Raw genomic sequence first — 144,179 nt, 5'->3', positions numbered from 1 at the left:
AAGCAATTGTGTACTTTTAACATTGCCCGTTAAGCCTTATTAGGGCTCCTCCCTACTAAACTGTGTTTTTTAAATTTGCTTTTGCATTGGTGCATGTCCCCCAGGGCAGATCCCAGTTCCCCCTGCTTTTTTTAACAATCCCTTGCCTATTAGCCTTGAAAATGGCATTTAGTTGCAAATATATTTTTTTCTTTTTTGTTTTCCAATCCCCTGCTTATTCATTTTGAAAATAGAGACAACTGAATTTTAAGAATTGCCTCCCATGGACTTCCATGGCATTTGCATTTGCATTAAAGTTTGCAATTTCTGGAATTTTGGCTGCATTTGCTGCAGATGCCCATAAATCAAACCCAAACAGATTTGCTCATCAGTAGAAGTTTGTTTCAACAAAATGTGCTGTTGTTTAGGCCCAGGAGCTGACAAAGAGAATAAAGGAGCAGACCAGCTCCTTCAGTACATGGCAGTTTTTCCCCGTTTTCAAAAATTTACAAGAGACTCATTAACCTAAAACAAAATGTCAAAACAAGTCTCAGTAATCTTCCCAATCATAGCAAGATCGTTCTGTAAATACATATGCATTTCTGTGTGACAAATGTTAAATAGTTTTTTTGGGGGGGAAGACTGTCATCACACTGCTACATCTGTGCTGTGCTCTCCTCTTCCCTAAAATGTCTATAAATTAATTTTACATACAGTATTTGATGATTCGCTAGACAAAATTTCACTAGCAGAACAGTTTTGGGGTGTAAAACCCTCAAAATGATTTTTTATGAATCTTTTGTTAGAACAACAAAAGGAAATACCAAATATCAGATTCAAATCAGAAACCTAAAGCAAGCTCAAGGCATGTAGGGTTCAGGGCAGGTAATGAAGGTTCAAGGTTAAAGGCAATCTCAGTCAAAACATAATAAGGCAACCCACAAGCACACGTGGCGATAGCAAACAAACTCAGTGTCAGGCAATTATGAACTGAAAATACCTTTCATAGAGTCCAAAGTCATTTATCTAAGTGAATTTTCATGCAAACATAAGGAGAAGGAAGGAGAGCCAACTTGTAGTACATAGGTGATGTGCAAATTAGTATGTAAAGGTATGGGCAGTGTGAAAAATTATTTTTCATTGTCCTTAAAAACTTCTGTAATATGTTATTGTAGTGGTACCCCCAAAAGGGTTATTGATTGATAATGATTAAATGTAAAAGCATAGTCACTCACTTCTCCTGCTAACTGCAACACTGATAATGATGATGACCAAGGTTCTTTTCCTGATTATGCGGAGGCTGCCAACAAACACACAACAGCTATTCCATGCATACTGACCCAGTAACCAGTCTAGGGGATGTATTTTTAGGTTTTAATGCTGATGAAACTTGTAACTAGGGAGGGATATGGGGCATGGGATACTCTGATAAGTGGAAGTTCCAAAAAGAGACCACTAGATTCACTGTCCTGTAGATTATGCTTCTTGTTCCATGAAACTAGAAGGAATGGCCAGATCAGGGACACTGTAAAGGCTGTTCCCTGTAAAGATACACTGGCCCTTATATCCTTACAGTACCAATGTCATCCAGATCAGCAAACAGTCTTACTAATGATGCCACTGAGCTGCCCAGTCTTAGCTTTCTTTTGGTCTTCTAGTGGAGTGCTACTAGACAGGATCCTCAACCGTGACGTCTCAAGAGTGAAAGATTTCCTCTCTATTACTATTCTGGAAACAACTAAAAATTTTGGATATTTTTTCACTTTCACTTTTAGTGATAACAGTAAACATACCAAATAGATAGCTTTTCATGGTTTCCAATACCATTTATATGCTGATGACACACAAATCTATCTCTCTCCCACTCAGCTCACTCCATTACATATCACTGAATTACTGAACAGACATACCAGACTGGATGTCACACCACTTCCTAAAACTCAATCTATCCAGAACTGAGCTGATAATATTTCCTTCCCCACCTGCCTCTTCCCCTGATTTCTCTGTCAAAATCATTGGCACAACTATCAACCGTCACCGCATACCAGTGCTAGGGGTACCCTTAGATTCTGAACTATCCTTTCAGGCCCAATTCCTGTACAAATCAAGCTGCCTCAACCCCCGCAACATCTCCAGAATACGCCCCTTTTCAACCAACGTAACTAAAAAAACTTCAAATTAATTCCCTGGTTATGTTTCGCCTGGACTACTGCAACTCCCTCCTCATTGGCTTACCTTTACATAGGCTATCCCCCCTTCAGTCCATCATGAATACTGCTACCAGACTCATCCACCTTATCAACCATTCACTATCTGCCACCTCTCTCTGACAATTTACAAAGCCACCCAAAACTTTGCCCCAGCTACATCACTAACCTGGTATCAAAATATCAACCAAACTACTCTCTTTGATCCTCCCAAGACCTTCTACTCTCTAGTTCCCCTGCCACCTCCTCCCATGTTCGCCTGTAAGACCTCTCCCAAGCTTCTACCATCCTATGGAACTCCCTACTCCAATCTGTCAGACTATCTCCTAATTCTCTTTTAAGAATTTTTACTTTATCCATCAGCTCGTCCCCCCAAAATATTACCTTTTGTATCACTCAACCCTCCCTCTTAGAGTGTAAGCTCTAGCAAGCAGGGCCCTCTGATTCCTCTTGTACCAAATTGCATTGTAACTGTACTGTCTGCCTTCATTGTGTAAAGCGCTGCGCAAACTGTTGGCGATAGATAAATAAATATAAAAATAATATTATTATTATTAATAATGAATAGAGTGAATGAATCGCCCTAACAGGGACACAGACAACAGTAAGAACCTGACAGGGACTTTAATCCTTCTCTACTCTATCCAAAACAAAAAAATGTTGGCTTTAGTTACACTTTAATATTAAAAAAAACACTTGAACTACTATACTGAAGTTTCCAGCCTCCCCATAGCTCCACTAGCAGTCTTTTCCTAATCTCTTGATTCTTGCAATGAATGACTCTGGAACAGACATTCATGGACACTAAAAAATGGACAATTTAAGTAAATTTGCTTAGGAATAAAAAAAAATTAACCACATGCATGTAAGGGAGACTGAAATTAGGCAGATGCTGGCGCCCAACTGAGCAAGTCTTTGCCACTTTTCTTGTTGGATAGGACACTTGACCACCTGTTGTTGATGGGACCCTCTGCCATATTGCTTCATACCCCGCTAAAAACACCCCTAGCCTTAATAATTATAAATTAAGGAATATTCACACATAATCTACACATTTTTCAAGATTTCCATGACATCTGACATCACATTTGACATATTAGCAGAATTCCTCTGCACTGATTGCCATACAAAGGAGTAGATATTCTGTAGTTATAATTTCACATTAACCCCTAGATGCCGAGCGCGCACAAATATGCGGCCTCTCGGCGTCTGGGCCTTGACGCTGAGCAGCCGCATATTTGCATACCATTTGAAAATACATATGTGCTGAGAGCGCGTGTCCTGTTCCCAGCACATATGTCCAAGACTCATGGAAAGGTCCCGATCTCCGCTTGCGATTGGGGCCTTTTCTGATCATGTGACTGCCGTGACAGCGAATCACGGTGGTCACATGACCTTAAAACCCCACCTCCCGGCTTCTGAAACCTCTTAAAGGGCCGGGAGGAGCCAGCGCAAAGAGGTTAGGCACATAATTTGTAAGCCGTCTTCCCTTTTACTCCTGCTTTTACTCCTGCTCTCCTTGGGAGCACCATAGAGTTGGGACCATTTCCGCCAAGTGTACTAATTCAACATTTGCTTCCTTCAACAAGCAAAAATAAGGTGCCCTCATTAGTATACCAGTCTCTACCAATTGTTGGGGATGCAACAGCATGTACTATATACAGTATTGTGTGTTAATATCACTTGACCAGTAAATGACACCTGTAACGGACCGCCTGACAGTACCTCTATCAGTCCCCTGATAGAGCCTCCCCAGAGTGCGGAGACATGCGTTTTTAAAGGACCTAAACCGTGCACGATCTCCCCGAAAACGTTCAGGCATGGGAACACGAGGATCGGCTGGTGAAGCTGCAGCCGCAAGCCCCTATGGGAGATCCAGAGGCTACCTCAGGGCTAACATTTGAGGCCTGGCTCTGAGGAGGAGCCTCGGACATGGTGTCAAACCGATTTTCTAACCGGGAGCATTTGTCCTGGAGGGCAGTTACTGCCTGGGTTAGGGTGGACAAATGTCGGCAAATCTCTTCTATGGGAGAAGGCCCCCCTCCAGACTCAGTCATGGCTGAATGGTACTGTAACGGAACACCTGACAGTACCTCTATCAGTCCCCTGATAGAGCCTCCCCAGAGTGCGGAGTCTAAGTACCGGAGCACTTGTTCACCAGGGCCCCTGATGGTGGGGATGGACTTGGAGCGCTCCGGGACCAGGTCGCAGCTGCTAGGTATCTCTACCAGAGGTAGAGGAGTCTGCCAAGGGCTCCAGCGGGTTAAGAGTCTGATGTGAGGAAGCCCAGGGATCCCTGAGGGATGGATGGACGGATGAGCAAAGTCAGAGTCAAACAAGCTGGGTCGGTAACTAGCGGGTCGGTGAGGTACAAGACGATAGGCAAAGGATAGTCGGGTCACACGCAGGGTCAATACCAAAAGATCAGATCTATAAGGGAACATCCAGGAGCAGAGTCAGGCAAGCCAAGGGGTCAGGACAGGAGAAGGCAACAAGGTCAGACAATCCAGATCAGAGTACTCACGCAATAGGATACAAAAGACCATTCGGCAACAAGCATCTGTGCAGGGCTGGCTTAAGTAGCCCGCCCTGCATCTGACAGTTGCCGCCTAGGTCCCAGTGCCTGCCTAGTACTGTCAAGACGACGGGTGCTCCTGGGTCCTAGTGCCCTGCTACCTGTATGTCTTGACAGACGCCTACGCATGTGTAGACCCATGCGTCGCGATGGTCCCTGACAGCACCGTACACTAAGGTTACCAGTTGTGCATATCTGTAAAACTTGCTGGTTCTTTTTCTCTTCTCTCTCTCTTCTATAACCAAGATGTCTGCTGTTACAGTTTGCTGAAATGTTTTGTATGTTTGCAACTTAAGCCACACAAGTAAACCAAGTTCTGCCTCATCACAAGCTACTAGTGTCTTCTCGAACACATAACCAACACCAATGTCCCTTCCATAGCTTTGACCAGCTCCCTGGGCATGCTCCCAGATGGTCGATTTGTTCCCAGGTGTCACCAGTACTCACGTCACAGGACTCTGACCTGGCCTAAAAGGCCTTATGCACCCCACTGAAGGACCTGCAGATAAAGATCAGAGGAGACAGAGCGACTACAGCTGTTCCTACTGAGTTCTATACTATCTTGCCTGGGACTTCAGCCCTGCAAAGGGCCCTATAGGACAGTAACAAACTACATGCTGATAGCTATGGGTTATTTGGCTCCCAAGCCCCATCTGACGCAAGGCCCCTCCTAACTGGCATTTATATGGGCACTAACTACACCCATTAAATCAATAAGGAGAAACTTTTCTCCAAAAGGGGAGTTCTGCTTGTTTGTAACCTCCCCCCTCCACTGCCACATTTGGCACTTTCTTTTGGGAGGAGGGAGCAGATACCTGGTTTTGACCGGTACCCCCTCCCACTTCTAGGTCAGATTCTGAGTCAGAATTTTGCCCCCCCCAACAGCCTTCTGAGACACTTCACAGGTCCTGGAAGATTCCATTCACAAAGGGCATCTCACTTCACATATATGCAGTAGGAAACCAACTGTGAACCCACAAGGCTTCACTGCCGTTTCCCTTACTTGAGATGCTGGTACATGCACCCAAAGTCAGTTGAAGAATCGGCTCAGGTGAGGACATCGCTGGATCCCTGGACAGGTAAGTGTTCTACAGTATTTGCAGCTGCTGACGTTTCATTTTTTTTGGGGGGGAAACTGGAGCTCCCCTTTAAGACCCAATTAAAACTTCTCTTTTCCATACCATATTGGGAACAGGGCTATCTAGTAGCAGACAGGCCAACTGCACCTGCCAACATGCTATTATCTCTCTATATTTACTTTCCTTCTGACTGTTCCTCATTTAAATGGTCTGCCCTTCTTTTGAGACCAAATTCCTCAGGTGTTCATCTTGTTGGCCTGATGGGTACATCTCTATATAATATGTCAGTGTCAGACATTTTTCCTTACAATTGTTTACAAAAAAGCAATTGTAGGCCATGAATCAGAAGAAGAAAAATAAACCTCTCAGATATACACGGTGACATTTTACCTAATTTTTTATACAACTGTTTATATGCATTTGGGGTTTGTAATGCTAAAAATTCTTGCAAAACTTTACATATAAAAATTCTCATTTTCTGAGCTCTATACTTGCTTTTTGCTTACATAAAATGTAGTTGTAATGAAGGCACCATCTGCTGGCCAAATATGTTAACATCTACTACATGCAGTGTAAAAACATGTTCTATTTTGTTTATATTTTTGTTTTCTTGAATTAGGGCACAATCACACGAGAGGACAGGGGACGGTAAACTTAGGTGGTTGGGTTGCAGTTTTACCCCCCCCCTTTCCCACCAACCACTGGTCTGAATAAGGGCATGTACCTGCTCAAGGCTGTACACATGATGCAGCATGAACAAAATTGAACAGCATGTCGCTTTTTCCCAGCCACATGCTGCTGCAGCTCTGTTTCAGTGTTAAAACAAGTGGCCAGCAGGCAACAAATTGCCTCCTTACCGCCTTTCAAATACCCTGTGCACAAATGATCCACTGTGAATCGCTTTTTAAAGGAAAGGCCATGTTAGCCTCAAATGTGAACGCGCCCTCAGTCTATCATTTGAAGAATGATAGAACAGAAATAGGTATCATCATATTTTAAAGTATTGGTAGCATCAAGGTACCAGGTTTCATATTTAGTTGCACAGCAGCTATCGACCTAATTCGGTCCTTGCTTTTCTTTAAATAGAGGAGTATAGAAGTACATGCTCATTAAAGGTATACACAGGGGCGTATTTACCATAAGGCAAAGAAGGCACTTGTCTAGGGTGGCAATTTTCAGGGGGGCAGCACCTCCCCCCAGAAGAAGGGACGAAAGAAGGGTCCCGCTCACCATGGGAACCAGGTGGGATCGGAGAGAGGCTGCAGGCTGCTTGATGGTGTGTGTAGAGCCTGACGTTTGTTCCTGGGGATGTCCGGAGCTGTGAAGATGAGTGTCTTTTTCTCTATTGCTGGGGGAGGGGGGTAGTGGAAGGGCAGGGGTGTTGTTGGTCAATGTCAGCATTGTCAGGTTCTCTCCGCAGGGGCGGAAGGGGGGTGATGTTGGTTGGTGTCCATGGGGGCAGAGGATTTTTGTGTTGCCTAGGGCAGTACAAAACCTAAATACACTACTGGGCATTCATAAAGCAGGGAAGTAGTTATCACAATGAAAACCAAACTCTGGAAATGTAAACATTATACTTTGTTGTTGGACTTGCACCTTCACTGCATGGGTTAATTGCTATTTAGGTCTAGGCAGGGGCGGACTGAGAACTCATGGGGCCCTGGGCAATAGGGGATCATGGGGCCCCTGTGTCCTTGCCCAAACTCAAAAAATCCTATGAAAAAGATACCAGGGGCATCTCATGGGGCCCACTACTGACCCCGGGCTCTCGGGCAGTGCCCAAGTTTCTAAATGGTCAGTCCGCCACTGGGTCTAGGAGACTTGCTAAAGAAGATTTACTTCCCTGATCCCCTGCTCCTCCAAGCTGCTTGGTTGGTCCCCACAGCATCTTTGTCTCCATGCTTCAATGGTCTAAGGTCCTGATGTCATCAAGACCAATGCAGGGACCATAACAATGCACTAGGTTAGAGGAAGTTAACAAGAGCCCACTGTTGGAGTGTAGGGAAGCTCCTCCAAGCTGCTTGGTTGGTCCTCACAACATCTTTTTCTCCATGCTTCAATGGTCTAAGGTCCTGACGTCATCAAGACCAATGTACGGACCATAACAATGCACTAGATTAGAGGATGCCGACAACAGCCCACCGCTGGAGTGTAGGGAAGCTACTCCAAGCTGCATGGTTGGTCCCCAAACAGGGGCGGACTGACCATTTGGAAACTCAGGCACTGCCCGAGGGCCCAGGGTCCGTAGGGGGCCCCATGAGATGCCCCTGGTACCTTTTTCATAGGCTTTTTTGAGTTTGGGCAAGGACACAGGGGCCCCATGATCCCCTATTGCCCAGGGGCCCCATGAGTTGTCAGTCCGCCTCTGTCCCTACAGCACCATTTTCTCCATGCTTCAATTGTCTAAGGTCCTGACATCATCAAGTCCAATGCAGGGACCATAACAATGCACTAAGTTAGAGGATGTCAACCAATGGCCCACCGCTGGAGTGTAGGGAAGCTCCTCCAAGCTGCTTAGTTGGTCCCCACAGCATCTCTTTCTCCATGCTTCAATGGTCTAAGGTCCTGACGTCATCAAGACCAATGCAGGGACCATAACAATGCACTAGGTTAGAGGATGTCGACCAACGGCCCACCGCTGGAGTGTAGGGAAGCTCCTCCAAGCTGCTTGGTTGGTCCCCACAGCATATTTTTCTCCCTGCTTCAATGGTATAAGGTCCTGACATCATCAAGACCAATGCAGGGACCATAACAATGCACTAGGTTAGAGGATATCAACCAATGGCCCACTGCTGGAGTGTAGGGAAGCTCCTCCAAGCTGCTTGGTTGGTCCCCACAGCATCTTTTTCTCCATGCTTCAATGGTCTAAGGTCCTGACGTCATCAAGACCAATGCAGGGACCATAACAATGCACTAGGTTAGAGGAAGTTGACAAGAGCCCACTGTTGGAGTGTAGGGAAGCTCCTCCAAGCTGCTTGGTTGGTCCTCACAACATCTTTTTCTCCATGCTTCAATGGTCTAAGGTCCTGACATCATCAAGACCAATGTACGGGCCATAACAATGCACTAGGTTAGAGGATGCCGACAACAGCCCACCGCTGGAGTGTAGGGAAGCTACTCCAAGCTGCATGGTTGGTCCCCAAACAGGGGCGGACTGACCATTTGGAAACTCAGGCACTGCCCGAGGGCCCAGGGTCAGTAGGGGGCCCCATGAGATGCCCCTGGTACCTTTTTCATAGGCTTTTTTGAGTTTGGGCAAGGACACAGGGGCCCCATGATCCCCTATTGCCCAGGGGCCCCATGAGTTGTCAGTCCGCCCCTGTCCCTACAGCACCATTTTCTCCATGCTTCAATTGTCTAAGGTCCTGACATCATCAAGTCCAATGCAGGGACCATAACAATGCACTAAGTTAGAGGATGTCAACCAATGGCCCACCGCTGGAGTGTAGGGAAGCTCCTCCAAGCTGCTTAGTTGGTCCCCACAGCATCTCTTTCTCCATGCTTCAATGGTCTAAGGTCCTGACGTCATCAAGACCAATGCAGGGACCATAACAATGCACTAGGTTAGAGGATGTCGACCAACGGCCCACCGCTGGAGTGTAGGGAAGCTCCTCCAAGCTGCTTGGTTGGTCCCCACAGCATATTTTTCTCCCTGCTTCAATGGTATAAGGTCCTGACATCATCAAGACCAATGCAGGGACCATAAAAATGCACTAGGTTAGAGGATATCAACCAATGGCCCACTGCTGGAGTGTAGGGAAGCTCCTCCAAGCTGCTTGGTTGGTCCCCACAGCATCTTTTTCTCCATGCTTCAATGGTCTAAGGTCCTGACGTCATCAAGACCAATGCAGGGACCATAACAATGCACTAGGTTAGAGGATGTCGACCAACGGCCCACCGATGGAGTGTAGGGAAGCTCCATCTGCTGGGGGAGTGGAGGATCAGGAAAGTTAAAGAACTTCTCCTCTCCTAAACTATAAACCCTGGCAGTGTGGGTGCAGCCACGCTGAATGGGATCATAGTAAAACTTCCTGGAGTTGGGGTGCCTACCGCCCTATAGCAGATATACTGCTACAGGGTGGCCTCTCTGCGCAAAATCATGTATATATACGTGATTTTGCAGTTCTAGGTAGGGGGCGCGTGCATGCGCCACCCTACCCACACTGCCATTGGTTGCAGCGGATGTTAATCACCGGGACCTGGCCGGCACTCAGTGAATGTCAGTGAAGTTGGGAGGGGAGAAATCTATGTGTAAACAACACAGATCTCTCTCCTGTCAGCATGGACATGCTGCTTTGTAGCTCTCTGCACAGCAAAGAGAGAGGAAGCAGCATGTCTCTCTAGTAAAACAACACACAGTGTAAGCACAACACAACACAACACACAGTTAACCCTTTGATTGCCCCAGATGTTAACCCCTTCCTGCCCAGTGTCATTAGTACAGTGTCAGTGCTTTTTATTAGCACTGATTATTGTATTAGTGTCACTGGGGATGCCAGTGGCCGTTAGTTGCCAGAATGCCCACCACAGTCCCGCAGTCACTGATCGCCGCCATTAGTAATATAAAAAAAAATAAAGAAATTCCAGTATATAAACCATCATTTGTAGATGCTATAACTTTCATGTAAACCAATTAATTTACACGTATTGGGATTAAAGAAATTCCAGTATATATACCGTCATTTGTAAACGCTATAACTTTCACGTAAACCAATTAATTTACACGTATTGGGATTTGTTTTTAGCAAAGACATTCGCAGAATACATTTTGGCCTAAATTAATGAAACAAATTCATTTTTTTAAATTTCTTTTATTTGATATGTTTTATAGCAAAAAGTAAAAAATATTTATTTTTCCCAAATTGACAGTATTTTTTTGTTTATAGTGCAAAAAATAAAAAGCTCAGAGTTGATCAGATACCACCAAACAAAAGCTCTATTTGTGGGGGAAAAAAATTACATAAATTTCATTTATGTACAGCATTTCATGACTGCGCAATTGTCAGTTAAAGTAATGCAGCGCCGTATCGCAAAAAATGGCCTGGTCAGGAAGGGGGGGTAAACCCTCTGGAGGGCAAGTGGTTAAATTAAACTTGATTCCCGTTGAGCATTTTACACAGCTTTGTGAGCCTGGAGTTTTTTTTAGCATGGAGTGCAGCATGTAATTGAGACATATCCATAAGTGACTGGTCTGTTTTTGAAAATGTAAAAAAATGTTTCTTGAATGTAATTTTTGTAATTCCAATGCAAAGGCAAGCAGGGTTGAATAAACTTTTCAGCTGTAAACAAAGCGTGCTATATAAATAACATGTCATTTCCAGTAATATGTATAACATGTGCAGGAAATTGGGTTAGCTTGTGTGTTTCTCAAAAAATAATATTCTCAACCACCTGGCTTTATACTAATCTGCAAAAAGAAACCCCTCATTGTTAGAGAAAACTACCTAGTGACATGGATCACCTCAGCACATTAAGATTCTTGTACGAGAAGGCCAAGAAGGTTATATTAGGGTGTGTTGAAACCAGGGGCAGACTGACCAGTAGGGGGCCCCATGAGATGCCCCTAGTACCCTTTTCATAGGCTTTTTTTAGTTTGGGCAAGGACACAGGGGCCCCATGATCCCCTATTGCCCGGGGGCCCCATGAGTTGTCAGTCCGCCCCTGATTGAAACTCATTTAAAGCTGTATAAACCCATATACAAGACTTTAGTATGTTGCAGCTTAACAATTCTTACATTTGGTGGCTGCATTCGTTTTCTTTTTTACTTTATTTTCACCTCTTGATCTGGACAGTAAGATACTTCCTATCTAATGGAGGAGCAACAGAGACACCTTTGGCCAGCAGCATTGTCAACTGGGTGAGAGAGTAGCGTTAGGTGGACTAGAATATTTAAATAAAAAATTAAAGCTGAACTCCAGTTAAAACATTTTATGCAGTAGCAGCAACTGTTTTTTTTCCTTTTAAAGGTTTAAAGCCGACCACTGTAGATATCCATGAAAGTGTTAAATAGTTTGTCTCTCTTTTGCTGGATGGTTTGGTATGTTAACCGTTTCCGCGCCGCCCTACAGCAGAAATACTGCTACAGGGCGGCATGCGTGCGCAAAATCATATATATATATATATATATATATATATATATATATATATATATATATATATATGTGCGATTTTGCAGTTCTGCCCACATGGAAGAAAAATATATTTGTAATATATTTCAAAAATATTCTTCCCAAATAGATTGACATATATTTGAAATGCTACAATTTTGGCCATATTCAATATATTTATATATATATATATATATATATATATATATATACACACACACACATATATATATACACGCACACACACACACTGCATGTTGAAATGTGTTTTTATTACTTTAACAATACAAATCTACAGTTTTGGAATGTATTATATATTTAATATACTTTTTTAAAATATATTCTTAAGATTTTTTTTAACATATAAATATATTTCAATATATATATATATATATACACACACACACACATACATATACACACTGCATGTTGAAATGCATGTTGAAATGCGTTTTTATTACAAAACATATGAAAAAAATATATACATTTAAAATACACTGTATGCCTTTAAAAACACAAATCTACATTTTTGAAATGCATTTACTAATATATGTAAAAATATAAGTAAAAATGACTTTTTTATATGTTAAAAAAATCTGAAGAATATATTTTAAAAAATATATTTTTAAAAATATATATTTTTTAAAAACATTCTTCAGATTTTTTTAACACATAGAAACGTCATTTTAACATACATCTGTAAATGCATTCCAAAAATGTAGATTTGAATTTTTAAAGACATACAGTATATTTGAAATGTATTAAATATATTTTTCATATATTTTGTAATAAAAACACATTTCAACATGCTGTGTATATATATATTTATTGAATTATATTTTGAAATATATTGAATATGGCCAAAATTGTAGCATTTCAAATATATGTTAATATATTTGGGAAGAATATTTTAAAAATACATTTCAAATATATATTTTTTTCCATTTGGGTGGGCAGGGGGCGTGCGCCCTAACTGCATTGCTATTCGCGGCCTCGGCTGCCAATCATCGGGTCCCGGCCATTGATTCCCCACTGGCACCCAGCGATCTCTGAGGATTTCTGACTGGGGAGAGACCTGTATGTAAACAATACAGATCTCTCCCGTCAGCTCCAGCACACTGCTTTGTATGGCTCTGCATAGCAGAGCCATACAAAGCAGTGTGTTTACAGTGAAACACAAACATAGCCCCCATAGTAAAACAGCACACAGTTAACCCTTTGATCACTCTACATGTTAACCCCTTCCTGCCCAGTGCCATTAGTACAGTGTCAGTGCTTTTTATTAGCACTGATCACTGTTTTGGTGTCACTGGGGATGTCATTGACAGTTAATCAGTTCCCCCCAGTGTCAGAATGCCCGCCACAGTCCCACTATAAATCGCTGATTGCCGCCATTACTAGTAAAAAAAAAATTCTAGTATATATACCACCATTTGTAAATGCTATAACAAAGCCATAAACCAATAAATGTACACGTATTGGGATTTTTTTCTAGCAAAGACATGTAGCAGAATACATTTTGGCCTAAATGTATGACAAAATTAGATTTTCTAATTTTTTTTACTGGACATGTTTAATAGCGAAAAGTCAAAACTATTGTTTTTCTTTCAAAATTGTCAGTCTTTTTTTGTTTATAGCGCAAAAAAATAAAAAAATGCACAGACAATCAAATACCACCAAAAGAAAGCTCTATTTGTGGAAAAAAAGGACGTACATTTCATTTGGGTGCAGCGTTGCATGACTGCGCAGTTGTCAGTTAAAGTAACGCAGTGCCGTATCCAAAAAATGGCCTGGTCAGGAAGGGGGTAAATCCTCTGGAGTGCAAGTGGTTAAAGGAAGTACAAAATAACAAATGTAATGGATGGATCACCAGGTGAAAATAAAAAAAAAGAAAAACTAATCCAGTCACCATATTTAAACCCCCACACCAGAAATGTAATATATTGCCAGCTCTTCATTCATTAGATGTGACTAGGTGACTGCATTCCTTTTTTTCTTTTTTCTTTTAGGCTTTTTTTCCCTTTGTTTTTACTTGGTGATATGGCTAGTAACACATCTCCTGTGTTCTAGTGCCCCTAATCTGGATGAAGGAGCACAGAGACACCTTTGGACAGCAGCATTGTCAGTCTGGGGGTAGTGAGTCCTAAAATTCAGTGGTTTTATATTCATTTAATTTGTTCAGATTTCTGTAATTATTTTGACACACGCTTGTGACACAAGTCATTTCCCACACATGGGCATTTCCCACACATGGACATCACCACTATTCCCCACCTCTCTGTTTACATTTAGCTTTCAGTTTGGGAATCTCCCAGCCAGCAGCTGAATGGGGCTGGTGATATAGCACTGCCAAAGTATGCCAACTCAGAGCTGGTCTTAATTACCACCAGCTTCCTAATCTGCCAACTAGCAGTAATTATTTAAGAATTAGTCACTGCCATATTGAGGGGTTTTTAAAGTAGTGATAGTTAAAATTTGTGAAGGCAAATTTAATATCACCCTGCAGTGTTGATTGGCCCTGTGCGGATTATATGCACTCTCCCAAGAAAAAAAATAAAAACCCTCTCTGGCAATACACACCAAACTGAGCATGTGTCATATGTCTTAGGCTCCATGTACACAGGACACTTCTGAAGGATGGAAACTGACTGCTGGAAAACGTAGGTTTTAAAAAACATATGTTTAGCTGTGTTTGCATACCGTTTTTATAGGCGTTTGCGTTTAGAAGCGTTTTTTAAAGATAACCTCAGGAGACCTTCCAAAATGCCCAGAATGCCCAGAATGTAAAAAATTAACTTTTTCAGACATTTTGAGAGAAGTAGAGGGCAGAAGCAGAGAGAGCAGTATTTGTTGAGATTACCTGTCTTTTTTTGTGGTGTTTGGATGTGTACCAGCTCATTTCTGTGCAGAAATTATTGCAGCAGTGTCTAACATATTTTCTTTCATCATGTGAAACCTCAAAGTATGGTGTGCAGGTCCATTTGAGTACTGGGGAAAATGCTTTGCATGCATGCATGGTTAGCTGCATTTACAAGCGTTTGGCATTTCAAACGCTGATAAAATCAACAGCTGAATGCAAGTTTGGTGCGTGCAAAAAAAACAACTGTAAACTCAACTGGCTGTAAATGACGTTGTGTACATGGACTCATAGGAAAACATTAGGGAGAGTTCAGGGGCTGCTGAAAAAATGCAGAAAAGCTGCTAAACATGCATTTATCAGCTGCAGTGTACATGGAGCCTTATCAGGAGATAAGAAGGGGTCACTGGAAGAAGGGGAGGATCAGAAAAGACGAGATCAAACAGTATTTTTACTTAATACAGAGGATTAAACCCCTTAGGTTTCACAGTGCTGTTTGGATGTGTTCCAGCTCATTTCTGTGCAGAAATTATTGCAGCAGTGTCTAACATATTTTCTTTCATGTGAAACCTCAAAGTACGGTGTGCTTGGTCCATTTGAGTACTGGGGAAACACTTTGCATGCATTTTTCAGGATGGAAAAAAGGCTCTGGACAGCATCTGGAAATGGGAGAGTTAAACAAAATTTCCAAACGCTTATAAACACGGTTAGCTGTTTGGCATTTCAAATGCTGATAAAGTCTACTCCTGAACAAAAGTTCAAAAAAATGACTGTAAACTCAACTGCCTGTAAATGACTGTAAACGACATAGTGTACATGAACACATAGAGTTCAGGGACTGCTGATAAAATGCAGAAAAGCTCCTGAACATGAGTTTATCAGCTGCAGTGTACATGAAGCCTTATCAGGAGATAAGAAGGGGACACTGGAAGAAGGGGAAGATCAGAGAACACAGGATCAAACAGTATTTTTACTTAATACAGAGGATTAACCCCTTAGGCTCCACAGTGAGTATACTAAGCATGCTTTACTGCATATGCAGACTGATTGTACTGTTGTGGGTTTAGTAAAACTTTAAGCCCAATCTGGATGAAATACTATAGTGGGCGTGGCCTAAGGCGGAGACTGTGTTGTGAAAAACAGCAAGATTGAATAAACATACTACAGAGTGATTTAACTGTGTGTGTGGCTTTGCCTTCACTATTTTGCAATACATGTTTAGCAGGATAAGCAGCGAGAGCCATCATGCCAAATCCAATGGCAGAACCTAGGAGGAGCAGCTCAGCAGAGCTTTAAACTGTGCATTTTTTTGTGGGATTTCTATGGTAGTTAAAACCAAGCAAGTTTGTCAGTCTTGTCGCTAATGTTACAGAAACTTGCTGCAAATACTTTTTCCTGAATAAGGTCTAGGCAGTTGTAAAAGGAACTACGGCCAGAAAAGTGTCCTTAGAGTTTTATTGAATTCCCCTGAGTGTATACTATTAAAATGCATCAGTAAGTTGATAAAAAAAAAAGAAGATAAAAATGAAAAATCTATTCACAATCCATTTAGTACTTTAAGATTAGAGTGCTTGAGGGACCCATATATTTAATACAAGAACTTTGGCGTGTTTAAAAGTATGAAGTATGTGCACATTAAATAAATAGTATTTTTTTTAGCAACATTCCAATTAAGTTCTTTTGAACTTTTGAGTTTATTTGATCTCTATATAAAAGAACTAGATAACTTTATCTGTCTGAAGACAAGTGCTTTTGAATGGTATCATTTTACTAACATAAGCTGCGGATTTCAAAATCAAGTTATACGAGAAGGATCTTCATATCAATTAGAGCAGTGGAGGTGATCACAAGTTCATACAAACGCTTTGACAAAATGAATTCCATTCTGAGCCCAAAACTGCTTTTTCAATTCACCTCTATTTCTGCTTAGACCAACCTATTTAAAGGATGAGTACACCTTTGGGAACATGTTTCATGTTCCTCCTGTTTTTAGGTGACCCTTGGTGACACCTGCAGAGTCTGCAGAGGAACGGGACGCTGCCGGCTGCCCTCTCTCCTTGTGACAGCAGTATCTTCATACTAGCTGTTACTACACGGCCACATCATTCTATTACAGAGTTTTGTGAATGAATGAACTACAAGTCCTGACACCCTTTGCTGTTGTCAGCTTGTAATTCTCAATGAACTACCACGGTGCTGTTGAGCACTTTGGCAGTCCATTGAGTCTTCCTGTCAGTGTAAAACTGTCTGCTTGTACAAGGTACAAGCACACAGATTACATTGACAGTCTACAGGAGACCTGCATGGCACCAGCAACCTGCTGATCACTGGTACAATGCTTTACAGGCTGCTCCAAGAAATGCACATTTTTTTTTACCTGCAAAAGCACAGCGCGCTCCCAGCACAAAGACCAGTGTGTCACTGAGAGCCTTAGGTCCCGTTCTAACGATCGCTGGGACTCCCGATTCCGGGTCACATGATCACTATGATAGCCTCTGATTGGCTATCACAGTGATCAGTCACTGTACAGCCCGACCCCCTTGTTTTTTTTTTCTCTCTCTATGAATAGAGGTGAGAGATACATTGTATCTCTCTAACTCCGTGCATAAAGGAGAAAAAGAGTTTGTAAAAAAAAAAAGATAAAAATATATTAAAAAATAAAGAAAAAATACCTAGATCAAGGTTTGATCTAGTTTAGTGCCAGGGTAAGTTTTTGGGTCAGGGTCAAGGTTAAAGGTCAGGGTTTTTTTTTTTTTATAAATTAGTGTCAGTGCGTTTTTAGGTAAACAAAAAACAAAATGCACACTATTATTTCTGGGCTGTACTACAGGTACAAACAAAAAATAACATACACATATATGGTATCGCTGCGATCGTCAAGAGCTGAAAAATTTATTTTGGTTTGTTCTTTGGTGGTAGGTTATGGTAGTAACAAGAAACACAAAGCTACATTCAAAAAAATTATATTTTTTTTTTTTACTATTTTGGGCAAGTTTTCCTCTGATAATAAAAAATAAAATCAGGAGATATCCTTTACTATTTACCACCAAATGAAAGCCCAATTTGTCCTGAAAAACACAAGGTATAATTCACCTGGATGTGCAAAGTAGTTGTGATGATATGTACGGTTTTACTAACACATGTGAATGTTGTAAAATTGTGCTTAGGCATTAAGATTTGTTTTACCCTTAGGCATGAAGGGGTTAAAGATAACTTATCCTTTACCACAGGTTCAAACCTAAGCATTTTTCCGCAGCGTTTTGCAGAAATGTACTACAGTCCATTTAACATGATTTCCTATGGGACAGGTTCACATCTTCACGCTTTCACCTGGTGCATTCTTTGGCAAGGGTCAGGGACTTTTTTCAACGCAAAAAGTTGCATTTTTGGTTCTATAGATTTCAATGGAAATGCTGCAGAAAAGCATGTAGTGCATTTTTACTGCTTTTTAAATCTGCCTAGCAACAAGAAAAAAAAATGCAAAAACGCAGCAAAAACACATCTGCAAAAACGCAAAATGAACTGAAGAAACGGATCAAACGCAAACTGCATAGGTGTGAATCTAGCCTTAAAGAGTACCTGTCATAGCAGTTCTTTCCTGTAGGAGGTTTCCCTAATCCCTCCATCCTCGAGCAGAAATCTCTCCCTACCGCTAAGATCTCTCCCTACTAAAGATGGCTGCCAAAGGTCACTCAGGGTTGCAGTATCCATTCTGATTACTGCTCCCTTGGTGACATCTTCGGAGTCTGCAGAGGAGCAGTGTTCCTCTCAGCCTCCCACTCACACCTTTTTTACAATCAGAACTGTAACGTTTCATGTATAATGAAGCATTAGCACCAGAACATGTATTGAAGATAAATTCAGAGGCAGCTTTAAGCACTGGATGGAGGACTGGACCTAGGATCTAAGGAGCTTTACCGGCAATGTGTATAAGAGCTATTAAGGTATGAGAAGTCAGGGGAGGGGGAGCTATACCTACTTAAAGGGATGAAACAAAATTGTAAGGAAACTTTGTAGGAAAACTTACATCCCCCTTAAGGGGACTGTTTACCCAAAATTGATATTTCTTATATTTCTCTGGGACTCCATTGGAGAAATGTTTGTGCTTCAATTCACAGATCTGCACACATGCTCTGGCCATTACAAGGGCACCAAGCAGTATCATTCTTTAAAATATAGACTGATCACCAAATAAGTGTGCTGTTGTTCATTCATTGACATCAGTAGGCTAGCATATGTCCTTGACTAGGGTTCTTTATAAGGTTCTTCTGCTTTTGAGTAGTCAAGGATTTGCGTCTCTGTCTAGAGCAGGGAACAATAAATGGCGGACCGGAGTCTGGATGCGGACCGAGTCACTGTTCCATCCGGACACATGCAGTCCTGCCATTTAAGAGCCTTTTCTTCCCCCAGCTGTCTCACAATCATCCATCCTCACAGAGCTGATAGTGGGAGGCAGAACAGTTCTGGATGGAGGGTGGGAGCTGCTCGAGGTTAACAAGCAGGTGATTGGTTGCTAGGATGAAGGGCAGTCCTAGCAATCAATCACTGAATGTGTAAGGTAGGACACTGGGGGGGCAAAGTTAAAGGGGCTAAGCACATTAGTGTGAAGGGGGGCCAAGGACTGAATGTGGGGGGGGCTGAGGACAGTAATGTGGAGAGCTAAGGACTGTGGTGTGTGGGGGCTGAAGACATTAAAGTGGGAGGGGCTGAGGACAGTAATGTGGGGGCTGAGGACAGTAACATGGCGGGGGGCTGAGGACAGTAATGTTGGGGGAGCTGAGGATAGTAATGTGGAGGCTGATGACCGTAACATGGGGGGGTCTGAGGACAGTAATGTGGGGGGGATGATTTAAAAAGGGTCAGAGTACTCTTCAGTAAAGGGGGAAGAGGACAGTACTGTTGGGGGGGGTGATGTCAAGGAAGTGCGAGAACACTAACTGTGAAAGGGGTGGAGGGGGTGATGTAAAAGGGGAGCTGAGGATACTCATCAAGAGGAATCTTTCTGTGAATGAGGAGGGGACTGTGATGTGCAGTGGGGATTTGAGGATGCTGATGTGAGAACAGGTTCAGATCTGTACATGTGCATTTGGTGCACACGTTGTGGGTAGGTCAGCACTACCTGCTAGAACCCTGAAGAAGTCCCCGACCCTTTTTTTCAAAAATCGCACAGCAGCAACACGTGGTTTGGCGCACACGAAAATGCACCTACATGAGATCCGGACCTCTGATGCATGTAAATTTTACTGCCCGGACCTTGGTGAATTTTAATTCAATACCCCTGGTCTAGAGCATGGGTACAGGCAGGGGCGGACTGACCATTTGGAAACTCGGGCACTGCCCGAGGGCCCGGGGTCAGTAGGGGGCCCCATGAGATGCCCCTGGTACCTTTTTCATAGGCTTTTTTGAGTTTGGGCAAGGACATAGGGGCCCCATGATCCCCTAATGCCTGGGGGCCCCATGAGTTGTCAGTCCGCCCCTGGGTACAGAATAAAAAAATTCTTTGGTAGCTAAGTGTCCATATAGGCATTTCAACTGTTTATTTTGTAGTTTGCATTACTGTGCATGGTTTCCTTTCCGAAGAATAAAAAATCCTTTTTTCATTTCACTAAAGGCATTACTATACCAACACCAGATTAATTTACTGCACACACATTATTTTATCTGATTTTGTGCTATTTTGTATGTTAACATCAATTTAGAAAACAAATGCACAGGTTATTGCTCCTTCAAATAATGTGAATTTATAACTGACAATAACAGTGATTTTCTTTGGGTTATCTGTACAGATGAGGTTCAGCTTTGCTGCTATGATGGGCTTGAGGTATATCACCCAGGATAATTATTTTAACCTCTTGGTGCCAGCCGAATGCAAATGTGCAGCCTCCCGGCATCTTGGCCTAGACACCGAGCGGCCGCACATTTGTGTTCTATTACAAAACATTATGTGCAGAGAGCGCTTGCCCTGCACGCTCCCAGCACACACATTCGGTACTCATGGAAAGGTCCCGATCTCCTCTTTCGATCGGGACCTTTCCCAATTATATGACAGCGAATCATGGTGGTCACATGACCCTAAAACCCTGCCCCGCCTCCCGGCTTCTGAATCCCTTAAAGGGTCGGGAGGCGCAGGCGCCAAGGGGTTAAACCATAATGCACTGCATCTCCTTTGAACTATGGTCAGCAGACTTAGAAGGACCAACGAGGGGGCTTTTGGTTAAGCCAGACCCCCACTATAAAAGGGGGTGGGGACTCAAAGCAACTATAGTGTGAATTGATTGGAAGCATTAGCAGGTAAAGCATAAGGAAAGATGATAAACTACATAAGGAGAGTTGGGACACTATATTGATTACAAGCTCTTTGAGCAATCAACTTCTTTGCTGTCTTCTTTTTTCTGTTATTATTATTATCTTTAAATTCCAGTTCTGATTTTTTCTGTCTTACCTGCTTAAACAAAATATACTTACCTAAGCCCACCATCCAGGTCCCTCACCCCTGCCGTTCCCTGCTTCAGAGACCGCCATTTCATATGTGCAGGTTATCCCTTGCCATCTGGGCCCCTACTGACCACTTGGTATGATGTTTTGCCTCTTATGGATCCCAAGAGAACCCTGCAGAAAGTGTTAAATACTGTTGCAATATAAAGAAATATATCATTCTTGCTGAGCCATTCTGCTTCAGCGCAAAGCAAGCTGAGACCTCCAAAAATTGAATGCAGACTTTCCAAGAGCCTTCGCTGCTTTTTATAAGAATTAAAGTGGTATTAAACACAAAAGCAAACATTTATTCTATTGCAGCATACCAATCCTTAGATGTGATGGCTGCATTAGTTTTCTTTTTTTAACCGCTTCCCATCCACCCTATAGCAGGAATACTGCTAGAGCATGGCACGATGGTGCAAATTCACGTATATATACACATGATTTTGCAGTTCCAACCTGCACCGCCATTTGCAGCCTTGGCTGTTGATCACCAGATTCCAGCCTGTGATTACTCGCCAGTACCCAGTGATTGCCGAGTATTACGACGGGGAAGAGAACTTATGTAAACGATACAGTTCTCTCCCCTGTCAGCTCCTGCACACTGCTTTGTATGGCTCTGCATAGAAAGCACACACACAGCTTACTGTGAAACAGCACACAGTTAACCCTTTCATCGCCCTACATGTTAACCCCTTCCTGCCCAGTGTCAGTGGTTTTCATTAGCCCTGATCACTGTATTGGTGTCACTGGGGATGTCAGTGACACCAAGTCAGTTCCCCCCAGTGTCAGATTTCCCACCGCAGTCCCACCGCCATTACTAGCAAAAAATAAAAAATAAAAATTCGAGTATATATACCGCCATTTGTAAATGCTATGAGTTTCACAAAAAAAAAACAATTAATTTACACATATTGGGATTTTTTGAGCAAAAATATATAGTGCAAAAAATAAAAAATGCACAGGCAATCAAATACCACTGAAAGAAATCTCTATTTGTGGGACAAAAGGACATAAATGTCATTTGGATGCAGCGTTGCATGACCACGCAATTGCCAGTTAAAGTAGCGCAGCACTGCAATGCAAAAAATGGCCTGGTCAGGAAGGGGAGTAAATTCTCTTTAGCGCGAGTGGTTAAGGCTTTCTATCTTTTATTTTCACCTGGTGATCTAGCCAGTAAGTCTGATATTTTTCAACAGAGCAGGCTTTCCTTTTGATGTAGAAGTTAGGGGGTTGAGACAAACCATTTACCACTGAAAGAGGTGTTTACAACAATCAGATTTTATCTATGTAAAACCTTTATCCCAGAAGGAACAAAACTGTTGCTGTAACAGCTTATAAAGTCTTAGCTGGAGTTTGGTTTCAATTTGTTGAATGGAGACATAAAAACTCTTTACTGACTTGTTTTTTGAAATTGGATGTTTTACATCTGTTACACTAATTTATCAGTTTATCCTTTGTTGATGCATTAACCTGGAATAAATATGTACATATCTGGTGTTTGTTTCCTTGTACATACTGTAAGTAAAGTCAAACTTAACACAAATTTACCTTATTTATAAAATCACAAAGTACTTAGTATGTTTGACTGAGAAAAAGACAAAAGTCCATCCAGTTCAACCATAAAAAAAAAAGTTATAATCCTACACCCACAGTTGATCCAGAGCAAGGCAAAAAAACCAGCAAAGCATGATCCAATTTGCTCCGGCAGGGAAAACATTTCTTCCTGATCCCCCGATAGGCAATTGGATATTCCCTGGATCAACTTTACCTATAAATGTTAGTATTCAGTTATATTCTGTGTATCTAAGAAAGAATCCAGTCCTTTTTTAAAGTAATCCACTGAGCTGTCCAGAACCAACTCTTTAGGGAGTCTATTCCACATTTTCACAGCTCTCACTGTGAAGAAACCTTTCTGTGTTTGGAGATTACATTTCTTTTCTTCCAGATGGAAAGAGTGCCCCCTTGTCCTCTGTGATGACCTCAGGGTGAATAGCTCTACACCGAGTTCACTATATGAACCACTGATGTATTTATACATGGTGATCATATCCCCCCTTAATCTCCTGTTCTCAAGAGAGAATAAATTCAGTTCCTCTAATCTTTCCTCATAGCTGATCTCCTCCATGCCTCTTATCAGTTTGGTTGCCCTTCTCTGTACTTTCTCCAGTTCCCCAATGTTCTTTTTGTGAACAAAGTGCAGAGACTTAGCTTCTTCGGTGGATAAAACCTACTAGATTTTGAGTAAAAACTAAAGTTAACAGCCCTGTAAACTATCAAAAACTAGTCAGTATAGACCATGTCACTTTTCATAACAGACTCCCCAAGGTTTAATTCACTAGTGCTGCCCTCTGAAGAAGGCTCCACGTTTGGGTGGCTCTTCATGGGGCATTGAGTAGGTGTTACATCACCTCCTTAACACTTGTTTTAACCCCTTAAACCCAGCACTAGCACACTACAGCCATGTGTATTGCATGCTGTTGTGGGACGCCCCTTTTCATTTGAATGGATGATGCTCAGGGCCAGCAGGGATAATTGTTGCTGCACCACTATGCAAGGTATCATGTACTCCCCTCTTCACTGTCTTTACAAAGTAAGGGGCTAGTGATTTGGGGGGCGGTAAACAACCGGCACCCCAAACAACAGTGTAACCGAGGCCTTAGACCATGTTTCTTTCCTGAGAGGTTCCCTTAATGTGTATCAGTCATACCATCCACCAGCGATACAGATATTACAGTTATGATATCTGAGACACATGGTAGCAATGCATACTTTTGTCTGACATACTTTCCAAAAATAACAAAAAAACTGTTTGATAGGAAAGTACACATAATGTCTTTGCTTCAGAGAACATCATTAGGAACTTTGGAAACCATTATTTCCAGTTTTGAAGTGTAATGATTTCCATGAACTCTTTCTGACCCGAGGTCATCTGGGATGGTCTGTCATTCTTCATCGCATAGTTCAAGATGGGACTATAATTACAGATGCATTTTACAGCTAAACTGAACTACAAAAAATGAGTTCTCAAGGGAGAAGATGGATTGAACTCAAGTAAAATACACATTCAAAGAAGAAAAACAGAAGAGCAGCTCTTGCAGTATTAAAAACTGTTCTTATGATAGCTGCTGACCATGTATACGTATGTGGTTCAGAAAGATCTTCCTAATAAATCGTGTATAGAGCTTACCCCTGGATGTGACCCAGGTCCCCCTGACTAGTCTAAAGATTGCCAGGCCCAACACCAGTTCCAACCACACTGACACACACAAGCTCAGTCTTGGGGCTGTGTACAGGGTCAGCAGGGCAGCTGATAAGCTTAGCAGTTTGTACAACAGTGTACAGAGGCTATTAGTTTGCAGGGCAGGGTAAAGGGTCAGCAGGGCAGAGGACAGGTGTCAGCAGGGCAAAGGATTGGAGGTCTGCAGGGGAGTGTACAGGAATTGGTATGGCAGTGTACAGGGGGTCAGCAGAGTAAAGGACAGGGATCAGCAGGATGGAAGACATCAGGGCAGTGTTCAGAGGTTAGCAGAGCATAGGACAGGGGTCAGCAGAGCTGTGGATAGTGGTCAGCTGAGCTGAAGACTGAGGTCAGCAAGGCAGAGGACAGGGATCAGTAGGACAGAGGAAAGGACAGGGGTCACTGCTGGCAGAAGACAAGGGTCACTGCTGGCAGGGCAGAGGACAGGGGTCATTGCCAGCCATAGATGATTCGATCCATGAATGGGCAGGCTGATTGTACCCAAGTCAATCCATCGATCGACTTGGGTACAACCAGCATGTTGCCTTTTTAGGAATTCATTATTATCAGCAGCTTAGCTGCTAGCAATAATCACTGTGTTGTTCTCACGGCTCCCTGTGCAACCCCCCCCATCCCACTAGAAGAACAGGAGAACACAATGGCTCCATGGGAGAGATTCCCCCATCAAAAAAATTTGTATCATTGTATCATCTATAGCCTATGCCTTAGCCTTTATTCCTGGAGGGAGTGAAAGGAGTCTGGAAGATCACAGTGCAGGGACCCCTGTGCCAGGAGATGTAGCAGCAGGTCTGGAGGGTAGAGATGAGGGAGAGACATACACAGGTCCTTAGCTCCTGGCAAAAGGGAAATGGAGAGCACTGCCAGTTTAGTGGGGCAGAACCAGCTCAGAAGTAGTGAAATTGGGTGGCTGGACTGGGAAATAGAGTGATAGCCCAAGAGAGAGTGGGAAGAGTCGAGGGAGTCCTGGGAGCAGCAGAGCAGTGGTCCTCAAGCAAGGAGCTGTGCTGGGAGCCTTGGAGATCGGGTGACAGCAGGGCATGCTCACTGCTTCCTGCCAGACAGCACACAGATGTAAGTGAACAAGTAGATCATAGAAACTGTGTATATAAAAGCAGGAGGGAGCTTTGCCCAGACAAGTCTCAGCCATGTGGAAAGAGGGAAGGATGGCAGCTGTGATGTAACCTGGTCCTCAAGCTCTGTCCCTCTCTGCCTCAGCCTCAGCCTACTTTCTTATACTGACTGTCCTCACTGAAGATTGCATGCCTGAGGAGCCTGCCAACATACCTGGGGCTGCTGAGCCTTGTGGTCCAACAACACACAGCCTGCTGCCTGGGAAGGAAAGACACAAACAGCCAGCAAGATGTGAGAGAGTGCTTCTGCTCCTGTTTCCAGCAAAGCTGCTACAAACCTGTGTCCTAGAGCCTTCTACTTACAGGGGAATTGCTGAGACTTGCACTCCTCCCAGATGATGTAAGCCATGGACTCTTTCCTAAGCAGGTATGCCAGGGCAGTACACAAGCCTGCAGTTAGGGATGTTAGGAAAAGACTGCACTTCGTGTTGAACTGTTATCTTGTGATTCTCATCATGCCGCATTATTCAAGTAAAATGTTTAAAGCTCTGTCATGCCTGGTCTGAAGTTACTTAAAGGGATGCAAGGTGGTAATGGTGTACCGAAGAACAAGGCTGTGAGGGTTGAAGTGGTGACTAGCTGTTACTAGGGGCAACAAGCACAAGAGTAGGATGACATGACAGACAGGAGAGTGGTACTGGTAAGGGTGATGGGTCTCAAGAATAGTAAAGGGAGTGGTTCAGAGCCTACCTCCTGAGAATTTGGTGCTCCAGCAACCAGGACAAGACCTGTGTGATGGAGACCCTTTGGAACCTAGCCATATGGTACTGAAGAGTTAATTATGCACACCTGGGGTTTAGCCGGACTGGTGGAATGGGAGACTGCAATGTGGTGTCTCCTTCACAATGTGGCATCCTGAGCAGGTGTATGTATTGTAGAGCTGGGAGGCACCTGTACACAGCAAAGAGGGCAAAAGGTCCCTATTCTCTGGAAGCTTCTTCCAAAGGTACACAGGAGTAATCAACCACCAAGCTTAGGGAAACTCAACCAGACCTAGGAAACAGATCACTACTCCACTGAGTACAACAGAGCCGAAAACTAATTGTAGCCTAACTAGGACAGGGAGCTACATATGCATCAAATTTGCATTGGGTGAAAATGCAAGTTTGGCTATGGAGGGTAGATTTAATGGGAAATAGTAAATTGTTTTGAAGGGAAATAGTAACTGGCTGGGATAGATTGAAGTTTTGAGGCAGATTACAATGCTCACTATTGCCTTTAAAAACTGTTCCAGGCTCTGTTACAATTTTAAATTGATTGTAAACCCTCACATATACTCAGTAAATTGATTGCCCTTAGGCGATAAACAGAGTTGAAACAAATACTCCTACATAGGTTGTACCTGTTTATCAGCTGTCTTCTCTATTTTACATCTCTTCAAAATGCAAAATTTATAAAGCTTGTCTGAGAGTTCAAAAAAAGGGGGGAGAGAGAAAGGGCTGAAATTACACTCTGCATAGCTTAGTGAGGAGAGCTCTGAGAGTTGATTGGAGGGAAGAGACACTCCCCTCCACACAGCTCACAGGAACAGAGATGAGGCTGTCAATCTATTGGAGCTCCCTCCCCGTCACCATTTTTCTCTTGGTGTCAGGAAAACATGTCATAAGTGACTTATGCTGATAGCAGAGGAACATCCAGCAGCAGACAGAAAAGGCCCCTAATGCTAATAATTGAGATACACTATAGAGGGATATACTTTGTTCACATTTCATGGCTGAAGTTCACATCCACTTTAAAGTACAGGTGTACCTTTGTATAAAAAAACAAAAAACAAAAAAACAGTAATTCCACCCTCCCCCCAACATACACATGCACACTTACCTTAGCTAGTATTCCAAAAATCAGATAAAGTGTGGACCCCCACAACGCTGCCCAGCTTTCTTCTGAACCAAACAGTGTTCACATTCAGTTTCCCTCCCAGTGCATGTGTTCCAGTTCACAGTTGCAACAAAAAGCTCCATGGAAATGAATAGAAGAGTAAAGTTGGGTTGAAACCAAATTTTTATTGTGGAACAAACAAGAAATAGCCCATTTGCAGATATTATACTTTGAACATTTCATTACCTCCTCTATTGATAACGTTTGCCAAATATCTTCTTTAAAAGTAACCATAGACAAATCAGAAGCTTTGTTTTGTAATATCCCAGAGCAGGCTTAACAGCAGGCCTGGACTGGCCAGCCAAAATATCTTCCGGTGGCACATCATTTCCATCAATGAGCAACTTCAGCACGTGTTGTGTAACCTAAATGATGGTTGATGCCTGCTCCAACACACCATCCCTCTTCTCTTGTGTCTGCATCTTGCATTGCTAGGCAGAAACATAACTTCCTAGGAGTAAGGACCAATGTCCCAAATGTCCCTGAATAGGACCACCTGATCTCCTCCTTCCTTTAAGACGCTCCATCACCAGAATAAAAACCATCCTGCAGAGGCACACCCTGGGAATTGCTGGAGACCATGCTGCTAAGCTGGCTGACTTTTTGTGGCATGTCATCAAGCAGCGATCTTCTCTCGTATGTAAAGCATCAAAGCCTAAAGTAATATGATAATAATAGTATCAATAATCAACTAACTAAAAATTTACAAACATTATCCCAGAGCAAAATAAGAATGTTATAATTTATTTGTTGGTCAGTCACTCACTTCTGGATTGGTAATGCTGGGATTTGTGGGAGTTTTGCGATCATCTTCTTTGGTAATTGAACCAGAAAGGCCTATAGTAATCTCAATAACTGACTGAAATAAAAAAGAATAAAACTATATTCACTACTGTAAGCATGGTATAACTTCTGGACTGATAATGCTTGGGTTTGGGGTATTTAGTTATTGAAAAGCTCAAAGTAATTCCAATAACTGACTGGTTAAAAATAAAAAATAAATTCCTGGTGTCATTTATTTTGGAGTCATTCACCACTGAGAAGGGGATTTCTGGGGACAGCAAGATTGGGGTATCCAGAAATAAACAAATGGCACTGGCAGTTTACATATTTTTTTAAGAAGTTTTATTATTATTACTATTATTATTATTATACTGGATTTATATAGTGCCAACAGTTTGCACAGCACGTTACAAAATTCTGGTAAACATTACAGTTACAATAAACAGTAAATAAATAATAAAGCCTAATCTAACTAATTTGATGACAAAATTAACTAGATATTTGAACTGTTTGATAATTAGATCATAAAATTGGGGGCCACTCACTCCATATAGCACTTTTTTAGAAATGCCTTTTTTTCAGCCATTTTTTTCAGCCACAGAAGCACTAGTTAAACACATGTTCACGTGAAAATGAGCTGAGAACTCCACCTGTTAGCTGAATATGTAATTTACAATTACAGACATAAATGGAAGTCTGTATAGCATGTGACAAGAAGCATAGAGCTCCAGCTGCTAGCTGCAAATACATTAAACTAAATTGTGCAAAGCTGCAAGTTCCCATGACTAAAATTATCTTTTTGTAAATATATAGAGCTCAAGGATCAGCATAATGTACCATGCAATGTATGTGACATACTACGTCATTTTCATAAGGAGGTAGCTGCAATGCTTGCTTTCTTGGTGGTAGTTACAGTTTCTCCTTTTTTTCTTCTTCTTCTTTTTTTCTTCTTCTTTTGCAAGGTATTAAAAATATGAACGGTCTAAAACTTTAGTGGGAATCATATAATTTGAAAACCTCAGAATTTGCAGCAGAAACAATCCTGAGTCCATCCCCAGGGAAACAGACATCAACTATAATGTAACACAGTAATGTCCTCCATTCTGTAAACAGGTGGATGTTAAATGTTTTTTGGTGGTTAAAAATGTTCTACTGTTTTCTAGTTGATGTATGTGGCTAGAATTAGAGTAACCATGTGGCACTGTATTTGTTGTGTGTGCCTTGCTGAGGTGGTACTGCTATAGAGGCAAGGATTATTTCTGCTGGGCAGGTTTTCCTGGGCTTTTTGGGGAATCACTTCCCTCTGCTGCAGCAATCAGATAAAAAGGGAGAGAACCATCTCTTAGGGGTGCCGCAGTTAGTAGGAAGGCTGGAGGCTTGGTTCCAGGTCTTGCCCCCTTAAAGGAAGAACTGACTGTGGTATCTGATCCTAGGACAAGGAGTTGGGTAAGCTATGAACTGTCCCCTGAAGACTTGCCAGAACTTGCATCCCACAGACTTCTCCCTTCTTGGCCATTGAGGGGTAGAGGTACTCACACTGTCCTTGTCCTGGAGCTATGGCTCGAACTGCTTTCATGCCCTCCAGCTGGCCTGGTTCCTCTCCAAGGTTTGCAGGCTGTCCTTCCCCCATGGACTGCAAGGCAATGGAGCTCCCTCTTTCGGCTTCTCTTCTGCTTCCAGCCTCCAGCCTGAAAGCAGAACCCAGCTCCTCTGGGGCTCCCTCCCACCTTCCACCTAAACACCTCTCAGCAATCCATCTCCCCTGTTAGCATGGCACTCTCATATTTTTGGGTTATTCTACCACACTATCAGGGCCTCTTAGCCTGGGATTGGTCAGACTGCCATGAATATGCAGATTGAGGTATGCACCCTACCAACTCATTGGCTTCTGGAAGTTTCCATGGACCTCCAGAACCAGGTGGAGGTGATAGAGTCCCCACCTGTTGAGTCACCCAGCCTTACTTCACGCTGAACCCACAGTAATTCAGGCTCACTCACTACCATGAGCCTAAAATAAATTTACCTTACACTAGCCCCACCTTGTGGGGTTACATTAGCAAAGGTGATGGAAGGCCCTGGCATCACGGTGGATCCTAGGGACCCAGACTGGAAGTCACAGAAGATGGAGGGAGAAGAATAAGCACAGGCTATGTATAAGAGTCAAGCTTCCCAGTTTTCAGCTCAGCAGTACCGGCTCAGAAATGCTGCACAACTAAAGTGAAAGAAGAGTTATGAAGTCTAATGAGGAACTGATGTCTGTAGTGAACAGTGTAAAGAGTACAGAAGTTGGGCCATGGATTACAAAGAGTTAATTATGTTTGTGTGGAGGAGCATCACTTTTAAATTGGAGTGCTGCCTTAACACCAGCCTTGTGTTAAATAACATTTGGGGACCAGCCTTGTGATAACAGCCTTTAGGGACACTAATGAGTGTTCTCTCTGGGGTACCTCATGGACACAGTAAGCTCCGTCCATAAGCCAGCCCAGCAGAACTGCTCTATTGATACTACTACTGCACTTATATTTTGCATAGGCATTTCAAATATTAGTATGTTATGTTTTACATTCTATGACCACATCAAACTGAAAGTACCCAATTTTGCCTGATCTCGGAAGTGGAAAAAGGCCAAGTTGTAATGAGTGGTCATTTGACTTACTGTTGACTTTCTATATCTTGAACCAGTCTGCCCATTCTCCTCTGACATCAGCAAGACATTTTCATTCACACAACTGCCGCTCACTGGATATTTTCTCTTTTTTGGACCATTCTCTGTAAACCCTAGGGTTGGTTGTGTGTTAAAATCCCAGTAGATCAGCGGTTTGTCAAATACTCAGACCAGACCGTCTGGCACGAACAACCCTGCCATGTTCAAAATCACATAAATCCCATTTCTTCCCCATTCTGATGTTGAACTTCAGCAAGTTATCTTCACCATGTCTAGATACTTAATGCATTGAGCTGCTGCCATGTGATTGGCTGATTAGCAATTTGTGTTACTAAGCAATTAAACAGGTGTACCTAATAAAGTGACTGGTGAGTGTAGTATACTTGGACTTTGCAAAAGCATTTGACAGTTTCCCACACATGGCTAATGAGTAAATTAAAGCCTAATGCAGGCCATAGACGGGGAGAAAACTGGCTGTTTTTTTTTTAGAAAAACGAAAAATCGGTCGTTCAATCAGCCGACGTTACCACCATTGGTAAAAAAAAGTCGGCTGATTTTCGTCCCGTCTACGGCCGGCAATTAATATAATAGCGGTGTCTCTGCAGAGAGCTCTGCTGTATTTGACATTTAAAAGAAGAAGAAATAGAATATGAATAATAATGAGAAAAAGTTGTAACATTGTGTCTATTTGTATCCATTTCGGATACAGATGTTTCTATTCGGATACAAATAGATACAATGTTGCAACCCTTATACTTTTAAATGTCAAATATCATAGCAGAACTCTCTGCAGGGACACCGCTAATAGATTTGACATTTCTAAGTATTGCGGTTGCAAACATTGTATCTATTTGTATGGATACAAATAGATACAGATGTTCTTTTTCTTTGGTCACGGCTCATGCACATTTTTATAATCGGGAAAAAGATTGTCTGATTTGCCCATCATTGCCGTGAAAATCGGCCGATGGGCAAAATCGGCCGTTTTTTTTCCCGACATGAACGATTAAAAAAATGTGTCAAAATAAAGAAAACCGGCCGACCAATTCAGCCACTAACGATCGGAAAATCGGCCGATTATTTTTTTGGACAAATTTTCAGCTGTTTTTCTCCCCGTCTATGGCCTGCATAAAGGCTTAGTTTGTAAATGGAAAGAAAACTGGCTAAAAGATCTTATTCAGGGAGTAGTTATTGATAATTCATACTGTGAATGGTCTAAGGTTATTAATGGTGTACCCCAATTCAGTGTTGGGATCCTTACATTTTAACATACTGTATTCGCAAATGGTAGTTATAAATGATATAGAGTTTGGGATCAAAAGTACAATTTCTGTGTTTTCAAATGACAACAAGCTATGTAGTGGAATAATGCTCTTACAGGATGTCTCCAACTTAAAAGCCGACCTTAATGCACTGTTTGCTGGGTAACTGTGGCAAATGAGATTTAATGTTGAAAAATGTACATTTCTGCACTTGGAGGCTAAAAGCATGCATGCATTTTACATACTAGAAAGAGAACAGCTGGGGAAGTCAATGGTGGAGAAGGATCTGGGAGTTCTGGTAGATCATAAACTTAAAGTAGTTCTAAAGCCTAAACATTTTTTACCTTAAAGTGGTTCTAAAGTCTCAAGGTTTTTCACCTTCTGTGTGTAGCAGCCGGCCTAACATTTACCTGAGCCCCTTTTTGATCCAGGGATGTCCATGAGAGCCTTTGTTCTCCGGGGACTCTCACTCCTGATTAGCTGAGGCAGCAGCTAGAGGAAGGGGGTGGGGCTGAGCCGTGGCTCTGTGTGTGAATGGACATGCAGAAAAGTGTCTGTCAGTCAAATCCTAAGATGAAGGAGCAGGGAGCAGGGCCAAGCTGAGCTGTCTTTGTCTATGGACACAGGTAGCTCAGGAGCTACTCCATAGGAAGCAGCTTCTTATGGGTTACCACCAGGCCCGGACTGGCCATAGGGCACACCGGGCATTCACCTGGTAGGCCAGGGCCACCTGGACAGGAGAGGCAGCCGGACAGCACATAGAGGACCGTGCATCTCTCAGTTCCTCTATGTTCCGCCCGGCTGCCTCCCCTATCCATCTCCTGCAGGCTGCCTGACCTGGGCTTCTGTATGCCTCCCTGCGGCCAGCCCCCCCTCATCCCCCGGAACACTGAAGTCCCCCACCCACCACAGATGGGAGAGGAGAGAGAAAGCTGCCCCTCCTCCTCCAGACCTCTCCTCCTATGTCTGCCCTGCCCACACTAATTCCAGCCAGCCTTGTGTCTTCTCTCCCCCTTCTTCTTTCTTTCTTACTCTCTTTTCCTTTTCTTTTTTTTTTTTCCTCTTTCTTTCTTTCCCTCCTTTCTTTCTCTTTCCTTCCTCTCTTTTTCTGTCCCTATTTTCTCTTTTTTTCTCTATTTTCTTTTTCTCCTTTCTTTCCCTCCTTTCTCTTTCTTTATCTCCGTTCTTTCCCTTTCCCTTCTTTCTTTTTCTTTCCCTCCTTTCTTTTTCTTTCCCTCATTTTTTGTTCTTTCCCTTTCTATCCCTCCTTTCTTTCTTCCAAAAAATGTAAAAAATTTATAAATTAAAAAATTTTAAAAAATAAATAAAAATAAAAACCTACTGACACTCTAATTACAAACAAATAAGTATAATACTATGCGTGAAAAAATTGAAACAAAGTCCAAAGGCTCTGTGGCCCTTTGGGGTCGCCGAGCAGAGGTGAGTGGCCATTGCAGCCATATAAGGATCACTTATCAGTGTGCTGTGCATCCACACTGTATATGTTGCATGACCAGAAGCAGTGAAGCACCGTGATTGGGTTTTTCACATATTGGATTTTTTTCACTATTGGACTTTGTTGCAATTTTTTCACAGATAGTATTATACTTATTTGTTTGTAATTAGAGTGTTTTTACTATTTTGTGCACTGAGTGTTTTTCATCCCTCACTAGGGATTCACATATATATTTATGCGGTATATTTAATTTTAAATCTGTGCCCCATTATTTGGGAATCAGGGGTAATGGTATTTGTGGTTGTATCCCTGTAGGGATCGGGCTAACATTTATATATTAATATTCCTATTAGTTATCACTGTTTTTAGGTCACAATTTTTAGTCCTTATATAGGACCTCGTGTGTGTTATTCACTTTTCAGTCACTATTTACGGTTTATATATTTTGTATTCTATTTATGTAGCGATACACCATTTCTGTTATATTGAAAGGATGAATACTGCTGTGTAAGACGTGAGCAGGTTTTTCATTTAGAAGCCTAGATTTTGAATCTAAAGAATCAGCTGGCAACACTGGGGAACATTAGCAACCTGGAAAGGAGTCTGAGCCTTATCCATCAGGTGCTGGCTGGGACAAGTATAGAGGTGGGTGGAGATATGGATTCATATGAGCCAGGGGTTGGTAGCTGAGTTACTGTTAGAAGATAGGGCAGAGGGAAAGCTGTTAAAGATGCCAGTCTTCAGTTGATACAACCCAATAAATATGCCTAGTTACATGATATTGGGGAATATAACTTCAAAAGTAGCAATGCTAGAGCAGAATAGCTCCTAGCTGCCAAGGGACTGACTGAACTTGTATGGAGTAAGTGTTTAAGCAAACATGGACAGATACTGGTGGTAGAGTAATTTGTTATTGGAAGGGTAGAAAGGGTAATCTGTCACAAAGATCGTGATTGCCAAATAGTATATTATTTCCTGGGTGTTCAGATTCTACATATTGCGGATAAGATAGACAAATTGTTGGGTGACCTAGCTGTCATGGTATATATTGTTTCAAATAACAAAGTTAGAGGAATATAGAGCATCCTAAAAAAATTATTTCAGGAGCTTGCTTACTGGTCGAGTACTGATTGTGGAGGGTGCAGTTCAGTTGGGGAAGGAAATGGTTAGAAGGTTGAAGGAGCTACTAAAGTAGGATCTGGAGTAGAGGGATACACGGTGCAGTGAACAAAGTCCAAAGCAGGCACTGAGGGGGAAACTACATCACAGTTCAATGCAGGAAGTTTTGCTAATTTAACTGTAATCTAACTGTGAGCAATGATAAAAAAAACATAGTGAAACGCTAACTAATGATAACCCGCAAAAGAAGCATAAGGAGAAAGTACATCAGAGCCATGAGACAGTTAATATATATTCTATGCATTGCCAAACTAGACCTTGCTTACAGAGGGAATTATGAAGCTGCTCATACTTAAGGCAACCGCAAAGTAAACCCTAATATATTCTTATTTTGCTTCTAAGCAAATATGATATGAGTCTCCACAAGCGTCTAGAAGAAGTTAGGTCCCTGAGTAGTACAGGAAAGGCACATCACTCTAATAGCAAAGGAGAGGTGGCTTGGTAACATTATTAAGCAAAACGTTAGTCAATCACTTGATCATCATCATGGTAAGCATGGAAAAACAACAAATAAGCCAGGATGATAGAGAAACTGTTAAATTCGGTGTGGAAATGGACAGGAAATCAGAAGTTGCAGTACAAGAGCATTGCAACATAATTATGTGATATTTTAAATTGCAGAACAGGCTTCAACTGGAGAAAGCCTGTTTGGTCTTCCAAAAAGGGCAGTTCAAACTATTTTTCTTGAATGTTGTTAACCTTACTGGCTGCTCATTTGATGGTGCTGCAAATCAAAGCAGGGGCTTTAAAGGAGTACAAGCCCACATCTAAACAATGTTGTGCAGTTCTTTATACATGTGGTGCTATGCTCACATTCATTTTTTGGTGATAACTGATATCACACAGTGTGCCACTCTTCCAAAAATCATTTCTTGAACTATTAGAAAAAAACTGCTGTCTTTTTCTCACATACAAGCACTTTTCAGTCTGGACTGATCAGGTTTACTCTGGATAGTCATGGATATGAAAAGCTCTCTAAACTTAAGAAAATTGGCAAGCAAGTCAAAAGCACTATGTACTTTCTTTGGTTCTACTGTAAATCAATCAAAGAAACTGTTTACCATCCAATTTTACTGTGTGATATACGTACATTTGTGTATCCCCTAGAAAAATCAGCTTCACACTTGCAAACAATATAAAACTTTTCCTTTCTCATTCCTTATATGCACCTCAGAAAAGACGTACGTAGCATCCTCCTACTTAGCTAAGGGAACTAGCTGTTTATTTTTTTTAGTAGAAAGATAAAATAGCAGTCGGGAGAAATAGCCAGAGGGGTCAAATTTGGGTCAGCGCCGAGAGGCTCTGCAGATCTGCTCTCTGATACTTCCCCTGATCTAGAAAACTTAGAGAAGTTTCTAGAACTCAGTGGGTGGTGGTTAGGAGGAGCTGGTTTGCACTCATGGGGGATCCTGACGAATTCCCAAGCAGGAGGCTTGGCATGGGGACAGGACAGCCCTTAATGTGTTAGAGCCTGCTCAGAGGCATGAGAGTTTGGATGGAAGATGTTAGGAAGGCTGAGATGTAGGAGCCTGGGAGGAGGACTTGGACAGGAGGATTGCTCAGCCTCTCTGGCCCCAAGAGCAAGGGCCACCTGTGGAGCAAGAAAGGAACCAGCCCAGCTGAAGGCCTGAGGGCAGCCACAAACCTATACCACTTCACAGGAAAGAAACTGAGTGAGTAATCGTACATTCCCTGGGCCAGTTAGGGGGAAAAGAGCACTCTGGTGGGAAACCTGATTAGCTCCTTACCCGGGCTGTTTCATCTTAAAGTGGCAGACACTGGATCCTTTTGCCCAGGGATTCCTCCATACAACTCGATAGAAGAGGGCTATCTGAGGTTTGAGGCGGTATGCCAGGAGAGGCTGGAGAGCTCTCATAGAAGAGAAACCCTTCTATGGAATTGTACATAGTTGCTAAAGAGTTTGTCCTCAGTTGCAGTTCCCTTGAACATCCCATACATCTCCTACCCCATCCAAGTTCAATACCCCTAATAAAACATAAAAACCAAGCTGTTCACTGTCTGCGGAATGAAAGTCAGAGAAATAGGTGTGTTTCCTTGCTGTGCAGGACTATAGGGGGACCCAAATCTCTAGTGACCCCTAAGGGGGTAGTACTACATGTACAAAAAAAAAGGAGTAGGACTGTGTAGGAATCTGTTGCCCTCTTCTGCCTGTATTTGTAGGTGGCTGTACTACCTAATGTCACAGTTATTTATGAAAGAAAGAAAGAAAGAAAGAAAGAAAGAAGGAAAGAAAGAAAGAGAAAATAAATGTGCACATGTACAGGTATGTGCCCACAGTGTCTGTTGGCTCCAGACAATCTATTTAAGGATGCTACTACCTTTGCTCTGGTGCTGACTGGTCTTTAACCTGTTCCCATGTGTTGCTTGCATCTGGTGTTTTCCCTTATTGCTGACCTGGCTTGGCTCTGACCTGGCCTTGGATTCTGCTTCTGTCTTGACTTCAGTTTCTGACCCCAGCGATGATTCTGTACCTCGCTGCTCGCCCACTACTGACCTCGGCTACTCCTGTGACCACTCTTATGTCTGACCCTGGCCTCACCTCCCACTCGACTGCCTGTCTGGCTATCATCCATACCAGCTCCGCTCCCTACAGTGTGTTCCTGTCTCAAGTCTATTAGCAGCTCTGACAAGCCGCACACCCAGAACCTGCAGCACATGTGGAGAACACTCTGATTAGCGCCCACAGCCATTGACTGCAAGTGCTGATTGGATGTTGGTTTTCCATCATGCCTATTTGGTAAAGGCTGGCCAATAGACCAGCTTCTGTCAGACAGGTTGCTGTACACAGGGGCCAAATGTTGTCTTTTTCCTGTTGAACTGGGCAATACCGGCCGATATTCATCCTGTGTGTGCCAGTCTTAATGCCTGAACATAGTTTTGCAACTTTGACAGTTACATAGTTGCATAGTTAGTCTGGCTGAAAAAAAGACAAAAGTCCATCCAGTTCAACCATTAAAAAAAAGTTATAATCCTATACCCACAGCTGATCCAGAGGAAGGCAAAAAAAACAGCAATTTGCTCTTGCAGGGGAAAAAATTCCTTCCTGATCCCCTGAGAGGCAGTCAGACATTCCCTGGATCAACTTTACCTATAAATGCTAGGATCCAGTTATATTCTGTGTATCTAAGAAAGAATCCAGGCCTTTTTTAAAGCAATCCACTGAGCTGGCCAGAATCAACTCTTGAGGGAGTCTATTCCACATTTTCACAGCTCTTACTATGAAAAAACCTTTCCATGTTTGGAGATTAAATCTATTTTCCTCCAGACGTAAAGCATGCCCCCTTGTCCTCTGTGATGACCTCGGGGTGAATAACTCTACACCGAGTTCACTATATGAACCACTGATGTATTTATATATGGTGATCATATCCCCCCTTAATCTCCTCTTCTCAAGAGACAATACATTCAGTTCCTCTAATCTTTCCTCATAGCTGAGCTCCTCCGTGCTTGTTATCAGCTTGGTTTCCCTTCTCTGTACTTTCTCCAGTTCCCCAATGTTCTTTTGTGAATTGGTGCCCAAAACTGAACTGCATATTCCAGATGAGATCTTACTAATGATTTTTACAGGGGCAACATGATATCTCTCTTTCTGGAGGATATACCTTTTTTAATACAAGAGAAGATTTTGCTCACTTTAGGAACTGCATCTTGGCATTGCATGCCATTATTAAGCTTGTGATCTACCAGAACCCCCAGATCCTTCTCCACCAGTGATTCCCCCGGTTGTACTCCCCCCAAGTGCATAACCTTTCATTTATCAACAATAAACCTCATTTGCCGCATAGTTGCCCAATTAAACAGTGCATTAAGGTCAGCTTGCAAGTTGGAGACATCCTGTAAGGACGTTATTCCACTGCACAGCTTGGTGTCATCTGCAAAGACTGAAATGGTATTTTTAATCCCAGACCCTATACTGTTTATAAATATAATAAAAAGTAAGGTTCCCAACACTAAACCTTGGGGTACACCACTGACAACCCTAGACCATTCAGAGTATGAATCATTAACCACTACTCTCTGAATATGATCTTTTAGCCAGTTTTCTATCCATTTACATACAGGTTTTTCCAAGACCATAGACTTTACCTTACACATTAGCCATGTGTGGGGAACTGTGTCAAATGCGTTTGCAAAATCCAAGTATACCACGTCCACCGCCACCCCTCTGTCCAAGGTTTTGCTCACCACCTCATAAAAAGAAATCAGATTTGTTTGGCAACTTCTGTCTTTCATGAATCCATGCTGTCTGTTGCTTAAAATATTTTTTTCCAGCAAGAGCTCATCTATGTGGTATTTTATTAAACTCTCCAGAATTTTCCCAACTATAGAAGTTAACCTAACAGGTCTATAATTACTTGGTAAAGATTTTGACCCCTTTTTAAATATAGGCACCACATTGGCTTTACGCCAGTCCAGTGGTACTATGCCAATCATTAAAGAGCCCCTAAAAATTAGAAACAATAGCTTTGAAATGACACAGCTCAATTCTTTAAGGACCCGTGGGTGTATGCCATCCGGTCCAGGTGCTTTATTCACCTTTATTCTGTCTAAATATTTCTGGATCATATCAATTGTGAGCCAATGTGGATCATCTGGAGCTTTGTCAATACCATGCCCATTATGGACAAGAGCTCCTCCATGCTCCTTTGTATACACAGTGTTAGAAAAATTATACATATCATCACAACTACTTAGTGTATCCAGATGAATAATATAGTTTATTATATTGTTTTTTTCAGTCCTAATTGGGCTTTCATTTGGTAAATGGTAATGGAATCTACAGTTTTTTTAATTATCAAAGGAAAACTGGCATAAAATAGTTAAAATATAGTTTTTAAATTAACTGTATATTTCTTACTATTAACATAACCTACCACCAAAGAATAGCCCAAAATAAATTCTCTTGCTTTTGGTGATCACAGCAATTCCACATAAGTGTATGCTATTTGTTGTTTGTACCATAGCAGGGCCAAGAAACAATAGTGCACATTTTGCTTTTTTTCCCACCTAAACACACACTGACATTGTTAAAAATTAAAAAATGTTTAATTATACCTAAAATACACTGACCCTGACCTTTGACTTGACTTTTGAGTCTGATCATAACCATTGCTCCAAACCCTGGTACTGACCTAGTTCAAACCTTCTTCTAGCTAATTTGTCTTTCGTTTTTATTATTTTTTACACACACAAATCTTTGTTTACTTTTTTCCTCTTCTTGCAAGGAGGAAAAGTTACAATGTATCTTTTTCTCATTTCAAAAGAAGGAAAAAAAACACATGGACAGGATATACAGTAACTAATCACTGTGACAGAAAGTCAGAAGTCAGAAGCTATCACAGGGATCAGGTGATTAGGAAAGTCACCAAGTCCTGCTCCCAAACCATGGTCAAAAAACTGGCATGTGACTTGGTATAGATCAGGAGGGGGGGGGGGACACTCGCTCCCCCCCCCCCTTTCCTCCCCTGTTGGGGGGGGAGCAATGATTTTTTTTTTATATTGCTAGTCACTGGGACAGCTGCAAAAATTGACTGTGCCAAACACACTCTGGGGTAGGTATATATGTTTTTTTCATAACATCACTAAAAAATTATTGCGTATGCATCAAGATTATCGATTCCATTCAGAAGCCACCCAAGCTTGAATTATACATTTATTACAGCAAACCCCATTATTGCAACCATAAAATCTGACAATTAGTATTTCCTTCATGTGTTTAAGTACCTACATAAGTTAATATGGTCAGCTATCTTTCAGGCATTATATGTATGGCTAGATCAGCAGACATGTATATCAAATCAAATGAGTTCTTTTAGTTTGTATGTGATACATATTCCTACCTATCGGTGCCACTGCTAGTTTTTTGGAATCCTTTATTTAGGCAGCATTATTTCTAGACACCTCATCAGACTTGTTAACTACCTGCTGTCGCATGTAACATAGCTAACATTAGTAATGTCTTTCAAGAATGACAGATTACTAAAATAAGATACTCTGTATTCTAAAATGAAACACATAAAAATAAATAAAATAATTTATATAAAACAATCAACTGACTTTTCTCCTAAATATGAGATAAATATACACTGGCATACAGGGGCGGACTGACCATTTGGGCACTCGGGCACTGCCCGAGAGCCCAGGGTCAGTAGGGGGCCCCATGAGAAGCCCCTGGTACCTTTCATAGGCTTTTTTGGGTGTGGTTTGAGTGTGGGTGAGGACACAGGGGCCCCATGATCTCTTATTGCCCAGGGGCCACATGAGTTATCAGTCTGCCCCTGCTGGCATACATGTGTGCATATTGGCGCCAGTACAGAACCTTCTCACACACCTCATTAATGTGTATGTTTATGTACATATATGTACACTATATATTTTTTACATACACCACACACCCAGCCAGCCTCCTAACATATACTATCTATCTATCTATCTATCTATCTATCTATCTATCTATCTATACACAGGTGCATTTCAATAGAATATCATCGAAAAGTTAATCTATTTCAGTAATTCAATTTAAAAAGTGAAGCTCATATATTAAATAGATTCATTACGCACAGAGTGATATATTTCAAGCATTTCTTTCTTTTAATTTTGATGATTATGGCTTACAGCTAGTGAAGACCCAAAATTAAGTATCTCAGAAAATTAGAATATTAAATAAGACCAATAAAAAAAGGATTTTTAATACAGAAATGTTAGCTTACTATGTCCATGTACAGTATAGTATGTACTCAATACTTGGTCGGGGCTCCTTTTGTATGAATTACTGCATCAATGCAGCGTGGCATAGAGGCAATCAGCCTGTGGCACTGCTGAGATGTTATGGAAGCCCAGGTTGCTTTGTTAGGTCTGGTGTCTCTCATCTTCCTCTTGACAATACCCCACAAATTCTGTATGGGGTTTAGGTCAGGCAAGTTTGCTGGCCAATCAAGCACAGTGATACCATGATAATTAAACCAGATCTTGGTACTTTTGGCAGTGTGGGCAGGTGCCAAGTCCTGCTAGAAAATGAAATCAGCATCACCATAAAACTGGTCATCAGAGGGAAGCATGAAGTGCTCTAGAATTTCTTAGTAGAGGGCTGCACTGACTTTGGACTTGATAAAACACAGTGGACCAACACTAGCAGATGACATGGCTCCCCAACTCCTCAATGACTGTGGAGACTTCACACTGGACCTCATGCAGCTTGGATTCTGTGTCTCTCAATTCTTCCTCCAGACTTTGGGACCTTGAATTCCAAATGAAACACAAAATTTACTTTCATCTGAAAAGAGGTCTTTGGACCACTAAGCAACAGTCCAGTCCTTTTTCTTCTTAGCCCAGGTAAGACACTTCTGACGTTGTCTCTGGTTCAGGAGTGGCTTGACACAAGGAATGCGACAGTTGTAGCCCATGTCCTGGATACATCTGTGTGTGGTGGTTCTTGAAGCACTGACACCAGCCGTAGTCCACTCCTTGTGAATCTCCCCCAAATTCTTCAATGGACTTTGTTTCAGAATCCTTTTGAGGCTGCAGTTATCCCTGTTGCTTGTGCACCTTTTTCTACCACACTTTTTCCTTCCACTCAATTTTCTACTTTAGTAATGACCTTTTGTGACTTACCCTTCTTGTAGGAGGTGTCAATGACTGTCTTCTGGACAACTGTCAAGTCTGCTGTCTTCCCCATGATTGTGTAACCTAGTGAACCAGACTGAGAGACCATTTAAAGGCTCAGGAAACCTTTACAGGTGTTTTGAGTTAATTAGCTGATTAGAGTGTGACACCATGGGGTTGATTTACTAAAGGCAAAAATACTGGGCACTGCAAGTTTAGTTGCTCTAGATCAGAGGGGAAGCTCTGAAATGTGGGGAAGCTCTGCTGATTTCTATCACCCAATCATGTGCAAGCAAAAATGCAGTTTTTTTTCTTTTCCTTGGATGTAATTGGATATTCTATGCAAAGTGAAGCTTTACTTCGTTTTCTAAGCTCTGGAGCAATTGCACTTGCAGTGCACAGTATATTTGCCATTAGTAAATCAACCCCTATGAGTCTACAATATTGAACTTTTTCACAATATTCTAATTTTCTGAGATACAGAATTTTGAGTTTTCACTAGCTGTAAGCCATAATCATCAAAGTTAAAAGAAATAAATGCTTGGAATATATCACTCTATGTGTAATGAATGTATATAATGTATAATCTTTACTTTTTGAATTGAATTACTGAAATAAATTAACTTTTTGATGATATTCTAATTTATTGAGATGCGCCTGTATAGCCAGTCAACAAACTCTCTAAAGCCTGTTCACAAAGGCAGCAAGGAGGAGGTTAATATACAATACATAGCTGATCTGTGTTTTTACCGCACCCAGCATCCCCACCACCTATTCCCAACTGCCCACGTCCATAAAACCTAGTCACCACTTAGACTGATCACACATTGCTGAGGCTGTGATGCTTAGGTTCATGGTGCAGCAATCTTAACTCGGCATGTCAAGTTTGACAGGTGACACCACTTGTCAAACTCATCCAAGTCAATAGGACCACAATACAACCATGAGCCAAACGATTGGCTCACCATTACAGAGTGCAGTATTTTAATGCAAAATCCCTTTTTGAATGAAAAAAAAACAAGCAATACAAAAAAATGCATTCAGGAGGTGGCAGTATTGCCTTCTGAATGCTTGCGAACAACCTCAGAAAAGTGATCCACCATGGAATGCTTTTCAGAGGGGCAGTAGGGACCACAGCCTAAGTGAACTTAGCCTGACGCAGCCACCAGCACCCATATTTTACAGCCATTGTAGCCACATACTGTAACTCTTCCAAGGTTTCCACTAGCCTGTATAATGCGGCCATTAGCAGGATTTTGGTGATAGTGTAGACTAGCAGAAGCAGGCTATTTTTACCTTGGCTTTAGGTGGGCTGAGTCACACCAGTGCTGAAAAGAGGATAAGTGCTGATAAGAAAAAAGCTAGAACCTAGCTGTTCTGCTTTTTCCTGCCGTGCCCAAGTTCTGCTCAGAAATGGGTTTTTGTCCCCACTTATGATTACCCTTTTCTACAGGCCTGCCTACATAACGTATGGAAGCCTTAAGTCTGATGTGGCAGTTCAGAGCTCATTGATCATATTTTGCAGCTTTGCTAAGTCCGGAAGCAAGGGACATGGAAAGAAGCCAGAAAATCTGTTAGATGGAATATGAGAAGAGGGTGGGCTAATTATTACATGTAAAAAAAGGCCCTGCTAAATAAAACTAGCATAGCAGCAGTTAACCCTGCATGTTTCCAATCTAAATCACAAAATAAGAAAGCCTTTCTTATTTCATTTTGTCCAGAATATGTGAATTCTAACCCTGAATTACTGGGTTAAGTTAACAATTGGATCAGGGCCACAAGGAACTGAATTTAACTTTTCTCAGTATGCAACAATTCCATATCCTTAAAGAGCAATCAGCTTTATGTTACAGGCATGGTATGCCACATATTTATTTAATTTAAAATACTAAATAACCTCTCATCCGTTGATTATGTCTAGAGACATTTTTTCCAGTATTTGAAAGCACTTTCACAAAATAAATTCCTCTATATGCATTCATCTGCAAACCTCATTATGAGTTTCTTGTTTAAGATGTTTGCTAGCGTGGACTTCAAAAGGGTCATTTTTGCAGATTTTGTACTCTGCTGATGTAGAAAATAATAATAATGTTGTAGTCTGAACAATCTGATTCCCACTATAATTTAATACACGTAGGCTACCAGTCATTTCTATGCCATGTTCATAGGTTAAGAACAAAATCCTTAATAATCTCTTTTACATATACAATTTCATTCTATCTTTTCATCTTCCTGAAAGATCAGGAGTATCTTTGTGCAGGTTTGTGATATTTTAAAATTGTACTGCCTGCTTATGGTAAGTGATAGAGGGGAGTTTTGATTTGGTTTGTAAAATATTCTGCCTTTAGAGTTAGAGTTTCACAAAAAATTGTAGGTCCTTAGTGCAATGGCTTTACAAACCACCATACAATAACCTCCAATGGTGTCATTCAACCTTTAGGCTGCAAAGGTATCATTTGATGGGGTATGGGCCAGAAAGAAGTTTAAATCATACATAAAATAATAGAAAAAGGGAAGCAAAGGTATGCAAAATTCAGATTTATTATTCATACATAATGTAGTTTTCATCTATAGATACACTGTAGGACAATGTATCCCAACATTTACTGCTCTCTCAGTTCCACTTGTAGTGCTAAATGTTACCATTTACACTTCTTAAAGCAAACTTTGCACTAATATGCAAGGTTCGCATATGTTCACAAAGCACTACATTATAGAACAAAAACAGAAAAATACATTGTGAGAAAATACATTCAAAATATTGCCTCCTGCTTCATGTCACTGACGTCACTGGGCCTCACAGAGGGATCTTGGGAGGGATCCCAGTTGTTGCAAATGGGTGCTATTGTACTTAACAGGAGTGTGTTCATATGGAATTTGGGTTCCTCAACTTTCTCAGGATCCTGGAAGATGATTCATTGATATCACCTCACCTAAGCGAGGCTCCTGAAATCCTGGGAGTACAGCAAGGGTCCATTCACACCAGGTGTGATGGAACTGCGTTGGGGTAGCTATTCCAGCACAGTCTTGCCGCAAGACAAGGTAAAATGCAACACAGCAACTGGTGTAAATAGACCCTAAGAATTTTACAGGATTTTCTCCTAAAGTTTTTTTTTTTATTTCCATAATGCATCATTTGACAGCAGGGGGTGGGAGGCAGCCACAAGTGTGGACCTTCCATTTTACTGCAAGGTCTGATTTACTGTGTATTGGGTGGTACTGCATAGTCTAGAATTTTCTGGTTTTAAACATCAGTCTCCTCACAAAAGTGTCAGTACCCCATTTTGCATGCAGGATATACAGTAGTGCTGACCTGCGTATATTGTGTTACTTATTTGATTAGTATATTCATGAATGTATTTTTCACTGCAGGTTGCCATATCCTATATTTAGGCGTCTCTGAAGAGATTCTATTCCTGTCTCGAAATACGTCAGTTGCCTTTCTATTCATCTATGCAATATTGGCTCTCTTGAGTGTGTACTTTATGTGAATTATGATTGATGTAAAAAATATAAACCCCCTTATTCTATATTATGTGATTGTAATTTTATTTTGTGCAATAGTCTGTTTTATGACTTTATAATGCATGCACGGTTTGTGCCTTAAAAGTCCCAAGAGAGGTGTTTCCTGTTGAATAGTCTAGGACATGTACCCATTCAATGACTGTTTTACAGCATTCCCTTTATTTTCATCCCAACATTCTGAGAAAGTTGGAGGCCAAGAATTACACTGCAAGCCCTAAAGAGGAGTCCACAGAAGGAGACACATTGGGGTTGATTTACTAAAACTGGAGAGTGCAAAATCTGGTGCAGCTCTGCATGGTAGCCAATTGGCTTCTAACATCAACTTGCTCAATTAAGTTTTGACAAAAAAAAACTTGAAGCTGATTGGTTTCTATGCAGAGCTACTCCATATTTTAAACCCTCCAGATTTAATAACTCAACCAAATTATAGGCACTGAATAAAAAAATGTCCTCCCTCTAGTTTGCTCTAGTTCCCTTAGCTTGACACACTAATGTCTGCAATTTTATAGCCAATTGTGTGTTTTCAAGTGTTTCCAGAAACCACTACCAAATATGAACTATTCATCTTGTAACTAACTTACTAGTACATAATCAGTGAATAAAAGCTCTGCTCCAGTCTACCCATAGAGGCCCAGGTATTCCTCCATGGGGTACTACCATATTGCCTTGCACACATCGTATAGAAGGTGAAGCCCACAAAAATGAAAAGAGCTGATTGGGCATATTATATCACTATGCGTACATGCTTGGAGAGTGCAAAGAATCACTTTAATGTCTGTGGTCTCAGGAGGTAAAAATGTAGGAATTCAACAGATGTAACCTCTAACTCTCTATCTCTATAGCTCTGAATGATTCCCATCTTTCTATACCTAAGGAGCATTATACTCTAGGCCAGCAGTCTCTAAATGGCGGACAGTGGTCCACGAACGGTCCCAGCAGCGCTGCCACCCAGACCACTAGCCCGGAATGACAGATCCACTGCTGAGCAGAGCGGTTGTTACGGCAACATGACATCACGTGTGCACCCCACCCCTTCCAGCTCACTGTCTCTCCGGTCCTGCTCCCTGCCTGTACATAAACGTCCAGCAAGGATCCCGGCACAGCTCCTGTCTGCCCTCAAGGTAGGGTGTAGTCATACAGGGGCACTCTGATGGGCACATTTTATGTTAAGGGTCACTCTAATGGGAACAACATAGAATGTGCCCATCAGAGTGCCCCTTAACATAAAATGTATCCATCAGAGTGCCTCTTAATATAAATGTGCCCATCAGAGTGCCCCTTAATATAAATGTTCCCATTAGCATGCCCCTTATTTTATGTTAAGAGGCACTCTGACAGGCTTATTTTATGTTAAGGGGCACTCTGACAGGCTTATTTTATGTTAAGGGGAACTCTGATGGGCACATTTTATGTTAAGGGGCACTCTGATGGGCACATTTTATGTTAAGGGGCACTCTGATGGGCACATTTTATATTAAGGGGCACTCTGATGAGCACGTGTTATGTTAAGGGGCACTCTGACAGGCCCATTTTATGTTAAGGTGGCACAAATGGGCACATATTGTGGAAAGGGACACTCTTATGGGCACATGTGATGGAAAGGGGCACTCTGATGGGGAATATGATGTAAAGGGGCACTCTGATGGGGAAATATGATAAAAATGGGTACTTTGAGCGTAAGAGGGCACTCTGACGGGAATACCTGATGTAAGGTGGCAATGTGATGGGGATACCTGATGTAAAGGGGCACTCTGATGGGGAAAACTGATGTAAAGGAGCACTCTGATGGCACACATGATGTGGTGGGAATACATGATGTAAAGTTGCACTCTGATGGCGACACCTAATGTAAAGGAGCACTCTGATGGGCACACATGATGTGGGGGGAATACATGATGTAAAGTTGCACTCTGATGGCGACACCTAATGTAAAGGGGCACACTGATGGGCACACCCTATTCGGACTTCAGCCAGAAAAGAATTTTAGTGACTGGATCTCCTTGAATTTTAATTCGCTACCCCTGCTGTAGACTCTGTATTTATAAATACATGATTAAAGTTATGTTTACAGGCAAGCAGTGTAAGTACCCGAGTTTGACCTGGCATCAGACTCTTGCTGTCCTTGTACTTTGAAGGACAGCTCTGAATTAAAGGCCTGAATTGCAGCAATATTTGCAGGGGTTATTTCTTTTTTACATTTTTAATTGGAGTTCTACTTTAAGACAAGCATTTACAGTCAAAAGAATCTAGTTTTTGTTTGATAAATTGACATCGCTTTAAGATGCTGATTTTGAATCCATATAGATTCTGTGCATTGTTGTCAGAAAATGAGAAAAAGCTCTCATAATAGTACAAGTGCTTTAACAGTAGAACACAAAATCTCTATATTTATATCACTGCTCAGTTGGAACTACATGACAGGGCAAAAAAATCTGACTACTCCGTTAGCAGGTAAACATCACTCAGAGAACCTAAATACGGAAACGCAAAAGGAAAAAAAATTGGGTCACAACTTAATTATACATACATGTTATCTGACTCTGGTGACTAAAAATAGGTTTGATTCCCAGCATGGTGAGACCAGGCTTTAATTTTACATGTAGCATTTATAATATGATACCAAGGCTGTAGTGTAGCTACACACAACTCCTACAATTATTTCCTACTAAGGTTTCAAGATGTGTAATGGTGCTGATATAAAAGATTAATTCTGTGTTCAGGTAGATGCGTGTGTTCTGAGCACCACATGCCAAGTATCTGACTTGGATACTACAGAGGGAAGTGTTAATGGCATTATTCACATTCAATACAAAATACACTATATTGCCAAAAATATTGGGGCGCCTTACTTTACACGCACATGAACTTTATTGGCATCCCAGTCTTAGTTCGTAGGGTTCTATATTGAGTTGGCCCACCCTTTGCAGCTATAACAGCTTCATCTCTTCTGGGAAGGCTGTCCACAAGGTTTAGGAGTGTGTCTATGGGAATGTTTGACCATTCTTCCAGAAGCACATTTGTGAGATCAGACACTGATGTCAGACAAGAAGGTCTGGCTCGCAGTCTCCGCTTTAACTCATCTCAAAGGTGTTCTATCCTCCCCAAACTCTCTGATCCATGTCTTTATGGACCTTGCTTTGTGCACTAGTGCGCAGTCATGTTGGAACAGGAAGGAGTCATCCCAAAATCAGTGGCGGACTGACAACTCATGGGGCCCCTGGGCAATAGGGGATCATGGGGCCCCTGTGTCCTTGCCCAAACTCAAAAAAGCCTATGAAAAAGGTACCAGGGGCATCTCATGGGACCCCCTACTGACCCCAGGCCTCGGGCAGTACCCGAGTTTCCAAATGGTCAGTCTGCCCCTGCCCCAAATTGTACCCACACAGTTGGCAGCATGAAATTGTCCAAAATGTCTTGCCATGCTGATGCCTTAAGATTTCCTTTCAATGGAACTAAAGGGCCAGACAGAGAAACACAATTCATCACTCGAGAGAACACGTCGCCACTGCTCTAGAGTCCAGTGGGGGCGTGCTTTACACCACTGCATCCGCCACTTTGTATTGAACTTGGTGATGTAAGGCTTGGATGCAGCTGCTCGGCCATAGAAACCCATTCCATGAAGCTCTCTATGTACTGTTGTTGTGCTAATCTGAAGGCAACATAAAGTTTGGAGGTCTTTAGCTATTGACTTTACAGACAGTTGGCAACTTCTGCGCACTGTGCGCTTCAGCAAGTGCTGACCCTTCTCAGTTATTTTACATGGCCTACCACTTCGTAGCTGAGTTGCTGTTGTTCCCAGTTGCATCTACTTTGTTATAATACCACTAACAGTTGACTGTGGAATATTTAGCACAGGTGGCAACCTATCACAGTACCGCTCTTGAATTCACTGAGCTCCTGAGAGCGACCAATTCTTTCACAAATGTTTGTAGAAGCAGTCTGCATGCCTGCGTTCTTGATGGCATATCCATTTTCAATGATTTCTTGCAATGAGTGCGATTTCCATCATATTCTATGTATGTAAAATCGCAACAAAACTGCAAAAAAAGTAATGCAAGAACTACTTTAGAAATCGTGCTGCTACAAATCGCACATTAAGACACTGACATTCACATTCATTAGATGCGATTTCAGGTACTATTTTAATTCGCAGATCGCACCTAAAATCGCACCTGTATGACCGGGCACTAAAAGGGAAGTTCTGATTTATGCCGTTATGCCATGGTGCTCCACCAGAAGTTCTTCCCCACCACAATCTTCTGGGACACATCACAGGTCCCAGAAGGCTGCTGGGCCATTCACAAAGTACAGTTTGTACACACACAATGGGCAGCCTTCTGTGAAGCCACAAGGAATCATGGCCGGGTGCCCACTGTAAACATGCCGATGCCAGGGCTCTACAGACTGGCAGAGAAGCAGTTTGGATAAGCATGGTGCTGGACCCTTGGACAGGTGAGTCTTGCATACCATGAACTCTTTTATTGTAACTGAAGATACTTTCACACATATCAGTAGCACCATTATTGATGAGCCAAATGTACCCAGGTTTGATTTGGGGTACATTCTGCAAACTTTACTAAAGATTGGATGCTGAATCAGAACTGCATTGAATTCAATGGGAGGCAAATCTTTAATCAGTAATGGCCATTTTCTAGGCTAATAGGCAAGGAAATATCAAACATAGGGCATAGGGGCTCCGGGCACTGCCCTGAAGGATAATATTTAGTCAATTATGTCACCCAGGGTGTTCTGTCCCTTTGTTTTCATTCAACTGTGAGGCTCGGCAGCTATCAATCGCTGTGAGCAGTCATAGGGATCAGACGTGTTGGCAAGTCAGCATATTTTTCTTCTTTGTTGGTAAGTACTCAGGAGGCATCTTTCACCGTGAATGTCACTAGATGTTCTGACTGTGGATATGTGGTACATTTTGTTTTGCTTTTTTTTTTAAATAAAGGACTTGTCATACTGTGGTGTCTGTATTATTTACATGTTTGTTTGTGAATGAATAGTGGTGCTATGTATACCTTACCCATTCATGTAGGGTGTAGGTTGTATGTGGGAGCCTCCCTAATTTTAGAGGGGATTTACAGATTCCAATAAGCCCCCACCAGCACATCATGGATCTCCAAATATGGTCCAAAGAGGTTTTTATTTCAAAAAGATCACAAAAGAGAGTGCAACGTTCCCGGAGCCATGCAGGATCCCTTTGTCAGGCATGTGATGAAGGGGTCCTGCATGGGTCTGAAACGTTGCACTTTCTTTTGTGATGTGATCTTTTTGCAATGAAAACCTCTTTGGACCATATTTGGAGATCGATGGTGTGCTGGCGAATATGTACCTATATGTGCCTATGATATTTCCAGTCCCAGCTGGTAGGTGCTACAGCACCCACGATTGATGAGCCGTATTTCCAGGAATGTGTGTGATGGGAATACAGGTAAGATAAAACCTCACAACCACCAGGCCATGCAAACGGACCTGATGCCCTGTTGTTTTTTGAGTGGGGTAACCTTTAAAAATCATGATTTTTGGGAGGATTCCCACTCCCTTTTTTCTTCTTTTTTTTACATGGCAACAACCATTTGCCACCAGTGTCATTTTATGTCCCTCTCCAAATGGCACTGGTGTCCTGTGCACAAATGTTCTTGCATTGTCACCAACCCTATGGCAACCTCATGCAGCTATGCAACAGTGGCTAGAGAAGGCTGAAGAAAGTTGCCTCTTCAGTCTAAAGTGTATATTTACTTTTGCATCAATATTGGGATAACTCCTACTTTATTTGTTACATGTTCCCATTAACATAGCATATCTTAAAGTATCACTAAATGCAAAACATTTTTTTTTTTCACTTTCAGATAGAGCGGAGAGGGATTATGTTGTAGAACACGTCAGGTGTTCATTGCTGTCTGTGCCCCCATTAGGGAGATTCGCCCTCTCTTTACTATTTTCTGTTATCACTGATAGTGAAAGTAAAAGAAAATTCCAAAGTTTGAGCTATTCCTAGTACGGGAATAGAGAAGAAATTGTCCAATGGGTACATTAGTTCCAGTGACCCTGGTGACAACCAGGGATTCCCTCGCTTTGTAGAGATTTCCTCCATTTTCTGTTTTGGCTATGGGTCAGGAATCAAAGAGTAATCTCCCCAATGGGACACAGATGGCATATTTAAAATTGCTGGTTGCCCTGTTAAGTACTTTTACTTGCTAAAAATCATGTTTGTCATGTGTCAGAGGAAGCTGTGGAGTAATATTTAACATAATTAACCCTTTCTGTACTGTGTTTTCAATTCAGCTGTAAACTACAGGGCGGCACTGGTGCGCAAATCACGTATATACACATAATTTTGCATTTCTGGGTAGGGGGTGTGCGCGAGCCGCATGCGTGGCCTACCCACGCCGCCGTTCATGGCCGCAGCTGTCAATCACCGGCTCCCGGCCGGTGATTACCTGCCAGTGCCCGGTGATTACCAAGCATCTCCGATGGGGAGGAGGACTGTTTTATTTACTAACAGATCTCCTCCCTGTCAGCTCTGGCACACTGTTTTGGATGGCTGTGCACAGCATAGCCATCCAAAGCAGTGTGCTTACAGTGAAGCAAAACACTCCTGGCACACAGTTAACTAATGGTACTGGGCAGGAAGGAGTTAACATGAGGGGTGATCAAAGGGTTAACTGTGTGCAGGAAGTGTTTTACTAGGGGGCCGTGTCAGTGTGCTTCACTGTAAGCACACTGCTTTGAATGGAAAAAAGAAATTCCAGTATCTACACCGCCATTTGTAAATGCTATAACTTTCATGTAAACCAATTAATTAAAAAGAAAGTTCAATTCGTGGGAAAAAAGGATGTAAATTTCATTTGGGTGCAGCGTTGCATGACCGTGCAATTGTCAGTTAAAGTAACTCAGCGCCGTAACACAAAAAATGGCCTTGTCAGGACAGGGGGTAAATTCTCAGGACGGCACATGCTTAAACACTGCGGGGGTTATTTACTAACAATGAAGAGTGCAAAATCTGATGCAGCTCTGCATAGAAACCAATCAGCTTCCAGGTTTTATTGCCAAAGCTTAACTGAACAAGCTGAAGTTAGAAGCTGATTGGCTACCATGCACAGCTGCGCCAGATTCTGAGTGTTCCCGTTTTAGTTAATCTCCCCCTGTTTGCCCTGAGGGTTAAAATGTAGAAACCATCCTCCTGCAATGTACAGTAGCCCCGGTTCACATATACAGTCATGGCCGAAATTGTTGGCACCCTTGATATTTCTCCAGGAAATCATGTATTTCTCACGAAACGTATTGCATTAACACATGTTTTGCTATACACATGTTTATTCCCTTTGTGTGTATTGGGACAAAACAAAAAAAGGGAGGAAAGAAAGCAAATTCGACATAATGTCACACAAACCTCCAAAAATGGGCTGGACAAAAGTATTGGCACCCTTTCACAACTGCGGATAAATAAGAATGTTACAAGCATGTGATGCTCCTGTAAACTCACCTGGGGCAAGTAACAGGTGTGGGCAATATAGAAATCACACCTGAAAGCAGATAAAAAGGAGAGACGTTCACTTAACCTTTGCATTGTGTGTCTGTCTGTGCCACACTAAGCATGGACAACAGAAAGAGGAGACGAGAACTGTCTGAGGACCTGAGAACCAAAATTGTGGCAAAATATCAACAATCTCAAGGTTACAAGTCCATCTCCAGAGAACTAGATTTGCCTTTGTCCACAGTGCGCAACATTATCAAGAAGTTTGCAACCCATGGCACTGTAGCTAATCTCCCTGGTCGTGGACGGATGAGGAAAATTGATGAAAGATTGCAACGCAGAATAGTCCGGATGGTGGATAAGCAGCCCCAAACATGTTCCAAAGACATTCAAGCTGTCCTGCAGGCTCAGGGAGCATCAGTGTCAGCGCGAACTATCCGTCGACATTTAAATGAAATGAAACGCTATGGCAGGAGACCCAGGAGGACCCCACTGCTGACACAGAGACATAAAAAAGCAAGACTACAGTTTGCCAAAATGTACTTGAGTAAGCCAAAAGCCTTCTGGGAAAACGTCTTGTGGACAGATGAGACCAAGATAGAGCTTTTCGGTAAAGCACATCATTCTACTGTTTACCGAAAACGGAATGAGGCCTACAAAGAACAAAACACAGTACCTACGGTAAAATATGGTGGAGGTTCAATGATGTTTTGGGGTTGTTTTGCTGCCTCTGGCACTGGGTGCCTTGACTGTGTGCAAGGCATCATGAAATCTGAGGATTACCAAAGGATTTTGGGTCGCACTGTAGGGCCCAGTGTCAGAAAGCTGGGTTTGCGTCCAAGATCCTGGGTCTTCCAGCAGGACAATGACCCCAAACATACGTCAAAAAGCACTCAGAAATGGATGGCAAAGAAGCGCTGGAGAGATCTGAAGTGGCCAGCAATGAGCCCAGATCTAAATCCCATTGAACACCTGTGGAGAGATCTTAAAATTGCTGTTGGGAAAAGGTGTCCTTCCAATAAGAGAGACCTGGAGCTGTTTGCAAAGGAAGAGTGGTCCAAAATTCCGGGTGAGAGGTGTCAGAAGCTTATTGATGGTTATAGGAAGCGACTGATTTCAGTTATGTTTTCCAAAGGGTGTGCAACCAAATATTAAGTTAAGGGTGCCAATACTTTTGTCCAGCCCATTTTTGGGGTTTTGTGTGACATTATGTCATATTTGCTTTTCTGCCTCTGTTTTATATTTGTTCCAATACATACAAAGGGAATAAACATGTGTATAGCAAAACATGTGTTAATGCAATACCTTTTTTGTGTGAAATACTTGATTTTCAGGAAAAATATCAAGGGTGCCAACAATTTCGGCCATGACTGTATGTGGCTGTGCATGTTGCGTTTTGTGCGGGCACGAGAGCCCATTCATTTGAATGGACTCTCGTGCCCTGTGACACGCAGGGAAGAAGTCCCTGCACTTCTTCGGAAAAGGCAGCACGCACGGGAACCTCGGTTCCCAGTACAGTTGCGTTTTCCAATGCAGGGGGCGTGCCATTAGAACTAATGACACCCGCCTGCGGGTCCTCATTTTTCTGTGTGGGTGGTGCAGCTGCACGGATTTTCATGCGGATCCGCAGCGGCACCACCCGCACAGATGTGAACCTAGCCTTAATGAGGGATAGCTCTGTCTGTCTGGGAATAAAGACACTGTGAGACTGTCTAGAAATTCTTAGATTCAGCCATGACATCTTTCCTTAATAACATCTACTGCAAGAAATAGGCAATAAATATGTTTACATTTTTTTAGGTATGCTGTGTGAATGAGAATATACTGTATAGCAAACACATGGGGTTTTCTCAGATTTGACTGCAAAAGTGGAAATCAGGGGCGGACTGACCATTTGGAAACTCAGGCACTGCCCGAGGACCCGGGGTCAGTAGGGGGCCCCATGAGATGCCCCTGGTACTTTTTTCATAGGCTTTTTTGAGTTTGGACAAGGACACAGGGGCCCCATGATTCCCTATTGTCCTGGGGCCCCATGAATTGTCAGTCCGCCCCTGGTGGAAATACACTTTAAGGAAGTTGTCTCATTTCAGATATCCAAATACACAAATGCTCTATATATACTATGGTACAGTGGGGTTGATTTACTAAAACTGGAGAGTCCAAAATCTGTTGCAGCTGTGCAAGGTAGCTAATCAGCTTCTAATTTCAGCTTGTTCAATTAAGCTTTGACAAAAAAAACCTGGACGCTGATTGGTTGCACCAGCTTTTGCACTTTCCACTTTTAGTAAATAGTATGCCAAAAAACAATATTTAAGCAAAATAAAAATGTAATTGTTGGAAAACAGGTCATCAGTAGATAGGTCTCAATAACAGTTTTAATAAAAAAAAAGAAAATGCCCAAAACGACTTGCTTTGTATAAAATATTAGTTCTGAAAGTAAAAGAGCAGTTTATTATAAAACATTTATTAAAGTGAACTTGGGCCCAGACTCTGCACGCTAAAGTATTTCCATATTATAAACAATCAGTTAAAGCACTTTAATATACATCCTACACTCCCTTGTGACTTAAAGTGTTACTAAACCCAGGACCCAGCATTCACTCTATCATGTCTCACACAGTACACAGAACATGGAAGTGCAATTATTTTAGTAAATATAAACTGCTAAGTACCTTTTTCTCATCAGCAGTTAGAGCAGTCTTGTGGCTTCTATCAGTGTTCAGCAGAGCACTGGTTAAAGCTAGTAGGAGGAGTTTTCTTTCTGGTCTAGGGGGATGCAAAATCCTTGACCTCTGTCTGGACAGTGCTCATTGGCCCTGTGCTGATCACATGCACTCTCCCAAGAAAAAAAACCTCTCTAGCAATACACACTAAATTGAGCATGTGCATGTGGCTACGGATTCATTCTGTTTTATCAGGAGATAGGATATGAACATTTGAACAAGAGGAGGGGCAGAGAAAACAGGATCAAATGGCCTTTTTACACAATGCGGAGGATTAACCCCTTAGGTTCCACAGTGAGTATTACAAGCATGCATTACTGCATATACAGACTGATTTTACTGTTGTGGGTTTAGTAACACTTTAAGCCATTGTGGAAAAAATCATCTTGAAAGTTCATAACAGAGGCACCAAAATCTTCACTCTTTCCTTATTGTTCTATTGCTACAGAAGCTTGGCAGCCTGTTAGCCTTGTGCAAGCAAACACCAGGTGCCAAATCTGTTTTATCTTTGAGAATGAATTACCTTCACAGCACATACAATTATAGAGGTCAGTACTGGTTTGTTCTAAATCTCTTTTACTGCTTGTTATGGATATATAAACCTGTAATGTCTATAATCTGAGCACAGGTGCACTTTAATTCTGCAAATATATAAAAGGCCAGAACTGATATTTCTCTATTTTGCCTTGAGAAATATTAATTGTGCAGTTTTGCCTTTTTATCAAGCTATTGTGGGCAGTTTCTTCATTCATTATTGCCAAATTCTGTTTCTCCAAAATGGAATTCATTTTCACTTTTTCACACTTTGTCAGTTTATCATTTGCTTTTTTTTAAATAGCTGCAAACCGTTCCATATACACGGAGATTAAATAAATCCTCCTACATAAGTTGTACCTGTTTATCTGCAGTCTTATCTTCTCTACAGCTGTTCAAGGTTAAACATTTACACAGGATCTCTTAGCTCTGAAAAGCAGGGGCAGGGAGCTGATGTTCCACTCTGCATAGCTCAGTGAGAGCTGATTGGAAGAATGGACACACTCCCCTTCACGCAAGAACAGAGCTGAGGCTGTCAATGATAGGCTGTGTGCTGTAGGTCCCTCCCCTGTCACCTTTTTATCTCTTGGTGTCAGTAAAACGTGTCTGCAGATAGCAGAGGAATGAGGCAGAAGACAGAAGTGCCCACATTATAGGGGGATATGCTTTGTTTGTGTTTTCTGTCTGAGGTTTACAACCACTTTAATCAATTTGCATTGTTGCATTACATTGTATGTTGACATTGCAATGTTTTGTGCAAAACTTGTATGAATGTCTGGAAAACCAAGCAGTTTAATGGAATGAAATTTGGCAAAAGGAAAAGTTATTATTTTGGCAATATTTATAAATAGGTGCCATATGTTAATGCTGCTGAAAACAGCACATATTCATAACTTTTAATGCTTGTACACATTTTGCATTTTGATATCCGTTCATGTGTACTGAAGCATGTAGTCACCATAGAGATTAATGGTTCACTGTACAGTCACTGCATCTAAATTTGCTGGTTTGGATTGCTGCATATATAGCTATATGAACACTAAAGCTGGCCATGGACAGTAATAACTACTTAAGACCCACAGATAGGTGATGTGCCTTTTCTTTTCAAGTCAGAAAGCATTTCTTTTACCGTGTATAAAGATATCACCTGTTACTTTAGGGAAAAAACAAAGCCATTTCTTTCTGTATTTTGAGTAGAGTAAGATCTGAGTCTTTATTGTTGTCTGTAAGTCTGGTGTTGGATTTCCTGGAACTCCCATACCTGTCATGGCACCTACAGTGGGTCTCTATTGTGAGCTAATGCTCCTAGTTCTTACTTCCAAAGGGCATTTTCTATATGTTGTCATTAAAAAAATCCATATAGGGTCACCATTTTGTCTTTACAATACCAAAATATAAATAATTAAATAATATTCCAAACTGACAAAACATTACTAACCCATGCTTTAACCTGGTGTAGCACCCTCCTCTAATTAGGTTGTTAGGTTAAATGCAGTTTTTGGCTCCACTGTAGATAGTGGAGCAGTGATTGACTGTTTTGTTTTGTTCTGTTCAGGGTTTACTGAGCTGAGAGTCTGATTCCTCCCACACACTTCTGAAAGACGTTTCCAGCGTATAGGGCAGGAAAATTCATATGATCGGTGTGAATAATTGTCATGCCCCTAACAGGGTCGGACTGAACACTCATGGGGCCCCCGGGCAATAGGGGATCATGGGGCCCCTGTGTCCTTGCCCAAACTCAAAAAAGCCTATGAAAAAGGTACCAGGGGCATCTCATGGGGCCCCTTACTGACCCCGGGCCCTCGGGCAGTGCCCGAGTTTCCAAATGGTCAGTCCGCCCCTGTGCCCTAGCCAATCTCTGGAAGGAGGTATCCAGTAGATGGCTGGGGAAGTGATAAATGTTTAGGAAGCTCTGCCACAGTGTTCTTTTCCTTCCAGGGAGGGTTCTGATTCTTTTGGGGCTGCCACTAGGACAGGAAACTGCAGTCTGGGCTCTAACAGCTGTTGGGCTGAGGGCCTGGAGAAGAATGCCGGAGAATTACATTTTCTGGAAAGAACTTCATTGAAGTCCTGGTCCTGGTCTGGAGAAGGATCTTGTTATCCCCCTCATTAAGGATCTACAGTACCTGTGGATCCTGGGTATCAGACAGCTTCTTGGACAGTGTGAGTAAAGTTGTTGTGCAAGTTCTAGACATGGCTATATGGACTGCTGCTGTAGGGCCATTCCTTAATACTCCACAGAAAAGCTGCTATTGGACGATTGGAGAGAAGTTTGTCATCCTATGGCTGCTACTGATTGTTTTGGAGTATCCTGGGATCCTAAGGCCATCTCCTATAAAAGTTTTAGACTGATCCTAAATTTTTAGTGTGTGGGGATTATGCTGGTGTGGCTGGCAGTCTCTGTGCTACTTTGAGAGGCTCCTGTGACATAAACGCTATATATATATATATATATATATATATATATATATATATATATATATATATAATTATACAGGATTTATATAGCACCAACAGTTTGCTCAGCGCTTTGCAATATAACGGGAGATAATACAGCAACAATGCAGTTCAACACAATAGGGAAAGGAGGGCCCTGCTCCTTGTTATTTACCCTATCATAGTGGGGTTTATTTACTAAAGCTGGAGAGTCCAAAATCAGACTCCCTTCTGCATAGAAACCAATCAGCTTCCAGGTTTCATTGCCAAAGCTTCATTGAACAAGCTGAGGTTAGAAGCTGATTGGTTTCTATGCAGAAGGGAGTCTGATTTTGGACTCTCTAGCTTTAGTAAATAAACCCTAGTGTGTCTACGTAAACTTAACCAAATCTCTAATCCTATCTATCACGCAAAGGTGAATTATGATTTTTTTTTCATATTTTTAACGCTCAGTTATCTTTTCTCTGCACTTGTAGATGCTATGAAATGAATGAAAAGAGAGGAAGCCATAGAGAGAAATATTTCCCATCAAATGAGGCAGGACCTGGATCTCTACTAGACATTTTTTCTTTTGCATGGAGGGCTATGGCAGAACTCTCTGCCTGCATAAGGTACATGGTCCCAAAGGGGTTTCTCCTAGCTGCTAGTAGGTCATCAAAAATGCAACTACTCATCATATATGGCTAACCTCTTTGGAATAAGCAGTGGATATGCTGGTCTGTCAGTACTCTCACACTTCATCTAGGGCACCAAACCACCCAAACCCTGCCTGCAGTACAATAGATGCTAACACTTCTCTTTCACAGCACCAGTAAACCAGAATGGCAAATGAGCAACTTCTGGAATTCATGACACCAGCTCTGCATCTGCCCTTTTCTTCTGGCTCCACCCCTGGATAATGAATAATTGCATGCAGAGTCGGTTTCTTAAATTTATGTAGCTCTCTAATGTGCACCTGTCACCGCTTTACAAATATGTCCCTCAGCACAAATACAATAGCTCATATGTTTAGTGCCAATGAATTACTAAAGTATTTATATCACAACGTAAGAATTCTACCAGTGCTTTATATAATTACACTTTTTAGTCTAGATACTGGGTTCTATAACTAGTTGTTCTGTGCTGATACAGAGATCACTATAAAAGGAAGAAACTGGAGTTCTTCTAGTGGAAAATGTAGACTGGTCTATTATCACATCTTATGTATGCATAACCAAATATCATCCAAATACAAAAGGGGACCAGGCTTTGCGATGTCACATGAATAATGCCAGCTGCTAAAAAAGAATTCAAGTAGATCTGACAGTTTTCATTGGTATGTTTCAATTTTCTGTCACTAGCAGCAGATTAAATCAGTCAAGTGGGTTTAGCTTTGTAGAGCAGGATTCCCTTCATGATTAACACTTAAAAGGATGACTTCACACTTCTTCTTTGCACCTGTACCTAGGCTTATACTAATGCATGCAATTTTTAAATAAAATGTTGTGACATGCTTGGTAAAGGAATGCAATGTGTAGGATTAATCACAGAATGTATAACAGTTTACATTGACCAGCAATCCTTTGGATATTTCTGCTTCTTTTAAGAAGTATAATAAGAAATAAAGTGCAAGAAATAAAATGCCATAATCTAAATGAAATTAAAAAAAAAAGTGGTACTGGAAAACACCTCCCGCTAAGTATAATTAATACTTCAAACACAAAACAATTGTTTTCCGTTAACAAGTGTTGCACCAACCATATGCAAAAATAACCAACAATAAATCTGGTACTACAATACACCTTCATATAATTTATTCAAATAATACAATTCTGTGCCCCAAAATAAATGTATATTACCTAAAAAGAAGTTAGACCTAAAAAAGCACCTCCTCCTCCTATTTGTTGAAATACGTACATGTGTATACAACGTCAAGTACATATAGTTTTTCAGTGACTATAAACAAATTAAAAAGTCCACAAAAATGTAATCAATAGTGCCCCGAAGTTTCCCAATGACGTGAATCTTCTTATATATTTTATTATTAAGTGCCATCAACTCCAGTGCAAGATCTAGCGACTTGATAAATAAAAGCACTAACAAGAAGTCGGCTTTGTGCAAGTCTGGTGAGATCCTCCAGTGCCATCTCCACACCTGTAGTCAATGTGTTCAACCACCTAATAGCTGGTCTCCCTCTTCGCCTGGTTCCTTCGATCCTCTCAAACATTAGTTCCTTCTCCAGTGATCTCTCTCCTCTGACAGTGTGACCAAAATAGAACAGTCATATCTTCATCATTTGGGTTTTTAGTGACATAGCTGGTTTGATCTCATCCAAAATCCAGGGACTGTCCATGACACAGATACAATTATACTAAATACTCCTTAAATTATTAAGTGGTTCCCTCAGCACTTGTTTGCTCTTTGTCTGATGTTTCCACTTTGGCTTTGGATGTATCCTGAGTACCCTCAAAAAGGTATAGAATACCACCAGTCCTTCTCTCCCTTCATTACCCACCAGATATTAAAAAAGAGACAGGGAAGGTGCCAGAAATAGTATAATCCTGTCTTATTCAATGCGCCATAATATACAAGTATTGCACTTACATCAATGTAGATGTATGCTGTTCGGTCCGTGGAACGCAACATGTATTCCATCTACTGCAATTAACAAAAATAGAATGTCACCTGATGCACCAAGTGATGTGCCTCCATCCCTTAATATAGCCATACAACCAATTTATTTGTCTTGGGACTTTAAATGAGGCACACCACACCAACGAATACTTAGTTTCCAACATTAACCTTTCATTTGTAATAAATGAGTAAACTTCTCATTGCTTACAAAAAGAGAATAAAATGGCAACAAGCTGATTTGTAATAAATCCATATTAATGCATTTCATACATAATTGGATATACAATTGACCATATACTGTACAATCTAGATTGCATCCATTAACTCGACACGTTTCGTGACTCTTAGTTCACTTCTTCAGGAGTAGATGCATGTATAATATCTGCAAGGTAAAACATCAAGTATACAATGACCTAGTGGTATCTTGTTATATATAAAGTAGTTCCAATCTCAAGGGTCACCAGAGGGACCTTGATACTTACAAAGCAGCTAAAAATGTGTATTTCTAAATGGTGATCGCCAGGGGAGTCTCACCCAGGACGAAGACCCACGTGGACAAGCCAGAAGCAGATTCAAAGTGGGTAGGCAATCATGATAGCACCCAAAATAATAACTATGGAAAGAAATTTGGATATACATAATAGTAATAAATGAATGATGAAATCAAGATGAGTGATTAGCGACAAACATAATGTGTAATGCTGGCTGCAGTATAACAGTGAGTAAGGAGACGCATGGTGAGCGAGTATATGAGTGGTGTAAGAGACTACACCTAGTGGTAGAAGAAATGGAAAGACATCTAAGTCTCAAAGTCTAGTCCACAGAGAGGTGTGCCAGTAAAGAGAGAAAGACTCAAAGTACCCAATGCCGAATGTAAAGACAAAATATAGGCAGCCAAAGCATGAACCACCATAGATCAGATGCTCTCATTGCTCTCATTGTAATACTTAATAAATATTTGAGTCACAATAAATAAAATTGGAATGCAGCATTGGATGTAATTTAGCAGTAATTAAAAGAAACAAGATCACTTTATAAAATGTATAACAGAGAAAGAAAAGGGGACCCAAATCACAGAATCCAGTCCAAAGATGAAAGACTATACGAGTGAAAAACAGACCACCAAGCACCCAAGGCCAAGTGTGAAAACAAATATAAGCAGGTAAAACTTAGCCCACCATGCATCAAGAGCTGTACATCAAAGTGTTGCTTCTCAGTATCCTCATGGAGCAAACCACCTCCATAAGCTATAACTATTTTTTCCCAGGGGCTAATGAGCAGTCCCTCTCAACACCATGTGTGCGCAAATAAAGAGTGGAGGCACTCAACAACAGATGTGGCTTCTCAGTGTTCTCATAGGGAGAAAAAAAACACATAATTTTCATCTGCTACCACCATTTGTCCGCAGGGGCTAGTCGCTGGTCCCTCCCAACATCTACCAGAATGAATGCGGCGCAAATGACATAGCACGGGTTTCCTCTACGCATTTCATCTATCAGACATCATCAAGAGCATATGTTATTGGGTATTTTTGCATATGGTTGGTGTAACATTTGTTATTGGAACACAAATGTTATGCGTCTGAAGCAATAGATATGCTTAGTGGGGGTTGTATTGCAGCACCGTGCTTTTAAAAAAAAATTTATTTAGATTATGGCATTTGAAAACTAGTGCTGCACTGTATTCCTTATTATTATTTTTTCACTATCCAAATCAAGCGCTTTATGTCAAACTGTAAAATATTTTCTTTTTCACTACAACAAAAGTCCCCAACCAGTGTCTTAGAAGCTTTGTGTGGCCATGTGGCTTTATTCAAGCTTTGTTATAGCTCCTAGTAGCCTCCTAGCAGATTGTTGTATCTTCGTTGCCAGTAGGCCAGATGCATATACACCACATATTTCCCTAATAGTTTAGGAGAGCCTTGTTCCTCAATATTAAAAATATAGACAACAGCAATGTAAATGTTTGTATCTAAGAACAATACTATGCATTTTAATTAGATCACATAATCCTTGGTCCACACCTGAGACCTTCTGATTCTTTGAAAATGTCTAAAAGGTTCAGTCTCTGCTAATTTACATTGTTTTACAACCACATTTACTTTAGACACAAAGACATTCTTTCATGCTTTGAGAGCTGCACCATAAGTGTCATCTGCTGCTAGCAGAGTATAGAAAATACACTTGTTTCTGCTCTCAGGCAGTGAACAAGCAAATCATGCTTTCTAGCAGTCAATATGACTACCAAAATGTCTGCAAATCCAAGCAGTAAAAGGCATTGCAGGCTCATCAGGGTGTGGAAGAAAAGGTACAGGCTGCTGTAGAGATGGCATAGATATTGTCATTGTTGTTCTTTTTTATTTCCCATAGTTCGGGTGGGAGCAGTTATAGAGTGCTTTAACGTTTAACAAGTTTAGGTATCTGTAAAACAGGAACAGGAACTGAAACTAACGTACAGGTTATAGAAAGTATTATACATTTAACAACTGTAAATAGTGACATCTACAGGCCGGAGGTATGAACATCACACAGATGTTAAGTGTCTGCTTTTATATCATTTGCTTCTTCTAAGTGTCTCCACTTTTATATCATTTGCTTCCTGTAAGTGTCTCCACTCGTTAGAATCACCCCTCTATTTGACTTAGGGACCATTATAATGGGAAATTCAAAAATATGGATCTGACCAGAGCAAGGGAGACACCTGTTCCAGTGACAACTGTCTAAGAGGGGAATTCCACTTACTTTGTAGAGATTTCTTTGCACTTTTGCATCTCTGAGAAAGGAAGTTAAAGTAAATTTCCCCCTTTAAAACACAAAGAGCAAAAATAAACTGACAGAAAGACTGAGAAAGCACACCAAATGCTGCAGGCAATGAATCCTAGTGTATTTAAGAGTAACAACAAACTCCATAGCATTTATACATAAAAAAATGTCTGGACACAATACACTTACACCAGCTTTATGTGCATGGATTACATACATGGAATAGTCATGAATATATTATGATGTATTGCCTACAATTTGTGGGTTTAAGCACCCTATTTGGAGAGTTTCCATAGTGTTACCATGATGTGTAGACTGTGCATGAATCTATATGGGTTTTAAGCTTTCCCTACTCTAAAAAAAAATATTTGGCTAATCATCATAGATATCTGCTGGAAATATTCTTGGTAATGGAGATGGCACTTAATGTTTCCGGTAGGACTGAGAAGCACTGAAGCATTCACAGGAGAAAAGTGTTCACACGTGAGGACAAAGTTTCTAAAAACTCGCCTCCTTCGAGGAAAGGACCCCATGCGAAAGGGGTTCAAATGAATCGTTCCACCTTTACCCATCACCTTGATGCCTATGTAACTACAGTGAGGAACATAAGTATTTGAACACCCTGCGATTTTACAAGTTCTCCCACTTAGAAATCATGGAGGGGTCTGAAATTCACATTGTAGGTGTATTCCCACTCTGAGAGACAGAATCTAAAAAAAATTCAGGAAATCACATTGTACGATTTTTAAAGAATTTATTAGTCTTGCACTGCTGAACATAAGTATTTGAACACCTGAGAAAATCAGTGTTAATATTTGGTACAGAAGCCTTTGTTTGCAATTACAGAGGTCAAATGTTTCCTGTAGTTCTTGACCAGGTTTGCACACACTGCAACAGGGATTTTGGCCCACTCCTCCACACAGATCTCCTCTAGATCTGTCAGGTTTTGGGGCGGTCGCTGAGCAACACGGAGTTTCAGCTCCCTCCAAAGATGTTCTACTGGATTTAGGTCTGGAGACTGGCTAGGCCACTCCAAAACCTTGATATGCTTCTTACGGAGGCACTCCTTGGTTATCCTGGCTCTGTGCTTCAGGTCGTTGTCATGTTGGAAGACCCAGCCACGACTCATCTTCAATGCTCTGACTGAGAGAAGGAGGTTGTTGCTCAAAATCTCACAATAAATGGCCCCATTCATCCTCTCCTTAATACAGTGCAGTCGTCCTTTCCCCTTCACAGAAAAGCACCCCAAAGCATGATGTTACCACCCCCATGCTTCACAGTAGGGATGGTGTTCTTGGGATGCAACTCATCCTTCTTTTTCCTCCAAACACGACGAGTGAAGTTTAGACCAAAAAGTTCTACTTTGGTTTCATCTGACCACATGACTTTCTCCCATGCCTCCTCTGGATCATCCAGATGGTCATTGGCAAACTTCAGATGGGCCTGGACATGTGATGACTTGAGCAGGGGAACCTTCCGTGCAATGCATGATTTGAAACCATGACGGCGTACTGTTCTGCTGACAGTGACCTTTGAAACTGTGGTCCCAGCTCTCTTCATGTCATTGACCAGCTCCTCCCTTGTAGTTCTGGGCTGATTCCTCACCTTTCTTATCATCAGTGATACCCCACAAGGTGAGATCTTGCATGGAGCCCCAGTCCGAGGGAGACTGACAGTCGTCTTTAGCCTCTTCCATTTTCATAAATTGCTCCAAAAGTTGATCTATTTTCACCAAGCTGCTTGGCAATTGCCCCGTAGCCCTTTCCAGCCTTGTGGAGGTCCACAATTTTGTCTCTGGTTTCTTATGACAGCTCTTTGGTCTTGCCCATGGTAGTAGTTGGCATTTGACTGACTGTGGAGTGGACAGGTGTCTTTAAAGAGCTCAGACAGGTGGTACTAAGTTAGATTAATGAGTGCAGTAGAGTTGGACTTTTTAAAGGCACAGTAACAGGTCTTTGAGAGCCAGAATTCTTGCTGTTTCTTAGGTGTTCAAATACTTATGTTCAGCAGTGCAAGACAAATACATTTTTTAAAAATCATACAATGTGATTTCCTGAATTGTTTTTTTAATTCTGTCTCTCAGAGTGGGAATGCACCTACAATGTGAATTTCAGACCCCTCCATGATTTCTAAGTGGGAGAACTTGCAAAATCGTAGGGTGTTCAAATACTTCTGTTCCTCGCTGTATGAGGTGTGCTAACAAAAAAAATGATCCTTTTTTCCTATGGCACTGCACAGCAATACGTCAATCATGTCTTTTCCATAGCATACATTAGACCTTACCTTGGATTTTGCAGACACCTGCCAAATAGGACAGAAAATGAGGTGAGATCTCCCAAACACAGACAAAAGATAATGATAAAACCCTGACAGTGATTCTAAATCTTCCCTCATCAAAATTTAAAAGAACATTTTTAGTTGGTGCTGAGCTTTAACATACTGAACACTTTTGTTACATGTATAAACCTCAAACCCTTATCAGAATGCAATGTTATTTTTGTGATATGTCATTTATTTCCATCTTAACCAGTTCCCGCCCAGCCAATATGAAAATTGCATCTGAGCAGGTCATCGTCGATCCAGGTGGGTGTCATTTGACGTCCTTCCCGGATTGCACCTTGCGAGTGCGCACAGGGCTCCACTGTGGCGAGACCTGTCACCGGCTGTGCACCTCGGACACAGCTGATGACAGACCCGTGTACCAGCCCGTTGTCAGTTTCCTGTGACCTGCTGTGACTGACCAATCACAGCAGGTCACATGACAATTGTAAACAATGGATTGCTTCTTTTCATGCCATCCATTGTATACATTTGTGTCACTAGCTGTCATTGGTCACAGTGATGACATGCACAGACTGGGCCAATCACAGCCATGGCCTGTGTCATGGCCAATCACAGCTAATTACAACAAAAAAGCCTGAATGAATCAATTACATTCAGGTAAATGCTTGCTTATAGCAAAGAAATAATTTGCTAGAAGCAATCATATTGTATAAAAAAAATATATATAGCGATCACTTCCCCAAAGTAGTACAATGTTACTGTGGTAACATTATATTACTTTGGTCATAGTGTAATATGAAAAAACAATCTAAAAAAAAGAGGTGTTTTTTTCATACTGTCAGTGCCCCACACCAGTTATATGATGACTCTGTACTGGACTGATGACAGTAAGTAAAAAAATAAATAAATAAAACATTGTGAAAATAATTTTTTTAATTTCTTCATTTTCCAAAAAATTATGACAAAAAAATTACAACTTAAAAAAACTCACCATGCCTCTTATTAAATACCTTGGACTGTCTACTTTGCAAAAAAATTGAGGGGTATCTGTACTGTTCTGACATTTTTGGGCCTCAAGAAATTAGATTGGCAGTCAGTACTTCAGGATTGATCAATTTTCAGATATATCCCATAGTTTGTGAACTCTATAACTTTCCTATAGACTAAATAATAAATACTGATTTGGGTTATTTTCACCAAAGAAATGTAGCAGAATACATCTTGGCCTAAATTTATGAAGAACAATTATTTATTTGCAAACTTTTATTACAGATACAAAGAAATACGTGGGTTTATTTCAAAATTTTTGGTATTTTTTGTTAATTTAGCAGAAAAATAAAAACCCCAGTGGTGATTAAATACTACCAAACAAAAACTCCAGTTGTGTGAACAAAATTATAAAAATTTAGTTTGCGTACAGTGTTGCATGACCGTGCAATTGTCATACGAAGTGTGAGAGCACTGAAAGCTGAAAATTGGCCTGGGCAGGAAGGGGTTAAAGCAATTGAAACTCAAAAACCTGTATATCTTTAACCTGCAAAGACAGGGTTGAACCTGACAACCTTTGATGCTGTAGACAGAGAGTTACTGGGTACATAGGGTACCTGAGAAATTGTCAAATCATTAGTTATGTGAAACCACAAATGCAGCAATGGACAGCATCAAAGGGTCATAAGCTATATCCAGCATCTACAACTACTCATACCAAGTCATATGGTAACTGTTCTCATTTAAAATAGGACCTTTTATATTCTAATAACATTAAAATAGTTGCAAACTTTAAAAATAATAATTAATCACAGCTAAACTATTTAAAATTTTTCCATTAACAACAGTCATAGAGAAACAAAATCTGTATCAGCAACAGCCATATTTGTGACGAAACGTAGGTATCCGACCACCTTCTTCACCGACTTGTAAGAACCTCAGACCGCACTCTCACTTATGCAACAATGGCACGCTCAGCCCTACACTTTACAAAGATTTTCCAGCTTTCAGGACCACAACCTAGATTCCAACCGATTAAGAGCGATTGTTACAGGGTTTAGTTAACTAAGCAATTAACTCTTTAGACTGCCACCACCAACTTTTACAGAAGCGTTGGAAACTTCCACAAGATTAGCAATAGCACTTATGATTTTAAAATAAATATCTGTACACACATTGTGACCACAGACAGGTATATTCAGAGATTTATCATATACAGGTGCACTCTTCAAGAGACAGGGATTCTTTCAGTTTGCGTTAGAACCTTAGAGTTAATTTGAACACTTTCAAAATATAATTTAATAATGAAAAGATAAAAATGTTGCAAATAAAGTAGTACAGAAAAACCAAAGATATTACAAAGTAACAAAGAGACGACAATGCAACAGAGAAATAAAAAGGCGTATAGGGTGAGAATACTTAACAATCTCCTGGTTTCAACACAGTCCAGTGGATAAGCAAAGATGGTACAGTGGCTCTCTCAAGTCCAGTTACTGTAGGTGTTCCTTGGTTTGATGTTAAATGATAGCTGTGAAAATGTGGTAGCATTCCACTTTTCTTCACATCAAGGAGGGTATTGACAGAGACCATCTGACACATCATCATGTGTAAGGGGTGGTTGCTGGAATGTCACCACATTTATGAAAAAGTCCCAGATGCAGTTCCTATAAGTATTTATATCCCTGAATACCTACTGTTTACAGACTGCTAACATTCATATAATTGTCAAGCGTGAGATTAGCTTCAGAATGAATATAAATATGTCTACTTTACCTAGGAAGCTAAGGTGTTCCATTGTCTCATGTAGGGATGTTTGGACTTCAACCATTACAAATTAACTGAGGAAAGTAAATATGTCCTTACTATGGTTGTGCTGCTATTATTTCATGAGCTTTGAAATATGTTGAAGTTTTAGAGTGTTGGCTGATAACCAATCTATTAGGAATATATATTGGCCATGTTGGCTGATAACCAGTCTATCAGGAATGTATATTGGCCATTCCTTTCAGCTGAGCTATTTACAACAGGACATCTGTTAGTTCTACAGATTGCTCAGGCTTGTGAGGGTGACAGTTTTATTAGGGTTCCCAGCTTGAAATATGGATTGGTTAATGGAAAGGGTCAGTGTGTGTCTGATCAATGGACTAATAAGAAAGTCCTGGCATCAGTTAACAGTTGTGGATTCCATGAATTGAAGGAGGACGGAGTGGGAAGGTCACTACAGTTGTGTCTCTGGTTCAACACAGAAAAGATAGTGAAAAGTAAAATGTAGTGGCTGATTAGTACATCCTATAGGTTTGCAGCATCACAGGTAGATTTGAGGCATCCCTACAGGCATTTTGTTTTCCCCCTTGCCATCCAGGGCAAGTTTAACATTTTCCATATACATGTAAAATTAGCATTTGTTTGCTAAAAATTGGTTAGGACCCTCAAACATTATATACCTTCTGAAAGCAGAAGCTCTGAAGAATAAAATGATGACTGTTGCATTTTTTTTTGGTCACACAATATTTGCGCAACGGTTTGACAAATGCAAATTTTCAGCAAAACATAAACCCAAAATAAATTTCGGTGCACACAAACACAATATAATGCCCATGTTTTTGTTAAAATATAAAAGATGATGTTGTGTCAAGTAAATAGACACCAAGCCTGTCAAGATTTAATATTGCACACGTCTGTGAAATGGCAACAAACTACAGTCCCTAAAATTGTCCATAGGCAACACTTTGAAAGCATTTACAGGTTATCAGTTTAGAGTTAAATGTGTGCTCAAAGTATTGCTCTCACTTTGACGCTCACTGTGTTCACCTTACATGTGTGGTGCAATCAGTGTTTACATAAGCGTGCCTGTTTGCATTTGCATGTGAGCACAGGAAGATGGGCTGCTTTAACTTTTTTTATTTTAATATATTTAATTTATTTATGTTTATTGATTATTATTATTTATTTACACTTTTTTGTTCATTTAACTTTACTTATTGTAAAAAAGACACCTTGTGATAACTTTGGGCAGTGATAGGTCTTCTCTAAGAGGAGATCAGAATCAGTCTTAGCAATGCCGAATTCAACTCTGTGGATGCCCCTAGACAGTCAAAACATTGTGGCCCTCTCACAGGCTTCCGGAGGATCCTTGTGCATGTGCTCTAGTAGGATAACTAAGTAGAGTGCACGTGGGTGCACTTAGATGGAGATGGCCATCATTACTGTACATTACACATATGTAGGTTGCACCAAGATTTTTAACAAACTGACTGCTAAAAGAAGATAAACTTTTAAAAGACAAACTGTAATGTAAACCTGATGTCTATGGTTCATGCACTTTAAGTTGTTATTGTGTACATTACATTATTACAGTATTTTTTATACAGTCTTTAATGAAAATATTTTGTTTCTTTGAGATGATTTCATTTTTCTATCTGTTGTAAACAATTTAAGAAAAATTAAGTGTAATTTTCTTTTGGGATCAAAGCAATGTTACTTTGATACAATGTTGCAGGGCCCGTAATCAGCATGGGCCCATAGGCTGGTGCCTATTTTGCCTATTTAGTAATCCAACAGTTGAGGGCTCTACAGTACTTTAAAAGTGATCAGGTTGCTGTAAAAGCACCAAGCTCACTTTTACAAGAAAGCCAATTGCCAGCTGAAAAAGAACAATGAAAGACAAATAAAGAGTCACAAAAAATCCTCATAAAAACAGCGCTTCACTTCACATGATCATAACAATAAGTCAACACATAATAAACAAATAAAATGACATAAATATGAATACAAAAATAAATTAAATAATTTATAATAAATGAAGTATCTTCCACCAAGGTGCAGCAGAGTGAAAAGAGCTTAAAGTCCATCACACAGATCCTTTAAAAGGGAAAGTCTCTGTAATTCATGAAATTGGCTCCAGCACCACCATGTTCTTTAGATGACAATCACCCCATCAGCCTACACTCTCACCAAATCATGGTGTTATTTAGGCACAATGATATCCTCCTCTTGGTGCCATGATCTCCACCACATATAAAGATCCGATTGGTCCAGTGCATAAATAGAGTTTTCATGACTGAACAGCTGCATTCAAGCCTTACATCACCAAGTGCAATGCAAAGTGTTGGATGCAGTGGTGTAAAGCACACCGCCACTGGACTTTAGAGCAGTGGAGATGTGTTCTCTGGAGTGATGAATCATGCTTCTCTGTCTGACAATCTGATGGATGTGTCTAGGTTTGGTGGTTTTCAGGAGAACGGTACTTGCCTGACTGCATTGTGCCAAGTGTAAAATTTGGTGGAGGGGGGATTATGGTGTGGGGTAGGGCTTGGCCCCTTTGTTCCAGTGAGTCCTGACCTCAACCAGATAGAAAACCTTTGGGATGAATTAGAGGGGAGACTGCAAGCCAGGCCTTCTTGTCCGACATCAGTGCCTGAGCTCACAGATGCGCTTCTGGAAGAATGATCAAACATTCCCATAGACAAACTCCTAATCCTTGTGGGCAGCCTTCTCAGAAGAGTTGAAGCTGTTATAATTGCAAAGGGTGGACCAACTCAATATTGAACCCTACGGACTAAGACAGGGATGCCATTAAATTTCATGTGTGTGTAAAGGCAGGCATCCCAATACGTTTGGCAATATAGTGTATATACACAATGGATGATATGTATAAATTATGCATTTTTTAGGTTGCACCTTAAGTCTTATAAAGACACACTCTCTATGGAAAGACCAAAAGTTATTGTTAAAACATGTTTTTGTGCATTTGGTACAAATCCACCTTGGCGATGTCAAGCTCTCCACGTCCTTTGCTTGACAATCCCTTGGCTATTAGCCTTGGAAATGTCTAGAATTGATTTTCAAGATTTTATCTCCTTTAACTTTAATAGGGATCACATTAACATTCACAAATTTTATGAGTTCACAACTGGCCCATGAATCAAACCCAAGCACATTCCCTTATCGCTAATGCAGACACATTCCACTTTCTCACACACACATCCCCTTTCCCTACCACAGCCAAATTGTTATCCCCCCTATAGCCTTATCCTCCACCCATATCACCCATGTCACCATATCACCAGCTACATAGCATGTCTGACTACTGCAGTCTCATTTCCACCCTAGTGAAGCCATATATTCCCCTGCCACCACAGTTATACCTCCACTAGCACTATATTCTCATACTATGATTGGATGTTAGTGCAGACAAGGGGCAGTAACCAGCCAGGAGAATTGTGATTGGCTTCTGGGCAGTTTTAGTCCTGCCCACCACTGAGGACAGCAACGGGAGGATGATAACTGGCTAAAGTACTGCTGAGGGAAGGGGAAAGCCAACTCCCAGCCAAGAAAGGAGTCGCAGGGGGTGTTGGACACTGAAATTCTTGTAAGCCAGCTCCTAAACTGAGAGAGACATGGGGCTACAAGTTCCAGGAGGTCTGGGCGCAAGAAGGAGAGGAAAAGGAAAGAGGAGCCAGGGAATTATGTAGGAAGCAGTGATACACACCAGCCATGAATGCTGTAAAACATAGTGTTGACCCTTCCATCATGATAGCAGTTCACATGGCAGCACATTATGAAAAATACTCATACTTGTAATAGCACATTAGAATTATGATGCTGTTTGGAAAAATTCTTATTTTTGTCACTCTGAAAAAGTAGATTCTGGTCCAGAGGGAATGGTTAATTGAGGCTGTGAATTGCTGCATGACCTACATTTCATCCCATCTACAGGTAATGGAACTATGCCTTGGCATGAAGTGCGGCGTTTCTGTCATTACCAGCAGAAATAACATCACTGAATGTCACAGGAAACCCCTTTATCTCTTGTGATGGGTCCCTCGGATTTTATTGTCTTTCCATAATTCCAATAACATGTCAAAAAAGTATACTGGGAAGAAAGAGAGACCCAATCAAAATGCCTCCATTTAGTAATGTAACAATGAGCGTCAGCTTGCACAAGTCCAGACAATTCTATAATTATGCTCTTCTAAGTATTTTTTGAGACGGAAGAAAGTTATAATGAGTTCGGAATGAAATTATTTTGTATATTATATACTAAACCTGCAGGTAAAACTTCTAAAGAAACTAAAAGACATACAGTATTTCCATATAGAGATCTTTTTCTTCTTTCTGAATGATAAAAACATTCAGAATGGTTTAAAAGTTTCTGGTTTATCACTTACCTATCGGGCACTTTTACCCCCTTACTGCCCAGACCAATTTTCAGCTTTCAGTGCTGTCGTACTTTGAATGACAGTTGCACGGTCATGCAACACTGTACCCAAATAAATGTTTTTTTATCATTTCTTTCACGCAAATAGAGCTTACTTTTGGTGGTGTTTAATCACCACTGGTTGTTTTATTCTTTTGCTAAACAAATGAAAAATTATGGAAAATGTTGTCTCTAAGTTTCTATTATAGAATTTTGCAAACAGGTAATTTTTCTCCTTCACTGATGTGCTTTGATGAGGCTGCCCTGGTGGGCACTGATAGGCAGCACTGATGGACACTGATGGGGCGGCACTGATAGGCAGCACTGATGGGCACTGATAGGCTGCACTGGTGGGCATTGAAGAGGGGGCACTGATGAGGCTAGGTGTCACTTATTGGCATCACTGACTGGCAGTACTGATAGGCAGCACTGATGGGCACAGATTGGCAGTACTGATGGGCACAGATTGGCAACACTGATGGGCACAGACTGGTAACACTGCTGGGACCATATTGGTAGCACTGCTGGGCATTTTGGGGCTGCACTGATAATCAAGGCACTGATTATCAATGTAGATGTCTCTTTTCACATTTGCTGGTTATCGGCAGTACTTTCCTCACACTGTGACAGTGTGAAGAAAGTAGTACCAATAACCTGCAAGTGTGTTTACATGGTGTTTAGCTCTGATAAGACACAGCTGATCACATGGTAAAAGGCTACTGTGATTGGCCTTCTACCATGTCATGTGATCAGCTGTGTCCAAAGAACCATGTGATCTCAGAGAGCACCAAGTGCGTGCTGCTGGGGATGCGCAGGGGGCGCAGTTCTGAGAGGACGTCATATGACACCCTCCCAAAACAGGACGACTGTGCTGTAGCCATCATTCAGCTATAGCCCAGTCGTCATGTGGTTAACATGGATAATATGTAAGTAATATAATACTGTATATAAGTGCTGAAATTTGAAGGTAATCTCATGGATTTAGTTTTGGAAACAAAATGTGACCAGTCTGAGTGTAAGGAACATATGAACATGATGTATGAATTTTTTGTTTGTGGTATTGTGTTATACACATTTTATGAACTTGAACCTCTGTATTAAACATAATCTCCCAAAACGTTGAATTGTATGAAATATAATATGTAATTAAATACAAAAATGAAAATATCCTCTTACTTAATACAGTGAACTGATAATAAAATAAATCCCCCAAACTCACAGTAGATACCAGACGGTATCTTTATGTACCTTCCTTGTCAAGCATCTTGACTACACTTGCAAAAATATATGCATATACCGAGTATACACTATGGTCAGGACTTGCACTTTCCTATGCATGATGGTTCATGTGTGTGACAGCTCTTGGGCTAGACTTCCTTTCTTCAACAAGGGATCTAAAGTCAATATATGCCAATGTTTGGAAAGGATCTTTCTTATCACTTTATGATCTTTATTGTATCCAGTGATGAAACTAGGAGCTTGGGTATACTTAATATCCACATTCTTCCAGGTGGATACATTTTAGCTAATTTCAGAGGCTCAGAAGAAATTTTACATGAGAGATAGATTTTATGAACCAGGCTAAAACTTTCAAAAGGCGTTTTCTTCAGAATAATTTTCTAAAAACTCTTTGGTTGCAAGCAGGAGTGGTGAAGGAAATTGTGTATATAAATACATCAATGTGCTCAAGTGAACAATTTGTATTAATAAATATCCTCATTGAATAATATCAGTATAGTTGGTAGGACATGAGGTAATTTTTAGTTCTGGTAGTATTATGACACTACAATATTTTAAAAAATGTAAAACATTTAACACATTTTGGGGAGCACTGTTTTGACATTATTATTATTATACAGGATTTATATATAGCCAACAGTTTGCTCAGCACTTTACAATATAAAGGGAGACAATACAGCAACGATACAGTTCAATACAAGAGGGTTAGGGGGCCCTGCTCCTTGCAACTTACAATCTAAGACAGAGGGGCTGGTGGTACAAAAGGTAATAACTGTGGGAGAATGAACTGATAGGAGGAATAGAAGATTCCATTATTAGCTGAAGGCGGGATAGGCTTCCCTTAAGAGATAGGTTTTCAGAGATCGCCTAAAAGTGGGGAGAGTAGGCGATAGTCTAATAGATTGGGCTAGAGAGATCCAAAGGATGGGGAGGCTCTAGAGAAGTCCTGGAGATCAGCATTGGAGGAGGAGACAAGGGAACTAGAAAGCAGGAGGTCATGGGAGGAGTGGAGAGGATGGTTTGGGTGATATTTGGAGACAAGATTGGTGATGTAATTTGGGGCAGAGTTATAAATGGTTTTATATGTTATTGTTAATGTTTTGAATTTTATTCATTGGGCAATGGGAAGCCAGTGGAGGGATTGCCAGAGAGGGATGGCAGATAGGTAACAGTTAGTAAGGTGGATGAGTCTGGCAGCAACATTCATGACAGACTGAAGAGGGGATAGCCTGCGTTTAGGTAGGCCAATGGGGATGCAGTTACAATAGTCAAGGCGATAGATAAAAAGGGAATGAATAAGTTGCTTAGTGGTTTCAGAGGCTAAGAATAGGTGTATCTTGGAGCAGGGGCGGACTGAGAACTCATGGGGCCCCCGGGCAATAGAGGATCATGGGGCCCCTGTGTCCTTGCCCAAACTCAAAAAAGCCTATGGAAAAGGTACCAGGGGCATCTCATTGGGCCCCCTACTGACCCCGGGCCCTCGGGCAGTGCATGGGAGTTTATCAAGCGATCAAGGGAGGAGGTGTAGATGGAGAAGAGAAGGGGTCCAAGGACAGAACCTTGAGGGACCCCTACAGAAAGAGGAAGAGAAGAGGAGGAGACAGAGTTATAGGTAATGCTGAAGGTGCCCTGCGATAGGTAGGAGGAGAACCAGGAGAGAGCAGAATCTCGGAGGCCAAGTGAGTGGAGTTTTTTGAGGAGGAGGGGATGATCAACAGTATCAAATCCACAGAAAGGTCAAGTAGTAAGAGTATGGAGTAGTGGCCGCTGGTTTTAGCAGTTAGTAAATCATTAGTGAGTTTTAGTAGGGCAGTTTCAGTGGAGTGCAGTGAATGAAAGCCAGACTGTAAAGGGTCAAGAAGGTTGTTGTCAGTGAGGTAGGAGCTCAGGCGATTGTAGACTAAGCGTTCTAAGAGTTTAGAGGTAAACGGGAGCAGGGAGATGGGTCTTAAGTTGTTCAGGTTGGTGGGGTCCGGCGAGGGTTTTTTAAGTATGGTAGTAATCTGTGCATGCTTTAGAGGGGTGGGGAAGGCACCATTAGAGAGGGAGAGAGATTGAAGATGTAAGTGAGGGAGCACAGGACAGAAGAAGAGGGTGACCGTAGTAGTTGAGAGGGGACATGATCCAGGGGGCACGTGGTGAGATGGGCTTCTGAGAAAACTTTAGTGACCTCTTCAGTAGTAGCAAGGTCAAAAGAGGAAAGTGCTGAGGGAGGTTTAGTTTAAGGTATGATAAGTGGGAAAGATGTCTGTGTAGTGGAGATGCCCCTACGAATTGCATCAATCTTGTTTTTGAAATGATTTGCAATCTCGTAAGTAGTGAATGAGTTACTGGGTGGAGGTGGAGAAATTAGAGAGTTAAAAGTAGAGAAGAGATGACAAGGACTGGATGACAAGGTATTAATAAGAGTGACAAAGTAAGCTTGTTTGGCAGCATAGAAGGAGGAATTGTATGTTAAGAAAGCAGATTTATATAGGGTGAATGCTTGCTGAGATTTAGTTTTACACTGCAATCACTCCAGTGCACGACTATGTCACTTAAGATTTCTGGCGTCATCAGTCTGCCATGGTTGTAATGGTCGGGGCCTGATACTTTGTGTAGTTAGAGGAGCAAGTGAGTCTAGTATGGATGACAGCAAACTGTTGTAGATAGCAGTGGTCAGGTCAGGGCAGGACAGGGGAGAGATTCTGTCATAGAGTTGGTCAGTTGCAGAGTAGAAAAGAGAAGGGTTTAAGTTGTGAAGGTTTTTATAGATAATTGTTTTCTGCTTGGAGGGCTAAGTGTTTGAAGATGAGGACACTGTAAAGGTAATAAGATTGTGATCATACAGAGGAAAGGGGATGTTTGTTAGGTTGTAGGGAGTGCAAAAATGGGAAAAAACAAGGTCTAATGTATTCCCATCAGAGTGAGTGGAGGACTGTGTCCATTGTGTTAGGGCAAAAGATTAGGTTAGGTTGAACAGATGGGATGTAGCTGGGTTGTTCACATTATTGGGGATTTTAAAATCTCCAAGAATGATAGTGGGTATTTCAGAGGAGAGAGGGAGGGGTAGCCAAGCAGAGAAGTCATCAAGAAAGCGCAACACCAGTCCAGGAGGCCAGTAGATCACTGCAGTCCTCCGATCCTCAAAATAGCCGAATGCAGTGAGTATCAAAAGAAGAGAAGGATAGAGAGGGAGGGTTAGGGAAGACTTGAAAGGTGCTCAGTGGGGATAGAAGCAAACCAACTCCATCTCCTTTCTGACCACTGGGTCTGGGTGAGTGGGTCCAGAGAAGGCCTCCATAGGCAAGTGCTGCAGGAGAAGCAGAATCTCATGCTTGAAGCCAGGTTTCTGTAATTGCTAGTAGGTTAAGGGAGTGGGAGACAAAAAGGTCATGGACAGAGGTCAGCTTATTACAGTCAGAGCGGGCATTCACATGAAAAAGAGAGGGTAGTTTTTAGGAGCAGGGGGATTGAGATTAAATTGAGTGGATTGAGGCTATTCCTGGAGGTAGGAGGGTGCCTGGTGTGGGGGTGAGATACTGGAGGACCAGGGTTTTGGGGAGATATCCCCAGAGGTTAGGAGAAGAAGGAGGGTGAGGAAAGTAAGATGGAAGTGGGATGTATATGAGTGCAAATGCCTTCCTGTCCTGATGTTTGGGTCAGTAGCAGGGGCGGACTGACCATTTGGAAACTCAAGCACTGCCCGAGGGCCCAGGGTCAGTAGGGGGCTCAATGAGATGCCCCTGGTACCTTTTTCATAGGCTTTTTTGAGTTTGGGTAAGGACACAGGGGCCCCATGATCCCCTATTGCCTGGGGGCCCCATGAGTTGTCAGTCCACCCCTGGTCAGTAGGTGAGTAAAGTATTAGCAGGAGGTGATGGGAGCAGTAGTAGGGAGATGGTAGAAGTGAGGGTGTAAGCTTTGGGTGGAGCAGAGTGGTAAAGAAATTAGATTTTGAGAGCAGAGGATAGTAATATGAAAAGGAGTAGAGTGGGCATTTTAAAAGGTACATGGAGTGGGAATCAAACTTGTAGGAAATGTTTCCCAGGGTGTTTGCTTGTAGTCCATCCAGCGTGCAGTAGAGTTCTTTGTTGTATTTTCCTGCTGCTTGAGTTATCCTGCTTTAGTTAAACTGCTGTGTTCAACTGCAATTTTGCACTCCAGCAAAAAATGCACTGCTGTGTTCAACTGCTGTTTTGCACTCCAGCAGAAAATGCACTGCTGTGTTCAACTGCTGTTTTACTCTCCAGCAGAAAATGCCTCAATCCCTCTCTGTGCTTCCTCTGGAGAAGGGTGTAAAGTTAGGGCTGTGTCTATGTAAATGAGGTTGTCTAGTGTTCTGAAAAATTTGGCCTCATGTTGGATACAGGGCTGTGAAGCTGAATGCATTCCTGTCTACTAACAGTAAAGACAATATGTCAGGAGTCCCGGGTTTCGTCGCGGCGCACGGGACTGCACAGGCGCGAATTACCTAGGTGCAGCAACATGCGGGCGCTGGGACCCAGGTGTCCGCAGCGGCAGTTGTGGCCACACATGCGCACTCACGCACACGGGTGCGCGTCGGGCACCAATGACGATGCAGGGCACCCTATTTAAACAGACCTTTGCCGTGCTCAAATTGCCGTATGGTCTTACTCCTGCTGTTCCTGTTCATTGTTCCTGAGAGATTGCCTTTGTTGCCTACCCAGCCTACCCGGATTGCCGTGACCATCTCCCGCCCTGACCCTTGGCTTGTCTTGACCCTTCTTCTGTCTTCTCCTGTTTACCTGACCTCCTGTTGCTGAACCTGGCCTGTGACCCGTTGATCCTTTTGCCTGCCGCTCTGTACCGTCTGCCTCCGCTGTTACCAACCTGGCCTGTCTGACTACGCTGCACTCCGCCTCTTCACATCAGGCTCTCACCTGTTACTTGCCACTGGAAACTACCTCTACCACAGCCGGTTGTACTTGGTTGTACTCGGGGGCCACGGGGGCCATAACCTGGTCTCAGACTGCTCCAAGTCCATCCCCACCATCAGGGGCTCTGGTGAAACAGCAGGCTGGGGCTTAGATTCCGTGCCCTGAGGAATTCTGGTCTGTGGGTACCGCCAGTCGGCTCCTGACACAAGACTTGCTTCCCACCAGAGTAGAAGGTTGGCACAGAAAATTAAATAGGGGCTTCTTTAAAGTGCACTTGGCGCTATATATGCTTGAGGTTTGTTAACAAATGACAGGTTCTCTTTCAGTTCCAAACAGTCCAACTGTTGTCCTTGAGCCAAAACTTCTACTTGTAGCACCTCCTTGACCCAAAGAGGCATTGGGGGACCTCCAGAGGCAAGTGCGGGCCAGCATTTCACCCCATGGCTGACCCATGGCTAAAGTGGGGGACTGAGACAGAACGATGGACACCAGTCACTTTAGAAAATTTAACAAGGAAAATTTAAACAAAACAGAAGGAGGCAAGGATCAGGGGTCCCAGATACCCTAGTACAGTGGTGGCGAACCCGTGGCACGCGTGCCACAGCCGGCACGCCGAGCCTTATCTGTGGGCACGCCAGGAGAATCCAGCGGCGCGCTGTCTTCCCGGCTGTAGTGTGCGTGACAGCCGGGTCCCAAGTGCGCATGCACAAGAAGCAGTGCTCCTTGTGAATGGTAAGGCGGTACCTGGGACACATGACAGATCCCAGAAGCCGCCGGACCAATCACAAAGCGCAGCGCTTCTCGCGCATGCGCACTGGGCATCCGGCTGTCCGACGAGCGCCCACACTACAGAAGCCGGGAAGACAGCGCGCGGATGGATCGAGGAACAGGTAAGATAAAAAAAAAAAAAACTCTGCGGAAGTAAGAGCGGGTACCTGTCAAATTCAGGTACCCGCTCCCCCTCCCTCCCCAAAGGTCAGCAGTCATCCCTGTGCTGTCCGCAGTCTCTGGTCATCCCTGTGCTGTGTCCCCAGTCTCTGGTCATCCCTGTGCTGTGTCCCCAGTCTCTGGTCATCCCTGTGCTGTGTCCCCAGTCTCTGGTCATCCCTGTGCTGTGTCCCCAGTCTCTGGTCATCCCTGTGCTGTGTCCCCAGTCTCTGGTCATCCCTGTGCTGTGTCCCCAGTCTCTGGTCATCCCTGTGCTGTGTCCCCAGTCTCTGGTCATCCCTGTGCTGTGTCCCCAGTCTCTGGTCATCTCCTGTGCTGTGTCCCCAGTCTCTGGTCATCCCTGTGCTGTGTCCCCAGTCTCTGGTCATCCCTGTGCTGTGTCCCCAGTCTCTGGTCATCCCTGTGCTGTGTCCCCAGTCTCTGGTCATCCCTGTGCTGTGTCCCCAGTCTCTGGTCATCCCTGTGCTGTGTCCCCAGTCTCTGGTCATCCCTGTGCTGTGTCCCCAGTCTCTGGTCATCCCTGTGCTGTGTCCCCAGTCTCTGGTCATCTCCTGTGCTGTGTCCCCAGTCTCTGGTCATCTCCTGTGCTGTGTCCCCAGTCTCTGGTCATCCCTGTGCTGTGTCCCCAGTCTCTGGTCATCTCCTGTGCTGTGTCCCCAGTCTCTGGTCATCTCCTGTGCTGTGTCCCCAGTCTCTGGTCATCTCCTGTACTGTGTCCCCAGTCTCTGGTCATCCCTGTACTGTGTCCGCAGTCTCTGGTCATCCCTGTACTGTGTCCGCAGTCTCTGGTCATCCCTGTACTGTGTCCGCAGTCTCTGGTCATCCCTGTACTGTGTCCGCAGTCTCTGGTCATCCCTGTACTGTGTCCGCAGTCTCTGGTCATCTCCTGTACTGTGTCCGCAGTCTCTGGTCATCCCTGTACTGTGTCCGCAGTCTCTGGTCATCCCTGTACTGTGTCCGCAGTCTCTGGTCATCTCCTGTACTGTGTCCGCAGTCTCTGGTCATCCCTGTACTGTGTCCGCAGTCTCTGGTCATCCCTGTACTGTGTCCGCAGTCTCTGGTCATCCCTGTACTGTGTCCGCAGTCTCTGGTCATCCCTGTACTGTGTCCGCAGTCTCTGGTCATCCCTGTACTGTGTCCGCAGTCTCTGGTCATCCCTGTACTGTGTCCGCAGTCTCTGGTCATCCCTGTACTGTGTCCGCAGTCTCTGGTCATCCCTGTACTGTCCGCAGTTCTGGTCATCCCTGTACTGTGTCCGCAGTCTCTGGTCATCCCTGTACTGTGTCCGCAGTCTCTGGTCATCCCTGTACTGTGTCCGCAGTCTCTGGTCATCCCTGTACTGTGTCCGCAGTCTCTGGTCATCCCTGTACTGTGGCCGCAGTCTCTGGTCATCCCTGTACTGTTAATTAGTTTGCACTACTGTACGAGTTGTTTTTTCTAAACCAAAAGCTCGATATTCAGGTTTCATTGCAGTGTTGGCACTTTGAAAGAAATAAGTTGGTTTTGGGTTGCAGTTTGGGCACTCGGGCTCAAAAAGGTTCGCCATCACTGCCCTAGTAGAACACTTACAATCTTCCACCATATCAAACTTCACAGTGTTAGAACTTTTAAGCTGACCTAGCAAAACTGAAAGTACCATCCAAGCTTGTACACGCACCTCTTTTCTGTTTCCTAGGTTGCAGTGTGTTCTTCTCCAAGTGAGTCACCAGGCCCCTGCAATAACAAAGGTCCACCCCGGGTATCCTTCTTGGCACAGCTTCCCCCATCGACAGGCAGAACAGCTCCAGGACCACTTCAGTCCTATCTCCACATTCAGCACGTCAGGCCCCACACAGGCTATTCGGCCTAATAGCATAGCTCAATCTGGCAGCACCTCAGGAGGCCTTAGCGTGGGAGAAGAGAGTGATCACCAGACTTGTCCCAAATATTTATATCCCCCCAGTGTTCAAGGAGTGTCCTTGAAACTCCTACTGGGCTGGCTAAAGGAAATATAAATATTCCTAACTCAGTCTTGTTACAAATCTCCTACTTTTGCCATTGGTACCAGTGACACCTACTGGCAGCAGTGAGAAATCACAACCTGACTAAGCTTAGGGGAAGATCAAGTTAAAACCTATAGGGACAATCAGTCTGGGCTAACTACCACCCAGCCAAAAATTACATTTATGCAAAAGCACCTATTTATACTTAACAGAAAGGATTTGGCACTATGTGCATTGCAACCTATGATCTGACCAGCTGATCCCCTGTACCTATTTATATTTGCATACATATATGAAAATGTGTCACTATGTACAGATTTGAAAAATCACTTTATAATAAAATTTTTAAAAAGTGGCTTTTAATCCCAGTGATTGCTTGGCCGATAGCTATATTTAAAACATTTCACTTCTTTTTTGAAAAATATGATGTTAATCTGCTTAAATAAATGTGCAGATTTTAAGGTCTGTAGGATATGTGTCTCCTATTAATTTAAGCATTTTCTTTATTAGAAAAAGAGTACAGCCAATGAAGATGAAGCTAGATCTGAATAATCTCAACTTCTAACATAAAACAATAACAGTTACCACTGCATATCTCCATTCACTATCTCTTTTTGCAGCAGAACATGATTACTAAGTTGCCATTTACTTGCTGACTCAATGTTTTTAAAGTAGCAGACGAAAGAAGAAAAAAAATACTTTTTACTGTGAAAACAATATTTCTGTCTGATACTTTGATCCCAAGAATCGTTTTCAAGAAGAGATGATCTAACAAAAACAAGACTATAATATATCTATGCAGCTCCTTTTCAGGATACCATTTATCTTTACAACATAAACATTCGTTAGTATTCCTACATTTTCAAGGTGCCTGGGTGATGTAGCAAAGAAATCATACAAAAAACATGTCAAGGTCTATTTGTCACAGTGCCAATTCGGGGTGAAGCTATATAAATGATGGGGTCTTTAAAAAATAGCAGCCAGAAGTCATTCCTTACTAGTGATGGACTGAACACCCCGCTGTTCGGTTTGCAGTCGAACATTCGGACCTAACAAAAGTTTGACTGCGAACTTTGAACTTAATGCAAGTCTATAAGACTCAAACTTGTAAATTCAAAAGTGCCCATTTTGAAGGCTTATATGCAGGTTATTGGCTATAAAAGTGGTATGGGGACTCGGGTACTGCCCTGAGGGACATGAATCAGTGAAAAGAAAATTCAAAAAGTAAAATTCAAAATTTTCTTTACATATCATGCCTGGGGGTTCCCCTTAAACTAGCTGCAAAGTTGCATATCTGTACAATGTATAGAACCTGCTGCAGGAGGACTGATTATTTTTTTTTAAATGCCATTTTTATTAAAAAAACAGCTCCTTTGTCAAAGGTCACCTCCTGTGAGGTTTGACAAAGGAGCTGATTGGTGCTCCAAAATGCATTACCAAGGCTACAAGCCCACCCCTCTGATGCCACTTCCATTTTTTGTGTTCCACGGTGGTTTCCCTGAAGTCACTTCCTGTTCTGTGGTCTTCTCCATCTCTGAGAGCTGGTGCCTCCCGTGGAGCACTGATGTCCATCCCGCTTTAGGCTCCACCTGACCCTGGATGCCGACGCCAATACACCATCAGAGGAGTTGCTAGCAGAGTGGCTATGGTCCCCATCCAATTCTAGGCTTTTAATTCTCTTCACACAAGTGAGTGTTTTATGTATAGATCATTAAATTACTTCTCAAAACTGCACATAGAGGCACCCCCTTGTGTTCCTTTTTATTTCTGCAGAGATATATTCCAGTCTCTTGGTGGTGCTGCCTTTAGGTGTTCTCTATGGACTTTAAAGTTATTTAAAGTTATTCATGGACTTTATATGGATTTATTACATTTTATAGCTTACTATATTCCATGGTTTTTACTTTAGGTTTGCACCATATGCATATTGTATATTTGCTCAGGATGAACCTGACAGTGACTAGTCTTCATTACAGCAAGCTCCTGAACTGGACTAATGAACAGATATGGAAAAAAAAATACACAAAGCACACCAAAATGTAAGTAACAATGCACGCATCCATTATTTTTAGACAATATTTGCTTATCCTGGAGTTCCACTTTTAAAACAATTATCCACTTTAACATACACACGCACACATAATATCCAATAAAAAAAAATGTCAGCGCTCAGTGATAAATATTAGCTGCTAGCAAAAAGTGTTCATACACAAAAATACACCAAAATAATACATAAACACAATTATTTGCAGCGCTTAAAAAACACAAATAAACACACGTAACAAGTGCATTAATCAAAAGAAGAAAATATATATAAATAGTCCAACAATTTCAAATATTTAAGGACAGTCTTCTCCTCTGTATCTTTTCCACATATAGTGAATTGAATAGTTCTTGACCTCCATCTTAAATAAAAATGCACACTCACCAGACACAGTTGCTGTCTAAATAAATATAACAGCAAACAATGCTTTGTTAGAAAGTGAAGCTCTTCTCCAAGAAAAGGTTCTCCAAACGAATCAATCTCTCACCACCACTCTCTTAGCCCATTGAGGCCACAAAAGGCCATCAACAATGAAAAAGGGTCTTAAAGTGTAGTAATTTTATTAAAAATGGATATCCAAAACCAATAACTTGAACATTTATTAAAACATCTGACCAAAAAGGTGTTCACTTACATGTTTAGCCTCCAAACTCACATGAGAGTGGTGGAGGGACCTCTAGCATATCAAATACAATCACTCTCTACAGCTGTTTTGTGCAAGCGTGTATCATCAGGAGCAATCATAAAGTCAGACAACCTCAACTTAAATAATCCATCTTGCTCTGAGGAAATGCGCTCTTTTCTCCATCTGAAGGCTCAGGTTCATAGGGGCCTGAACATGGCGCTGGGAGACTGCTAAGTGTAGGAGCTTCGGATGCCCACCATGAGGAAACTGCCTGGGGCCTGACCTACCCATACACCACCCCATAAGCCTTATTTGTTCCTGCAGGTCGGGACCATGCGGTGCGCCTGTGGGGCCAGCCACATGTTGGCCGGTGGCGAGCCCTGCTGGAGAGACCGAGCAACAGTGGCCTAGGACTGAGATCCTGGAATCCCCAGGGGGACCTGAGTCAGCTGACAGAGCTGCTTCCTGAAGCACAGGAGGTGCAGAGAGAGGGAGACAGGGGAAGCGCTCAAGCAAGGAAGGCCTCCAGGAGGGACGGTCTGTGCAGAGATGGATTAAGCTGGCTGGATGATACACTGTAGAAGACCCAGAGGCCAGAAGAGACCCAAAGACAGAGGACATCAGTTTACAGGAGATTCTGAGCCCCCACCCAGACTCTCCTTCAGGTGATTCTACAAACTGGAGTCGGGGTTTCTCAGGGGCCAAGTATTGTTGTTAATAATATGTGCATTATAAATGTTATTCAGGACTGTAAGAGTTACTGGAGACGGGCGCCATCCCCCCACCCCCAGAGGTTTCAGAATATTGTATTTTGAACATTGAGTAGAATACCTGTGACTAAGCATAGTTAATATGAAGAGCAGATCCACTAAAGGCGGGGGAGGGAAAACCCCCACAATCCAGTGTAAATGCTAGCACAATAAAGAAATACTTACCATTACAGGAAAAAAGCCCAGGGATACAATGTCTGGAGAAATAACAGAAAAGGAGTAGAAAATATGATGGGGAGCATTTGGAGTACGGGAAGAGAATCAGACTAATTAATCTATAAATATATTAACAGTGTAAATTATCAGAACGTCTTGGAACAACAGGGAGTCATAGCTCAAATCCCCACAAAAATAGAGATGGCAGAAATGTTTGCAAAACTGGAACTTTCTATGAAAAATGAAATGGCAGTGATTCATAAAGATCTTGGATGAATGTTAACAAGGGTGGAAAAAGTGGAGGAGAAAATGAAGACACAGGCTCAGCAGATATCTAACCTGGAAACGCAGTTGGAGGAGATGCGAAGGGAACAGAGGAAGCTGTCAAATAAATTGGAGAACCAAGAAAACAGAGATAGAAGAAATAATCTAAAGATTAGGGGCCTCCCAGAAGATTCGCATGAAGAGGACCTCTGGAAATTAAAAGAATTCATAGATTAAGATGCCCACCAGGAGTAACATCAGACACCCCCAGAGACGTGATTGTCCGATTCCATCATTATGAGGACAGAGAAAGAATATGTAAAAATTGCAGGAGATCCCAGAATTAAAATTTGGAGAAATTGAACTACAAGTTTTTGCAGACTTTGCCTCTGAGACTTTAGCTAGAAGAAGATTGTTGAAACCTTTATTGGATCAGATGAGGGAAAAAAGAATTCAATATAATTGGGGATTCCCGGCATGTCTGATTGGGTGGAAAGACGGGAAATCAGCAAGGCTAAGATTTTCAGAAGAACTCAGTGACTTTTGTGAGAAATTAGAACTGCAGAATGTAGGAATTGTGGGGTGGCCGGAAGATAGACTGAATTGCGGGGGGGGGGGGGTGGGATAGGGGGCTCCAGGGAATTAATTGTTGTCCCCCTCTTTCCCCCCTTTTTTTTCTCCCTCTCTTCTCCTCCCCACCTCCACTGTGTTCCAGCAGGTCTTTGGGGACAGTAAGTAGAGTTGGAAGGACGTCGGGAGGTCAAACAGGATATTAAACACTTAAGCCCTATGTTGAGGGCAGGGGGGTAGGAGTAGGTGTTCATGTTCAGAGTATTATCCCAATTTAGGAATCACCAGTGGGGGAATCCTACAACAGATTCCAGGGCAATATACAGGCCAAAGGTCTTTTAGTAATTTAGGTAAGGGTTGGGGTGGGTGGGAGGGGGAGCCAGTGAAGGGAGGGGGGAGGGGGAGTGGTGGGATGAAGGGGACGTGGTAGGGGCAGGGTTGGTGGAAGGTCCATGAGATGGGTAGTCTATACCGCTTTCCCTTTGAACAAGAAAGAGAACAGAAACACTAGACAGCTATGAGCTTGATTAATTTAACAACATGTAATGCGAAAGGTTTAAATTCTCCTACCAAAAGACATAAGATACTTAGGGAAGTTCACCAACTCTCCACAGACATTGTGTTCTTACAGGAGACACATTTATCATATGTATCACGTACCTGTATCACGCTGTTTGTGTGTTTGTCAATTTTACACATTGATTTGTATTTTTGATATCTGCATTTATGTGTACACATGAGTTTATTGTAATATTCTTTGGCTTTATGATATTGGTCCTTTTTGGACTTTTTTATTTATAGCATCACTTGGACCATCCTAGGGTCTTGTTTTGAGCACTTATATAGTCATAATAGGACTATTTTTGCACTTTAGATTTTTTGGGATCTCATTGAGATCATTTTAATTTCTTATAAGTGTGGTCACTGGAGGTTTTATTTATTATTATTTTCCTGATCACAACTCTTCATGTATCCCTCATCCCTGTGTGATCACAGTTCATGTGTAGGAATTACAGCACACAGGCTGCACCTGTATGATCAATCACCATTGCATATATTCACTCCATGTGTTTGTGTTGTGTCACCTATATACACGATTTACATGTTGTATGTATAATTTATGAGGTTGTTTTTTGTGTTAGCACTACATCATTTGTTCTTATATTTGCTCTATAGATCTATGGGTATATGATTAGATGTTGGCAGCTGCACTCACTTTAGAGATATAAGGTTTAGGTAGAAGCACAGGAGGTTTTTACATTTATTTAAAGCTATACCTTGGTTAATATCTATTGCCAGAATCAAAATCCAGAAGTATTTCTGTATGGATTGTTGGGGAAAATTATGGAGTTTAAGAGGGGGATCCTGGTCTTGGCAGGAAATTTTAATTTTTGTCTTGATCCATGGATGGATATGTCTTCAAATGCACAGAGAGGAGGAGGTAAAAACTAAGAATTTTGAAAAAGAGGTTACATCAAAGTGAGCTAATGGACACATGGAGGGTGAAACACCCCAGAGAAAGAGATTATACCTTCTTCTCTCTGGCGCATAGATCGTACTCACAGTTGGATTATATTGTGATCGAGCATAGACATTTAGATTTATTGGCTAAATTCAATAAAAAAGTTATGTCTATCTCAGATCATACTCCTGTTATGGTGAGATTAAAGGTGGGAGGAGAAGGGAACAAAAAGACCCTGAAGTATAGAGGAGGCTAAGGGAGGAAATAGAGCAATTTGTTTTGTTTAATGAAACTGAGGAAGTCGCTGAAGCCACCATTTGGGAAGCACATAAGGCGTATGTGAGATGAATCCTGATAGCTGCAGGAACTAAAAAAAAAAAAAAGATCATGAGAGAAAATTAAAAGAGGTAACAGAGGAGTTATACAGATTAGAACAGGCACATAAAAAGTGACAGGATACAGAGGGCCATTCAAAGATTATACTTAGAAGAGTTAAAAGATGTATTTATCTTATTAAAAGATGTAAGCTATAGAAGAAGAAAAGAGGGAAAAATGGCAAGAATTTCTAAAGGCAGCAGACCTTCCAAAAATATCAGAAGAAAAATTAGTATCATTAGAACAAGCAATCTCCCAGGAGGAAATTAATATGGCCCTGAAGAATACAGCAGGAGGGAAGAGCCCAGGACCCGATGGGTATATGGTTGGGTAATATAAGAAGTTTGGAGACTTACTGGTCCCTACATTTTGTATATATATGAACACCTTTGGAGAGGGAATGGGAATAAAAGCAGATTCGCTGCAAGCATACATAATGATCATTTTAAAAGAAGGAAAGGATATTTCACAATGTGCTAACTATAGACCTATATCACTATTAAAAACAGATACAAAACTGTTTGCGAAGGTGCTAGCTACAAGGTTAAAAGAGCTGATGCCAGAATGGATACATTTAGATCAAGTGGGTTTTGTCCCAGGAAGGGAAGTGAGGAATAATGGTCTAAGAACATTGCTTCTTTTACAGAAGGCAAAGTGAGAAATTTTATTGTCGATCGACGCTGAGAAATCTCTTGACAGGGTAGATTGGGGGTTTATGATAAATACCCTACAGGCCTTGGGAATAGGGACTAAGATTATGAGTTGGATAAAGGAGCTCTATAATGACCCATCAATGGAGGTTAAGGTAAATGGGTCCCTCTCGAGGGTTTATAGGATGTACAATGGTACAAGACATGGATGCTACTTATTCACGTTATTATTTGTTATTTCCCTGGAACCTTTTCTGCCAATGCTAAGAAAGAGTGTAGATATTAGAGGAATCAAGATAGGTGAGACAGTGCATAAGGTAGCAGCATATGCTGATGATATGCTGTTTTATATTGTGAACCCTGGGCTAACATTACCTAACCTAATGGGATTACTAAAAAGGTACAGAGGAACTTGAAAATAATCCCCTCAAAATCAGAGATCTTGAATATTAATGTTTAAAAGAATGTGATGCAGACCTTACAAAAAGATATCCCAGTTTCATGGAGGGGAAGGAATTAGGTTACCTAGGTGTAAAGTTGACTCTTCTATAAAAAATATATACTGTACCGGGTAAACTATATTCCATTAATAAATGAAATAAAGGATGAGTTGAGAAGACTCTCAAGGGGAAGGGTCTCTTGGATCGGGCGTGTAAACTTGGTTAAGATGGTGATAGTCTCAAAATCCTATATAAATTCCACATGCTCCCAGTCCATATCCCAGGATTTTTTGGGGGGATAATGAAAAAACTAATACTTAAATATATATAAGAAAGAGAAAGGAGAATTAAACCTGCCCAATATTAAGAATTATTATACAGCGGTGATACTGTCACAAATTGACAAATTGTTATATCATATAGGCAAAGGTAATATGGGTAAATTTAGCAAGGAATGGGGAAAATGGTCTGACTTCAGGGCATCCAGAAAATATGTGGAAGGTGATACTGTCACAATTGACAAATTGTTATACCATATAGGCAAAGGTAATATGGGTAAATTTAGAAAGGAATGGGGAAGATGGTCTGACTTAAGGGCATCCAGAAAATATTTGGAAGTAGTTGGAGGCCCAGGGTTCTGATTTGAGGTAGGAGAATAAAGGGAATGTTTTGTAAGACTTTAGCAGGAATAGAAGGGAAAAGAAAGGTTGGAGGGAAAGAAAGAATAGTATGAAAAAGGAAGAGTCAGAAGTGCGGACGGAGGAGAAAGATTACAGATATGGATTGGTTAGTTAGAAAGAGAAGGGAAGAGCTATATGGACTGGGGTAAGTTGTATGGGGGTTTGGGAGAGGGGGAGTAGTAGGGAGGTTGGAATGCAAAATTCAGGGTAAATATTTGTATGAAAATTATATTTTGCCATGTTGTTGTAATGAAAAAAAGTTTAATAAAAGATTTAATTGAACAAAAAATTAAAAATGAAGGCTCAGGTAGACAGCCGTACAGATCTCCTAATTCATTTCACATATCAGCACCCAAAAATGTGAACTCTGTGTTGTGTCATCCCCCCGGGACTTCCATCACCAGGAAAACCAATTAGAAATCATCCAAAGCTATCAGGAAGATGACAGAACTCCGCCCCCTCCTACATAGGACTGTGCGATCACCCAGATCCATGGTGATTAACACATTTGTCATGGATGTTACATAAGGCTTCTTTTCATGAATATTGTCTTGCGGCAATTATTTTTTTTTCGCAATCCTTAAACAATTAAACTTAACAAAACGCAACAAAATGCACTTTTTCCTTTTTTTTTTAGCAGTGTTAGTTTAAAAATAAATAGTGTAACTGCACATAAAAAGTGCAGATTTTATTCTGCAAGTTGTCCTGTTTTAAATGACACTAAAATTATAATTCTAGTACAAAGCATTGCAAAGTTATTTACAAATGAAAAATAAGTGTTTGTTTTTTTTTCAATGTTGCATTTTTTTAAATTTGAAATTTGTAAAGATATGTTAAAGGTGTAAAAATATTATCAAACAAATGAAACAAACAAAATAAAAAAAATTCAATATCATTAGTTAATAAAATGGAAACTAACAAAAAAATAGGAAAATAATAATGAAATGGAGGAGAAGAAGGAGTTAATTAGGGTTGATTACAGTAAACTAAGGGTTAATAAGGGGTTAAACAGAGGAACATTAAATTAAAAATCAAACAAAAACTTTTTTTTTTTGTACTTGTCAGGTTGCTTTAACTAACTTCATCTGCGGATCAAATTCATCCCTTTGATCTGTAGATGAATAAACAGATACAAAATGAAACATTGTTTCTTTTGAACAATGTTGTTGATAAGCATTGCCAGACAACTTTTCTTTGACAGCTCCAGCTGTCAGAATTTTCTCTGTGTACTTGGGCTTTGATTAATCAAAGCTTAATTGCCAAGTACTGCCACAAGGGAGGTGTGTGTATAATGATGACATTTGTGAGGGCATGTATAACATGGCCAGAGTCTGCAACTGGTTATATGCAGTTTTAAATACAACTATGGTAAGTACCTTTTTCTTGATATCCTCTTGCAATCACCTATACAACAGCACTCTCTGCAACTGTGCACATATGCTAGCAGGAGAAGCATGCTGACAGGAGCAGTGAGAAGAGTGATAACATGGGAATTATACCTTTGTTGTCCAATCAGCAGGCTGTGGCTGTGTTCTTGACTAAGCTGTGATGTTGATATAATGGAGGTCGGGAAACTGGCTGTGCTGTTTGGCCTCTAGTCACACACTCAGGGGTGTATTTTCTATAGGCAAATAGACTATGCATTCTGCAAGTGCAGTTGCACTAATTTTAACCAGGGCTTAGTAAATGTGGTAAAGCTTCACTTTGTGAAGAATACCCAATCAGCTGCAAGGAAAATAAAAAAAAACATTTTTGCTTGTACATGATTGGATGATGGAAATCGGTAGAGTTTTACCATAGTCACCAAGCTCTGGGGAAAATGGTGCACATGCACTTGCAAAGTGCACAGTCTATTTTCATTTATTAAATCCATCCTAGTATGTACTGTATTTCAATTATATAATTATCTACTTGTCTGGTTCACCATGTTTTACAATCTAATGGAAATCAGTTGGCATTGAAGAAATAATATATACCTTCTAGTACTTCAATGATGTGCATGTTGGCACTTTTGTTCTCTATTTCTAATCCAATGACACAGCAGATCATGGAGTAAATACAGTTGCCAGTTATTGGCAACACTTTCCTCATGCTGTCACAGCGTGAGGAAAGTACTGCCAATAACTGGCAGCTGTCACAGAGCAGATCGGCACTGATCATCAGGGCATTGATGATAAATGCCCTGATGATTAGTGCCCTGCAGTGCTGCCCAGCAGTGCCACCCACCAGTGTCAAATATTGACACCCACCAGTGCCCAGCAGTGCCACCCACCAGTGCCTATCTGTGCCCAGCAGTGCCGCCCATCAGTGCCCAGCAGTGCCACCCATCAGTGCATCCCAGCAGTTGCACCCACCAGTGCCCAGCAGTGCCACCCACCAGTGCCTATCTGTGCCCAGCAGTACCACCCATCAGTGCATCCCAGCAGTTGCACCCACCAGTGCCCAGCAGTGCCACCCACCAGTGCCTATCTGTGCCCAGCAGTACCACCCATCAGTGCATCCCAGCAGTTGCACCCACCAGTGCCCAGCAGTGTCACCCATCAGTGCCCAGCAGTGCTGCCAGTCAGTGCCATCAGTAAATGCTGTCAGTCAGCGCCGCCTGTCAATGTCACCCATCAGTGCCACCTATCAGTGCCCATCAGTTTTGCCAATCTGTGCCCATAATTGCTGCATATCAGTCCAGCATCATCAGTGCCTCCTCATCAATGCCCACCAGTGCCACCTCATCAGTGCCACCTCATCAGTGCAGCCTATCAGTGCCCATCAGTGCTGCCTATCTGTGCCACCTCATCAGTGCCTATCAGTGCAGCCTCATTAATGCACATCAGTGAAGCAGAAAAATTACCTGTCTGCAAAATTTTATAATAGAAACAAAGAAAAACGTTTTGTTTTTTTTCCCTTTTTTTGTTTATTGTGCAGAAAATAAAACACCCAGTGGCGATTAAATGCCACCAAAAGAAAGCTCTATTTGTGTGAAAAAAATGATAATAATTTCATATGAGTACAGTGGTGTCCTTTTATCATGCAGAGGTAAATGCGGCTCAGTTTTCCAGCATTCTCAGAGGAGAAAGTTCTCATCTGAATGCCTTTTTATGAAGCGGTGTAGATCACTTTTCTGAATGAAGAGAGAAGTGATCTACAAATGGTAGAAAACAGCTGCTTTTACTGCAATCTCGCGAGATTACAGTAAGAGATCGGTCAAACACTGTTTACTAAGCAGTGGTAAATTACTGCTGCTTCGTTTGCGGTTCCTCCGATTCTCCAGCTCTGGGCTGGAGAATCTGGAGGGAGAACACAGATCACCAGTGAAGGTCTGAGATCGCTCCTTCATACACTGGCCATCTGTGTGCTGCGATGATCATGTTCTCCGCTGATCATCTCTGTTTCCTAAACCACTAATAATCTGAGATCAGCAATGATCCTTACGATCGTCGCTGATCTCTGTTTCATAAAAGGAAACCATAGTGCGCAACTGTCATTCAAAGTGTAACAGCACTGAAAGCTGAAATATGGCCTGGGCACAAAGGGGTAAAAGTGCCCAGTAGGCAAGTGGTTAAATGGTAGCTCTTTACCGTTCTGATTCCACTGTTTTTTGTGGTTTTTTTTTTTTTTGCATTAAAGTTATTGAAACATGGATGTCTATTTTTGTTCACCTTTTGCAAAATTTCAAGTTGGATTGTAGGTGTACTGCATTAATAAGTGATTAGAAAGCTACAACCTAAAACTCTTACATTCAAAATAATAAACAGTTGAATTATGATATATATATATATATATATGTGTAGTATGTATTTAATAGTGGTCTCTAGGGTTCTGTTTGAAAATCAGACCCTTTCTTCACATGTGTAAGAAGAGACAACTGTTGGTCCCAGAAAAAAATACTTGTGTGTAAAAGTAAAAACCTGTAATGTGATCAATCAAGTTCATCTCACAATTCAATATCTTTTTTTCAAAGGCATATTGGGACTAGTGGTGTATTTAGGTTTTGTGCTGCCCTAGGCAACACAGAAATTGAACACCAACCAACACCACCCCACCTCTCCCACTGTAGAGACAGCCTGACACTGACCGACAACACCTCTGGCCGAGAGAGAGCCTTCCAAGGCCCCCCATACACCCGCCACCACAGCGAGAGAGTGAATGACACTCACATTCACAACTCCAGACATCCCCCGAAACAAGAGTCAGGCTCGGCATACACCTTTCTCTGTCCCTTCTTCCAGAGAAAGGGGTGGGGTAGCACCGCTCCCCTGAAAAATGCCACCCTAGGAAAACGCCTTGTTTGCCTCATGATAAATACACCCCTGATTGGGACATTGAGTCATTTACGAAAATTTGATAAAGTACAATCTATTTCATTCAGCAGCAACAAGATACGTGGAGTGTCTACATGTAAGAATGTTTAAAAACCAATGTTTTAATGATGATCCTTTATGGAAAAGAATCATATCCTAAAAAGAAATATCTTCATTCAGAAAACAAAAATGTGTGACCTGCTTACTAGAGCATTTGCATGAGACATCAAACAGAAAACACTTTCATATCTGATTAATGTAATGGACGTTAGTGACAGATTTCTTGTCATAGGAGAGATTCTAGTGAACACTGTATGTAACAACTTCAAAGTATAAAGCTACGCCTTAGGGCACAGTTGTTCCTTTCTGGATAGTGTTCTTCATGCAGAAGTTTTCAGGAGATCCCTCAGGAATTATCACTCTCTAGAAATAACAAGCATCCATTGTATCCAGGTTGCTGAAGTTTATGGCAAGTATATATAAATATGTTGAAAAGTATTTTGAATAGGTCCCGCAGCAAACTTATTGCAACATTCTTTGAGGGTGATCTTAGAGCACATAGAAGCAAATTACAGTATTTTTCACTGTTAGCAGGATAGTGGGAAACAATGCATTTGCCGGGTCATGATAACTGGCAGGGCTTCAGTATTGCTTTGATTTGAAAAGTAAACAGACAAGAATGAACTCTTTGGCCTTGAAGCAAACATGACAAAGTGGCCCTTTCATGGTTGGAAGAAGTTTCTGTGGACTAAAGAAAGTGTGCTATGGTACTGTCATAATTGTTAGGCATAGATAAATGGGAGTGTTCCTGATGGAAGTGGTTTATTTGTGACAGCTCTTTTCACAAATTCAAACATCAGGGTTTTTTTTCACCCTTTGGCATTTGGTTAGAAGATATAAATGGAAGTCAGTGCTGGAAAAGCCCCCTCTACCAGATAATGTGATCAAAGGTCTAAAAGATTAAAAAAAAAGGCCATGGACTGCAGGTCCTGCTCTTATCAATGTCTGAATGTGAAATATCTCCACTCATGGCCACCAGTCCAATATATCCTATTAGCACTGGCCAATGGGCAAATCTCATCTTCTCTCCAGCCCAGTTCCTCCATCCACTGGATCACATTAAAGGCACATACAAAGAATTTTTTAATCTCTTACTGAAAGTGGGTACGGGATCTGGTACAAGATCAAGGCACGTAGTGTACAGAGAGAAAGTGTGTTGTCCAAAGCAGTTTGTCAGGGCTGGCAGCATTCAGAGGGGGAGATTTACTAAAGCTGGTGCACTCAGAATTGGGTGCAGCTGTGCATGTTAGCCAATCAGCTTCTAACTTCAGATTGTTCAATTAAGCTTTGGCAACATAACCTGGAAGTTGATTGGTTTCTTTGCAGAGTTGCACCAGATTTTGTACTCTCCAGTTTAAGTAAATAAACCCCTTAGTGTCTAGTAGTGTTGGGCTTGATGTTTGAGTCGAATGTAAGTTCAAATCGAACATTGGCCGTTCGTGTGTCCGGCAAACACACAAACAGTAAGGGCATTTGGGAGTTGTTCGCCTGCCGTGCCCCACAATGCACTGCACAGGTCAGGTGCAATGTTTCGGCCAAACACAGCACACAATGAAATCACAAGGGGGCAGGGTCACCTGGTTGACATCTCCGGGTGGCCCTGCTCCTTGGATATTTAAGAACTGTCAGGCTCGTGCAGCTGTCAGACGGCTGGGAGCCAGCATCTAGAGCTGAGCCTTTTTTTTTTTCTTCTTTCAGGTCGGTGGTGGCGGCACGCATTGTGATTGATGTTTGATTTACTTTGGGGAACTTTTTTATTTTTGTTTTAATAAAGGACTTATCAAAGACTGTCTCCTGTCATTTTTTACACTACACTTATTTTTTGTGAATGAGTAGCGGAGCTATGTACCCCATACTCATTCACATGGGGGGGATGGGATATGGGGGTCCCTTTGTTAAAGGGGGCTTTCAGATTCTGATAAGCCCCCTGCCCGCAAACCCCCACAATCACCGGTCATGGTTGTAGGGAAGAGGCCCTTGTCCCCATCCCGCCCTTTGGGGGGAGCCCGCCCTGCCCAAAGCACCCTCCCATGTTGAGGGCATGTGGTCTGGTATGGTTCATGATGGTGGGGTGCTCACTATTTCCCCCTTTCCTGACCAGTTGGGCTGCATTCTCAGATAAGGGTCTGGTATGGATTTGGGGGGGGGACTCCCATGTTATTTTTGTTTGCAAAATGTTTAATTCTTTTTACATTCAGCTGTCAGCGGTGAACCCCACTGAGAGCTGAAGCATTAAAGCATGTTTTCACTACTAAAATACCACATGAATTAAAAAAATAACTCATGCTGTATTTTTGTAGGTTTTTGGGTAAAATGCTGTGCGATATCTTACCACATACTTGGATGCGGTAAAATACCACTTAGTGAATTGTCCCAGTTCGAAATTCACAGTCAAACTTTCGTTAGCTTTGAATTTTCGACCGTAAACCGAACAGGGGTGTGTTCCGCCCATCACTAATGTCTAGCCTGGGGGTGACAGCCAGAGTACTGATTGCAAATGGGACCCCTCAGAGTCACTGAGTCTGGGTAAAACTGAATGTCATTATAAAATGGTGGTGGGATGAATCTCGGCTATTCTAGCATCATTTTAAAACAGCACCTGGGATTTAAGTGGTTAATACAACCAAATATGGAAGAGCAAGTTTGTAAACATAAAATTAACAAAAATTACTTTATAGTAAACACTGCAATATTAACTTAAATTACCCTTAACTCAAAATTAAACCTAAACTAAAGTGAACTAAAAATTCACAGCCCTTTGCATTTATTAATGGATTTTTCATATGTTCAGAAGCCACTCGTTTGTGTTCTTAATTTAGCATTTGAGACTGAGGACAAAGGTACATATTCTTTTCAGTTTTTATACCATAAGATGATTTCAGGGACGAGGCATGCCATAAGAGAAAAACTACAGAAGTGTGCCAAGGATTATTTCATCTAGGAAAGAGACATTGTGAAATATGAATTTGGACAATGGTAATGCTTTATTTCCTCCTGCCAGTTTTCAGGGTCGTATAAAATATTTTATTTTTGCAAACATTCCGTCAATTTATCAGCTTATAGTAAATGTTCATATACATAGAAAAGGGCGTACTCAATCATGCATGGTGAGCATAAAAAATGAATGCTAGCTCTGCACAGGGGAAATATGAAAAGACTTCAAAATGAACAAAAAGGAAGGAGGTCCTAAATGAAGCCAGCACTAGCCACCATTTTAATATAAAAGCAAATGTATAAAACTAGCACCATAAGAGATCTGAAACAGATCCGAAAATCACACTTAAATACAAGTAGAATCCTTTGATATATTCATCAGGCAATGTCCCAAGGTAGGAAATGAAGCATCCAGCCAAGGAAAATAGACCTGTCTAAGCATATGTCTCACAATTAACTAGCAAGCATAGACAGCTAAGTATTATAATTTATATCAACCTTATATCAAAGTAATACATCCTGAAAATGTTCATAAGACGAAAAGGGAACGATAATAAAACATAACTAAACACAGCATGAGATTAAAGGAGAGAAGAAAAAGGAAGTAGATGTAAAGCGACTTGATGAAAAAGCGTATGTAAAAAAGTGTAAAAAAGGGGTAAGGCATAGAAGAGCGCTGGCAAAAGGAGGTGGTGGCTCAGCTTGTAGGCAGATTAATGGAACGGCCTTTGCTTTTGGTGAGGAGTGATGGTAATACTTCGTCAGATCAGTTGTGTTGGAAAGTGATGCAGCAATGCTGCAATCTCTAATTCACTTCCCTTTTTGCGCGTATAAACAAAGTATTAATTTGAAAGCTGTTTACTGCTAGCACAGGATCAATCTGTGATCTGCCATGGGTTTTGGGTGCAATCTTGGTCTAGTTTTCACACAGAGCTCTCACATGATTTTGGAAGCCATTTTGTGAGGCAGGTTTGCCATATAGCACAATCTGCATCACCATGGGGCACTGCAGTAGGAAGTACAGATAGGGACAGGAACCCATCTGGTAGGGAAAGGCAAATTTCACAGATAAAGATAGGAACCTGTATGTGCATGGACAGTTAGGGCTGGATCCTCTCTTACCCCTTCAAGCGGGATGAGAAAAGGAACTGGAGGTTCTCTTGTTGGATTCTTATGTGCCTGAAAACCCACTCTGCGATCTTGTGAGTAGTTGCTATGGAATTTTATTATTTTAAAAACTGGAAGCTTAAAGCAGAACTACAATGGATCTGAGTATCACAAACCAAAACTAATATTTTAATTAATTTTTAATATCCAAAGCAAACTCACTCAACCATCCATGTCTATGCTTTATGTTGTTGAGAAAATCACTTTAAAAAACACTATCTATTTACAAATGCTAGCAGCATAAGGAGTCAAAATAGGCAATGTTGATTGAGGGTGAAGTTTCACTTTAAGGGAGGCATTCTCTTGTGATTCCCAGAACTGAAGATGTGATAGCTGAATCTGTTAAACTTGTTGAACTAGCTTACTGCCCTGAAATCTGTATATGGTACTCTATTGGATACATATTGTTTCTTTAAAACAGTGTACTCATTTTGGGTTACCCCCATTTCAAAGCAAGTGCCTGCTACATTGTGGTGTAGTTAGAAAGAAGTTGAAAAAACCCCTCTTCTTTGGAACATGCATCTAGAGGAGAAGTAATAGTGCCAATTGGAGCCACCTCTTTGTTAATTCAAGAATTTATTGGTACAAATGTTCTTTTCACAGATTGAGTAGAACATCTGTAAAGCTCCCCACTCCTGTATTAAGTACTGGCTGAATCTACCAGATCTGTCCCCAATTCTCTGATGGTCAGTGTCCATAGGGCTGTCTTAGTTGTGTCTGAAAAGGAACAGCTACTTTGAATACAGTGGTAGCATGGCTGCAAAAACTGTATGGCAACATTACCTCTGTAGAGGAGCACCAAAATAAATTATTTTCACATAAAGTAGTCAACATGAGTACATGGCTCTCTCACAGTTCAAAGTGGCCATACAAGATATGTGGACCTGATTGGGGAATAAAGCTGCCCTTGACTCTGCAGTTGTGGCAAGTCCTGATCAACAAATGCATGACCAGTTTACCTCTGGGATTCTGGCTGGATTCTAAAAGGGGATCAAAGGTTAAGTTATAGTGTGATCAGATTTAAGAAGCTTGGGTGACAGACACAAAAGAGACTGTGTTGTCTATGGGCAACACTGCAGTTCCCTCTCCATTGCCAATTTTAGAGAAGGATATCAAATATCTGAACAAGATCCTGACCATTATAAAGCAGGAGGTGACAGCTGTTAAACTCAAAGTCTCCCAGACTTTGAATGGGTATACTTCCCTTCAGAGGAGCCCCAGCACTAATCAGAGATGTTGGCATTGTAGACAACTTGGTCATTTTCCATTAGAAATTGTAGGCAAGAGAGGACCACATCACATAAAAGGTCATCTCCAAATCTGAAGACTCTGGTGGCAGAGGGGCAAGCAGGAAGCACTTTGTCCAGTACTAATGGCATTTAGGAAAGGTTGGCTTATGTGATAGATATATTATGCTCTTTATCAACAATATTATGATCAATCTAAGACCGTGGACTTTCCCTAGAAAAGTTTGAAGGTTGCCAATAGCCATTCCTGTGGTAGGGGTTGCCTCAATTAAGCATTTGATCAAATCAGAGTGGTGGTGACCTGTGGCTGTGCCTTCCCAGAGGTCTCTGTAGTTTTAGGTATGATTTATTTTATATCTTATTACAGGCACTTATATTGTGCTGTCAATTTACACAGTGCTTTACATATATATACTGTAATTCACATCAGTCCCTAACCCTCAAGGTATGTACAATGCAAGGTTCCTAACTCACATACATATACTAGGGCCAATTTAGACAGACGCCAATTAACCTACCAGCATGTCTTTGGTGTGTGGGAGTAAACCCACATAAGCACAAGGAGAACTTGAGGCAGGTGGTGTCATGGTTAGTATGCAAACCAGTGACCCTAGTACTGCCAAGCAGAAGTGCTAACCATTTAGATACTGTGCAGCTGTATGATTGGGCTGCAGGAACTGAGTATACTCCAACTTTGGCAGGACATCTCTTCGAGACAAAAGAGGTATTCTGGAGCCAAAATGCTGGAGTAGTTCCAAAAATCCAAGAAGGAGGCTCTGGGTCGACTTCTCTCATAGCTAATGGCTATGTATGCGATGTAGTCCTGAAGTAGCTTTAGGGAGAGGCAGCACATGAAAAGAAGATCAAACATAATAGCCAAGACGCCTAAACAGTGCATTGCATCTGTAGCACAACAAATGAACCAGTTTCAGTCTTTTTTCTGCACAACCTTTAGCCCATGCCAACACCTCCCCAGAGTCAACAAACAATTGTGTAAACACAAGGACTGGCCCAGACCAATATGGGGCATTGCATCACACTGCCAACAATTAATCAGAAAAGTAGGACAATAGCAATGATTTTGCACCACACTGGGAAACAGCAAGGTATTCCCCAGGATATTTAGAATTTAATATACCACTTAGGTAAAACACCAGGCACACTTATGGCAGCAAACTAGAATTGGGAATCAAGTCCATATCAGGTGGAACAACAACCTTTGAATAACCTATTTGAAAGAGTGGAAGCTTAAGGGAAGCATCCTCTTGAAAATCCCACTGTTTTGCAATGACCAAAGATTTGAGAATCAGTTAAACATACAATCGTCAACGTACTTTAATGCCCTGAAATCTGTATATTTCATTCTGTTGGTTAAATAATTGTTTTTAGAAAAGGAATGCTCAGCATGCTCTTGTTTGATTAAATCTGCTCCAGAGCTAGTACCTGCTACAAGCGTGTGGATTAGAAGAGATTAGCTGTCTCACACTTTTTCTGACAAGAAGAGTCCACAATCAATACAATCCTTTATGCAGCTTATTTTCTGACCCTATAGTGTGATATGTAAGCTGTTATGGAACCAGAATGACAAAGGTACAACAGAAAATAGGTGCATTTTAACAAATATTTAAAATTCCAGTCTTTCTTTTCTTAAAGACATAGAAATACAAGAAGGTGCTGAAAGAAGTTGCACCATTTTGTGGCTCATTTTGCACTTTTCCCTCTCCCATTCTCAGTCCCTTGTCCAGCAGCTCACCCTTCCCTGGTCCAGCAATATCTCATCTGTATAGCCTCCTTGGCGCCGCAAAGCCGCTTGTCAATAACTCTTATCAAGTTCTCAGCCAGGCCTGGGCATGTGCTCTGTAATCTTCATGAAATCCCACACAATCCCATGGAAAGCTCATACTTCAAATCAAGAACACCTACACATTAACGGATTTTTTTGGGATCAAAACTGCAGGGACTCCCCAAAGTGTCCCTGTTCAGAAAAATGTATGTCAGCCCCTTGTGTGCTCTTAACATTTTAAATGTAAAATGCATTTTATAGTGTGTAAATGTTGCTTGAAAAATAAATTATAAAATATAATTGTGAGACATAGAAATAATCTAGCAGTGGATTTGGTCATTTTATTAGGGTTGTTTATTGCAAACATTTCCTAAATCTAAAAATAACATTGTGTGGTAATGGGAAAATTGTAATGGCTGCAAGCCTAAAAATTTAAAACTCTGTGATAAATGTGACAGGAATCCATAATAAAATACGTGAGCTGAAAGGACAATTTTTACTCTGTTGCTGGGATTCTTTCCTTGCACCATGTTTCCAGTGTACCTTGTCCTTTTTCAGTTACTTTTTTGCTGCAGTAGGTATTGAGGTCTGGGAGAGTACTTCTGTCACCCATACTGCCATCCTCAGCTTTTTTGCTTGACTTCATTACACCAACCTCCCCACTTTTTTTGTATTTTCATGTTTCCTTTTCCCCAGTAGAAGCACTGGTGATACAGAATCATTGGCCTTGCTTTGAAAGCTTTCCTAATTGCAAGGTGAAAGTTGTAATTAAAAACGGTAAACCTGTGTTATGTATGAATGTGTGAAAACCCAATCACATACTAGAAAAATTCTGTTCTTTTTCCCATTTTCCTCAGACATGATTGGGTATTCAAAGCAAACAAATTGTTTACCTTATTCATGAACATTCACTGTGCAAAGTCAACATACACTTAGCAATTGAACTCTTTCCTGCCTAGCCCCAGTATCCCTTTAAGTGGGCCTATATGCCCGGAGCGGTAGGATGACCTTCCTGATCATGTGACCACTGTGATTGACTGTTACGGTGAGGGAGAATGTCACCAGCGCACCAAAGATCACCAATATGGGTCCAAAAGTTTTAATGAACGATCACATAGTTACAGCAAGGCAACGTTTCGGAGTCTCGCAGGACCCCTTCATCAGGCATGAAGGCTCTGGTAACGTTGATTTGCTGTAACTATACGATCGTTCATTAAAACCTTTGGACCCATACTGGTGATCCTCGGTGTGATGGTGACATTCTCCCTTGCTGATTCTGTTTGGTTCCAGCCGACAGTCACCGCAGCACCCACTTATACACGCAGCCATTTTTAAAGCAGGAACGTGTGTGTTGGGATTGTACACTTGCATTCTGACTGTTACGGTGGTCACATCTTTAAAACAGCTAAGTCACTGTGCTGGGAATGCACAGTGAGCACACTTTCAGCACTGAAACCATGACCATCAATAGACACATGTGTGCTTCGTGTGAGTATCCTTTAGCCTCTTGCCACCCACATATGCATTAAGTGGGGGGCAAGAGGTTAAACAGCCTCTATTTCTTTACTAAATCAACACCATTGGTTACGCTGCTAAGAATCATGGCATTATTTTCTTTTTTCTTTGTATTTCAATGCAACATATCATCAGTGCACACATAAAGCCCAATTAAACTTACATTGAGTGCATTGTACCTTAATTATCTTACTCCTCAGCCTTGATTCCAAACACCTTTTCCTAAGCCATTCTACAGTGTAATGTATAAAAGTTACAGTTACCTCAGTGAGCCAAGCTAATTTCCTATCCTGAGGACCAAGCATTTTCCCTGTTTGCTATCTTTTTGGGCAGGGGTCTCCAAACTATGGTCCTCCACCTGTTGAAGTACTACAAGTCCCATCATGCCTCTGCCTCTGGGAGTCTTGCCTGTGGCTGTCAAAGTCTTGCAAGGCCTCATGGGACACCTGGAGGGCCATAGTTTGGAGACTCTTGTTCTTGGGCACATGTCCCCCTCACTGCCTCCATGAGATCTCTTGCATCTGGAGCCTTTGAGAGAACCTGGCTACTGCAAGTGTCTCCTCCACTGATAGATGTCCTCATCATACAGACAGTGATGTGGACACCCAAAGGAGAACCACAGGAAGGAAAGAGAAAAAAAAGAGAAAGATCATCACACGACATGGGTATTTAGATATCTTTTTTTCATACCAGTGGTTAGTTAGAGTGGTTGGAAGGGGGATTGCTAATATCCTGGAGTTGGGCTTTAAGACTCTATCACAGGGGTCTCCAAACTTTCTAAACAAAGGGCCAGTTTACTGGCTTTCAAACTTTAGGCGGGCTGGACTGTGGCCATTGGGAGTAGAAATTGTCCTGTGTCATTGGGAGTAAACAATTCATCTTTGGTATTAGGGGGAGGAATAGTGCCCTATTCTTGGTGTAAGTTGGAGAAATAGTGCCCCATCGTTGGTGACAGTAGGAAGTATGGTGCCCCGTTGTTAGTGTCAGTGGGAGGAATAGTGCCTCATGGTTTGTTTCAGTGAGAGGAATAGTGCCCACTTGTTGGTGTAAATGAGAGGAATAGTGCCCCATTGTAGGTGTCAATGGGAGGAATAGTGCCTGTTGTTGGTGTCAGTATCAGGAATTATGCCCCTTGTTGGTGTCAGTGAGAGGAATAGTGTCTTGTATCAGTGGGAGAATAAGTGCCCCAAGGGCCGGATAAGGGCACGCAAAGGGTAGTTTGGAGACCACTGCTGTATCATTTCCAGTTTTGCAAAGAGTCATGCCAGACTTCTGATTATTTTAACTAAAACTCAGCCCAAAGTATTCTTTGTGTACAGACTGTTCAAAGATTAATGTTTTGTCAAAATTATTCAACGATATATGGATCCCTTTTCTTAACAATGCAGTTCATCACATCCTTCACAGTCTTACAACTGGTCTCGTAAATGTTGGGAAACTAGGTGTTATTGCCTACTGTCCAGGGGCGGACTGACCATTTGGGAACTCGGGCACTGCCCTAGGGCCCGGGGTCAGTAGGGGGCTCCATGAGATGCCCCTGGTACCTTTCATAGGCTTTTTTGGGTGTGGTTTGAGTGTGGGCAAGGACACAGGGGCTACATGATCCCTTATTGCCCGGGGGCCCCATGAGTTGTCAGTCCACCCCTGCTACTGTCTTTCTCTTTATTGAATGATCAGTCCACTCAAAACTGATATTTCAGTTTTTGGAAGATACTAAAGAGTGTACTTGAGTTTCTGGGTCTGCACACCTGCTGTGACCATTGTGAAGGGGCCCCAGTGAGTGTGATTTTCTATTTGTTCTGCATTAAGTACAATGCAACAGGAGAGGAAAACACTAAAATCTCCTAGGGGCCTGGAAAAGGTATTACTGTAGGTAGTTATTAATATTGCATGTATAAGATATATAGAAAGCTAGTGGCTCTCTACCAGGCTTCACATAACATTAAACTGAGCCTTTTTTAAAATGTAGTCACTTCAGAAATAGTTTATTTTCTACCTATTGTGTTGTTATACAGCAGAACTGTTTATTATGCACCTGTTATGTGGTAGATTATTTATCATTTCACACAGACTGTTTTCTGCCACTGGAGGCCAATCTGTTCCTAGTAGCTTTCCAGCAACGGATTTCAGGCTATCCCCAAATGGCCACCTCAATTTACTTCTAAAGGACAGTTAGTTAAACAGAGATAGATACAAGTACAGCTTGTATTGTGTGACATCAGAGAGAAATGATCTGGGAGGAAGGACATTGGTGATGGAGCTTTCTGGAAGAAAAAAGTTGAGAAAGGCATCATGGTGATATTATGCTGGATTATTTTAGCCAAATTCCAGTTTGTTCAGCACAGAGAATCGGGAGCCATTTACACCTGTTTTTCTGTCTGCCTAAAAGGCTGCATTGTAAGCGCCACATGGTCTTCACAAGAAAGTTGTTTGCGCTACAGTTACTGTTTCTCATATTTCCAAAATGACTTAATTTTGCTGCAACGTGGTTTTACAATATTTCCAGCTAGTGTCATAGACTGTATTGCATAGTCAAGGAGAGACTGCCAGTTAAAGTGTTACTAAACCCACAACAGTAAAATCAGTCTGTATATGCAGTAAAGCTTGCTTGTTATACTCACTGTGGAACCTAAGATATTAAACCTTTGCATTGTGTACAAAGGCTTCTTGATCCTGTCTACTCTGATCCTCCCCTTCTTCAAGTGTCCCGCTCTTATCTCCTGATAAGATATAACATGCTCAGTTTGGTGTGTATTGCTAGAGAGGTTTTTTTTTTTCTTGGGAGAGTGCATGTGATCAGCTCAGGGCCAATCAGCACTGTCCAGACAGAAGTCAGGGGTCCTGCATCCTCATGGAGCAGAATGAAAACTCCTCCTACAAGCTTTAACCAGTGCTCGGCTGGACACTGATAGAAATCCCAAGACTCCTCTAACTGCTGTTGAAAAAAAAGTATTTAGCAGTTTATATTTACTAAAATAATTGCACTTCCATGTTTTGTGTACTGTGGGAGACCAGATATAGTGAATGCAGGGTCCTGGATTTAGCAACAGTTTAAAGTTTTAAAGTTTGGTCACCGGTGCTACAGGTACTATATAACCTGCTGTAGAGCTCACTCTGAGCTTGCTCATTCTCCAGATTGCCTGTGAGCAGTTTGCCCTTCCGGAAGCTCGCGTTAGAGATCTGGAGGAGCAAGTTGCAACGCTGGGCAGAACCGACAACCTTTGAAAGGGGGGGTCTTCTGCTCCCTGAGCAGATAGCTAAAAGAATTGATGTGGAGGGTGGAGGGTCTAATCAGGATTATCAGGTAGGAAGATGGGTTACTGTAGCAAGCGGGAGTGGTAGGGGCTCACAGAAAAGAAAGGCTGGCCCTGGGTTTGTGCACCCAAACAGATTTGCCAAGTTAGGTGAAGATGTGGGGGTGACAAGCTCAGGGGTGGCAGCTCTGGATGTCACTGCTATCCCTAACAGCCAGGAAGGTAGACCATCTGGGAGGGGTGGTGAGGGTAGTGCAGGAAGGCCTAGACAGTTGGTGGTAGTACAGGATTCTATAATCAGAAGGACTGATAGAATAATTTGTCGCCAGGATCACTTCAACCAAATGGTTTGCTGTCTCCCTGGTGCCAGGGTTCGGCATGTGGTGGACCGGGTTGATAAATTACTGGGAGGGGCTGGGCATGACCCAGCTGTCTTGGTCCGTGTTGGAACCAATTACAGAATACATGGAAGGTGGAGGTTCCTTAAGAATCAATTTAAAGAACTAGGCTGCAAGTTGAAGGGAAGGACCTCCAAGGTGATATTCTCTGAAATATTACCTGTTCCATGTGCAATTCAGGAAAGAAGATTAGAGAACTAAATGCATGGCTAAAGACCTGGTGTAAGAGGGACGTATTTGGGTTTCTGGAGTACTGGGCTGACTTTCCATTGAGGTGCAACCTATATGCTAGAGATAGTTTGCACCTAAATGGAAGGGTGTCTGCTGTGCTGGGGGAGAGGTTTATGGGGAGACTGGAAGAGTATTTAAACTAGGATCAAGGTGGGGAGACAGAAATATATTATAAAAGGGCAGACAGATCAGACAAGAGTCAGTCCTTATTGGTGGGTGTAATGGGGAAAGATGGGGGGAGGGCTATGGCAGATGATAAGAAGCTTCCTATGTTACAATCAACCATTGGAATTGGTACCATTTGTATGAAAATAAAAAATATGCAAAATACGTGTGCAAATGGTGTCAATGGATTAAAGTGTTTGTCCACCAATGCCAGAAGTCTGCCAAGCAAAATAGGTGAGTTGGAAGCTTTGTTGCATGAAGAGAACTATGATTTAATTGGTATTGCTGAATCTTGGCTTCATTCTTCACATGACTGGCCCATTAATATTCCTGGCTATGTTTTCTTTCGGAAAGAAAGGGTAAAAAGGAAAGGTGGTGGTGTCTGTCTCTATGTGAGAAGTGATCTCAGAGCGAGTGTGAAAGAGGACCTAGTTGATAGAGAGTGTGATGAGGCTGAAGCATTATGGAACTGCACATGGGGGTGTCTACTACAAAGGTAATCATTGGAGTTTGTTACAGGCATCCCAGTGTTAATGAAGAGGTGGAGACTCAGCTCCTTGCACAGATCTAAAGGGCTGCAAGGGCTGGGACAGTGATAATAATGGGGGATTTTAACTACCTAGAAATTAACTGGAGTAATGGTACTGCAGGAACAGTTAAAGGGCAAAAAATGTTAAAGCTACTACAGGACAATTTTTTGGTACAGTTCATAGAGGCCCCAACTAGGAATGATGCTTTGCTGGACCTGGTAATCTCAAACCATGCAGAGCTTATTACGAATGTCCATATAAAAGAATATATGGGTAGCAGTGACCATAACATGATTTCATTTATTGTTAGCTGTAAACAGCAAGCACATATGGGAAAAATAAAACGCTCAACCTTAAGAGAGCTAACTTTCCAAGGCTAAGAGCCGCTCTCCAAAACTTAGACTGGGAGGGAATATTGGCATTGATGAACACAATACAGAAATGGGAGTTCTTCAAAAAGGCTGTATATGAACACACTGCAAAATATATTCTCATGAGCAACAAGTCTAAAAGGCTAAAAATCAAACCTATGTGGCTTACGGCCAAAGTTAAAAAAAGCTATAAATAATAAGAAAAGAGCTTTTATAAAATATAAAAATGAAGGAACACTATCATTGTTTAAACATTACAAAGAATATAACAAAATATGCAAAAAGGAAATAAAGGCCGCAAAAATTGAAAACGAATGACAGATTGAAAAAGATAGCAGGACCAACCCCAAAAAAGTCTTCAAATATATTAATAGTAAAAAGGTCTGGACCGAGCATGTAGGCTCCTTACAAAATAATCTAGAGTGGGTGACTGGGAACAAAGAGAAAACAAATGTATTAAATACCTTCTTCAGCTCTGTGTATACAAAGGAGCATGGGGGGAGCTCTTGTCCATAATGGGCATGGTATGGACACAGCTCCAGATGATCCACATTGGCTCACAATTGATATGATCCAGAAATATTTAGACAGAAAAAGGTGAATAAAGCACCTGGACCGGATGGCATACACCCACGGGTCCTTAAAGAATTGAGCTCTGTCATTTCAAAGCCATTGTTTCTAATTTTTAGGGACTTTTTAATGATTGGCATAGTACCACTGGATTGGTGTAAGGCCAATGCGGTGCCAATATTTAAAAAAGGGGTCAAAGATACTGGAGAGTTTAATAAAAAACCACATAGATGAGTTCTTGCTGGAAAAAAATATTTTAAGCAACAGACAGCATGGATTCAAGAAAGACAGAAGTTGTCAAACAAATCTGATTTCTTTTCATGAGGTGGTCAGCAAAACCTTGGACAGAGGGGTGGCGGTGGCCGTGGTATACTTGGATTTTGCAAAAGCGTTTGACACAGTTCCCCACACATGGCTAATGTGTAAGGTAAAGTCTACAGAATTGGAAAAATCCATATGTAAATGGGTAGAAAACTGGCTAAAAGATCGTATTCAGAGAGTAGTGGTTAATGATTCATACTCTGAATGGTTTAGGGTTGTCAGTGGTGTACCCCAAGGGTCAGTGTTAGTACCCTTACTTATTAATATATTTATAAATGATATAGGGTCTGGGATTAAAAATCCCATTTCAGTCTGCAGACACCAAGCTGTGCAGTGGAATAATGTCTTTACAGGATGTCTCCAATTTACAAGCCAACCTCAATGCACTGTTTATTTGGGCAACTATGTGGCAAATGAGGTTTAATGTTGATAAATGTAAGGTTATGCACTTGGGGGCTAAGAATATGCATGTATCATACCTACTAGGGGGGTACAACTGGGGGAATCAATGGTGCAGAAGGATCTGGGGGTTCTGGTAGATCACAAGCTTAATAATGGCATGCAATGCCAAGCTGTGGTTTCTAAACCGAGCAAAATCCTCTCTTGTTTAACCGTTTCAATACCGTGCAATTTTACACCTTCCTGCCCAGGCCATTTTTCAGGTTTCAGCGCTCTCACACTTTGAATGACAATTGCGCGGTCATACAACACTGTACCCAAACTAAAATTTTATCATTTTCTTCACACAACTAGAGCTTTCTTTTGGTGGTATTTAATCACCGCTGGGGTTTTTATTTTTTGCTAAATTAACAAAAAAATACCAAAAATTTTGAAAAAAAAACACATTTTTCTTTGTTTCTGTTATAAAAGTTTACAAATAAATAATTGTTCTTCATAAATTTAGACCGAGATGTATTCTGCTACATGTCTTTGGTGAAAATAACCCAAATTAGGATGTATTATTTAGTTTGTAGGAAAGTTATAGAGTTCATAAACTATGGTATAGATCTGAATATTGATCAATCCTGAAGTACTGACAGCCAATCTAATTTCTTGAGGTCCAAGAATGTCAGAATAGTACAGATATCCCCAAATGACCCCTTTTTGCAGAGTAGACAGTCCGACGTACTTCATAAGAGGCATGGCGAGTTTTTTGAAGTTGTATTTTTTTGTCATAATTTTTCCGAAAATGAAAAAATGAAAAAAATTATTTTCACTATTTTTTTTTTTACATACTGTCACCAGTGCAGTACAGCGTCATATAACTGGCATGGCGGTGAACAGGGACACTGACTGGTGACAGTATGAAAAAAAATATATATATTTTTTTTTTTTATTTATTTATTTTTTTTTATTATATTTAATTTTTTATTAAATTTTTTTTATTTTTTTTAAGATTTTTTTTCATATTTTACTATGACCAAAATAGTACAATGTTACCATAGTAACATTGTACTACTTTGGGGAAGTGATCAGTATTTTTTTTTTTTTTTTTACACAATTTGCTTATAGCAAAGAATTACTTTGCTATAAGCAAGCATTTACCTGAATGAAATCGATTCATTCAGATTTTTTTTTTTTTTTTTTTGCTTAGCTGTGATTTGGTCACAGCTAATCACATGACATGTGCATGTGATTAGCTGTGACCATTCACAGCTAGGCACTAGTATACAATGGATGGCATCATGAATGAAGCCATCCATGTATACAACTGTCATGTGACCTGCTGTGATTGGTCACAGCAGGTCACATGGTACCAGCAACAGGAGCCGGTACTCAGATCTGTCATCGGCCGTGTCCTAGGTGCACGGCCGCCGACAGATCGCACTGCTGCGCCGCTCTGCACTAGCGCAAACGGCGCATGTGCGGGAGCACGCCAAATGGCGTGCACCCGGAATGGAGGAGCACATCTGAAGCCGCCAAACGGCCATTGGCCGGGCGGCTAATGGTTAAAAGAGGTATAGACTCCAGAGAGATATATATCATACTACACCTGTACAAATCATTAGTAATACCTCATATGGAATATGCAGTTCAGTTTTGGGCACCAATTCACAAAAAAGAACATTGGGGAACAGGAGAAAGTACAGAGAAGGGCAACCAAACTGATAAGAGGCATGGAGGAGATCAGCTATGAGGAAAGATTAGAGGAACTGAATTTATTCTCTCTTGAGAAGAGGAGATTAAGGAGGGATATGATCAACATGTATAAATACATCAGTGGTTCATATAGTGAACTTGGTGTAGAGCTATTCACCCTGAGGTCATCACAGAGGACAAGGGGGCACTCTTTACGTCTGGAGGAAAAGAAATGTAATCTCCAAACACAGAAAGGTTTCTTCACAGTGAGAGCTGTGGAAATGTGGAATAGACTCCCTCAAGAGTTGGTTCTGGTCAGCTCAGTGGATTGCTTTAAAAAAGGCCTGGATTCTTTCTTGGATACACACAATATAACTGAATACTAACATTTATAGGTAAAGTTGATCCAGGGAATATCCGATTGCCTCCCCTGCAGGAGCAAATTGGATCATGCTTTGCTGGGTTTTTTGCCTTCCTCTGGATCAACTGTGGGTATAGGATTATAACTTCTTTTTTTTTTTATGGTTGAACTGGATGGACTTTTGTCTTTTTTCACCCAGGCTAACTATGTAACTATGTAACCCACAACAGTAAAATCAGTCTGTATATGCAGTAAAGCTTATTATACTCACTGTGGAACCTAAGGGGTTAATCCTCTGAATTGTGTAAAAAAGATGGTTGATCCTGTCTTCTCTGATCTTCCCCTTCTTCCACAGTCCCCAATCCATCTGCAGATGGAACAGAGCCTTGAGGGCAAGCTGTACATGCTCAGTTTGGTGTGTATTGCTAGAGAGTTTTTTTTTCTTGGGAGAGTGCATGTGATCAGCACAGGGCCAATTAGACATAAGGTCAGGGGTCCTGCAGCCTCATAGGACAATCAGGGGAGAATGAAAACGTCTGCTACAAGCTTTATCAGTGTCTGCTGGACACTGATAGAAGTCAAAAGACTGCTATATACTGCTGATGAGAAAAGGTATTTAGCAGTTTATATTTACTACAATAATTGCATTTCCATGTTCTGTGTACTGTGGAAGACTGGATATAGTGAATACAGGGTCCTGGGCTTAGTAACACTTTAAGGGATAGATTCACCTTCTGAGCATGTTACATATCAACACCTCCCACCTCACCCCCACCTTCACTGTGGCAGCAGGGATTCTTCTCGCAGGCGCTGTCACATTTTAAAAATGGAGCAGCTGTGTGAACGAGCGGAGTTATTAATTCACAGCAATATGTGAATAATTGAACTACAAGTCCCATCTGAAACTATGGCAGACGGCTTGTAGTTTTCAATTAACTACGAGGGCGCTGATTACCACTGAGCAACTGTCTGCCTGTATGGGGGGCAGAGAACTGGCAGCAGTGTCTGTAAGAGCCTGACATTGCATCCTCAATCCACTGATCATGGGTGTAATGCTTTCCAGGCTCCAGTGTAACAAAATTTAAAAAACGCATATTTTTTACCTGTAAAATCATGCCCATTTATTATTTTTTTACTAAAGGTGAACTTAGCGTTTAAATACATAGGCTAACTATAGACAATTGCTTAAAGGATAAGTTCACCTTTGGGGACATGTTACATGTTCCATCTGTTTTTAGTATGGGGATATATTCCCCGTACTGTCAGATTTGAAAACAGCGCAGCTGTCCGGGGCTCTGTCCACATGGCTGTGGAACACTATTGTAGTTCATAGAATCTTCCTGTCAGTATACTGTATCTGCTTGCTTATACATCCCATACGGGCAAGCAGATGTACTGACAGATCTGCATGAGACCTGCATGGCACCAGCGATCTGCTGATCGCTGGTGCCATGCAGGTCTCCTGCAGACAAAAATAATAAATTCTCATTTTTTTACCTGCAAAAGGGTGAACTTATCCTTTAAAGGTCTGTTGAATAAAGTACACTTAGTGAGAAGAGATCCTTCAAGGCGAAACATCAACATCTGTTATTTCTTCAGTATATAGTATCCTAAAGATATAGCACATTGGTATGCTATTGTTCTGCGTCACATTGCAGACTTGTGAGCTCACCAACTGACAAGTTTGGGACTTATATTAAATTTAGCTGCGCTGAGGGGCGGACTGACAACTCATGGGGCCCCCGGGCAATAGGGGATCATGGGGCCCCTGTGTCCTTGCCCAAATTCAAAAAAGCCTATGAAAAAGGTACCAGGGGGATCTCATGGGGCCCCCTACTGACCCCGGGCCCTCGGGCAGTGCCCAGGTTTCCAAATGGTCAGTTTGCCCCTGGCTGCGCTAGCTACGAAAAAGAGTGCTGCTATCACATTTTGTTCATATTGCCAATTCTGTGATTCCACTTTTAAATAATAAACTTGCTGATTTGCTTGCCGTAACCATTTCTTTTATCAACTTGCAGACACCACTGAATAAAGTTTTGTCTTATATGTAGTTGTCTGTTTCACTGTGTCACAGGATTTCTAGGGTGTCACCAGATTCAGATAGGAGCTGTACCCGCATACTCTTGCAAACGAATTCTTAAATGCGCCACACAAACATTTTTTAAAAATATATTTTTTAAATAGTTACAATATGTAATTGTAGCAATTTCAGAACATCTTGCATTTTTACTTTTTTCTATCTTGTAGTATTTATTTCAACAAGTTGTGTTTTGTTGGGTCAAGGAGAGCTATGGGCCGTCACTGCTTAGTGGTAATGCAATTGTTGCTCAAGTACATACTTTATGTGGTATTTTGAATGGTATGTTTACTCCTTCCTATTTCATATGTGGTTGAGAAAACAAAGAATGTACTTCTAGCTATTCTTCTAGTCTTCTCATTAAAGACTATTTCAGGACACAGAACAGTACCCTGTTTGTATGGTACAAGCAGATGCAAGAACTTACCAGACCTGACAGGTGCACAGCTTGCTAGAGCACAGTGTAACTGCTTTGATCTACAGCCTTTTAAAAATACTGTATTATGGTGAAATAATGCAGGGTTTTAGGTAAAGAGTTCAGCATTTTGATGTACAAATATACTGAACATATGGACTTGAGGATCTATATATACCGACACATATTAATCCTTAAAGCGGAGCTCCACCCAAAAGGGGAAGATCAGCTTTAACGACTCATCCCCTGCTCCCCATTAAGGATTGTCATCTTTGGGGAGCAGGTACCAGATTTTGACAGGAGCCTGCTCCTACTCCTGCTCACTCCCCTCCCAGTCTTCTTGGATATTTTGACAGATCCCAGAAGACTGTGGAACCATTCACAATGCACAGCACAGTGAAGCCGGAAGCTGAGACAGCTGGGTGCCCACACTTATGATGTCAGCACTAGAGACAGAGGTTGGCCGGTGAACACGACTCGGGTGTGGGACAGGTGAGTGGTTGCTTTTTATAAGTCAGTAGCTACAGGTTTTGTGGCTGGTGACTTTTATTTTTTTACAGGAGACTATAACTAAAAGGACTAGCCTTTCCTTTGGTGTTTCAGTGATTTAAAGTGAACCTGTGTCCAGACTATGCACGATGAAGTATTTACATATTCCGAACAAGCAGTAAAAGCACACTTGCCCTCCAGAGGATTTATCCCTCTTCCTGACCAGGCCATTTTTGCGATATGGCACTGCATTACTTTAGCTGACAATTGCACGTCATGCAACGCTGTACATAAATGAAATTTATGTCATTTTTTTCCCCACAAATAGAGCTTTCTTTTGGTGGTATTTGATCACCTCTGCGTTTTTATTTTTTGCGCTATAAACAAAAAAATACTGACAATTTCGAAAAATTTGGCTATAAAACATATCCAATTAAAATGTAAAAAAATCAAATTTCTTCATAAATTTAGGCCAAAATGTATTCTGCTACATGTCTTTGCTAAAAAAAAAAATCCCAATACGTGTAAATTAATTGGTTTATGTAAAAGTTATAGTGTCTACAAATGGCGGTATATATAATGGAATTTTTATTTTTATTTTTTTTTATACTAGTAATGACGGTGATCAGTAACTTATAGAAGGACTGCAGCGGGCATTCTGACACTGGGTGGGAACTGGGTGGGAACTGACTATCACTGACATCCCCAGTGACACTAATACAGTGATGAGTGCTAATAAAAAGCACTGACACTGTACTAATGACACTGGGCAGAAAGAGGTTAACATCTGGGGCGATCAAAGGGTTAACTGTGTGCTGTGTGTGGTTTACTGTGTGCTGTGTTTTACTTGGAAGTCATGCCGTTTGTATTTTTCAACTGTGCAGAGAGAAACAAAACAGCATGTCCTTGCTGACAGAAGAGAGACCTGTGTTGTTTACACACAGGTCTCTTCCCTGTCAGCTTTCCATGTTTATCGCTGAGCGTCGGCTGGGAATCGCCGGCTGGGACCCAGTGATTGACATCTCACGCTACCAATAGTGGCTCAGCTAGGGCAGCACACGCCCTCTACCCGGAATTGCAAATCACGTATAGATACATGATTTTGCGCAATCCTGCCACCCTGTAGCAGTATTCCTGCTATAGAGCGGAGGGCAAGTGGTAAAACAAGCCCTCATTCACCTCTGTAGCTATAAGCATTTTAGAGAGGAACATTTGTTTTCACAAGAAACACATAGAAATCTTAGTTCTTGTCTATGTTTTCTATTACAGCAGAATTTTGGCAGTCTGCCTGTCTCTAATGTAAACAAAAAGCAGATTTTTCTACCTATTAGAAACCAACTTAAACTCAACTTTAAGGCATGTTGACACCAGCATTGGACAACGTTGCTCAAGGCAGTCTCAACGCAAGAAGAAGATGGGCTTTAATGCACTGCAACACTCTACAGTGCATAACAATAACATTTCAGTTTTTAAAAACAAATTTAAAAAAATAAAGCATTGCAACACAGCACGCTTTATGCACAAAATAATGTGTATGTGGTATGAATTGGCCTTCAGAGTCTTTGTTGTGATCTTTGAGCAGCTTTGAAAATGAATCACTTAATGGTACAAGTAGCTAAAGGGATCAGAAATGGTTTGTTTAAAAGATCCTTTATTGCTTGTCAAAAACATGTCTATAGTCTGAAGAAATGTGCACTTTCATGTATATTAAAATTAGTGCAGAAGAAATTACATTTTTATACAATCAAATTTGATGAATGAGGGTGCATTCAATGTTTCCCCCATATATTTTTATGCATATATGACAAAGTCAAAAAGTTGGCATGGCTACATGGGATATATATTGGTTGTGACTTAAATTGAAAAGTGTAAAAAAAATAATTGTGAAAAAATAATGCCCCAGTGTCAGTGGTCAGTAGGACAAAAGCCCTAGAATCAGTTGTCTTTGGTAGGAGCAATGCCTCTTTGTTGGTGTTTGGCTCTGCTAGTGCAAGAACCCTAGGACAGCTTGACTGGGCCACTACCTATTCACATCTGTGGTAGACAGCTGATTTGGGGGATATCAAGTCACTTTAATGGTGGACAGCATGGCCTGGTAGTTTCTCATTCACTTCTAGGGTGGACAGCTTGGCTAAGCAGTCACCCATTACTTTATATGATAGAAAATGTTCTGAATTAGCATGACTGTTCAAATAAAAGAAATGTCCCTCTGAAATTGGGATATTTCAGGAACCTACTGTATACAACCCAGCAAGATACTGGTCATAACTATACCATACCATGAAAGCTGCTATTGCTGACCTCTCCCTCTAATAGTTATCTGACTGCCGTGCCAAACTTCAATACTTTACTGAACATACATGTAGCTCACAGATGGGTTTGGTCTGGCAGTTTGATCCCAGGTTCCTTTCCCTGATAGGCACATGACAGCCAGGCAAACAACATTTCCACACATTTGAATCAGTAAACAGGCTGTGCATCTCTTTTTTGTTTATTTTTGGGTAGAACTTGGATAGGATGAGGGTGAGTCTAGGGATACTCTAGTAACTGTAGACTTGCAAAATTGAAGACAATACCTTTGCACTAAGACTTCAAGGTGAAGGCACCCCCTTTGAAATTTATAGATGAACAGTATCAAAACAGGGACTCGAGTGTACAAAATAGTAACTGCTGATCTTCCAGTAAAGCAAAGGAAAGCCTTTAAATTCAGAGAGACTGGTGCACACTGTTTCCTGACCTCAGTGCAGCCATGTGCAAGGTCAGTCAACTTCTGTACTCCACTCACTGGTGTCCTGGATTCTGAAGAGCCTTTCTGTGAGTGCAATACTCAGGGAAGGTAAAACAGAGGTCCCCCGAGCCAAGCAATAGCTGGGACCCCAGTAAAGGTGGCTGTAGTTCCAGACAGATTTCCCAAGGGTGCCACAGCCCTCAGGCTGGGTCTTACTCCCTCAGAAACAAGAGCTCCCTCTGCTCTGCATTCCTCCCCATTTATACCCCCTCAGCCCCCTGCTGGTCACCTGCCATGTTGACTATGAATTGGCTGGGGTGATATTAACATGCAGACTGAGTCATATTCTCCCATTCACTATGCCCCAGGGACCCCCGGGAGACAAGGAAAGTAATTGAACCCATATCTTCAGAGCCTAAGGACTAATCAAGTAGTATATCCCTGGTAACAGGGAGGCCAAACACTAAATTTAGCGAAAGAGTAGCCTAATGGGGCACTACATACAGATAAGGACCTGTGATTCTCTTGCTTTTGCACTCTGCGTGTTTGTCCCATTGCTGGTTTACATTACTTCACTCAAAAGTCATCTGTACACGAATTCTAATTACAAGAATATCTAGTTATGGTAATTTAAAGAGTATTTGTATGCTCAATTTGTTTTTCCTTTTAACTTAAACTCTGGCAAATATTAGGAAGTGCTTCAACTGATTACAGTTTAAAAAAAGTTTCTCATCATCATCAAAAGCTGTGTGTGTAGCAGAGATGTTGTAAGACTGAAGTATGTTCAGCACAGATGAGTGGCCATCTGTCCTGATTTTGTATCGGAGTTGTGTTACAAAGTAACGAGGAATTGTTGGCAGCCTAGGATGGTAAACAGTTCATCCAAGACCAGGATATGACACCAGAAGACATGGTAATATATGAGCCTTATCAACAGGGAGCTGAAAAATGACCAGGGACTAAACTGCTGAGAAGCAAAATGTCAGTCCATAAGAAACATTTATGTCTGAATAACTTTCTCAAATGAACAGTATGAAAGCTCAGCACGTAATCTCTGTCTGGGACACCAGTGCACTGTTGGCACAGCACAGTGGAACTAACAGTGACTTAATGGTTGCTAATTATGCAGTAACAGATATAGTCAACTACCTATGTTACCGAAGTTACCTACTGTATGTTACCTATGCTACCCAGGTTACCTATGTGTCCTGCCACTTTTTAAGTAATAGGTGTTATATATTAGCATAAGAACACTATAAAAAGTCTACTGATATTTCTCAATGTAAGATTGTTGTGCTATATCCCATATTATTATGGACACTACTAATACATATGTAGCATGGGTTAAAATGTAAATGTTTGAGGTTTGGGCATCTTATTTGCTGCTATCATGGTATCAGCACTGAAAAATCACAGCTCCATACCAAAATGACACAGTGCCCAGATCCTAGGGCTGAAAATTTGTAATATTTTCCTTGCTTTTAGTGCTTGGGCCATGATAAATGATGGCCAAGTGCCCCCTTTAAGGCTGGTGGTCTCAGCAGGTGCCAGATGCCCATTTTGGCTGTCAGGTTTCATGGCAGCTCTCCATATGGTGGGCACCCCACATACAAGGCTCAGGATGGCATCAGCTTCCTGATTAGCAGGGAGTTGTCATGGTGGTCATTAGGAAGAAGTGAGGGGTTGGATGGAAGTGAGGGGTTGGAGGGAAGGTATTTTCCTGTGCTTTTAGTACTTGGGCCATTTAGCATTAGTATTTTCCTGTGCTTTTAGTGCTTGGGCCATTTAGTATTAGTATTTTCCTGTGCTTTTAGTGCTTGGGCCATTTAGCATTAGTATTTTCCTGTGCTTTTAGTGCTTGGGCCATTTAGTATTAGTATTTTCCTGTGCTTTTAGTGCTTGGGCCATTTAGCATTAGTATTTTCCTGTGCTTTTAGTGCTTGGGCCGTTTAGAATACAAAAACAATGATAATGGATGGCCAAGTGCTCACTTTAAGGCTGGTTGTCTCAGCAGGTGCCAGTTGCCCATTTTGGCTGTCAGGTTGCCATGGCAGCTCTTCACATGGTGGGCATCCCACATACAAGGCTCAGGATGGCATCAGCTTCCTGAATAGCAGGGAGCTGTCATGGTGGTCACCAGGAAGAAGTGAGGGGTTGTAGAGAAGATATTGGATAGGAAATAGGCTGGGCTGGCCGCCTGATTGGCACTGATGTCAGCTCTGAGTGGGCCCTGCGTTTGGAGAGTCAGTGGGGCTGGGGCCATTATTTCATTCACCAGCTGCTACCTGGGACATTTTGCTTTTCAGGGCTATTTCATGTCATGCCCCTGATGAAGTCATTTATAATGAAACATGTTGGGCTGTGCCAGAGGCTGTAACGTCAGTGCGCATGCACACTTATCTGAATTCTGGAGTTTCCTATATGCCTTTATGCACAGCGTCCATGTGAGTGTTTTTAACCATTTTTTGTATTAAATATTTACACTATTGGAGCATTTTTGTCTTGCCTTTATACACCATATATCGATCCTGCTCATATAAATGGAAAATGATCCTTTAGGAAGGTGGGTGGTGATCAGATTTTTGGATTGACATACAAGTGCTGTCTGACTTTTCATATCACAGTCTCTCTGGTAAGCCTCAGAGTGGTTGGTGAAGCACATCTGGTGTACTGGATGCACATAACACCGAGTGTAAGAAGAGCATCTTTCTCATTTATTACTTTATCTCACCCACTTGGTGGGAGTCACTTACAGTATATGGAACCTTGGATTTTAATTTTACTTTGGTCATGCTTATGAGTCTTTTTGTCATTTATATGGTTGTTGCGCTGCAATTATTGGTTTATCATGCCAATGTAAGGGCCTTTTGGTGGAATAGGAACACCTCACAAGGTGGATTCAATACTCTCTCAAAGCTGGAAACTACTTGAGCATGCGGCGGAGCTCTATTATTGCAAGCAGAAAACCGGGTGAGGAGACAGTGCAGTTAGAGCAAGATGGGCATTACCTATACAGCATGTATCAAATCTCCCCCACAGGCAGCTGATTGCAGTCAGGGCTCAACTGGAGGATGGGGTCAGTGAATCACAAGTGTTCATTGTGGTGGGGGGGGACTGGTGTTCACTGTTGGGGGAACATTGGTGTTCATGGTGGGAAGGACACTGGTGTAACGTGTGTGGGGGGGCACTGGTGTTCATTGTGGGGAGGACTGGTGTTCAATGTGGGGGGGAACTGTTGTTCTTTCTGGGGGACACTGGGTGTTCAGTGTGGAAGGTACACACTGTGTGGAGGGGACACACCTGTGGTTATTTTGAGAGGGGATGCTGTTGTTTATTGTGGGAGGAGACTGGTGTTTATTGTTGGGGCACACTGGTGTTCATTGTGGGGGACCCTGATATTCTATCTGGGGGAACACCGATGACCTTGCGTGAGGTGACACTGGTGTTTATTGTAGGAGGGGAAACTGGTCTTCATTTTGGGGTTGGAATCTGGTGTTCATTGTGAGGAAGGGGAGAGACACTGGTTTTCAGAGAAGTGGGGGGGGGGTGCTGAGAGGGAAAATGGGGTGTTTGGTATGTTGTACCTTATGCTGTAGATTGAGCATTACCCAGTTGATATCTTCCACTCCCTCGAGCAGCTCCTTCCTAATTTATAATGTTCTGGCCCTGCCCCCTCTCTAACTTGCCACCAGCCTGCCAACCCCAAAGTGCTGTAAACACTGAGGAAATTGAATGACAGTACCCCATCTATGTAGTAACATCCTGGAGGCAGCGCTTGGGAGGCAGAGATTGGCAGTGACAGGAGTATGGTTCTATTACACATCAACTGGTGAGTGCAGCATGGGATGCAAAGTCCTGCTGCATATTAGGGCTCATTTACATGGGTGGCCAGGGGAGCAATAGAAGCAGGTGGATGAGCTGTGGTTTTACCACCCCCTGACTGTCCACATAAATAATGACAAGCAGCTGCTCAGGGCTCTACACAAGCCACAGCCATATCAAAAAGTAACTTGCACATTTGGCAGGACAGGATCGTCACTATACGTAAGCCATGAAAGTTAATGGGGCTGCTGCATGCAGTGGTTCAGCCTTTTGAGGATTGATACGGGCAAGCAGATCAGTTTTCTAAGAGGCAGCATGGGATTCCGCACGTCTGAACTGGCCCTTACAGCAATGTGCAGTGGGATTTAATCAAGACATTGTCCCAGCCATTCAGAGGGAAGGCCAGTGCAGAGATGAGGGCATGGATCTTCTTCAAGGTGTGGCTGCAGGTCAGAAGTCAATACCAAAGCTTGTTGTGAAGCGTGTGAGAGCACAATGGGCCCCATCCACATGGCCCCACACATAGAGGATATGACACTGGCTCTGCTATTAATCACTCTTCTTCAGGAATTGGTAGCTAAGAACAGCAATTGCTGCAGTATTTCATAAAAATGCATTAAGAAAAATTATCAATAGGGAGTTTGCTACTAAGCTGAAGCATTGCTGAATCTAAGAGCAACAAATCACTTAAAAAAATTTCACTTTTAGTGATCTTATAGAAAATCATTATGATTTTCTCAGCAACAAATCATTGTTACAAAACAATGGGGGATCACCCGTGTGTCATCAGAGAAGTGCCTTTAGTCAAAGACAGTGGCTTGCTGCCACTAGAATCCTGAGGATGCTTACAAGTGCTACTTCCCCATCATTTTTGTAAGTGTAATAGCGTGTTATTAACTAAAATAAATGTTTTATCAACAATTAGCTTCATGATCCATTCACTTCTCTTTGCTACATAAATAAGGGTTGTGTAGGAGGGAGCAGATCCGTTATCTTTAATAAACTCCTGTTTGGATGCACAAGTAGTGACCTTGTCTTAACAACATACCATGAGCACAGCCCCCCCCTAGGAGATTTATTCAACTCTCTTGCGTGTGGGGATGCCTGTGGAGCGACCTGTCCTGGCTTAACAGGTTCCTGTTACAGTCCTCTGCATATCTGCCTCAGGCCTTACACCAACGAGCCCTGCTTTGCCTCTTAGGCATGAGTTTCATTTCCAGGTGAAGTCCCCATATAGAAGCTTGGAAAGGTCCATACCAACTGCCTTTTAACAGTTTACTGGATCAATAGAAACAAAATACTTACATATTTCGGCCATCTCTCGAAGGTGGCATCATCAGTTACAAACAGTCCAGCATAGTTCAGGGAGATGTGGCATGAGATAAGAAACAAGAGATTCTTTACTCACAGAATTGGTGTTCAAGAGTCCAATATCCCACAATAGGGAGATGTGAGTAGTGCTAGAAAATGCTCTTCACTCTGCTCCCAGCTTCCTTCCATAAGAGGAAGCTACACAATATAGGATACCTGACTACACACTGATCTGGTCCAGTCTTCCCACAGGTAAAACCCATAGTCACTTTCCTCATGGCCACTAACCCCAGAAGCTTTCTGCCTCACTAATATACCCTTACCCAGGGTAAGATGCTCTGTCTCCTAGCAGGGGCAGGAGTGCCATATAAAGCGGAATTAAACCCTTTGGTGGCTTGACAGTTCAGCTGAGAGCTAACATAAGCAAAATTAAATGAGTGGCTTTAGTTCCGCTAAACTAAACTTTAACTCAAATTTAACAATGGATTAATTGATCTTGTAGAAAGATACATTCAACTCTTTGCTTTAAATGCACATACAGTATATGTAGCACCCTGCCGTAATACTGTTTGCAGGATGTTAAATAGACACAAGATGGCAGTGTCCTGCAGCCCAGTTGCACAGACTGTTGAAAAGCTTTGTGGGATTCATAGGCAGATTGCAGGACTTCACTGTCTGACATGGAGCTAATAAACTACATTTCCCAGAGGAGCCAGTGGATGAGCTGAGGCAGATAAATAAAGAAGCCTGAAAGTGGATGGAGAGAGCTGGAGAGCAGGTATAAGGAGAAGATTATGCAGGATGCCGGATGTCCCAGCTGGCCAGACTGCAGAAAGAGGAGGAAAGAGGGAGAGTTGCTGACTGCTAACACTCCAGACAAGTCCGGCGAACAGCCCTGTGAGCAGGCAAGCTGGAGTGCTGCTGTCCAGAGTGATCTCTGAAGGAGGAACCATGATGAACACGAGAAGCACGAGGGCTGCAGAGAGACTTTCTGCCACTTGACAGGTGGCTACAGATCAGGTGAGAGAATTTCATACTCAAGCCATCTAATTTGCTCATGACATTACCAAATACAGATACTTTTTACTCAGCCTGTCTTCTTTTGTTTTTACACGTTACAAGTTACACATGTTAAGACCCAAGTTGTCTGGCCTATTACTTATTACAGTTCCAATATATCCAATCACAAGGGTCTACTGCGCTATCTGCCCTTCCCTTGTTGCTCACATTAATGTCTGCCCATTCACCAAGGTGCTCCTCCACTGCTGCAGTTTGTTACTGAATTTCCGGACCTGTAGAACTGATTGAGATTGTGCTATGTTGTTACCTTTACTTGACGTTTCTAGAGTGACAGCTGTTATCTTATGCACATATTTTCCTGTTGCTTTACTCTGCCTACATTGTCTAATGGCTATATGCTAATACAAGATTGTTTTTTAAAAGATGTGTGTGTAATGCCATTTCTTTGAGAGACTATCCACCTTTAAAACCCCACAAATGTTTGTTCTCTTCATTTTTGAGGAAGGATTGGTTAAACGCTATTACCCTGAGGATGTAGTGTAGAACATTTTTATACCCCTGGTATTGTAATATTTTGCTTTAACTCTACTAAGTCATCCTTGACTATGGCCATTGGGTCGCCTAGCGGCCGAAAGGGTATTGCAGTGGGCCACCTCTGTGCTCTACCCTACATAAGCAAACTCCTCAGATCTGACCTCGAGACTCCAGCTAGCGAATTTGTTTGCTGGGTCTCTGGATTGCTGGGGGGATCCTCCAGCTCCATGGCTCTAGACTGACAAGGGTAATTACAACACCATCACTAATCCTGTCAGCCAGGAGAAAGAGCAGCAAAATGGCACTGAGAAGGAGAAGCAAGTTTGTGAAGCCAGTGATTGCTTTTTTTTAGAGGCTCTTTTTATTATATACAGTCATGGCCAGAAATATTTTCACCCTTGCATTTCTGTTAGATAATGCACCACTTCAAAAATTGTTGCAATTACAAATGTTTCAATACTCTCATGTTTATTTATTTTGTTTGTATTGGTGTGACACAGAACAGTGTAGTGAAAACAAAAAGCCAAATCTGACACCTTCCACACAAAACCCCAATAAATGGACTGGACAAAATGATTGGACCTTCTCAAAATTCTAAGACATAATTGCATTCCAAGTTTGTGATGCTCCTGTAATCTGCACCTGTATCAATTAACAGATCTTAATGTTCCTGTGTCCACTGTGCACAACATTGTCAAGAAGTTTACAGCCCATGGCACTGTAGCTAATCTCCCTGGACATGGATGAAAGAGAAAAACTTGATCAAAAGATTGCAACAAAGGATTGTTCGAATGGTGGATAAAGAACCTCAATCAACTTCCAGACAAATTCAAGTTAACCTTCAGGCACAGGGTATAACTGTGTCAGCTTGCACTATACATTGCCATCTGCATGAAAATGGACGCTATGGTAGGAGACACAGGAGGACCCCACTGCTGACACAGAGAAATAAAAACGCCAGATTGGAGTTTGCCAAAACTTACCTGCGGAAGCCAAAATCCTTTTGGGGGAATGTGCTGTGGACAGATGAAACAAAATTACAGCTTTTTGGTAAAACCCATCATTCTAATGTTTTCAGAAAAAGCAATGAGGCCTTTAAAGAAAAGAATACAGTCCTACAGTCAAACATGGTGGAGGTTCACTGATGTTTTGGGGTTGCTTTTCTGCTTCAGGCCCTGAATGGCTTGACTGTGTGCATGGCATTTTGAAATCTATAGACTACCAAACAGGGGAGGAATGAAAACTCATGGGATCCCCAGGCAATAAAGGATCATAGGGCCCCTGTGTCCTTGACCACACTCAAAGCACACCCAATAAAGCCTATAAAAGGTACCAGGGGCATTACATGGGGCCCCCTACTGACCCTGGGCCCTTGGGCAGTGCCCGAGTGCTGTAATGGTCAGTCCACCCCTGCTACCAAAGAATTCTGGGGTGCAATGTAGGGCCCAGTGTCAGTGTAGGGTCTCTGTCAGAGGTCATGGGTCTTACAGCAGGTCAATGACCCAAAGCACACGTCAAAAAGCACCCAGAAATGGTTTAAGACAAAATGCTGGAGATGACTGAACTGGCCAGCAACGAGTTCAATCCCATAGAGTACCTGTGGAGAAATCTAAAAACAGCAGCTGGGTAAAGGACCCTTCCAATCTGAGAGACCTTGAGCTGTTGGCAAAAGAAGGGTTGTGCTACCAAATCCTAAATTGAGGGTGCCAAAAAGTTTGTCCAGTACATTTGTGGGGTTTTGCGTGGAATGTGTCAGACTTGACTTTTTTTTTCTCCACTTGTTTGTGTCATTCCAAAACAAACAAAAGATATAAACATGAGAATGCCACAACATTTGTAATTGCAACAATTTTCTGGGCGAAGTGGTGCATTATCTGACAGAAATGCGGGGTGCCAATATTTTTGGCCATGACTGTAATATAATCCCTTGCAGGCCTGTCACTATCAAACCAGAGCACTGTCATTCCTATATTTAACCCCAGCACAGTATGTGTGCTGCCTCCATTTCGGCACGGTGAATTCTGTGTGTCATTCTTGGTCTCACCTTTTGTCCTGTCCCCAGCCCACCCAGGTTACAAGGTATGTATATATATTTACCTAGGTCATTTATCTTTCTCTTAAATTACCATGAGTTAAAATAGATATCTTACAGGGGGTATTCCAGGATGAAAACTGGCTCTGTGTAGTATGCTGGCAAAAATACATTACATACAGAATGTGACTATACATTAATCAGTTAAGGTCAGGTCTCTCATTTTAATTCAAGACTACTTTACATACCTAACTTTATTTTAAGATTTTCTTGTCCTTTTTCATTTGCTGTGATTAGGCACATGTATATTGTGCAATTCCCCTGTATGTTATTTTAATCTACTTGCCTGTGGCGCCAGAAATACTGGAATGTAAAGAACATTATACACAAATCAAACTACAAAAGCCTACTCTATTCTCTGTCTGACTGTGTTATAATGACTAAGAAGGATGAAGCCATAAGTTTGGGGAATCATAGATATAATGTTGCTCTACAGTAACACTTCATAGTATCATAGTTCTCTAGTATTTACCAAGTATCGGATGGCTTGAGGTACTATTTAAAGCGATTCTAAAGGTTATTTTTTTTTTAAAATAACAAACATGTCTATACTTACCTACTGTGTGCAGTGGTTTTGCACAGAGCAGCCTGGATCCTCCTATTATCAGGTCCCCCACAGGCTCTCCTGGCTCCTCCTGTCTGCCGGGTGCCCCCACAGCAAGCAGCTTGCTATGGGGGCACCCGCTGCTCCGTATGTCCATTTACACACAGAACCTTGGTTTTCCCCCCCTCCTCATTGGCTCACTGGCTGTGATTGACAGCAGCGGGAGCCATTCTGTCTCAGCCAATGGGGAGGCAGAGACCCAGGACAGCCAGGGCTTTCATTCTCATCACTGGATTGCAGTGAGGCTCAGGTAAGTACTGAGGAGGCCAGGGGAGCTGCTGTACACAGGTTTTTTACCTTCATGCATAGAATGCATGAAGGTAAAAACCTTCAGCCTTTACAACCACTTTAAGGCTGACATTTGTCCATAACGTGGTTGTAAACTCTCACATATACCCAGTGACATGACTGGCCTCAGGTGATACACAGAGATAAAACAAATCCTTCTACATAAGTTGTATCTGATTATCTGCAGTATTCTCTTCTCTACATCCGTTCAAAGTGCCGAATTTATAAAGCATATCTGAGAGTTAAAAAAAAGGGGTGGAGAGTTGAAGTTAAACTCTGCAGAGCTCAGGGAGAAGAGCTCTGAGAGCTGATTGGAGGGAAGAGACATACACCCCTCCACACAGCTCACAGGAATCTGCTGGAGGTCCCTCCCTGTCACCATTTTTCACTTGGTGTCAGAAAAACCTGTCAGAAGTGACTCATACTGTTAGCAGAGGATCAAAGCAGCATACAGGAAAGACACCTAGGGGTTGACTTACTAAAGGCAAATAGACTGTGCACTTTGCAAAGTGCAGTTCCTCCAGTGCTTAGTAAATGAGGTAAAGCTTCACTTTTCAAAGAATAGCCTATAACATGCAAGGAGAATAAAAACAGAACATTTTTGCTTGCACATGATTGGATGATGGAAGTCAGCAGAACATCTACACATTTACTGAGCTCTGGAGTAACTACACTTGCAAAGTCTGTTCGCCTTCAGTGAATCAACCCCTTAGTGCTCTGGATTGAGATTAAGTATACACCATAGAGGAGTATGCTTTGTTCATATTTCATGTCTGAAGTTTACAACCACTTTAATTAATTCCACTCAAAATCTGAGCAGAGTCTATCAGCTTTGATCACTCAACAGTGAAAAACTTGAGGAAGTATGTTATTATTATTCCTCTAAAATACAATATTTCTTACTCTGCTTTACGTTAGTATGTGTCCACCCTTCTTAACTAGCATAAAGACACCGGTGATATTCTTAGCTCGATGAAATGTGTGACATAGCAGTGCCTACTCACAGGGCATACTGAATGTGTGTCACAGAATTTAAGATCGTTAGGAATTATAGGAGCAGGCTAGAAATAATTGAAATACAATGTGGAAATCAATGCTTGATTTTACATTTTGACCACAGATACGTGTTGGCAGGTGCACTCTGTACTCTTCTCTGTAGGTGGCGCTAGGCTTTAGCGGCAATGCAAAAGGGGAAGGAGGTTGTGAGGAGTTTGGTTCCTCTATGATTTCCTGCCATCATCGGGGACAGCTGTCTGATTGGACACTGGGGCCTTGGTTGACCTTGGTGGCCATCTTTGGAGAGGGCAGTGCTTTTTTAAGACACTAACCCCCTGATTTGGCAGGAATTTTGCAAGTGGCTGGTGTTAGGACAGGTTCCCTGTCTGTCAGGTAAAGTATATAGAGTTAGGGAGAGGTTCAATGCAAGGACCTCTGCCTTATGAAGCCTTCCAGTTGGGTGTGAACCAGCCAGGTCGCATTCCCGCTCCTCGTTGTAGAAGCTACTGGCATTATCTCTAGCTAACAGACTGCTGCTACAGGTTTCATGAGTGGCTCTGGATGGGTGTGTATACCTGCCAGGCCTAGTTGTACCTTGTTGGAACTTTCTGCAATACACAGTTCATGTTGCCTCTGTGTGGTTTCTGCTGCCGACACAACAGGCTGAACCCTGCTCACAAACACTTCAACCATATGACTTGTCTAATTAAACATTAAGGGTTGCCATGACCGTAAGATATTCTTTAGATTTTTTTAAAAGCAAGAAAGACTGCCCAGAAAGGACAAAATGTCTCCTGTATCCACAAACTATAACTCCCCACTGCTCCACTTTTAGAGGGAATATCCTTTTGGTACAGATTCTTGTTAGATTCTGGTGTACATATCTCAGAAATTTTTTTTTTAACCACTTCCCGTCCGGCCAAACCAATCGCTGTACGGGACCTCTGCATGAGGTCCCAATCATGTGATCACTGATTGGCCGATCAGTGATCACATGAATAGTAGTAAGCAAGATGTCACTTCTGACATCATTGCTTACTACGTGTGAAATCTGTGAATGATCACAGAGGTCACATGGTGCAAGGCTATTCTCAACAGCCTTGTATCATGTGACAAGCTGTGACCAATCACCATTCTCACAGTATTTCTCAATGGTTGCAAGAATGCAGCCAGAGAGAAAGAGAAATTATTGCTTTTGCAGCCTTTATGGGTGTAAAAGCTATCAGTGTAAAAAAAATAAATAAATCTTCATCACTCCCCACAAGTAGTACAGTGTCACTATGGTGACACTGTACTGCTAGGGTGACAGTATGTTAAAAAAAAAAGAGATAAATAATAATATAAAAAAAATAAAATAAAAATGTAAAAAAAATTTTTGAAAAAATATAATTTTTGGTTATAAACTAATTTGAGTTATTTTTTACTAAAAAGATAACTGAATACATTTTGGCCAAGATTTATAGAGAAAGTTTATTTATTTGCGAAATTTTATAAGAAAAACACTTTTTTTCAAACATTTTGGACATTTTCATTTATATAGCAAAAAAAAATAAAAATCCCAGTGGTGAATAAATTCATATGGGTACAGTGTTGCATGACCGCGCAAATCTCATTCAAAGTGTGACAGCGCTGAAAGCTGAAAATTGGCCTGGGCAGGAAGGGGATGAAAGTGTCTGGACTTGAAGTGGTTAAGGGAACCTGTTTTACAAAACAGCTAAATTAAATAGAATGAAAAAGCAACAAATTTTGCCATTTGGTGTCTGTTTATAAACTTTATTTATTTCACTAGCTGTCAAATGCAGCACAGATGCATCATATCAGGGACACACATATTCTGCAAAAATTCCTTTTGTCAGCTTTTCATCCCAATTTTCAGTTAGACTGAGAAAGTCAGAGAGGGAACAGCAATAACTTATATCATGTACCCTGTATTATGTTAGATTTGAAACAATGAACATGTGAACTGCAAAGAAAAAAAATAAAAATTGTAAAAACCCCTCTTGTTTCATTTCAATTACCATCTTGATTAATCAGAATTGGAATGCAACATGTGTTGTCTGTGTCAGACCACAAAAAGCTGCTTCACAAGCCCGGGGATTTGAAATCCCCATGGCTTTCTCTCCTCTCCTTGCAGTGCTGACAGTATGGACTAGATGGCTTCTGACTGGTCAGCGCCGTCCATGCAACGCTGCTGACCAGTCAGAATCTCTAGAGTCCATACTACCAGCACAGTACCTGTGCTGACCTGTGAAGCGGCTTTTCGTTGTCTGACAGCGGAACCGGGGGGGGTTTAGGGAGGGGGTCCAGTAAATGGCTGGAACCACTGGAGGCTGGGGGGAGAGCCATGGGAAAGGCAGGAGGAGCCCAAGCCATGGGAAAGGCAGGAGGAGCCCAAGCCATGGCCGCTGATGTCCACAGTGGGATTGGGAGCCAGAGCTGGTGGAATCTGTCATGCATGGTTTCCCACACTGCTCTTGTGTGAACTCAGGCTCAAAGTCACTATAACAAGCCTGGGTGCACACAGGAGATGTGCGGGAAACCGCATGCAATTCAGATGGGAATCGCACCGCATTTTCTGTTCAAATCAACTGCAATTCCTTGCACTGCAATTTGAGCCTATTTATTCAGTATAGACTCAAATTGCACTGCAAAAGTAGCGGTACTCAGTATCGGTGAGTACATAACCGGAAGTATCGGGAGTCACCGATTAAAAAGAACTTATTGGTGCACCCCTAATAAATATATACATACAGTATATCACCTGTGTATTTAGCAGTGTATATATAATTTGCTTAGAGTTACAAAAAATCAGTGTTGTGTATCCACGCCAAAGAAATTCATAGTTTGCTCTACACATAAATCCAGTAATACAAGCACAGAGGCATTTCATCTAGTTGCTGCCAAATGATCCCAGGGCGGTTTGTCAGATTAAAACAGATAGATCTGCTTTATTTCTCATCTATAAAATAAATAAATGCAGGTCTTCTGTCTTATTTTCACATTGCACCATCTCCAGGCCAGTCTAGGAATTGCGGCTCAAGAAAAGAGACTGGTTGGTCATTGCACTTCATTATATCTTCATTTACCCACAAATGGACATAATAACACTAAAACAATCACAATCTCAGTTTATTGTATTAAGTTGCATTCAAATTAAAAATAAAATGTTGCATTCAAAAATTGTACTGAGAGCACAGCTGTGTCTGTAGGTTTTATACACTATTCCTGGAGTAAGAAGTCTCAATAGAGTATGTGCAGACAAAAGTGATACTTCATCATTCATAAGGGGAAGTTGGTGGTTGAGAAATTCTAGCAATTTGCAAGTTGGGGGTGTTCAGCATCCCTCCCCTCATCCATTCTGAGAATGCCTTGTGTTCTGTGGAAAGAACACATGAAGCTTTGTGAACAGACAAGGTGGAAAGCGAGTGACCCTCGTCATTTCACTAGAGCCAGGACTGTAGGTTTCACTACTGGATGTTTGGCCAGTAGTGTCAATCCCATCAGTAGTGTCAATCCCGCCAGTAGTGCCAATCCCGCCAGTAGTGTCAATCCCGTCAGTAGTGTCAATCCCGCCAGTAGTGTCAATCCCGCCAGTAGTGTCAATCCCGCCAGTAGTGCCTGGGATAAAAGAAAGTATTTCTATTACCTAATACAGCATCATCCATACAGGGGACACTCATTATTAGAAATAATTTATGTTAACATGACAAATATCAACAGATAGTTTTTCCCATAGTCCAACTTTAGCTCTTCAGTTACTATGCATTGATCTATATTAGTTATGGCTGAATTTACCCTTTAATTTCAGAGCACAATTTTCTTTACCATTTATAGCACTGCCTGCTGTGTCTTTGCTCAAATTCTCACCTGATATTGTGTGACAGATAATATTTCCCTTTATGAAAAAAATATACAATTCTGTTGGTAAATGCAAAAACCCACAACTACAATGTCATACAATACTTTCATTCATCAGGCAAACCCAACCACTTTTACGTGAATGCTTTGTTCTAAAGGCTGGTTCATAGCATGCCCACCCAGAAATCGCAAAGGAACATGCTGTGCATTCCTGTTTAGCTCACACCACTTTAAAAATGAAGTCCATTTGCGTTCTGCAGTGGGTGTCAATAATAAGTCAATGACACCACAAATGCAGGTTGCACACGCAGTGCGGTTGCCCACATCTGATTGCATGCAGGGGTGGACTGACAACTCATGGGGCCCCCGGGCAATAGGAGATCATGGGGCCCCTGTGCCCTTGCCCAAACTCAAAAAAGCCTATGAAAAAGGTACCAGGGGCATCTCATGGGGCCCCCTACTGACCCCTGGCCCTCGGGCAGTGCCCAAGTTTCCAAATGGTCAGTCCGCCCCTGATTGCATGGTACAAGAGTACCATGCATTCCAGTTGCAGTGCATTTCTAAACATAGTGCATGCACTACTTTTGTGAGCCGCAGTGTGCTTTTAGCCCATTCAAAGTGAATAGGCTGAAATCACACTGCACAGAACCACATGTGAATCGCACAGGAATGCACATTAACCCTTAAGCTGACTAGGTGAATTTAATTGATTGTACATATAAAATTGGTTCCAGAAATGGTGGAGGGAGACAAATCTAGAGATGCTAACAGGGAGAAACCAATGGCTTATCCAGCGTAATGGAAAACCACTTATACCTGAAACTCTGGTGGCCATATTTTATATCTAATCAAATGACGAATTCTCAATGTCATCATAAATGATCATAAACCACTTGCAAAGGCCGTACCATTGTAAATACCCACCCTTCTTATTAGAAGTTGCTACTACTAGATTTTGTAAAAATTGTAGTAGTACATTACAGTAGTAGGCTATACAACTGGGCCTGATTTACAAAAGCTTAAGAGGATATGCTGGTACATCTTTCATGTAGGAGCATCCAAACTGTTCCATTCACGTTATTTACTATCACCACAATGCACAAAACACAGCATACAAACGGTAAATTTACTAACAAGTGTGGGTGGTTATGGAATGTGCACGCCAGTGCCGGAGCATGCATAGGCTAAGCTGCTACATGCTGAAAACTGTGATTTTCTCTTACTCTCTATCTCAGTGTTTCCCTTTTTTGTCCAGTCACAACACCCTTGAAAAATATTCAAAGTCTCGAGGCATCCCAATCTAAGGGCTCGTTCACACGCAAGATTTAGGGAAGGTAAAACCCAGTGGCTGTGCAGCATTTTTAACAACCCCCCCCCCCCCCCCACTTTACCACTACTCACACTTTAGCAGGAGAGGCACATGCTTCGACCATTGCAGGAATTATGCCCCCTGTTGCATTTGGGTGGCATTACTGCCCCCTAATGCAATCCACTCAGGTGCTGCATTTAGGGGGTTAAAGCATGTGGTGAGGAGGAAAAATGTGAAATGTCTCTGAAAAGAGATCTGAGCATTGATTGCTATTCAGAGAGCAGCATCCCATGCCGCTAGTGTGAACAAGCGCTAAAAAAGCAGTCCTACTAGCATAGAAAAGCAGTTCTGAACATACAAAATTTATGGGTCAAGATTAATGCACAGACATTAATATATGCATAATAATGCAAATAAACATACACATACACACAGTATATACATGCATACATACAGTACATACATACACATGAAACACCCCCCCCCCCCCCCCCCCGAAAGAGCCGCTGAAAGAAAACAACCCTCTGAGTATAATTTGGAGCAGGAACTATCAATGTTACCATCTGAATCACATAAATAAATAAATATTCCAGTATACAGTATATACCACCATTTGTAAACCAATTAATATTAACTTAATGAGATTTTTTTTAACCAAAGACATGTAGCAGAGTACATTTGGCCTAAAATTGTGAAGAAATTAGATTTTTTTTTAATTCGCTATCTTTTATAACAGAAAATTGAAAATAACATTTTTTTTTCAAACTTTTTTCATTTATATAATAAAAAAACCCAGTGGTGACCAAATACTACGAAAAGAAAGCTCTATTTCTGTGAAAAGAAAATTATATAAATTTAATGTGGGTACGGTGTTGCATGACCACGCATTTGTCAGTTAAAGTAGCACAGTGTCGAAAATGCCGTGGTCATGCTGGCGGTAAGACCTTTCCGGAGCTGAAGTGGTTAAAGAAACAGTGAGAGAGCAAAGGAATACAATGATCCCTAACACTAAACAGAGACCTTCTACTCTACATATGTCCGTGGACAGTAAAGAGGAAAAAAATCTGGAGATGACCAGGCCTGGATTTCAATAACTTCTTAGTTCAGTGTAAACTGTAACAGGGGCATGAAGGGCGCAGTGATGGCAGCAAAAGGTGAAGTAGCAAAGACTATGATGGAGTCTATGGAATTGAAGGTGATTTAAGTCTAGCCGGCTTGGTTTGGGCCCTTACGGTGGTGTACAATTGGTGGAGCTCAGTTGTCCTCATCTGCTTAGAATCAGTGAGACAGATGTTGCAGAAGGATCTGGAGGGGTTAACTCAAAATGAACTGAAGTCAATCAAAGAAATACAAGTTCAAGGTGGGAACAGTGGAAATAATCAATGGTGCAGTATTGCGCTTCAAGATGTAGGCTTGGAATGTTAATGCAATAGCCTTTGAGAATTGTATGGGTAGGCTGGATGACTGCTAAGGGGCAGTCAGATAAAGAAATGATGAACTAAAGTATCAATGTCTGCTGCACAGTGCAAAGAATGAGTTAACAACCCTCTCACCAAACTCCTGCATGTCAGCAGTAGGTCCTTGAGGTGGAGGGGCCCTTCATGTAGCGATGTGGTGACTTGAGCGAAACCCACTTGGCTCTTTTGAAGCTGCTGTGCAGACTGAAGACCCTGCTCTGGGCCTCTAGGATGCTGAGAATGGACCTGTGATGCATCTGTCTCACTGGTGTAGCTGAGGCTGGCCTGGCGATTCCACACAGTATCTCAAGACCTTTACATTTCGGCTGTGTGGATAACAGGTGCTATAGGCTCAGCACTCTTTCCTCACTACTGTGTCTTTTCCCAGTCTGGCGCCAAGTGCTACGATCTTCCCCGGGCACTTCTGTGAATAGTTCTCTTTCTCCTCCTCTTCAGACCCCCTGGGAACTGTCATTTCCTTTCCAATAAAAAATAATTCCACCTGGGAGTGATAGAACTACACTTCCCATGATCCCTTTCTTCCGTACACTTCTCCCTTACTGTCCAGTTTGGGCCAACCAGAGGAGTCAATGATAGTCAATGGGAGCATAATCAGTGGACATGGTAGGACCTGCATCCCCACAACAACTGATGCAAATTAGATAGTCTGTACTTAGAAAGGTTTTTGTGATGTTACCTGGCTCCGCACACATATACTCAAGCACAAATACATATATCCTTTTTAAAAAATGCAGACCTACTGACCTGGCTGATCCAGGCACCTTCTTGCTTTACAGACTTTCACATTTGTTCAGTTTATGCTTGGCACACACATTGACTTGTGAACTGTTTATTTACAAAGTATTGCACTGTAGGAGGAGGTCAGGACTCGGGAAGAAGCCGCTGCCATCCAGGGCTCTGCACATTACTCAACTTTCACTCAGCCGACAGTTTGGAACTCTACTGGCAGTAGAGAACCAAACTGTATGTCGGCAGAATAGGAGCAGACAATGTGCAAAGCAATTTACCAACCAGGATGCTGCGGCACCCCTGACAAACTTAGACAGCATCCTGGTTGATAAAAGCTCCTCTATCAGAACATTTAGGGTCCATTCACACTGTTGCGGCCTGGTGTATTGCAATAAGGCAGTTCATTCACATACAAATCTAGCAATACGTTGCAAATGAGTGAACAAAAAAAAATCAGAACCGCACCTTTTGTTGCAAAGCAGTGCAACACAACACATGGTAGTGCATTATCACGCATTGCAGTGCAATGCAGGTGTATTAGGGTGCCAGTAGGAATAAATGGCACAGCTGTGAATCTAGCATTAGGGATTTTGCAGACAGTAATGTGCAAAGAAAAATTATAAAAGTCCAAAAAGTCCCAAATAAAAGTCCAGTGCTCCAATATAGAAAGAAAACAGTGATGAAAAAATATTTATAAATTTTCCAGCATGCTCACATCATCAGTGATAATTGATTTCACCCGTACTCACCAAATAAAGTGGATTCCCAAGCTGATATGGCTTAAGAATCAAAATGGGTTATAGGTGGGGTGTAGTCTCCTCACGTGTCCCATTTTGATGATTCTTGAATAACCCTCCAACACGATCTCTCATAAATCGATGAAAATGCAAAAAAAGAAAAATACCAATAGTGTGATACTGCATAAAGCTCAAAAAACGTATCAAATGTTCCTCATTACACTCACATTGAATGAATTTGTGACCAGCTTAAACAGACATAAAAGCCTCCCAAGCAGCAACTAGTGTTCCCTCCTTAGTATCCTTCAAACTCTCGCTCGTGGATGGATGGAAATGCAAAAGAAAGGACAACCAAATAGTGTGATACTGTGTACAACTATTTTAATGTTAAAAGTGATGCCTCTATTGCACTCACATTTCAAAAGTATAAAACAAGCCTTTTTCTCTAATAAAAACTCCCTGGGCAGGCTGAAAAGCCATCTGACACTTTCCAGTGATGTATGATACAATCAAGCAGCATAGGCAGAGATGAATTGGCAGCAGTGGGGAAAGAGACTTATCCTCCCCACAATAAATATGGCCGCGGAACATGGCACCAGCGTGCGGTCGCACGTCAAGGTCGGAACCGGAAATTGCGTCAACACGTTTCACCCCTCCAGGCAGAGATGAATTGGCAGCAGTGGGGAAATAGACTTACAGTATCCTGCTCACATTAAAGATGGCCATGGAATGCCACACCAGCATGCGTTGCACTCACCGGACGTGGCGTCACCCATCAAGGTGAGAACCGGAAATTGCGTCAACGTGCTTCGCTTCTCCCACAAGGCGCCATCACGTATTGCATTAAGACAGCTCATTCACTTAAAAATCTAGCAATACATTGCAAATGACTGAACCAAAAAATCAGAAATGCACCATTTGTTGCAAAGCAGTGCACCACAACACGTGGTAGTGCATTACCACACATTGCAGTGTGCTGCAATGCAGGTGTATTAAGGTGCCAGTAGGAATAAATGGCATAGCTGTGAATCCAGCATTAGGGATTTTGCATGCACATCGCATGCAAGAACCAAACCGCATGAAGTACTGATATTGTTAATGAGACTGTAAAAAAAAAATTTCAAAAAGAGGAGTCATTGAGTGCACTAGGAAATTACAGTTTGCATGTACATATATTCCCCCTGTGGACACGGCCAGCACACCTACACAATTTCATACGCTGCTACCTCTGAACTAGTTTTTAGTGATTAATACCTGCACATATGCTGCCTTTTGTGCTCTGACAGCGTGGCATAGAGTTTTTTTTTCACCTGCTCTTTGCCTGGTGCATATTCATTCTATATGAGTTGGTCGCATAATTTTTTTTTTCAGTCCTTTTAAAGTAAAATGTTCACATGCACATTTTTTCAGTTCACATAATCTGTCCGTCCGTTCCTAACCCCGGAAACCACTAAGCAACTCACTCACTTCCTTTTTATATCACGACTTGACTACTGTAACTCCCTCCTCATCGCCTTACCTCACCGCAGGTTATCCCAGCTTCAGTCTATCTTGAATGCTGCGGCCAGACTCATCCACCTTACTAACTGCTCCGTATCTGTCACCCCCCTCTGCCAATCCCTCCAGTGGCTTCTGATTGTCCAACGGATAAAATTCAAAATGCTAACATTCACGTATAAAGCTGTTCATAATACTGCCCCAAACTACATCACCGATCTGGTATCCATCTACCACCCAAAACGTACTCTCCACTCCTCACAAGACCTCCTACTCTCTAGTTCCCTGGTCTCCTCCTCCCATGTCTGCCTCCAGGACTTCTTCAGGGCTTCCCCCATCCACTGGAACTCCCTACCCCAAACCATCAGACTATCACCTACTCTGCTCACCTTTAGGCGCACTCTGAAAACCTATCTCTTCAGGGAAGCCTACCCCGCCCTCAGCTAATTACTAGCTAATTACTGAACTCCTCCACTCTTCCTACCACTCCATCCCCCACAGCTATTTCCTCCTGTAACACTATCCCCTCCCTCCTAGATTGTAAGCCCAAGGAGCAGGGCCCTCGAACCCCTCATGTATTGAATCGTATTGTTACTGTACTGTCTCGTGTATTGTCTCCCATTATAATGTACAGCGCTGAGCAAACTGTTGGCGCTATATAAATCCTGTATAATAATAAAAATAATAATAATAATAATCTGAACAGAAGACACAAAAGCAGCATTATTTGAATGCTCACTGTGCATAGCAAACGGAGACCACACCAGGGGCGGACTGACCATTTGGGAAGTCGGGCACTGCCCGAGGGCCCGTGGTCAGTAAGGGGCCCCATGAGATGCCCCTGGTACCTTTCATAGGCTTTTTGGGGTGTGTTTTGAGTGTGGGCGAGGACACAGGGGCCCCATGAATTGTCAGTCCGCCCATGGATCACACTATATGCTTTGAACATCAATGTACAATGTACAAGTTTGAGGATTTGCGTTCTCTACACATGTGTAGGTCTTCATACTCATGCAAGGCAGCAGTACAAGTGTACCATAGCAATTTATCCCTTTTTTTGTTCTTTCACAGCAATAATTCAGGTCCACTGTTAAATCTCTGCCATTTCAAGACTTTCTCGTTTTAGTTTGGCTGGATACTAATCTTTTACAGCATTCATACTTTTTTTTTTTGTTAGATTTGAACCTACTACCCCGAGGAGGGGGCAATTAAATGTCATATTTAGTAATGTTCCTTTCATGGTCTCAGTTTCAGTTCTCCCTTTTCTGATTAGGTTTACATATGTTTGCTGGCAATAACAGTAGTTAAAGCAACCTGTTTGTTAGGTCTCACAGCTGCTGTGAATACCACATCTCTAGCCAGGAAGGGCTGCTTTCTTGTTTAGCTCATAGCACTGAATGGACCTCTTAGAAGAGAATGTTGTAAGACTGTTTGATTTGGCTCAGCACCAAGCTCCTCCTATTTCTGAACTTTATAATTTTATCTTTCCTAGAAACTTGAATAAGACAGACAACAACACATGTTCACATATCGTATCTGCTGTAGATAGATTTACATATGCCCGTCAATGAATACATAATGCATAGACTGGGTAGTTATGACTACGTATTGTCAGAAACTGGCAGCAATTTCTAAGATTTATTTTTTTCCAAATGAATCCTATTTCTGAAAAAAATATTTGTCTAGAATAACAGAAAATGTGCCCTTACACCCTTATTCTTGTACAGTGTAAATAAAAAAATACAGTATTAAATTATTTCCATTTCTATTCCCTCTACTGGTTTCAAAAGCTTGACGATTAGGCCATTTGTATACTCAGCAGGAGATTTTCACTATCTGTGATTACAGCTCTAGTATCTGTGGGATTCTGAAGTTAGCCTTCAGATCCTAACCATGGGCATCTGCTATATTTTGAAGTAATTGGAAGGATACAGCCCCCCAGTACTGCAGGAAAAGAAGCACAACATCAATGAAACTGAAATTGGTGTCAATAAGGGCATCCCAACTTCCTATACAAGGTACTTACAGCACCGCAGCTTGAGCCACCATCATGGGAAAAAAAATCAAAAACTACATGTTCTAAGCCAATGTAGATTAAAGATGGAGATGAAGAGATGACATTTCTCAACAAGCCCCAAGCTTGCAAGCTCTAGGGCAAACATGCAGTTGGATGCAAATGGGTTTTTAAAACCAAATATGACTGTGTAGGTAAAGTCCATAGATACAGAGCAAGACTGGCTGTAAAGAAATACTCACAAACATATGGTGAAGACTATGATGCCACTTTTCGGGCAGTTGCAAAACAAAGTACTTTTAGAACCTTGCTGTCTATAGCTGAATATGGACTGTGAAACATTATGACATTTGCTCATGGCTAAAGTTTTTGAAAGTTTTTTTTAGAAGAGAAGAGTTACAAAGTAAATCTAAAGGTTGGAAAGTGGAGACATTAATGTGCTGAGATCTTCAGACAAGATAAATGTCATAAGATCTGAACAAAAGGTGAAACGTTTAAGCTCCAGTCCTGGAAAGTTATTTTTCCTTATCAGCTTGACCAAAGCCCAGACTCTGAAATGCTTGCTATAGAATATGGACTGTACAGTCAAACATTCAGAGGAGATAGGGACCAACAACTTGTTCCAATCTCAACTTTCCACAAATTAATTCTTGCAAGCAAACCTTTTATTATGTAAAGAACCTAACAGTAGCATATAAACACATAATATTATTTAATAATAAGGAAATAATTTAATAATTAAATTCCTTATCAGCTCCCTCATTTTGTTTATTGTATAAACACTCTTAGGGTGCATTCACACCTGCGAATGCATCCACACTTTAAGAAGGTACAGGAACCCCAGCAGGGTTATCCATGATTAGCTGTGGGAGGCAGCCCCATTGAAAGCAATGGGACGCTGCCAGCTCCAGCAGCATATCATATGCTGTGACAGACCCAACCAGGACAGGGGCTTTTGGAAGAGACCGCAGACTAGCCTCTTGCCTGCTGACTATGGGTCCTGGTGTTTGAGGGGGCTCTATTCCTTGGGAGGTGTGTGCCTGGGGGACCTTTTGGAGTAATTTTACGTTGGATTCAAGTCCATATCTCCCCAAAACATACAGACTCTGAGAACTGGAGGACCAGGATACAGATTTGGGGTCTCTGTACTCAAACCAGCATTGACTGCTTCAACCTCCCTCCCTCTAAGCAGATGTTAATATAATCAGCTCAAAACAACCTGATGGTGAGGTCTCTTGGTTTAATCTGTTTATTAAGGTGTGATGTGTTTACCGTTGTGTCTTTGTCCCATTGTTAATTGAGTTATTTGAGTCACTTATTGTTTGAGTATGTTGGCTAGCCCTCCTGGAGGTTCCTACATGATGGGATTAGACTTGACCTCAGTATCTAATCAGTGTGAGATGTTTATCCCAATACATATTTCTGTTAATTGTTCATATGGGGACAGCCCTTATTTCTGAAGTGTATAAAAACTTGTTAAGGTGCCAGGCGGTCCTTCACATGACTATTCACATGTAAATCGCTCATATAATTGCTTACACCTAAAAAAACCCAAACACTACCATGGCCCCAGAATCTCGATTCAAAGAACAGAGAAACTAAGGTCACAGTATTGACTGCTTTTATGAACCCTTTAAAGTGAACCAATGATAAATACGCAGAAGAAAAATATACATGTCATATAAAGATCCCATAAGAGGAGCAACTTTTTGTTTTAAAATATAACCAAGCAATCCACTCAACTGAGTTCCAACAGAACCCATTCATGAAAATGGGTCCCAGCTTTCCTCACCTAGATTTGCTGATAACCATTTGCATTCTTTCATCTTCTTTAGGTGACCTATTACAAGATCAGTATTATCAGAGTACAGCACTTGTCACCAAGCAAAGCACAAACACTTTCTTATGAAGTTAGCATATAATCAACTTCTACTCTGTTCTGAAAAGCCACCCTGTACAAGCTTTGAAGATTTCTGCAAGTGCATCAGAGGTTTTTATATTTAACCTGATTTATTATGGGCAAATTACAGGTTCAACTAATTTATCATGTGAACCCTCCATTCTGCCCATCATGTACTAAAAAAATGCCATATCCCAAAAAAATTGAGTCTAAAATTAGTGGAAAGAAAGGGTCATCTCTTCAGAAAGAGTTAATTATGTCTTACTTGCACAACATATTCCAAAGTGTAATTTCCAGCTGCATTTACAGGCAACCCTGGGGCAGGATCAGTGACTGAGTAGTGTGATGAGGAAAGAATATTCTAAAATTTTCACTTGGAAACCCTGTAATCAGTATTGTTAGTTTCCCCATTAGTGAAATATGAAAAGGACTCCTTGTTAGTACCATTAACAACATGCATTTTGTAGTATTTCTACAAAAGCTAAATAGATGTAGACCTCTAACAAGTACATCACCTAATCTTTTTCCATTTGCAACTTATGGATTGGAACACTCTTTTATGCCTTTACAAATTTTAGTTTGGTATAAAATCTTTGAGCACAACTCAAGACAAAATGCAGCAGGATGAAATAGGCCTACCAGCTTTAAAAGTGTCTCTTTGTTATTCCAAGATCTAGTAACATTTCTGCTAAACAAAACTTCTTTAGACAGAGTATCAGACTTTTCTTTTTAGTAATTAAAAAAACTCCTTTCCATAACTGGCACATGCCTAAACACACAACAGTCAGGTAAGCTTAAATTTCCTACACTAGCATGATGAAGTTGGAGCAAAGCACTGTTCATCCACTGAGGCAATGGTGAGCGGTGGAAAAACAACACAAACTCTCACCTTCACCTAATGGAAGACTGTTAGTCTCTGGTCTGTGACAACAACCAGCTGGGTGAATGCAAAAGAGGTGTTGCAGTAACCAGTAATCTACAAAAAGTTTCTTCATTCCATTGGAAAACACAAAGCATGCTTCCAAGCTAGGGAGAAGATTACTCCCCAATGTTGTCTCAATCGCAGAATCACCCAAAGTGAGTCATGGCAGACGGAGGGTGACTCAAGGGTGGGCCTGTGCTCCCACTTGATGGCTATCATAGTTGTCAGAAATACCTGGAAATTCCAATCCCAGCTAGATGCCAAGTCTTTGGAAAGATTTTTTAAACAGTGCACCAGATACTGGGATTCTAGATCTGGGAGAGAAAGGAAAACCTATCTATACATATCAGCCAGTAGAGGATGTAGTTGCACAAGAGAGTCAGTTAATTTCCCACATGCTAAGGAAAGCTGGGTATCATGAGGAATGTAAAATTCATTCTTAGGAGCTTGTCCAAAGAGTAAAGGAGACAAGTTTAAAGGTTTACGGTGTATGTGCCTTATAGACTTTAGTGCCAAACTCAGTGCTTGAGTACATTTTACTACATTTCCAACAGCAACCGCCTGGCAATAACATGAGCAGTAATTTTTCTAACTGGCCATGCCTCTATCTACCCAGAGAAAGCATCCACACAAAAAAACACATACAAGTACAACTCAGATCTAGGCAGTTGTAAAAACTACTCTTTAACCTCTGGATAGGGTAAAGAGCTTTTGGCTTCTGAGGTGGTTTTACAGATCTTCCAGCATTAAAGACATTAAAGACTTAAACATGTCAAACATAATTAGCAGTAGGTGACTGCAACTGAGGTAAACCCCAGAGTGTATCAATGACACTGTATCAAATCAACCATCTCTCCTTTGACACGTCACATTATGTAGCATAGCAGTCAGGTAAGGTAGCAAAGACCTGGGAGCAATATGCTAGAAA

At 41.7% G+C, this 144,179-nt stretch overlaps 2 long non-coding RNA genes across 2 annotated transcripts; both read right to left on the bottom strand.

The window, feature by feature from the left end:
• Nucleotides 1-27,657: 27,657 nt before the first annotated feature.
• Nucleotides 27,658-83,015, bottom strand: LOC149458420 (uncharacterized). The gene is made up of 2 exons (XR_016313431.1): nt 82,790-83,015; nt 27,658-28,207 (listed from the first exon to the last, which is right to left on the bottom strand). It is a non-coding gene; the product is annotated as an uncharacterized LOC149458420 (long non-coding RNA).
• A 48,894-nt stretch (nt 83,016-131,909) lies between these two features.
• On the bottom strand, nt 131,910-137,150 carry LOC149458419 (uncharacterized). The gene is made up of 2 exons (XR_016313430.1): nt 136,931-137,150; nt 131,910-132,425 (listed from the first exon to the last, which is right to left on the bottom strand). It is a non-coding gene; the product is annotated as an uncharacterized LOC149458419 (long non-coding RNA).
• Between the last annotated feature and the right edge of the window lie 7,029 nt (nt 137,151-144,179).

This window comes from Staurois parvus, unplaced genomic scaffold (assembly GCF_062004578.1).
Source record: "Staurois parvus isolate SC_StPar_1 unplaced genomic scaffold, SC_StPar_1.0 ptg000287l, whole genome shotgun sequence".
NCBI lineage: Eukaryota > Metazoa > Chordata > Amphibia > Anura > Ranidae > Staurois > Staurois parvus.
Note: the sequence above shows the minus strand (reverse complement) of the source record. Positions and strands in the feature narration are given on the sequence as shown.